This window comes from Coenobita brevimanus, chromosome 26, assembly GCF_032717465.1.
Source record: "Coenobita brevimanus isolate Jiangsu-jjx chromosome 26, ASM3271746v2, whole genome shotgun sequence".
In the NCBI taxonomy this organism is placed as follows: domain Eukaryota; kingdom Metazoa; phylum Arthropoda; class Malacostraca; order Decapoda; family Coenobitidae; genus Coenobita; species Coenobita brevimanus.
In genome coordinates, this window is record NC_136979.1 from 9,917,704 (window position 1) to 10,061,882 (window position 144,179).

Consider the following 144,179-nt stretch of genomic DNA (forward strand, 5'->3'; position numbering starts at 1 on the left):
AGCGACTGAGCGGGGTCCTCTTTCTAGACCGGAAGTAGAACACCTGCAAAGGAACAGGGCATAAAAACTTGGCAGGATACCTTAACACATCTATTGTCTCAGTTCAATTCCCTTTCAATATACATACAAAGATACACTGAATATGGATGGGATAAAGTGCAGGTTAATTAATACAAGCATAACATATCACATGGGCACGGTGTTTACGTCCGAGTCAATACACGAGAGACGTGGGGACACTGTTTATAGTATGTAATAGGTTGTAGTATATTCTCTGGCTCTGTGATGCTTAGACATAAACACAGTACGCTGGATACACTGGAAAAGAGACTTTTATAGGTAGAGTTTCTGTCTCTCTGCTTTATATCACTCGTAGTCACTTTCACTATTAAGGCTTTAGCACGACACTGAGATCTGGGGGCATCGTCGCTGAACTGCTGAGGCCTGGGTTTAACTGAGGTGCCGCCCGGGGGTGGGAGGGAGCCCTTCTGGGGAGCCATCCTGTAGGAGGCAAGGGACAGCTCTCGGGGGCGTCGCTGCCCGGGCGCGTGTCTGGTCCGGGGTGCAGGGAGGCACTCTTCTATTCGGCCCTCGACCTGGTAAGGGGCCCTCGGGGCTGAGGCCGGACGCGTCAGGAGTCAGGCCCGCCCCTTCTTGCTCCTGGCGGAGGGCTGACGGTGAGTGGGGTCAAAGCAGTCCCGCCTTGGGGTCCGTGGGCTGGCCCTGGGAGACCTGGGACTGCGGTTGCCTTTAGGCTGGGGCGCCGTCAGGTTCGCCCACGGGGCGTCCGTCAGAGTGTGGCGTCATCCAGGGGCAGGCTGTAGGGCACGAACCGTACCTTTGGAGACAGGACCTTGCCACCACTCCTGGACCGGCAGCATCTCCGGGGAACCACACCTGGAGGGAGAGAGAGAAGGGCGTCCCACGCAGCCGAGGGGTATAGAGTGGGCCGCGCAAAGGACATTCCCCTCCGGGAGAACCCTCAGGACTGTGGATGAAGGGTGTACAGTGGCTGTCCCTTCCCCAACACGCACAGTGGCTGTCGTCGTCATGAGTCCACAGCCCCTTGGGGTAGCAGCCGAAGGACGTACAGTGGCCGTTCCTTCCCCGGTGCATACAGTGGCCATCGCCACGGGGCTGCTTCTGAAGGAGGAAGAGGCAGATGAGGGACGTACATTGGCCGTTCCCTCCCCGGCCATACAGTGGCCGTCACCGCGGGTCTGCCTGCCCAACAGGAAGTAGCTGAGGGACGTACAGTGGCCGTTCCCTCCCCGGTACGTACAGTGACCATTACCGTGGGGCTACTTCTGTAGGAGGGGGAGGAGGTGGATGAGGGATGTACAGTGGCCACTCCTTCCCTGACGCGTACAGTGGCCATCGTCGTGGATCATTCCTGCCTTTGCCTGTCGGTGCGTGCTCAATAGCTACCACACCGAGGTGGGCTCCAGATGTGGCTGCAGCAGAAGGACGAACAGTGGTCGTTCCTTCCCTGACGAGTATACTGGCCGTCGTCGCGGGGCTGCAGGGAGAAGCAGCTGGGGGACGTACAGTGGCTGTTCCCTCCCCTGTACGTTCAGTAGCCGTTACTGCGGTGCTGCCTGGGACTGTTTCTGGAGCAGTCCCACCCCGATTCTGATGAGAGCTGGTCTGGCCAAGAAGTTGTTTCGCATTCCTGCGACGTCGTGATTGGGTAGGTTGAGGGGAAGAGGGACACAAGGTCAGGGCACACCTGAGCCCATCTCGCTCTGGGCCAGTGTCGCATTCACCTGGCCCACTGTGGTGTCTTCCTGGGGTGGGGGTAGGGCTGCGGCTCTGTAGCGGGGTGGGGGGTCTGATGGCAGGAGCTCGCATTTTAGTCAAGAACAGGGGTTTGATTACTGGACACAAATATCCACCACGCGAAGCCACTGTAGCAATTTTTATGAGTGCTTATTGCTAACTTGTAGTGCATCAGGTATGTGGTGAGTTGTTTTGCTAAAGTATAGCGCTTTAGTGTGTTAGGTTTGCTACTTTATAGTGTTCGATCCTCACAATGGGGACGATATTTAAATGCAGCCTGGGAGAGTGAGGCGTTTATTAACAAGTCACCAACACTGTACCAAACACATTCATAATGTATATCTTATATCCACAGGGGAGAATTACATAGTGTTTGAGGTAGAACAATAAAGGACCGTGACTACGAATACTGAGAGAGAGGAGGATACGTTATCTCACTATAGTCGCGGCACATGACTGAGGTTATTATTATCGTGCCCTGGCAACCTATCATTCAAAAGTGCGTCTGACTTCGTATCATATTATACACGAATCATATTATTATGCACTAATATATTATACACAAATATTATTATACACGAACATGTTATACACGAATCACATGCGTCTCATATTATACACAAAATCAGATGCACTATTGAATGGTAAGTTGCTAGGGCACAATAATAACAACCTCAGAGTCGTGCGCTGTGACTATAGTTTGTGAGTTTGGTAGTAAAATGCAGCAGGACATCGAAGCAGACATCAACAATCCACCAGAAGGAGCCAACGGAGGAGTGTACATGGGGCGAATGAGCTCCGGGCAGAAACGGCCTAAGTCCACCCGGGCCACGCGCCCCTATGACATGGAACTTGCCTGCCGCCACCATAGCAGGAATACAAGACGACCTACTGGGCAAACTGCCCATCAATCAGACTGGGGTGGAATTGTTTCTCCAGTTCCAAACAGCACCCCTGAGATGGCCTGTAGCAGCTCACCCTCCTACAGCAGATGGCCTGAAGTCACTCTTGCCTTCGTCAGTAGAAGGCCTGCAGCCACTCAGAAGGTGCCCTACAAAGAGACGGCCTGTAGCCGCTCACCCTTCTAAAGGAGACGGCCTGAAGCCACTCTGGAGGAAACGAGGAGAAGGCCTGAAGCTGCTCCCACCTTCGTCAGGAGACGGCCTACAGCCACTCGGAAGGTGCTCCTCGGAGAGACAGCCTGTAGCCACTCACCCTCCTACAGGAGATGGCCTGAAGCCGCTCCAGAGGCTAATCAGGAGACGGCCGGTAGCCGGTCCTGCCTTCGTCAGGAGACGACTGGAACCCACTCTGAAGGTGCCCCCGGAGAGATGGTCTGTAGCCGCTCACCCTCCTACAGGAGACGACCTGAAGCCGCTTCGGAGGCTAATCAGGAGATGGCTGGTAGCCGCTTCCGCCTTCGTCAGGAGATGGCCGGCAGCCGCTCTGATGGTGCCCCCAGAGAGTCGGCCTGTAGCTGCTCTACCCTCCTGCAGGAGATGGCCGGTAGCTGCTCCAAAGGTGCCCCGAGACAGCCACGGTCAGTAGCTGGGCCCTACAGCCAGAGACGGCCTGAAGCTGCTCCTTCGTCAGGTGCTGAGCTCTGTCCACCCACCCACGACTTGGAGGGAGCCCGCAGCCTGGAGGAGTATTGGAGAGACCCTGTGACCACCACTGGGCTCTTCTCCCTACAGCCGGTGGAGATGCCTATGACGGACCCCGACGCTGGTCGAAGCTGCAGCTCACTCCTGATGGCATCCCCAACCTTCGGGGACCGCAGCTCCTGCAACCTCCCGATCGCCCCTCAGACTCCCGGGCGGGACCTCCCTGCACCCAGACGCCGGAGATCCTCATCCTCCCTCAGGCGCCTGACTCAGAAGTTCAGGGGACTGTTCGGCCCTAGCCCAGATGGCCAGACTCCCACCCCGAGCCCAGAAGCCTCAGGTCCTTATGCCCCCAGCAGCCCCGGATGAGAGAGGACGCCCCTACACACTGTCCCCTGCCCCCGGGAACTAGCAGCCCCTGGCATATCCTAGCCCCGTTGGTAGGGAGGCTGAGACTCCGCCGCAGCCCCTGCGCCTGACTGTGACACGTCCGACCTGACAGTGAATGAAAGTGAACACACACAACATAAAGACAGTGTAGGAGTGACAGAATAAAGTGAGTTGGTGGTCAGAGCGTAAAAGAAAGTGGTGGAAAAAGATAGTGCAATAGTGAGACAGTGAAGGACGGGTCTACCATAGTGAACAGTGCCGCCGTATCACATGAATATCATACGTAAGCCCCTGTGTTGAAATTCCAGTACCGCCAGCTCCACCCGGGTACATAGTGAAGTAGTGTAATAGTGATCTACGGGCCAAGGTACAGTGATCACTCTATCCAACAGTGACGGCACATCTCGGTAAGACCACACTTAGGCCCAATGTAAAATATTAACGTTACCCAGGGAAATCAGACAACCACCACCATCGGTCTAGGAAGTCTAAACTCCCTCACCAACATAAATGTGTAGCTCAAGTGTCGTTCACCCTAACCAATCTGGTCCTGTGCCGTGTTCCATATCTGCAGCCCAAGAATTATAATCGTCCAGTTTATTTGTATTTGTGACATCTGCTCGTTCCTGTGTAAGATTTAGTAATACACATGTAAGGTTGTTGCCTTGAGTTTTTGTGTCCTGCCTCTCTCTTATTTGTCTAAGCTCTGGTCTAGAAAAAGAACACAGCTATCTCTAGGGACGGGAGGCCGACCCTAACACCAAGCAATACACCAGTGGACAGCGGTGGTTCTTGACTCGGGCATACGAGAGAGGTGGTCAGGAAATACTATCAAAATGGCAACTTAAACCGCATGTGCAATTACCAAAATTCGACCCCGAACAGTATGATGTTCGGATTCGAGGACGATAAGCAAAAAATCGCAGTCACGCTCCATTACTAGGCAAAGCGGCAGCTAATATAGCACCGATAATCGTTCCGGGGCTCACTTGGCAAAATTTCACGAAACTTGTGATTCAAGCTATCACTCCTTCACTAGGGAAAGTAGTAGCGCTGTTCCAATTGGATAGCCTAACCTTCGATGGAAATTTGGATGATACCCTAATCCAAGCTATAGACGTCTGGTCACTGCTGCCTACCCGGAGGCAGATGATGATACCAGGGAACAACATACCTTCAATATTCTCCTGAGAGTGCTCCCTAGTATGGTGAAGAAGCATTTCACAATCCATGATCCTACAGGAGACATGGATAAGGATATCCGACTGATACGCCGCCTCCTGACCTCCCGCCCTGCACCCCAGCAAGTCAACGTGGTACAGAAGTTTCCCACAAGTGCTCCAGCTCCCCCAGTCAAGCCACGCCCACCCATGCCCCACACCAGCCCCACCCCAGCACCCAGCCTACCTAGAGCACACCCCACCCACCGATGCCCCAGTCACAAGGAAAACTCCAACCTCATCCTAGTCAACCCTGGGGAGTTCTCTGCTTGCAGCTCCCGATGCTCCCTGTACGACATCAGGGACCAGCTAAAGGCTGCCAAACGAAAAACCACCACCCCGGACAGGTATAAGTCTCCTCCCCAGCTAATGAGGAGCCAGACGACAAGCCTGGCCCCATGAAGGAAGCTGAACCTGGGGAGCAGAAGCCGGAGGAAGAAGAAGGAGGCCCCCAACAGTTGGATTTTTAGGACCGCCCCCGCACCTTCCCACGGTAGTGGGGGCCACTTCCCCCAAATACCGCCCCCCAGTTTACCACAAGATGAAGCTGAACAGGATAAAAGCCAGATTGCTGGTCGACACGGAAGCGGCCAGAGCTTGCCTATTTAGCCACTACTCCCGTCACACATCGACCTTTGGCCCACTACTCCTGACGACTACTCACCTGGTGGACACGGGGGATGGCCCCCTGCTGATGCGTGGGGAAACATGGACCCTGCGCGTCGACACACATCAACTGGCATCGGCGATGAACAAATTTATTGTGTTCGACTCTTCCTCTCAAAACTACAATGGCTATCTGGGGCTGGACCTGCTGCAGAAGCTGGGCGCCACAACTGACTGCCAGAATAGACAGCCCCCCTCCCACAAGGGCTGTCTGCACTTGCACGCCACGGCCTCAGCAGGAAAACTCCCCGCTCCCCCCCTTCCCCTCTCTTGCCCCCCTTTCCCCCCTTTCTCAACCCCCCTCTCCCCCTCCCTCCTTCCCCGCCGCCACATCCTCGGGTGTCACTATTCCCCCTCATCACGAGGCTTGGGTGCCCCTTAACCGGCCCTCAGGTACCTCCGTTCTATTCTCCCCCCTCCTTTCTCCTGGAACCCTCTCGGCCTGCCTCCTGCCCCCAACCTTCCTTCTCCCTCATCACTCAGCAGTCCGGATTGCAAATCTTGCTCCCTTACCCCTCACCTTCCCGAAAGGGCTTGTAATCGGAGAAATGGAAGAAGCCAAGCCCTGTGCCCTTTCGCCATCCTGCTCCCCCGTCCCTCTGCTCCCTATCCCCGACCATCTCTCCGCCCACCAATCCGACACCCTCTGTTGCCTTCTCCTGCACTTCCGGGACCTATTTGCGGCAGGACACGCTGACATTGGACATACCACCTACCTAGCTCACGAGATCCATACGATGGGCCCACCGATCCGACAGCCATCCCGGCAGAAAAAACCCAAGCAACTGGAAGAGGGAGACCGCCAGGTGGAGGAGATGATTGAAGCTGGAGTCGTCTCCCCCTCTACCGGCCTTTGGTCCTCCCCTGTTGTCCTCGTGAAGAACAAGGATGGCACGATGTGGTTCTGTGTCGATTACCGCCGGCTCAACGACGTCACTCTCAAGGAAGCCACTCCACTACAGCGAATAGATGATTCTCTAGACTCTCTATATGGCGCCTCCTGGTTCTCCACCCTCGATCTCCAGTCGGGGTACAGGCAGATCCCGGTGTGACAAAAAGACAGAGGCAAAACTGCGTTTTCCATCAGCAACGGGAAACATTATGAATTTAATGTTTTACCTTTTGGCCTCTGTAATGCCCCTGCCACCTTTTCAAGACTCATGGAATCCATCCTCAGTGGCCTTACGTGGGACATCTGTCTGGCATACTTGGACAACGTCATTGTGTTCAGCCAGACCTGGGCCGACCACCTGCAGCGCCTCTGCCTGGTTTTTCCTGAATCTGACAGGCATGCCTCAAACTCCGGCCCTCCAAGTGCGTTCTGGCCTCCAGAACCGTCTCATTCTTGGGGCATGTCATCTCCCAGGCTGGCATATCTCCAGACCCCAACAAACTCTGCGCCATCATGGACATTCCCCCACCATACAATGTCCATGGAATCCGAGCATTCCTCGGCCTGACTTCCCACTACTGCTGTTTCGTGAAGGGATTCGCGCACATCGCCAAGCCCCTCCATGACCTGACCCAAAAGGGAGGGCTGTTCATCTGGACAGATGAGAGATAAGCCGTCTTCCAAAATCTTTAGGATAAGCTTGTATCCGCCCCTGTCATCGCTTTCCCCAACCACACCCTTCCATTTCGGCTCTGCACAGACGTCTCCCTCATTGCAATCGGGGCCGTGCTAGTGCAAGTCCAAGAGAGCCGTGAACACATCATCGCCTGCGCCAGTCGTACCTTATATCAGGTGGAGAAGAATTATGTCACCACCAAATGAGAGTGTCTAGGTATTGTCTGGGCACTCAAGCACTTCTGGGCATACCTATCAGGGACCCAGGCCACCATCATCACTGATCACTAGTCCCTCCAGTGGTTGTGACAGCCCAACACCCACAACGCACAGCTCATCAGGTGGCGCGAAACTCTGGAGGAGTTTAACTATGAAATCTCGCACCACCCCGGCAAACTCCACACCAACATGGACGCCCTTTCACGACTCCCTATCAATGCCACCCAGCCAGGGGCCGACCTCCTCCAACAATGGCATCGGAAGGAAAGGCCACCCTGGATTCCTTAGCTCCTCTTCAGAAAATTGTACCGCCAAGGCAACTATCTGCTAACTCCATCTGGGCATATCATCCTGGCCCCCAACGCCGCCCGAGACGCCCTTCAGCACCTGCATGCCTACAACAGCATTCACTTGGGCACAAAGAAACTCCTACAGCATATGAATTTGACGCCTATTGGACGCCAAATCCCTCCACCCTCGCCAAGGACATTATTCAATCCTGCCGAGCATGCGCCCTAGGTAAAGACATCACCCGTACTGCCGGCCCAGCTGGGCGTATTATCACCCACAAACCTTGGCAACTCTTGGCACTCGACGTAGTGGGACCTTTGCCCCCGAAATCGAGCTATAGGTATGTGATTACATTCATTGACAAGCACTCTAAGTTCGTCATAGCCTGCCCAGCAAAAGAACACCATGCTGTTGCAGTGGTTGATGCCCTGGTCCGACAGGTTTTTCCCTAATTTGGTATCCCCCAAGCCATCCATTCAGACAACGTGTCAGAATTCACCAGCAGAGTCTGGGAGGAACTCGCCCATCTTTTCGGCTATAGCATCTCCCACTCGTCCCCTTACTGGCCCCAAGGAAATGCCGTGTGCGAAAGCCGCCATTGTACAATAATGAATCAACTCTGCACTCGGATAGAAGCCACCAAAAAGGACGACTGGCCCGCCCACATAAAAATTGTGCAATGGGGCATTAACTCCTGCCCCCGAGAGGACGGCATCTCGCCCTATGAGTGAGTGTTCGGAGAAACACCCCTCCTCCTGCACCTTCGGCAGCACTTGCAATCCCCCACTTCCACCCCCACCTCCGACCCCTTACATTATCTCAAACGACGGCTGACACACCTCCAAAACAACCTGGACCTCTGCCCCGACACCGCCTCCAACCCTTACAAGCCAGGCGATACCATGATGATCACTCAGCTCCCCACCCCGCACAAGCTTATCCCACGCATTACATGGCCACACCATCACTCACATCCCCAACCCCTACCAGGTGACCGAAGAATACCACGGCACGTCCCGCACCCTCAGAAACTGGCACGTCTGCCACTTCCACACCCCCACCTCCCAGGCTCCGACCCTCCCCCACCCCACCCCCACCCCCGCACCACCTTCCTCTACCTCCTACGACTGCTATATCTCCCCCTCTCCTTCTCTCTCTCCCTCTCCCTCCCCCACCGCCCCCACCTCACCCCCCACCATATCTAGCACCTCACCTGACAGCTCACCAACACCACTGAGCCCCCGCACCTCCCTCACCCCCTCACCACCTAGTACCCAGGCCCCCACGCCCAACACCAAGTGTCCCACCCAAGCCCCTGCACCCTTGCCATCCACCACATCCCTGCCTCAACCTCTGCCTCCCTCCGACAACCAAACCCACCAGCCGCCGCCTGCCCACATCCCATCGGTCTCACCCATCCCAGCTCCCACCCCTGCTTCCGCCAGAGCCACCCACATGCCTGCCCCACCACCAACCCCTACACCCACCCCCTGCTCCCCGCTTTGCATTATCCACCCACCGACCACCCCCAGACCTACCACCTGTGCCCCACGTCCATCACAAGCGGGCCAACGCTGCACGCCCCCATCGCCGCCCACACTCACCCTCAGAGCAACCACCACCCAATCCGGATGCCTCTCCTGCTCACCCACCCAATACGCCCAATCTCTCACCCCACCCGGCTCGCCACAAATTCATATGCTGACCCCTACCTTAAGCCCCCTCAAATACATGATACACCAAGTTGAGATCCCGATCACCTATAGCCCCCAGAGACTCCACGCTGCATTACCCCAGCATAAAACTCCACACTTGCCCTCCATCTCCAGCATTCTGAACAGCCCAACACCCAAGACGGCACCTACCATGAAGATCCACCGAGCCGTATGGGCACCGCCCTTCGGACACAAATGGCGTGTCTGAGGACCTCACCACCTCCTACACCTCCTCTGCTCCTCCACTGACCAATACACCCTGTTCATCACTTGTGACGAACAGTATGAAGAAAATCCTGCTACCATAGCCTGCCATGCCCTCCTCCAACACCTCCAGCCAGTTTATGCCACCTTCGATACAAGAGTTTATCACCTCCAGTCACGAGACCAACTTTTTCCCAGCCTATGGTGGTAAAATGCAGCAGGACATCGAAGCATACAACAACAATCCACCAGAAGGAGCCCACGGAGGAGTGTACATGGCGCGAATGAGCTCCGGGCTGGAACGGCCTAAGTCCACCCGGGCTGCACACCCTTATGACGTGGAACTCGTCTGCCGCCACCATAGCAAGAATACAAGACAACCTGCCGGGCAAACTGCCCATCAGTCAGACTGGGGTGGAACTTTCTCTCCAGTTCCAAACAGCATCCCTGAGACGGCCGGTAGCCACTCACCCTCCTACAGGAGATGGCCTGAAGCCACTCTGGAGGAAACGAGATGGCCTGAAGCCACTCTGGAGGAAACGAGGAGATGGCCCGAAGCCGCTCTGAAGGAAACGAGGAGATAGCCTGAAACTGCTCCCGCCTTCGTCAGTAGACAGCCTGTAGCCGCTCGGAAGGTGCTGTACAAAGAGATGACCTGTAGCCACTTGCCCTCCTAAAGGAGACGGCCTGAAGCTGCCCTGGAGGAAACGAGGAGACGGCCTAAAGCTGCTCCCGCCTTCATCAGGAGATGGCCTGCAGCCGCTCGGAAGGTGCCCCTCAGAGAGACGAATTGTAGCTGCTCACCCTCCTACAGGAGACGGCCTGAAGCAGCTCTGGAGGCTAATCATGAGATGGCCGGTAGCCGCTCCCGCCATCGTCAGGAGACGGCTGGAAGCCGCTTTGAAGGTGCCCCTGAAGATACGGCCTGTAGCTGCTCACCTTCTTACAGGAGACGGCCTGAAGCTGCTCCGGAGGCTAATCAGGAGACTACCAGTAGCTGCTCCCGCCTTTGTCAGGAGACGGCCGGAAGCTGCTCTGAAGGTGCCCCTGGAAAGACGGCCTGTAGCCACTCCCCTTCTTACAGGAGACGGCCTGTAGCTGCTCCCCTTCCTACAGGAGACGGCCTGAAGCCGCTCCAGAGGTCAATCAGGAGACGGCTGGTAGCCGCTCCCGCCTTCGTCAGGAGACAGCCGGCAATGCTCTCAAGGTGCCCCTGGAGAGTCGGCCTGTAGCTGCTCTACCCTCCTGCAGGAGACGGCTGGTAGCCGCTCCAAAGGTGCCCCGAGACAGCCATGATCAGTAGCTGGGCCCTACAACCAGAGACGGCATGAAGCCGTGCCTTCATCAGGTGCTGAGCCCGGTCCACCCACCCATGACTTGGAGGGAGCCCGCAGCCTGGAGGAGTACTGGAGAGGCCCTGTGACCACCACCGGGCTCTTCTCCTTACAGCCAGTGGAGATGCCCCTGACGGACCCCGACGCTGGCCGACGCCACAGCTCACTCCTGACGGCATCCCCGACCTTCAGGGACTGCAGCTCCCACGACCTCCCAACCACCCCTCAGACTCCCGGCTGGGACCTCCCTGCACCCAGACGCCGGAGATCCTCATCCTCCCTCAGGCACCTGACTCAAAACTTCAGGCGACTGTAAGACCCCAGCCCAGAGGGCCAGACTCCCACCCCGAGCCCAGGAGCCTCGGATCCAGCCCCGGATGAGAGAGGAAGCCTCTACGCACTGTTCCCTGCCCCCGGGAACTAGCAGCCCCTGGCAGATCCCAGCCCCGTTGGTAGGGAGGCTGAGACTCCGCCGCCGCCCCTGCGCCTGACTGTGACACGTCCGACCTGCAGTGAGTGAAAGTGAACACACGCACCATAAAGACAGTGTAGGAGTGACAGAATAAAGTGAGCTGGTGGTTAGAGCATAAAAGGAAGTGGTGGAAAAAGATAGTGGAATAGTGAGACAGTGAAGGACGGGTCTACCATAGTGAACAGTGCCGCCGTATCACGTGAATATCATACGTAAGCCCCTGTGTTGAAATTCCAGTACCGCCAGCTCCACCCGGGTACATAGTGAAGTAGTGTAATAGTGATCTATGGGCCAAGGTACAGTGATCACTCTATCCAACAGTGACGGCACATCTCGGTAAGACCACGCTTAGGCTCAGTGTAAAATATTAGTGCTACCCAGGGAAATCAGACAACCACCACCACTGGCCTAGGAAATCTAAACTCCCCCACAAACATTAGTGTGTAGCTCGTGTCGTTCACCCTAACCAATCTGGTCCTGTGCCGTGTTCCATATCTGCAGCCCAAGAATTATAATTGTCCAGTTTATTTGTATTTGTGACATCTGCTCGTTCCTGTGTAAGATTTAGTAATATACATGTAAGGTGTTGCCTTGAGTTTTTATGTCTTGCCTCTCTCTTATTTGTCTAAGCTCTAGTCTAGAAAAAGAACCCAGCTATTCACTAGTTGCTCTAGGGACGGAAGGCCGACCCTAAAACACCTAGCATTACAGGTAGTTATAAGTACAGTAGCCTACTTTAGTGTATCCGTGGTGTATGTGGCCACACAGCCGCGGGCGTGGGGGTCCAGCTGCCTGCGAGAGGCCTGGCTAGCAGAGCCGTCCTCAGGACTCTCAGGAGTGGACTGGGCAAGGGCTAAGGAGAAAGACGCCTCCTGGGTTTTATGTGCCTGCCAGGCAAGCTAAGCCTTGGTGCCTTGTGCCTAGACGGGAATGAAGGTGGTTTGGTTAGGCGCTTCTCCACACTCGCAGCGGCATTTGGGTGTCCTGTGCAGTCCTGTAATTGGCTGTAGCAGCGATGATCGCACCTTGGCGCGGTGGTTTTAAGAGTGAAATAGCAGCCGTGGCAACAGAGGGCATCACAACACCCCCAGGAGGCGACAATGGAGGGATAGGTAGTGAAATACCAGTGCGACGGGCTGATCCCGACACCATCACCCCAGGAGGAGAGAGTGAGGGGGTGACACCCACCCCACAAGGAGATGGTGGAGAGGCTAATTTACCTGGGCCAATGTCCCGGCAACAACGGTATATCTCCCTTGCGACTCGACGCTCTTCTTCTGCACAGCCAGACCACCCGGCAGTGTACAGGGAAAGTACGCTACTCTCCAGTGGAGGGAATGCTCACCAGAATCGGGGTGGGACTTGCAGTGGCAAGCTCCCAAGCACACCCTCGGACGCCGAGTCCTTGGGATCGGACTCCTATTTGATTCAGGACTCAGGAGGAGCCTCTAGGGTTGCTATCCCCCTGCCGAGACTGACGGAGGGCACGCTCCACCGGAGCTGTGGCGTGAGCCGAGAGAGTATGTCTGACTTCTTCCTCCCGACATTACAGGCACAAGACTTTCCCAGATGGAAGGAGGGCACGTTCCACTGGAGCTGTGGCTTAAGCTGCTAGAGTTCGTCCGACCTCGTTTTCCCGATGCCTCCGGGACAGGCAACACTGCCCCAATCTGGGAGGGCACGCTCCACCGGAGCTGTGGCGAAAGCTGAGAGAGTATGTCTGACCTCTTCCTCCCGACGTTACGGGCACCAGACCATTCCAGATGGAAAGAGGGCATGCTCCAACGGAGCTGTGGTGCAAGCCGCGAGAATTTGTCCGACCTCGTCCTCCTGACGTCCCCAGGACAGATATCTCCACCCCCAATGAAGGGAGAGCACACTCCACCGGAGCTGTGCCAAAAGCCAAGAGAGTATGCCCGACCTCTTCTTCCCAACGTCTCAGGGGCAGGAGGCCCTAGCCCTATGACAGGAGCACCCCTGCTCCCCTGATCCACGTTGGAGCACAGGCAGTGCCCAATGGGGCTGTCTGATGAAGGGAGTCACCTCTGACTCGTCCCACCTCCCCGGTGGTAGAGCGAGGCATCCCTCTCCTCGGCCCTTTCTTTGGAAGGCTGGAATCTATTCCCTACAGGCTCTTCACCTGAGTCCGGACCAGACGAAGCATCCCTGAGGCCCGGTGTCCAGTCCCTCCAGGGCTGCCCTCCCCAGATGCTGATGGGCCCCACCGGGACCAGAGGCTGCAGCCATACCCTGCCGGCCTTCCCCTGTAGCAGATACCGCAGTCCCCAGAGCCAGCAGGCCTCTCCAGGTGCCTGCCATGGTCAAAGGACCTCCTCCGATGCTGGTGGCTGCAGTTCTTCCCTGATGGCCATCCCGGACCAGGATGCAGGCCGCCCTGCCTTGGTGGCACCCTCCTCCTGGCCGACCCTCAGCCCGGGCCTCCCTCGGGCTCTCCCCCGAACCCCCAAAATGACCAAAGGCCAACGGCATGCAGCCAAGCTCCTGGCTCTCTTCGGTCCCAGTCCCGAGAGTCCTGGTTCTTGCAGGGTCGACACAGCTAGGAAGCCGCCCCATTCCTCCCGGACTAGTGGCAACCCCACGGGCCCCACTGCCCTGCACAGCTCCCCGGACAGCCCGCCTCCTACGCCTGGCTGCCACCTGGAGCTCCTCGCATAGGCCCTCTCACCCATGGGCCATGGTCCCCTCTCTGTCAGAACTGTGAATAACAGGTCTCGTGATTGTATACTTCCCCAGTGTTGTGAGCCTCCCCCTCAGTGAACTACCAGTGAGCCGTTCCCCTGTGCAAAGTGTCTCCCCTGTGTTCCTCCCCTGTGCTCGTGCGCACACGCACCCCACTCATAGTGTCCCTCTCTGTCGATGAATCGAGCCCCTGTGAATCACGTGCGAAGTGTATAACTCCAGCCCTGGGTTGAAACCCCCCCCTTTGGACGGTGACAGTCTAGCCTCGTATCACACGGAACACAGCAATATCTCAGTGTATCTCAGTGCTATACCCTCTCCCTTCTCCTCCCTGCCCCTGACCCAGAACCACAGAGAGAGACCCTCCCTTTCCTCATTAAGCCCGTTTCCCCCCCCCACTCCCCCCCAGTGTGACCTACAATATACTCCCAGCCTGTGTGACACGAATGTAGACTAAGTTATCTAGGGACTTCCATACATGTCATGCGGAGATAATGTACTAGCTAGGACCCGTCACTGTCACGTGAGTACCTAAACTTAAGGACCCAACTAGAAGAGCTGTCCCTGTGGATATATTGGGTTGTGTTGTCTGTAAATCTGTCTGTGGTAATGTACTAGCTGTATTGGTGAAATATTGCCTGTGATATTGTGAGGATATAACCCAGATGTGAGACAAAGATGCTGAACTAGGTGGACAGTGATTGAGATCAATATCAGTGTAAGGCATTGTGTAATTTCGACTTTGGTCATAGAACGTTGTGTGTGTAATCGTTCTCTGTTAATATATTACTGTACCTGTTTACTCGTGGTGTTTGTGTTTCTCTTCCCTGCTAGTGCTGACCCGGTCAGGAACTAAGAACTCAGGGTTGCACCGTGACTGGACCCGAGAAGTTGGAGCACAGAACACGCAGCATAACAGGTAGGGCGTGCATGATGTCTGTGTAGTATGGGCACGTGTCTCATACGACCGCGCGCCCCTAATCCACGGAGTGCACCCGGCGCGAATATCTCAGTCTGGGTGCATTACCCTTCAACTGATCCAGCCCTCGCCAGGATCGGGGTGGAGCTAATAAACTAGCACCAGACAGCATCCCAGTGATGGCCAGTAGCCACACAAATAAAGCAACAGCCTGTAGCCGTGCACAAGCAAAGGCCTGTGGCCATGCACCAGGAACGGCCTGTAATCGTGCACCAGCAACAGCCTGTAGCCATGCACCAGCAACGGCCTGTAGCTGTACACTTGTGATGGCCAGTAGCCGCAAGTCCAAGAGACAGCCACTAGCCGGTTGTAGTGCTGTCCACCCCCCCTGCAGAACCCGTGACGGCCAGTTGCCGCATGCGGGGAGAGAAAGGCATGCCCTCTCTCCTTCTGCAGTTGCCTCGAGGGGCACGACACCGGTGAGAGCCGGCAGCCACACTAGTAGACGGGGGACGGCCTGTAGCCACCCCCTGCCTACATGTCGCCCCTCATATGGGACTTCAGCGATGGATGGTAGCCGCGCACGTAGGCAGGTGACGGCTGGTAGCCACACTTCATCTGCAGTCCCGTCAGGGAGTCGGGCCCTGGTGACAGCCACTTGCTGCACCAACGGGAAAGGGACAGCTGGTAGCCGCCCTCCTCCCATTGCCCAAGGGACCTCGGCAATGGCCGGTAGCCGCGCCAGGGAAGGACACCACAAAAGTCCCTCACCCCCTGTGACTCCACAACCGGAGGGAGACCCCTGCTCAAGCCGCCCCTTCCCCAGTGGCAGAGCAAGTCCCACCTCTAACTCCCCAGCCCAAGGCAGCCTCCAGGAGAACCTCCCAATAGCGGACTTGCAGAGGGCGACCAGCACCTGTTGGACTCCTGTCGCCAGCAACACCACAGCCCTACCCTGACGGCGAAGCAGCAGGAGCGAGACTGCAGCAGGCAGGCTCTCAACGATGCCCCTAGCACCCCACTGTGTGACCTCTCCAGTCCTGACGAGGAGCGACGCCCTTCCCACACTGGGGACCTGCAGGAGTGCCTACAGAAGATATTTGGCCTCAGTCTCGAGGACCAAACCCCTATACCCAACCCCTTCAGTTCGAGACCCTTCACCACCCCCGATCGTAGCCCACTCCAGAGCACGACGCCCCTGCGAGTAGTCCAGTGCCCCCTAGACAAGAAGGCACCTGAGGGGACTCAGCCGACACTGGGCTTACACCTGTGAGCCGCCGAATGGGCACTCCCTTGCCCCACACCCCTACCATGACTGTGACTTCCATACCCGTGGAGTAGAAGTGTAAGTGACAATCAGGGCACAGTGACAGTGTTTAACTACCTCAACTCCACTGACTGTGAGACGAGACATTAGCAGTGTTCTACCATCTTGCTCCACTCAGTGAACACCGGACATGTGTGTAATCATTATAAAGAATATGCAGCCCAAGAACTAAGTGTACCCCCAACTTCACTTAAGTGCAGTGTCTGTCCGCCTATTCTCGAGACTGCCGGTATCCTGCGTGATACCTGTAATATATCTGTCAATCTGAGCTTTGCCTTTGTATAGAGTCTTGTGGATTATCTAGCTGCCCTGTGTTAAGAATTTGGTAATATATATGTGTTATGCGGGGTGTTTTTAGCTCGACTTCTCGGACTAAAAACGCCCGCGACTGAGCGGGGTTCTCTTTCCGGACCGGAAATAAAACACTTACAATGAAACAGGGCATAAAAACTAGGCAGCACACCTTAACACATCTATTGGCTTATTTCAGTACACTGTTACAATACAAACAAAGAGTTACAGGATATGATAGAGACAGGTTTACAGAGGTAGCTTCCCAATAATATGTATCACACACAGCACAGGTAGAGAGTAGAGTTCTGCAATTATATCTCGATGATGAGTTGTAAGTTCTATATACCCGTATTGTGTCTATAGGCAGAATTAGTATTTAATAGTCTCAACCGGATGCACTATGGGCAGAGAGAGCCTGGGGTCGAGAGAGTGAATATTACTATAACTGATCAGAGCACAAGTCGCGACACTCGAGAAAGTTACTTAGTCGCGGAGACACTGTTCACAGACTTTTGGCTTTACCTCGTGCTCATGCCGTTTTCATATGGCTCTATGTCCTTGTTCACTAGTCTTTTCTATTCTGCCTGGGTATTTGTCTCACAGTGTGTTACTTATATTATTCTGGCCTCACTGTTTCACTGTCACTGTTCACTCCCGTCTCTGTGGTTCTCCAAGGCACACAAGATACATTTCAGTCACTGTTGGCCCTTGTTTCCTGGGCTTAACACAAGAAGTGCCCGGGCGTGGGAGGGGGCTTTAGAGCCCTCCTGCAGGAGACAGTGGACTACCCGTAGGGGTGTCACAGCCCGGGCTTTCTTCGTCAGGGGGGTGCAGGAAGGCTCTCCCGTTTGGGGGCCTCGACCTGAGAGGCCCTCGTGCTGGAGCCTCGTCGGTGGGGTGCAGGGAGGCCCTCTGACTTGGGGGCCTCAACCTGAAGGGCGGCCCTCGGGACTGGGGCCGAACAGCCGCAGGAGACAGGCCTGTCGCCTCTTCTTCCGGGGGAAGAGTCGTGGGGGTGTGGAGCTCGAACAGCCTGACTCTGGAGCTTGCCAGCTCGGCCTGGGAGCCTGGGTGCTGTTGTTGCCATTAGGGAAGGGCGCCGTCAGGGGCAGCCTGCGGCACCTCTTCTGTCTGGCGTCCATCAGAGACCGGGACCGACCAGGGGTAGGCAGCAGGGCCAACACAGGGCCGCGCCACCACTCCGGTAGTACCTCAGGGGAACCACACCTGGAGGGAGTAAGAGAGGGGCGTCCCGCACAGCCGAGAGGTGGAAGGCCGGCAGAGCAAGGGACATCCTTCTCCGGGAGGACCTCAGGGATCACGGATGAAGGACGTACAGTGGCGGTTCCTTCCCCCACATGTACAGTGGCCGATGTGGCGGTTCCGTAATTTCCAGGGTCCACAGCTGAAGGGCGTACAGTGGCCGTCCCTTCCCCCACACGTACAGTGGCCATTGTGGCGGTGCTGCTCCAGAGGGAGGAAGAGGCAGATGAGGGGCGCACAGAGGCTACTCCCTCCCCGGCATGTACAGTGGCCGATACCGCGGGTCTGCCTGCCCCACGGGAAGTAACAGAAGGACGTACAGTGGCCGCTTCTTCCCCGGCATATACAGTGGCCGTTACTGCGGTGTTACTCCCATAGGAGGAAGAGGTGGTGGATGAGGGGCATACAGTGGCCGAACCCTCCCCAACACGTACAGTGGCCGATGTTGCGGTTCCACTCCTGCTTCCTTTGCCAGTCGGAGTGCGCTCAATAGCTGACACTCCGGAGGTGGTACTCCCGTAGGAGGAGGAGGCAGTGGATGAGGGGCGTACAGTGGCTGTCCCCTCCCCGACACGTACAGTGGCCGATATCTCGGTTCCACTCCTCCTCTCTTTGCTAGTCGGAGTGCTCTCAATAGCTGACACTCTGAGGCCGTGTCCAGATGTGGCTGTAGCTGAAGGGTGTACAGTGGCCTTCCCTTCCCCCACACGTACAGTGGCCGATGTGGCGGCGCTACAGGGGGAAAGCAACTGAGGGGCGTACAGTGGCCGAACCCTCCCCGGTACGTACAGTGGCTGTACCGCAGTGTTGCCTGGGACTGACTCTGGCTCAGTCCCACCCCGAACCTGGTGAGTACTGTCCCACCCACAGGGTCGTGTCTTCCGCCTGCGTAGTTTCTGTTGGACCAGTTGAGGGACAGAGGGACTCAGGACACGGGGGCACTGATGTCCTTCTTGCCCCGGGTTGACCTCTCGGTGACCCGGCCCTCCGTGGTGTCCTCCTGGGGTGGTGGTGAGGCAGCGGCTTGGTGGTAGGGTGGGGAGTGGTGGGGTGGCCGGTCCGGCGGCGGCAGGTATTTAGGTACCAGAGGGTCTGTTCAGTTCTAACCAAGCCTCGTGGTGGGGTGGAATGGTGATAGCGGAGGCAATAGCGGCAGGGAAAGTCGGAGAGGGAGGTTGAATAGGCTGGGTGAAATAGGGGGGTGGTGAGTGAGGGGGTGAGGTGTGAGGTGATAATGGAGTTCCGTTGCATGTGCAGAAATGTTGGGGAGGATGACTGTCAGGGGGAGGTGGTTTGTATGTGTTGTGCGGATGGGTAGTGATGTTTTTTTTTGGGGGGGCGTTGCGGGCTGGACTGAAGTGGAGTCGGCGCTGGTGACAGTCAATGGTGGTGTGTAGATTTTGGAGGAGGTCCAGTCCCAGGTAGCCATCGTATGCACGACAGGTGGAGTCGAAGATGATGAAGGGATGAGTGGTGGATGTTTTTTGGTGGGTTTCGGTCCGTATGGCCCGAGTTTCCCCGTGGATAGGGAGGGGGCCATCCCCTGCGTCTACGAGGTTGGCTGAGGAGGGGAGAAGGGGGCCGAAGGCGGAGTTGTGGCGGGAGTAGAAGTGCGAATACAGGCATGACCTGGCAGCTCCCATGTCCACCAGTAGTCTAGCCTTGACCCTGTTCAGGCGTATTTTGTCGTAGACTGGGGGTCTGTACGTGTGTGAAGTGGCCCCCGCCACCGTGGGGAGGTGTGGGGGCGGACCTAAAAATCCATCTGCTGAGGGTTGTCGTCTTCGTTGGGCTGCTTGTCGCCAGGTTCAGGGTAGATGATGGGTGGAGCATCGTCTTGTGGAGCGTCGTCCTCTAGGGATGAGACTTTCCTGCTCACCTGATTGAAGGTCCTGCGTCGGTTTGCCTTAAGCTGTTCCCTGATGTCATGCAGGGGGCAGGTACGACTGCAGGCAGTAAATTCCCAGGGGTTAATAGAGATGAGGTTGGAATTTTCCCTGGGGTTGGGGCTTTTTCTCTGTGGGTGAGCCCTCGGGACGGTGATAGACGGCTCCATGGTGGGTTGGGTGGGCTGAATGGGCGGTGTCCTTGCCTTGGGTGGCTGTGGTTTGGTGGTGGGGAATTTGCTCACCGCATGGATAGGTTGTGGTGTAGGGCGGGCGGCGAGGAGCCATCAAACGAGTTGTAGGTCACGATCCATGTCGCCTGAGGGATCATAGATGGTGAAGTGTTCCCGTACTGTGCTAGGGAGAATCCTCAGCAGGGTGTTAAAGGTGTGTTGATCCCGTGTCGCAGTGGTAGCTTCGGGATAGGGGGCACTGACGAGGTGCCTAGCCTGGAAGAATGTGTCATCGAGGCAGCCGTCATAGGTGAGGGCGTCGAGTTGTGAGAGGGCGGCAACTCTGCCCAGTGAAGGCGTCACTGCCTGCGTCACATTGTGCGAAAATTGGTCCCATGTCAAGTTGGGGACGATTTTCGTGGCTATAGTAGCAATTATTTTGCCCAGGTTGGGTAGTGTGACAGCTATTCTTTCTCTGTCCGTGTCAAACCCAATGTCTAGGAGGGGTTTTACCATATCTAAGTAAACATCAATGTCATATTGTTCAGGATTGAACTTTGGCAATTGGATGTGAGGTTTGGCTGCCATTGTGCAGGTTTCCCTTTTGTGTTCCTCCGTGCCTTACTCGGATCCAGAACCACAGCTGGCCACCAGTGTTATGCGGGGTGTTTTTAGCTCGACTTCTCGGACTAAAAACGTCCGCGACTGAGCGGGGTCCTCTTTCCGGATCGGAAATAAAACACTTGCAAAGGAACAGGGCATAAAAACTAGGCAGCACACCTTAACACATCTATTGGCTTATTTCAGTACACTGTTACAATACAAACAAAGAGTTACAGGATATGATAGAGACAGGTTTACAGAGGTAGCTTCCCAATAATAAGTATCACACACAGCACAGGTAGAGGGTAGAGTTCTGCAATTATATCTCGATGATGAGTTGTAAATTCTATACACCCATATTGTGTCTATGGGCAGAATTAGGATTTAATAGTCTCAACCGAATGCACTATGGGTAGAGAGAGCCTGGGGTCGAGAGAGTGAATATTACTATAATTGATCAGAGCGCGAGTCGCGACACTCGAGAAAGTTACTTAGTCGCGGAGACACTGTTCACAAACTTTTGGCTTTTCCTCGCGCTCATGCCGTTTACATATGGCTCTATGTCCGTGTTCACTAGTCTTTTCTATTCTGCCTGTGTTACTTATATTATTCTGGCCTCACTGTTTCACTGTCACTGTTCACTCCCGTCTCTGTGGTTTTCCAAGGCACACGAGATACATTTCAGTCACAGTTGGCCCTTGTTTCCTGGGCTTAACACAAGAGGCGCCCGGGAGGGGACTCTACTGTGGAGCCCTCCTGCAGGAGACAGTGGACTACCCATAGAGGTGTCACTGCCCGGGCTTTCTTCATCAGGGGGGTGCAGGGAGGCTCTCCCGTTTGGGGGCCTCAACCTGAAGGGCGGCCCTCGGGACCGACGCCGAACAGCTGCAGGAGATGGGCCTGTCACCTCTTCTTCTGGGTGCAGAGTTGTGGGGGAGTGGAGCCCAAACGGCCTGACTCTAGGGCCTGCCAGCCTGGTCTGGGGGCCTGGGTGCTGCGGTAGCCTTTAGGGAAGGGCGCCGTCAGGGGCAGACTGCAGCACCTCTTCTGTCTGGCGTCCATCAGAGACCGGGACCGACCAGGGGTAGGCAGCAGGGCCGACACAGGGCCGCACCACCACTCTGGTAGTACCTCAGGGGAACCACACCTGGAGGGAGTAAGAGAGGGGCGTCCCGCACAGCCGAGAGGTGGAAGGCCGGCAGAGCAAGGGACATCCTTCTCCGGGAGGACCTCAGGGATCACGGATGAATGACGTACAGTGGCGGTTCCTTCCCCCACATGTACAGTGGCCGATGTGGCGGTTCCGTAATTTCCAGGGTCTACAGCTGAAGGGCGTACAGTGGCCGTCCCTTCCCCCACACGTACAGTGGCCATTGTGGCGGTGCTGCTCCAGAAGGAGGAAGAGGCAGATGAGGGGTGCACAGAGGCTACTCCCTCCCCGGCATGTACAGTGGCTGATACCGCAGGTCTGCCTGCCTCACGGGAAGTAACAGAAGGACGTACAGTGGCCGCTCCTTCCCCGGCATGTACAGTGGCCGTTACTGCGGTGTTACTCCCGTAGGAGGAAGAGGTAGTGGATGAGGGGCATACAGTGGCCGAACCCACCCCGACATGTACAGCTGCCGATATCGCGGTTCCACTCCTGCTTCCTTTGCCAGTCGGAGTGCGCTCAATAGCTGACGCTCTGGAGGTGGTACTGCTGTAGGAGGAGGAGGTAGTGGATGAGGGGCGTACAGTGGCCGTCCCCTCCCTGACACATACAGTGGCCGATATCTCGGTTCCACTCCTCCTCTCTTTGCTAGTCGGAGTGCGCTCAATAGCTGACACTCTGAGGCCCCCCACACGTACAGTGGCTGATGTGGCAGCACTACAGGGGGAAAGCAACTGAGGGGCGTACAGTGGCCGAACCCTCCCCGGTACGTACAGTGGCTGTACCGCGGTGTTGCCTGGGACTGACTCTGGCTCAGTCCCACCCCGAACCTGGTGAATGCTGTCCCGCCCACAGGGTCGTGTCTTCCGCCTGCGTAGTTTCTGTTGGACCGGTTGAGGGACAGAGGGACTCAGGACAGGGGGGCACTGATGTCCTTCTTGCCCCGTGTTGACCTCTCGGTGACCTGGCTCTCCGTTGTGTCCTCCTGGGGTGGTGGTGAGGTGGCGGCTTTGTGGTAGGGTGGGGGGTGGTGAGGTGGCCGGTCCGATGGCGGAAGGTATTTCAACATGTAAGGTTGTTGCCCTGTGTTTTTATGCCCTGTTCCTCTCACACTGTGTCTTAGCTCCAGTCTAGAAAGGGAACCCAACTATACCTTAGGTGTTGCTAGGACGGGAAGCCGACCTAAAATCACCTAGCACAACAAGGAGAGCACTATAGGGTCACGTAGGCCTGCCTTACGCGGCTCCGTATGCAAAGCGTGGAGGCAGTGAGGTGATCATGTGTGGAGTTGCGTGGTGCAGTCATATGTGCGCTACACCACTGTCCAAGAAGAGACGGGGCTAATGAGGTGGGGTCACATGTGCGTCAGCCTCTTCCACAACTTTCTCTCTTTGAAAATCGTCTCCTGCTCTGTGGGTTTTTGAAAGTAGCTAATGATTCCGGAAAATATAGGGCCATGGTCCACTGTGCAGCTTATGGATACAAAAATGGGCACAGGAATTCATCGAAGAGAGATGGTGTACATTTCACAAGAAACATATCATGTTGCTAATTCTGTAACATTACTGGGATGGGGAGGGAAGAGTCTTCCCCTGTAATCCCTGCTCGAATGAGGCCATTAAAAGGGGCCCATTTATCTCCAGTCTTTTTCTCCATGCCCTCTTCTCTTCTGTTCACATTCTCTTGTAGATAGTTGCATGTTTCTTCCGGCCTTTATCAATCTGGACATTCGGTTTCATGACATGGATATAAGGACTTCCAACATCATTTCTGTAATGCTAGGTGTTTTAGGGTCGGTTTCCCGTCCGTCTAACGCCCAGTGTGCAGCTGGATTCTCTTTCTAGACCGGAGCTTAGACAAACAAGAGAGGCAGGACACAAAAACTCAAGGCAACAACCTTACATGTGTATTGCTAAATTCTACAGTGGAACGGGCAGATGTCACAAATACAGTTATGTTGGACAATTATATTTCTAAGACTTAGAGTGTTAGTATCGCACAGGATACTACTTATGACACGATCGGGTAAACTGAATAGCACTTATGGCAGAGAAGCTAAACACTATTATTCTGGGAAAGTCTAGGTTCTGTATACTGGTGGAGTTTGTGACACTATTTTCATTGCTGGCAGGCTTACTGGTTTGTCGGTCGGGTCGTCAATTATTACTCTTGCACTGGGGCCTCCATATGATCTTAACGTGAGGCGGTGTCACTATCTGGTGGCGTGTTCACTGAGATAATCCCTTATTTCATTGCCTTGTCGTGTTCACTGTTTCACTGTTACCTTACTTATTCCACCTTTCTTTTACTATTACTATTGTTTCGCGCACTGACTTTCCATATTCTGACACTCGCTGTTCTACCCTTACTTCACTATGTCACGGACTCTGTGCTTTCACTGTCACTCACTGTCGGGACTGGGCGTACTGGTGGTCAGGTACAAGGGCGGCGAAGACAACTCAGTCTCACTACTGATGGGGCTGAGTTTTGCCAGGGGCCTCCGTATTCAGGGGCCACGGGATCACGCGTAGGGGCGTCCTCTCTCATCCGGGGCTGCTGGTGGTGAAGGGTCCGCACTCTCGGGGCTTGGGGCGGGAGTCTGGCCCTCAAGGCTGGGGCTGAAAAGCTGCCTGAACCTCTTGCTCAGGTGCCTGACAGAGGACGAAGATCTCTGGCATTGGGGTGAAAGGATGTCCCGCCCGGGGGTCTTGGGGACAGTCTGGAGGTCCCAGGGGCTGTGGTCTCTGGCAGTTGGAGACGCCGTCAGGTGTGGGCTGCGGCGTTGGCCTCCATTGGGGTCCGTCAGGTGGGTCCTCTCAGGAACCGGCTGCACTGAGAAGAGCCCGGTGGTAGTTATAGGGCCTCTCCAATACTCCTCCATGCTGGGGTCTCCCTCTGGGTTGTAGTTTCGTGGACAGGAGTCAGCACCTGACGGAGGAGCGGATACTGGCCATCTCCTGCCATAGGGCCCAGTTACTGGCCGTGGCCTTTTAGGGGCATGGCTACCGGCCGTCGCTAAGGCCCAGCTACTGGCCATGGCCTGGGGAATGGAGCAGCTACAGGCTGACTCAAGGGCACCTTCGGAGTGGCTACCAGCCGCCTCCTGATGAAGGGGGGAGTGGCTACCGACCATCTCCTCGTTACCTCCGGAGCGGCTGCAGACCGTCTCATGAAGGAGGGTCGAGCGGCTACAGGCTGTCTCTTGAGGGGCACCTTCAGAGCGGCTACTGGCCGTCTCCTCATTACATCCAGAGTGCCTGCAGGCTGTCTCCTGTAGGAGGGTTGAGTGGCTATCGGCCGTCTCATTTAGGGCACCTTCAGAGCGGCTTGTGGCCGTCTCTTTGTTACCTCCAGAGTGGCTGCAGGCCATCTCCTGTAGGAAGGTTAAGCGGCTACCGGCCGTCTCATTTAGGGCACCTTCAGAGTGGCTTCTGGCAGTCTCTTTGTTACCTCCAGAGTGGCTGCAGGCCGTCTCCTGTAGGAAGGTTAAGCAGCTACCGGCCATCTCAGGGGTGCTGACAGGAGCTAGAGTAATAGCTCCACCCTGTGGTTGTTGGTGGTCAGCTCGCCCAGAAGGTAGTCTCGTTTTCCTGCTATGGTGGTGACGGACTAGCTCTGGGTCATAGGGGCGTGCGGCCTGGGTGGACTTATGTCCCTGTCGCCTGGACTCCAGTCGCACTGTATGTGCTCCTCTGTGGGCTCCTTCTGGGGGTGTTGGGTTGCCTTCGGTGATACTATACTGCATTTTAATTTCAACACCATTACTTCGACATAAAACAGTTTCAACAGCACTGTCATTTCAACGTTCATATCACACTATCTTTTCCCTTTCTTCCATTACCTATCTCTGCCTTAGTGCCATAAAGGGTAAGTTCTACAGTGCAACAGCCTATGACGTTGTTTTAACTCATTGGCTAAATGTCTATCTATCTATTGCCAGACGCCTTAATCCTGTAAGTGGTGGCCACATACAAATCGCCTCCATGTAGCCCTGTCCCCCGCCATTTCATTGCCCTGCTCCCAGCTCACACCCCTCTCTCATACACCTCTCCACTCCATCCCTCTATCTCATCCTTGGCCTCCCCCTCCCTCTCCCCCCTCCACCTCACTCAAATACACTCTCCTCGTCAGTCTCTCGCTCTCCATCCTCCTCACATGTCCAAAACACCTCAGTGTGTTTCTCCTAATGCTTCCTATAACATTCACATCCACACCACAACGCTCATTCACTTCCTCATTTGTCAGTCTGTCTCTCCAAGTGACTCCACATGCTCCTCTCAAATAACTCATTTTCACAGCTCTTTCTCTTGACTTCTGTCCCTTCAACAAGGTCCAAGCTTCTCTTCCATACGTTAAAGATCTTATCACAATACTGTCATTCAGTAGCTTTTTCACTTCCATGGTCACTATCCTGTTTCTTATCACTGCTTTCAAGGAACCAGCAGGCTTTCTTCCCTGTTGCACCCTTTGAAGCACTTCACCCTCTAAACTTCCATCCTTACTCATCACACTATCCAAGTACTTAAACACACTCACATTTTCCATTCCTCCTCATCCAGCCTCACTGTACATTCATTGATTTCACCTTTCTCGAAGACCAAAACTTTACTCTTCCCTACATTCTCCTTTAAATTCCGTTTCTTACTCTCTCAGACTCATCCACCAAGCTTGCAGCTCCCCTTTGTCATCACTTAACAACACAGTATCATCTGCAAACAACAGTACAGGTACAGTAGTTTCCAAACACTGCCTAAAATGCTGGCTGTGGCAATTCAGGTCGCCACCACACCCCCAGGAGGACATGAAGGTCTAGACAGCGCATGGAACGTGTCTGGGCAATACGGACTTAAGTTCACCCAGGCCACGCACCCCTATTTCCCAGAGCTCACCCGCCGCCACTACCTTAGTCAAAGTACACTACCTCCCGAGCGAGCTGACCACCGACAGGATCAGGGTGGAACTGGCCTAACAGTTCAGAGCAGCACCCCAGCGACGGCCGGTAGCCGTGCATTACCTGAGATGGCCTGTAGCCGCTCAGAGACAAAAGAGACGGCCGTAGCCGCTCCGAAAAAAGGGCTATGGCCTGTAGCCGGGCCCCAGTGACTGCCTGTAGCCACACCCAAAAAAAGGCCATGGCTTATAGCTGGGCCACTAATTAGGAGACGGCCTGTAACCGCTCCGCCCAGTGCTGCTCACACCCCCTACAAAGACCAGCAACAGCCTGTTGCCACGCTGGGGAGAGACCGGTATGTCCACTCCTCTTCTGTAGTTGCCTCGAAGGGCACGACACTGGTGACGACCTGTAGACACTCCTCTCCTGCACGTTGCCCTGCTTGCAGGACTTCAGTGACGGCCTGTAGCGGCACCGACAGGCAGGTGACGGCCGGTAGCCGCATTTCATCAATGTTCCCATCAGGGAGTCGGGTCCTGGCGACGGCCTGTAGCCGTGCCAATAGCGAAAGGATGGCCTGTAGCCACCCTTCGTCTGTTGCCCAAGGGAACCCAGTGACAGTCTGTAGTCGCGCCGGGGAGAGACACCAAAGTCTCTCGCCCCCCGGGGCTCCACAACAAGACAGTGAGCTGTGCTCAGTCCTGCCCTCCGTCAGGAGCACAGATTACCCTCCTGTCCACCCAGACCAAGGCAACCTCCAGGAGGAGGACCACTGCCCCGAGGATCGGTGAAGAGGCCCCGTATGGTCCCCGGGGTTGTTCTCCCCTGTCTGGAGGAGGAGGGCGCCCACCTGATGGACTCTGGCAGGGGACGACGCCACAGCCCAGCCCTGACGGCGGGACCTCCAGCAGAAGAACGCAGCCGACGCCCTTCCGAGGACGTTCCCTTGACCCCCAGGCAGGCCCACTTCCCATCCCAACAAAGTTGAAACCCGTCCTCCACCTGGCACCTGAGCGAGCGCCTCCAACACCTGTTTGGCCCCAGTCCCGAGGGCCAGACCCCAGTCCCCAGCCCTGACAGCGAGGGGCCCTTCGCCACACACAGCCCGAGCCTCAGCAAGAGACGTCGCCCATGAGAGTGGTCCCGTGGCCACGGTACGAATGGACTCCCAAAGGGCCTCCGCCTACCCCAGGCCAAGAGTTGTAAGCACTGGACCTCCCCTTCCCCCAGTGAAACAAAGTGGACCTAAAGACAGTGAATTATCAGTGAACAGTGAGGCAGGCACTGGAGGCATGAGAGTGAATGCACCGTGATAGAAGTGTACAGTGAGGCCCAGAAAAGACATAGACCAGTGAGTGTACAAGAACAGGCGCCCTAGTGAAATCAAGTTATAAGTGTACGGTGAGGCCAAGTAAGAACATAATATAATAAGTGTAAAAGAACAGGCGCCTCAGTGATAGCGAACAGTGAATATACATGTACAGACAGTCACACCCCACCCCCTGTAACGGCGCCTGTAACATAATGTCATGAACTACTCCCTCCCCTTTGTGTAGAGTCAGTAACACCCCTCCCTGTACTTGGTCTAAAAACTTAGTGCCAGAACAGTGAACGCCTCACGACAGTGCCTCCTCACCACGGACTGTGTAATAGTGCTTTGCCCTTCTGAACCAGACTTAGACTCCTGTACATCTACCCACTAATACCAGACTATGAATTGACTTTTGCCTATGAGATTATTGTGTAAGGTTGTCTACCTGTTTCACAGCAGATGAATCTGTCAATATACGCGTAAGGTTGTTGCCCTGTGTTTTTATGTCCTGGCCCTCTCTTGTTTGCCTAAGCTCCGGTCTAGAAAGGGAACCCAGCTGCACTCTAGGCGTTTTAGGGACGGGAAGCCGCCTCATAAACACAAAGCATAACACTGGTGGACAGCGGTGGTTCTTGACCCGGGCATACACAGAGAGGACCAACAGGGAAATCGGTAAAAATGGCAACGAAACCACACGAACAATTGCCCAAGGTCGACGCAGAACAGCACGAAATCCACACATATCTTGCAATAATCAAGCTGTAATGCTAGGTGTTTTAGGGTCAGCTTCCAGTCCCTTTAACGCCTAGTGTGTAGCTGGGTTCTCTTTTCTAGACCGGAGTTTAGAAAAATTAAGAGAGAGGCAGGACACAAAAACTCAAGGCAACAACCTTACACGTGCACTGCTAAATTCTACAGTGGAACGGGTAGATGTCACAAGAGTAATTATACTGAACAATTATAATCCTTAGGCCTAGATTATGGGTGTATCACGCAGGACATTACTGGGGACAAGATCGGGTAAAGTGAATAGCACTATAATCAGGAGTCTTAGGGCAGTGAGGCCAAACGCTATTACTTGGGAAGGTCTAGGTTTTGTCTGTCGAGTGGAGTTCGTGGTACTGTTTTCACTGTTGGCAGTCTAACTGGTTTGTCCGTCGTGTCGTTAATTATTGTTCTTACACTGAGGCCTCCGTATGACCTTAATGTGAGGCTATATCACTATATGGTAGCGTGTTCACTTAGACAGATATAGATTCCACTGCCCTGCCGTATTCACTGTCTCACTGTTATCTTATTTATTCCACCTTTCTTTTACATTACTACTGATGCTTTTCTCACTGACTTCCCATATTCTGACAATTCACTGTTCTGCCCTTGTTTCACTATATCACTGACACTGTGCTTTCACTGTCACTCACTTTCGGGACTGGGCTTAATGACGGTCAGGTATAAAGGCGGCGGGAACGACTCAGCCTCACTACTGACGGGGCTGAGTTCCGCCAGGGGCCAGGGGATCACGCGTAGGGACGTCCTCTCTCGTCCGGGGCTGCTGGTGGTGAAGGGTCCCACACTCCCGGGGCTTGGGGCGGGAGTCTGGCCCTCAGGGCTGGGGCCGAACAGCTGCCTGACGCTCTCGCTCAGGCTCCTGATGGAGGACGAGGGTTTCTGGCGTCGGGGTGTAGGGATACCCCACCCGGGGGCGCTGGGGACGGTCTGGAGGTCCCCTGGGCTGCAGTCTCCATTGGTCAGGGTCGCCGTCAGGAGGGGGCTGCGGCAACAGCCTACGTCGGGGTCCGTCAGGCGAGTCCTCTCAGGAACCGGCTGTAGTGAGAAGAGCCCGGTGGTGATCACAGGGCCTCTCTAGCAGTCCTCCAGGCTGGGGTCTCCCTCTGAATCGTAGTCTCGTGGATAGGAGTCAGCACCTGACGGAGGAGCGGCTACTGGCCATCTCCTGCCGTAGGGCCCGGCTACTGGCCGTGGCCTTCTAGGGGCACGGCTACCGGCCGTCGCTAAGGCCCAGCTACTGGCCGTAGCCTGGGAGAGGGAGCAGCTACAGGCCGACTCGAGGGCACCTTCGAAGCGGCTACCAGCCGTCTCCTTATTACCTCCAGAGCGACCGCCGGCCATATCCTGCAGGAGGGTCGAGTGGCTACAGGCCGTCTCTGTTAGGGCACCTTCAGAGCGGCTACAGGTCGTCTTTTTAAAAGCACCTTCGGAGCGGCTTCTGGCCGTCTCCTGATGAAGGCGGGAGCGGCTACCGACCATCTCTTTATTACCTCCAGAGCGGCTGCAGGCCGTCTCCTGTAGGAGGGTTGAGTGGCTACTGGCTGTCTCAGGGGTGCTGACTGTAGCTAGAGTAATAGCCCCAGCCCGTGGTTATCGGTGGTCGACTCGCCTGGAAGGTAGTCTCGCTTTCCTGCTATGGTGGTGGCGGGAGAGCTCCGGGTCATAGGGGCGCACGGCCGGGGCGGACTTATGTCCCTGTCACCTGGAGTCAGGTTGCGCTCTATTTGCCCCTTCATAGGCTCCTTCTGGGAATGTTGGCTGTCCTCTGCGGGACTGCACTGCATTTTACAAGCCATTGCTGGATATCGGGATTGAAGATGACATGCAGAAAATAGCTGTCACACTGCCACTACTGGGCAAAGCCGCGGCCAATATTGCACCAAAAGTCGTCCCTGGACTCATATGCGCAAATTATACAAAATTGGTAATCCAAGCCATCACACCCTCACTGGTAAGGGTAGTAGCACTATCCCAATTGGATAGCCTAGCATATGACGGCAACCCGGCTGACACTCTGATCCAGGCCAGGCGACTCGTCACCACAGCTTACCTGGAATCAAATGACAAAACCCGGGAGCAGCTTATGTTTAACACACTCATCAGGATCCTCCCCAGTTTCATTAAAGAACACTTTATAATACATGACCCAACGGGAGACCTGGATAAAGATATCCAACTAATGAGACGCCTTCTAGCCACCCACCCCACTCCTCGAGACATTGGCACAATCAATAAATTCTCCACCAACATCATTGCCGTTAACCCATGGGAATTTCTGCCTGCAGCCACGGACGCCCTATTCACGAGATCCGGGAGCAGCTAAGAGCTGCCAAGCGCAGAACAACTATCCTGAGGTGTCCACAAGCCTCCCTACCACATGGCGAATGCGCCAAGGATGACGCCTTATACACCAATCACTCCCGAGCTCGACAAAAAAGGCACAGAGCTCTATGCAGAAGACGTCCCACACTGCCCCCGCACCACCCCATTTTGGCGGGGGCCACCTCACAAACACATTGCCCCCCAGTCAACGACAGAGGGAAACGGAATGTCTCTTTTTCCACTGTATCTTCTATTTTACCCTCCCCTATTCCTTACCTTCCCTCTCCCCTACACACCCTTTTCTCCGCTACCATCGCCTCCTCCCGCCCTGTTCTCCCTCAACACAAGGCCTGTCTTCCCCTTAACAGGCCCCCCAGAACCCACACCTCATCCTCCCCTAACCTACTTCCTAAAACCATCTCCTGCTTACTGCCTCCCACCCAGCACACTTCACCATCACTCACCTTCCTCGCCAACACGACTAACCCTTACACCTGCTCTGTCACACCCTCCTCCCCCTCACCCTCACCCACCTCCTTTTCCTCGGTCACCTCCCCTACCCCAACCTCAACCTCACCATCGCCACGGACCCCCATCTTATCCCCATTGATCTCACCAGACGCCTTACCGCCCGCCACACCCCGCACCTCAGCTCCCGCCACCCCACCATCGCCACCAGTACAACCACCTGACCTGGGGCCCCAAATCCACCCCCAGCCGCTCCACCACGAGCACAGCCCCCTGCCGCCACCTACGCCACCCCATCACCAAACATCCGGACGACACCACAAGGCCGCACTTCCCCCTCACCACCGGTTCCCTCACCATCCACACTTCACACCACCTCGCCTCGCCTTCGATGCTACACACCACCCGCCACACCCCACACCTCAGCTCCCGCCACTCCACCACCGTCAATACAACCATCCAAGCTGGGGGCCCTAAATCCATCCCAAACCACGCCACCACGGCTCCAGCACCGCACAGCACCCGCCACCACCCCCACACCTGCACCATCCCCTCGCTCCGCACCCACTGCCCATCCCACACTGCGAGCACAGAACCCTGCCACCACCCAAGCCACCCCATCGCCAGACACCTGGACAGCGCCACAAGACTGCATTCCCCCCTAACCACCCACACCTCACGCCACCACACCTGCCATCTCACCACCACCACAAATTCTTTTCCCCAGCCAGCCTCCCACCTCCTCGCCACCAGCACCTTCACCCTCCACCCCTCATGCCGCCACACCAGCCGCAAATTCGTCTTCCCATCCAGTCCCCTATCCCCTCACCCTCGGTTTCTTCACCCCACACACCTAACATCATCTCACCTGCCGCCTCACCACCACCATCCACCTCCAGCACCAGAGCACCCTCACACCCTCGCACACCAAACTCTGCTGCCTCCTCCCCCACGTCAACTCCCCCCAGCATCGCCCCACACTCCCCCATTGCCACCAGGCCCACACCTCAAACGCCACCACCCAACACTGCCCACCACATCCCAACGCCCCATACGGCCACAGCACCGCTAGGGTGCACTCCCACCTCGCCACCCACGCCCACCTGGAAAACCACCATCACTCGCTCTGGCCGCCTCTCCCGCCCTCCCGCCAGATACACCACCACCACCGCCTCGGTGTCCAGCATTCAGTTCGATCCCCTACAGAAGCCAACATCTCCCACCATGAGACTACGACACGCCACCTGGGTGCCAACCCTCTGCAGGAAGTACCATGTCTGGGGTCCTCATCACCTCCTCCAACTCTTTCTCACAGCCCTCGAGCCTTCCACACTTTTCCTTACCTTCGACCCTCACCTCGATGAAAATCAGGCCATCTCAGATTGGACTGCCCTCCTGCAACACCTAACGCTGGCCCTCACCACCAGCACCACCAAGACGTACTACCTGCAATCACGGGGTCGTGACTTTTTCCCCAACAACGGTGGTACAATGCCGGCTGTGGCAACTCAGGTCGCCACCACACCCCGAGGAGGAGGACACGGAGGGCTAGACAGCGTGTGGAACGTGTCTGGGCAATACGGATGTAAGTTCACCCGGGCCGCACGCCCCTATTCCCCCGAGCTCAACCACCGCCACCACCTTAGTCAAAGTACGCTACCTCCCGGGCGAGCTGACCACCGACAGGATCGGGGTGGAACTGGCCTAACAGTTCAGCAACGGCCAGTAGCCACTCAGAGACAAAAGAGACGGCCTGTAGTCGCTCTGCAAAAAAAGGCCACAGCCTGTAGCTGGGTCCCAGTGACGGCCTACAGCTGCACCCAAGAAAGGCCACGGCCTGTAGCTGGGCCACTAATTAGAAGACGGCCTGTAGCCGCTCCACCCAATGCTGCTCACACCCCCTACAGAGACCAGCGCTGGCCTATAGCCATGCTGGGGAGAGGCCGGTATATCCTCTCTCCTTGTGTAGTTGCCTCGGAGGGCATGACACTGGCGATGGTCTGTAGCTGACCCCTAGGCGAGGAGACAGCCTGTAGCTGTTCCTTTCTTGCACAAAGCCCTCCTTACAGGACTTCGGTGATGGCCAGTAGCCCCACTTCGCCCGTGTTCTCGTCAGGGAGTCGGGTTTCAGCGACGGCCTGTAGCCACGCCAACAGTGAAGGGACAGCCTGTAGCCGCCCTCCATCTGGTGCCAAAGGGAACCCGGCGACGGCCTGTAGCCATGCTGGGGAGAGACGCCAAAAACTCTCACCCACTGTGATTCCACAACGAGACAGTGAGCTGTGTTCAGTCCTGCCCTCCGGCAGGAGCACAGATTACCCTCCTGTCCACCCAGACTGAGCCAACCTCCAGGAGGAGGACCACTGCCCCGAGGATTAGTGGAGAGGCCCCTTACTGTCCCCGGGGTTGTTCTCCCTCCGTCCGGACGAAGAGGGAACCCACCTGACGGACCCTGGTAGGTGACGCCACCACAGCCCAGCCCTGACGGTGGCACCTCCAGCAGAAAACTGCAGCTGACACCCCTCCGAGGATGTTCCCCGGACCCCTCGGCGGGCCCACTCCCCACCCTGACAAAGGTAATGCCCGTCCTCCACCTGCCTTCTGAGCGAGCACCTCCAACGCCTGTTTGGCCTCAGTCCCGAGGGCCAGACCCCAGTCCCCAGTCCCAACAGTGAGCGGCCCTCCGCCACACACAGCCCGAGCCCCAGCGAGAGACGACGCCCCTGAGAGTGGTCCAGTGGCCGTGGGACGAAGGGACTCCCAAAGGGCCTCCGCCTACCCCAGGCCGAGAGTTGTAAGCCCTGGACCTCCCCTTCCCCCAGTGAAACAAAGTGGACCTAAAGACTGAATTATCAGTGAACAGTGAGGCCGGCACTCGAGGCACAAGAGTGAGTGTAACATGATAAAAGTGTACAGTGAGGCCCAGAAAAGACATAGACCAGTGAGTGTACAAGAACAGGCGCCCTAGTGAAATCAAGTTATAAGTGTACGGTGAGGCCAAGTAATTAGAATATAATATAATAAGTGTAAAAGAACAGGCGCCTCAGTGATAGTGAGCAGTGAATATACAGACGGTCACTCCCCACCCCTTGTAACGGCGCCTGTAACATAGTGTCATGAACTACTCCTTCCCCTTTGTGTAGAGTCAGTAACACCCCCCCCCCTCCGTACTTGGTCTAAAAACTTAGTGCAAGAACAGAGAATGCCACACGACAGTGCCTCCTCACCACGAACTGTGTGTATGTGTTCCAGACGGAGGGTAATCTCATTGTATGCATATGTATGTTGTGAGTACTGCCACTAATAAGCCGGCCTTGTACTTGTGCCCTATTTTTGTTTTCCACTGCATGTACATTGTAAGAGAGTTGAATTAAGGCAATACATAAAGCTTGGAGATACAATTCACTTATAGTCTTTCTCTCCACAGTCCTTGTGTATAGATCTCTGTTTCTAGACTCGAGTTACACACACGATATGTCAGAGTTCACTGTCCTTAGTTACATTCACTAATTGCTTCCACTGTTCACTACTCTCAGTTCCAACAGTGTGAGTATGGTCTATCTCATTTTCTTGGTGGACACTAGAATGACACTACAGAGTCTCTTGGGTGGCTGACACCTGGGTCGTTAGTCCAGGTGGCGCCCGGGCATAGAGGGTGGGCCCACGGGCGTGCCTTCCCGTAGGAGGCACGGGACTACTGTTGGGAGCGTAGAGGCCCGGGTGCGGTCATGGACAGGGGTGCAGGGAGGCTCTCTCCTGGCGGAGCCTCGACCTGGAGAGTGGCCATTAGGACTGGGGCCAAACAGGGTCAGGAGTCGCTCCTGACCCCTCCTGCTCCGGGCGGAGGGCCGCTGTCGGGAGGAATCCAGAGAGTCCCTCCCTGGGGTCCAGGGGACGTCTCTGGGAGGCAAGGGACTGCAGTCACCATGCTGCAGGGGTGTCGTCAGGGGTTGGCTGCGGCGTCCCCTCCAAGTGGTGTCCGACAGGTCCGGGTGCCGGTTGGGGGCAGTCCAAAGGGCGTGGATCCCCTCCTCAGTGATTGGGCCTTGCCACCACTCCTTGAACTGCAGCTCCTCCTTGGAACCACACCTGTGGAGAGAGTGGGGAGAACATCCCGCACAGCCTCTGGGTGGAGGGCAGGCCGCGGCAGGGACTGCCTTCGATGGGGAAGCCCTAGAGACTGTGGATGAAGGGCATATGGTGGCTGACCCTTCCCCAACACGGAAGGTGGCCGATGTCGCGGTTCCACCTCCCTCTGGAGTACCAGCCGACATGCGTACGGTGGCCGACACGTCCAACCTGGGGTGTACGGTGGCCACCACCGCGGGGCTGGTTCCAGGTGTGGCTGCAGCAGAAGAGCGTATGGTGGCCGACCCCTCCCCAGCACGGACTGTGGCCGATACCGTGGTGCTGCAGGGGGTAACAGCAGAAGGACGTATGGTGGCCGATCCTTCCCCGACACGGACGGTGGCTGATGCCGCGGTGCTGTCTGGGACTGTGCAAGCACAAGTACCACCCCGATTCTGGCGAGTGTTTCCTCCCCTGCAGTGTAGTGTACTTTTACTGTGAGGGTGCTGCTGGTCATGTTGAGGGGAAGAGGAGTGTAGGGTCGTGACGTACCGGGGCCTGTCTCGCTCGGACCCGGCGAATCCCTTTCCTGTCCCACCGTGGTGTCTTCCTGGGGTGGGGGTGGGGTTGCGGCTCCGTCCTAGGGGGGGAATTCCGCGGGGGTGCGTATATCATTATCCAATCGCTCCCTCACTTCCCTCTTATATTCTGCCTCCTTTCCATCCCCTTGTAACTTTTCCACCCTCCTTGTATGTACTACTTCCTCCTGTCCTTGCCATGTTCTATTTCTCCATTTTATTTTGACTTTAATTCTTACCACCACCAAGTGGTGGTCCGAAAGTCCACTCCCCTAACCTCTATATACTCTTGCATCCACACCTCCTCATCCTTTCATCCACACACATATAATCAGTCATTGCCTTCCGTTCATTCAGTTCACCACCCACCCTTCTCATCACTCGCAACATATACCTATGGATCACTTTGTGCCTGAAGAGGGTATTAGCTATCACCAACCCCCCTCTTGGCACAAATATCCACTAAAGCACTGCCATTCTCATCCATCTCTCCAGGCACAACCCACACATCAACTATTCCCGTTCGCTACTTTTCCCTTCAAATCTCTAAAATGCCCACTGTGCCCACCGCAGGACCTCCCACCTCACCACCCCCCCACACCACCACCGAGCCGCCACACCACCACCACCCCAGGAGGACACATCGGTGAGGTTAGTGACCCCGGGCAAGAGGGTCATCAGGGCATCACGACCCTGAGCCCCTATTCCCCGCAAGTGCCCCAACCCCAGGTGATCAGGGGAACTGAACTACTGTGCGGGCAGGGCAGTGATCGTCAGAATAGGGGTGGGACTGACGCCAAATCAGTCCCAGGTAACACCGTATTGACGGTCTTGTTACACCCTCTAGGGCAGGAGGCCCAAGGGCAGGAGGCCCAAGGCTACGGCCTAAATAAAAGTAAAGAGAGATTGACAGACCTAGGCTACAGCCTAAGAGAGTGTGCAAAGGGGAAGGCGACCCCAGGCTCCAGCCTTAACACACCAGGGAGAGAGAGTTGCCCTCATGCATCCCTCTCCAGCTGCTCTTCGGCTACGGCCAGAATACGGTCCAGGGTAAAGAGCCCCTGCTACCGTACTTGTAGCACTACCCTATTACGGAAGCGGCGTCCTGGGGTCGATACCTTGCTGCAACGGACGGGCGGCCCGTTAGTCGTCTTCCGTACGGGCAGACACTCGGCTCCGGCCGGGGCACGTACCAGGGTAGAGAATTCCCTGCAGGTAGGATCAGTCCGTATTGGAGAGAGTGTGGCCTCTGTGCCTCTCGCTCCGTCTTGTATCCTACTACGGGAGGAACACCACGCCATCGGTACCTTGCCATGGCGAAAGGGTGACATCGATAACCCTATAGGTGTACCCATACGCCGGGCCAGTTCACGGCCACAGCCAAGGTGTGCAATAGGGGAAGGAGATCCCCGGCTCAGGCCTCGAGACACACTCGAGAGACCACGGGTAGCGTGAGTCCTCCTCTAGCCTCTTTCCCTTCGGGGAGCCCTTCGTCGCCATCCGGGAATATAGTCCCGGATGAGACACTAGAGTGGTGGCAAGGACCGATATCGGACCTACCGCCCACACCCGGGAGTTCCTTGTTCCTGCCGGAGCCCCGCAGGAGACGCTGCCGCAGTCCAGTCCTGACGGCGCCTCTCCCCCTTGGTACCCGCAGTCCCAGGACGCCCAGGCCCGACTCCGCAGTCCACGACGAAGGCGATCCAGGCTCCCTCACTCCCCGGAGTCGGAGGAAACAGGCCCGACTGCTCCAGTTGTTCGGCCCCAGTCCTGAGGGCCACCGATCGGGTCGAGGCCCCCAGACCACAGGGCCTCCCTGCACCCCACCGGCGCGGCCCTAGTACGAGGGCCGCCTCTCAGGTCGAGGCCCCCAGACAGGAGAGCCTCCCTGTATCCTAAGTGCAACAGTGAACTACTAAACCCAGGAAACAAGGGGAAAACAGTGACCGTGACAGTGACCAGGAGAACAGTGACAATGCTTACATAGTAAAATATATTAAACAGTGGCCCACTAGAATCTAGTGCTATCAGGGCAGGAAGTGTATTTTGTCAATTGATTTAGTCCCTCCCCACATAAAGGCACCAGGGAGTTTTCTGTGAGTCCAGAGGTAGGTGCGCGGGCGAATTGAAAGATAAGTGTTCGTGTCTCCGTGACCAGATGACAGTGTCGAGTGTCGCTATCGGCACCTTACCTCTATTATAGTAATATCCTCGAAACAGACTCTCAATCTCGGTATTCTTAAAGTGAACAACCCCATTTTTATATTACCCTTCAGTGACATAAGAATCCCATTCAAGAACATGAAGTGAACAACCCCATTTGCATATTACCTCCAAGTGACTTGAGAACCCTATTAAAGAATACCCGCGATCTCCCTGTGTAATAGTGATAATATATATGATCATTCTGTGAAGCCAAGTGTTAATTCTGTATCTCTGTGTCTCTGTATACTAAATATCATTGTATGTACACTGTTATGAGTAGGACCTAGGTAATAGATGTGATACGGTATACTGTCTGGTTTTTATGTCCTGTTCCTTTGTTAGTGCTTTACATCCGGTCTAGAAAGAGGACCCCGCTTCAGTAGCTAGTGTTTTTACGACGAGAAGTCGCCTTAAAAACACAGCATTACAATCTCCAATCAAAAACACTCTCTCATTCCTTTAAAGTTTTCCATGCACACTTCACATTCTCACTCTGCTCTGCTTGCACGATCTTGAGTTGACGCATAGAAGCACACAATCGCCCACATTAATTTGTAGTCCAGCTTTCGATCTTACCCACACAATCCTTGAGCCAACTGATCCATACTCTTATATTCTCCTTCCATCTGGTACTCACAATACGCACTCCTTCCTTTGCTCTCTCATTCTGATCTACTTCCGCGCATATAGGCCTACCTTATCCATACTCCCATTCTCTCACACTCTCTCCTCTCCATTTAGTTTCAGTTAACCCACATACATCCACTTTTGCATCCTCAAACACCTGAACAATCTTTCTTTCACCTCATCATCTTCACAGTCCATGTAGTTTTGGTAAATTGGTCAGCCGAGGCTTCTTGTTCGTATTCTTAGTTACATGTTTTCTGGGGAGGGGCACTAATCCCTAAATGTTCCCGATATCATTCGTTGAACTAGGCAGAAAGAAAAATCCATATATGTTTTATATTATAAACGATGAGTGTATCTTTATTAATAACCAGTGCTTAGTGGAAGTAAAGTATTTGAATTTGAGTGCTGGTGTTCCAATATGGCGGCCAAAGTCATACGCTCGCGGCAGAGATCTGCCTCTCCATACTATAGAGCTGTGGTTGCTTTTCATAAGGCTGGTGCTGCCCTCTGTACCTAGTACTTGCAAGAAGTGAAGTGACTTCTGCTGAGGCCAATTACACAGGGTGTTCAGGTAAAGTATTGTTATTCTACCGCTCTGCATATTGCATTGTGTGATAATATTATGGAAGTTGAAAGTTACTGGCTTAAACATTAGCTAAAATGTTGTTGACAGAAATTGATGGGTATCTTATTGGAAATCAGGCTGGGAACCGGTTATCCTTACCCGGGTACCCATATACAGGGGTGTCATTTGCAAAGGAAATTGTGTAGCCGTGTCATATCCACTGATAATAATAGTTGATGTAACAGAACAATTTTTTTTTTTTTGCACGTAGTGGCGGAGAAAGACATGTTATTTTGTGCCGTTGGCAGATGATGTTAAAAGTTAAGTGCAGCCATTCGTTTGATGTACATAAATGTGAATGTGTTTACTCGTGTTTGGGGAGCTAACCATAGAAAGATTATTCAGATTTATGTTGGTGTTGGACAACTTGTCATTGAAGATACATTATATCCTATGGTTTGTGACCAGGGGCCAGTGAAGGTTGCACAAGTTCCCTAGTGCATAAAGTTTTTCAGTGAATTTATAGTATCAGTCCCACAGCGATTTTTTTTCATCCAACCTGGGTGCTTCCAACGGTTTTTGGTGTGATTCGTTCGATTTTGACCTTCATTTCTATCACAAGTTAATAGTTTCTGAGATGACCCATTTTCTGTTATCACAGAAACTACTGATTTTTGACAGAAATTTGAGTCAAAATCATCAATAATCACACCAAAAACCATTGGAACCATCCATGTTGGATTATCATTTCAATACTGAAGCCTTGGAAAGAGGGCAGGGTTTGAAGTAAAAATAATCCTGACCTAACCTAGGCTAACTAACCTAACCAACCTAACCTAACCTAACCTAACCCCCCCCCACAAGGTCTAACCTACCTTACTCTGGAGATGGTGGGTCAGACTCCACTGGCAGCACACCCAGAGATGCTTTTCTTGTTGCAACTGAAGTCGTACTTGACAGTGAGGACACTCCACCTGACTTGGAAGGATGCCGTGCCAACGCTGAAAATCGAGGGAAGCCTCAGGTTCTTGGTAAAAAGCCTTGAAAATCTCCCAAGGCTTCAGTGCACACCCAGTGCATAGGAGAGACATGACGAGACTGACTTTTGAATCTGGCAGAGTGTGGGAAACTTCTCTCATTGGCGTAAGGAAATTAAATGTGATTGGTTGATGAAGAGAGAGGGATAGCTGTGATTGGCTTTGATAAGTCACATGATTCCAACGTTGCCAAGTCAGTGTAAATCATCATCAAATGCATATAACAGTTTAAAATGTACCGGTTTATAAAAAACTGACAACAGTGTAAGAGAGACTGTTGATGCTGATGCTGGTGGTAAACATGGCTGCACAGCGGCTCGGCCCAGGCTCTAGCTGTACCGTACTGAAGGAAAAAATCAGTATTCTCGTTCATTCATTCATTCATTCATTGCCAGACGCCATGTATCCCAAACGAGGTGACCAAGGGCTTAGAGTTAATTGTTTTACAGGGAGGGGCACTAATCCTCCACCAACCCCACTTGACACATAGGGATGCCAACAGCATCTGGTGTTCCCAGGCGGTCACCCATCCAAGTACTAACCAGACCCACCGTTGCTTAACTTCGCTTATCGGGCGGGAAGCGGTGTACTCAACGTGGTATGACCGTTGGCAGTATTCTCGTAAATCTTTCATTTCCAGGAACAACGACACATCCTGGTAAGTACAGCAACATGAGGTGCATAGGCTGATAGGTAGAATAAGTTCGAGTTTTCTGTGGGACCGATACTATGGTTTGACCAGATTTTCACTCTAATGCACATGCACAAGATCAATTGTGCCTGCACAGGAACCATCACCAGTTCATGTGTTTGTACAGTACTCTCGCGTCCAACACGGTAATACTGTCATGCATGGGTCCCGTGTTGGACCAAAAACGTGTTGGATGAACAACAGAGCTTATGGGGAAAAATGAATTCATTTTTCCCCATAAGCAACCCTAGGAAAAGTCACCCTAAATACCTACCATATACCTATACATTTATTGGTACAACTGTAATTATAATTAGTACTGTACTATGAATGATAACTAACCTTTTAGGATAGTGTTGGCGGGCTTGCTGGGAATGGAATGTGATATCCGAGACTGTAGGTAGTCCTACTAGGTCCCTGGAGGATGGCTGCTGGCGTCACAAGCGGGTAATGGCTGCTGCTTCTCCTCAACCTCCCTCATAAATCCTTTGAAATTCTCCCCTTTCTTCTGCCTCTCGATGATGAATTCTAACTTGGTGGCCTGAGGGTGGTGCCGCCGCTTCTTGGGGTTCTTAGAAGGCTTCCTAGGCATTGTGAGCAGGGTAAAATGCAGTTGCAAGGGCAGAAAATGCAGCGGAAAAAAAGCACCATCCAATGCAAATTATGCGACTGAGTGGCGCTGTGGCGGGAGAAATTTAAACAAGACATCACGTGAGAACAGAAGCGTTTTTCATTGGGCAACATCACGATCTCATGATAGCGGGCTGGGGAGGCTACTTGATCATACGTTTTGATTCGCTGTCAGCGTCACGGAAATGTCCAGTATGACCGTGTTGGACCGGGGGTGATCATGCTAGAGTTCGCTAGAGGCGAACTCTGCGGATTTCGCCCACTTCTCGGAGCTTCGTCAGTGTTATGCTTACGCACCCGTTATACAGTACTTAATTTGTATTAAATCATACAAATTTTTTGCTCTCCATGCTGGATGCGAATCGTGCTGGACAAACGTGTGTTGGACGCGAGGGTACTGTACATTAAATTTCTGATGAAATTATCATTTCAACCCCTAACAGAATTACAAGATTTTTAACTTTTTCGGTATTTTAGACAATTCGGTAAATTTTTAGAAGTAACCAACATTTTCTTTTATTACTATTTTTATGTTTTCCAATGCAAAATACTGTGTTTTAATTAGTTTTGACCTTCATTTTGGGGGGAGAATCCCCCTTTTGGAATTTTGAGTAAGATTTCCAAAAGTGGGTGTATCCCCCAAAATCAAGATCAAAATTAATTAAAAACACACTATTTTGCATTAAACTAACCTAACCTAGGGCCTGACATAGACCCAAGTGCACACGCCTGCACCAGCCAATATGGCGCGACATTCATCCACTGCTGAGCGATAGCCTAACCTAAGCCACTATATGACTACCCCTACAAAATTTGCTCCCCAACTCAAACTAGGCTTAAAAGGTAAGTCTTAGAATAGTTCAGGGACGTAATATAATGAAAATTGGTAACGTTGGTTACATCTAAAGTTATACCGACAATTCTAAGACACTTTTCTTTTGTGGCATTTTTGTCACAAATTGTTTTGATTTTACTCTTGAACATAACCTATCCTAACGTAACCTTCAGGAGTAAAGTAAAAATAATTTGCAACAAAAATGTCATAGAAGAAAAGTGTCTTAGAATTAGCCTAACCTAACCTATCCTAAATGGGGGACTGTATCCCCTAGACCCCCTTGATTTTACCCATTAGGAGAACTTTCTGCATGGGGGCACTTTATGCATCCAGTGCCGTTGACTCAGAAGGCTTTATGTTGAAGTTTCTCTCCAAGTTCCACGTAGCAGGAGGTAACAGTTATGTGAATTCTTACGGGCTATGCTCAGAACATGGAGGCTGCCATATTTGGTTGTAATTCTCTGATGAAACTTGCGTGGGATTCTGACAACCTGTACGTAAAACGAGCACTGCGATATTGGCCTGTAGCTCATGACTGGGCCTATAGCTTCCAGCAGGGTTAGAGGTTTTATAAGTCCATAAACTTGCATGCTCAGAGTATTGGTATTATTTTACAAGTTGCCAATATACATTTCAAGGATATTACCACCATAAATGCATAGTATAATACCTAAGAAAGCTAATGAATCCCCATAACCCCATTCGGAAATTGATGTGTACAGAGTTGTTGAATTTAATAATTTCCCAAATTACCATACTTTGGATCTTGACTGCCAGCCCATGTAAAATATGCATGCATTCGTATGTGTGTTTCTCCTTCTGTCAGCTGCTCATGCATCTTCTAGGTCTGTTTCAGACACTCATAGGCATACTTTTGGTCACATGATGGTTTTCTGTCAATCAGTTTGAAGCATGCTCTTTGATTCCTTCTGGGTAGAAAATTCAAATCCTTCTTGCTGTGGCTTCTGACGAAGTAGGATGTGATCTGTGCACCAGGTGTAATATTGGTTATTTTTGTGTTATTAAGCATTTCCACTCGGAACTGGAGGAAGCCGTTGAGTTCTTGAGAAAACATGCTGTATTTTTTTTGGTAGTTTTTTATGAGATTTGAGTTATTTTGAACTTCATTTTTGTCGGAAATGCTTTGTTTTGCCACTTTTTCCAATCATGAACTTTGACTGGATGAGGAGGTGAAATGAAGCATTTATGACAGAAAATGAAGGCAAAAATCACTATCTGTCTATCTATCTATAGCCCAACGCCCTAATCCCGCAAAGGGTGGCTGCAGACAAAACGCCTCCAAGTCACTCTGTCACCCACCATTTGACTACCCTCCCCCCAACTCACCCCCCCCTCCCTCATATACCTCTCAACTCCATCCCTCCACCTCATCCTCGGTCTACCCCTCCCTCTCCCTCCCTCCACCTCACCTACATACACCCTCCTAGTTAGTCTTTCATTCTCCATTCTCTCCACATGTCCAAACCACCTCAGTGTATTTCTCCTAATCTTCTCAAATTGCATAAAAAAACAAAAAAACAAAAATATACTGCACAACTTGGATCATCTTATCTCTAAGGTAAGCATTCCACTGTAGCAGGTTGGGTTAGGTCTGTTTGGTTAGGTTAATGGTTGTGCAGTGTATTTTTCTGGTGGTTTTTTATGCAATTTGAGTCATTTTTGCCTTCGTTTTTTGTCGGTTAGGTTAGGTCTGTTTGGTTAGGTTAACCAGTTGTGCAGTATATTTTTCTGGTGGTTTTTGATGCAAGTGATTTTTGTCTTCATTTTCTGTTGAAAATGCTTCACTTCATCTCCTCATCTAGTCAGAGTTCATGATTGGAAAAGAGGCAAAATGAAGCATTTCCATCAAAAATGAAGGTCAAAATCACTCATGTCTAATAAAAAACTACCAGAAAAATATACTGCACAACCTGAGGGGTATATTGGCAACTTGTAAAAATTTACCAGAGTACTTCCTTGGCTTTATTTAAACCAGCTAACATTCTGTATAGGTGAATAGTACAACATAGACATGTACAAGCAATGTTTCATAGTAGCAAGAGGTAGTGTACTATATTGTATTACAGTAGAAACTTGTGTTGAAAAAGTATCAAATACTAGCTATTTATGCAATGGCAATAGCAGGCACCCACGAAGTGTACTGACAACAAGTGTTGGACTAAATCTACAGGACAAAAGCCCTCTGGAACAAAAGCCCATTAACACATCCTGTACAACAACCATATCCACTTTACCTTATCGTATGGTACCTTATTCTTCCTTGATCCTAACCTAGTCGAGCCAAGCGCAAGCTAACTGATACCCTTTTCTATTTATGAGGATCCGTTTCAGATCACACCACAGATCCATGGTCAGGTGATGTTCTACTTGGGCCGTTGAACCCGGATCCTGAGATCTGTCGGCCATGACTCAGCAGCATCCATGATCTGCTGTGAACCCACCTCTAGAGCAGGGTTGAGATGGATCATAAACAATCATTCTCCTAGCTCCAAAAATTGTTTTTATTTTCTTGGCCACTACGACATTTTATTTATACAGTGGCATCAGGTGAAGATTTATAGGAAGTAGTCTACTCTTATGTTGTAGGGCATTCTGTAATTAGATTAGTGGTAGTCGGATAAAAGTGTGGAGGCCGTGAAGTATGATCAGATTGAGCCAATACGCCTGTGTGAGATTGCCATTAAACAAAGGGTAAACTCTCAGTACGCACCCAGCCATCCGACTGTGAAATTAACAAGTTCGTTACTGAATTTAAACAATCCTGAACACTCTCTTCTACAAGCATCTGTTGCAAATGGTTCTTATAACACACACAGTAAATAAGGTGGGGGAGGGGAGTTTCTCCAACTCCTATCTCCACCTTTTATTTTATGTTAATATGAACTCGCCCAACTCAGTTCACAGTGAAGGATTCATCATCTAGAGTAATATTGGTCAAAATTATGTACGGTATAATTATTCCCCACTGGAGGTGTACTTCAAGGATGTGAGACTTTCTCAATTATTAAAGAGAAAAAAAAAAGTTTATTCAGGAACATTGTGAATGTTCAGAAGTGCTTTTTCATGTATGAAAACTCGCATCATAAATGTCGGGACCAACTGCCTAGCCCCGGGCTCCTATGCTCCTCATGGGGCAATGTAGGATTGGATGATGGACGGATGGATAAAGAGTGTCCGTCAGTAAGCAAAGAATATACAATTTTTATTGAGTTGTTGGAACCCTTTCGCACTGCATTATGAATGCATCACAACTTACAAATGCAGAAAGCAGCCGGTTAACATTAGTTAATTAGGTTGTTAGGGTTAATTTGATTAGGTAAGATTAAGATATGTGGATGTGGATGTGACAGGAAGCATCAGGAGAAACACACTGAGGTGGTTTGGCCATGTGAAGAGGATGGAGAGTGAGAGACTGATGAGGAGAGTGTATGTGAGTGAGGTGGAGGGGGGGAGAGGGAGGGGGAGGCCAAGGATGAGATGGAGTGGAGAGGTATATGAAAGAGAGGGGATGTGAGCTGGGAGCAGGGCAGTGAAATGGCGGGAGATGGGGTGACATGGAGGCGATTTGTTTGTGGTCACTCCTTACGGGATTAAGGTGTCCGGCAATATATAGACAGAGAAGATTAAGATTAGGGTAGGATAAATTAGGCAGTGACTGAATCGGTAGAGAGGCAGCCCGCTGTCTAATGGGCCCAGGATTGAATTCCGGCTGGGGTAGGGAACAGTTTAAGGATTTGAATTTCATAAAAAGCAGACTTTACTGATCTACCAGAAGACCCACTGACATGTTGCAAAAATACCCCTGCCAATACCAGTCCACCAGTCCTGTATAAGACAGCACTAGTATGGACAGTGGGTGTTAGTGCTGGTGGTGACATATAGAGATGTGTAGGAGGACTACGGGGCCTTGGGATAGGCCCTGAAGCCCATATCCAGAGTTGGACACATTAAAAACAAAGAAAAAAAAAAAGTATGGTAAGGATAAATTAGGGTTACAAAAGTTTTGTTGAGGTTAGGGTTACTAAAATAAGTTAGGTATGGGTTGGCTAGAATTAATACCCAGTATAAGTTATGTAATTATTTGGATTAGTTTTGGAGAAAACAGCACTGATGGAAGATTTGTACTGAAACGGTATTCTAAGATGGTGTGCGCCCGTCTTCAGCCCCCAAGTAACTTGAAAACACGGGGGGGGGGGCATGGATTTTGGTTTAAAAAAAAAAAAAATGAAGGATAGAAAATGGCAAAATACTGTAGGTTGATCCCCTGTCGACTTGAAGATTACCGTTTCAGTCTTCCATGCAGGCATACATACTGTATGTAGTACCATCCATCATCCAATCCTACATTGCCCCATGAGGATCGTAGGAGCCCGGGGATAGGCAATTTGGTCCTGATATTTAGGATGAGAGTGACCAGCCTCACTCATCCCTGAGTGGCATTACCCCAACCACCCCTTAGATATAAACCTTCACCGGCTCAGTTCAATTGGAGCGCTGTAATTTCCCACTAAACCACCATATGCCATAATTTGGTTGTATGATTACCACCCAGCATAGTAAATGGTTTCCTGGTGTACAGGAAACCATTTGGCTTGTCACTCAGTGTTGAGTCACCCACAGGCAGATGGAAGAGGAAAGAATGAAGGACAGAAAGACAAAAGAGGACGTGTAAAGTCACCTGTAGGCAGAAGGACGTGGATGGATTGAAGTAAAGAAAAACAGAAGAGTAAGGAAGGAATGGAGGGAAGAGAGGAAAGGACAGACACCTGAGAGCAGCACTACATCGAGTGAGTGGATGGTGAGCACTCCCACTTACCACAATATATAGTACCACATGTCATTAAACTGACTCCAGCATAAATTGTAGGCGGGTAATTTAACTAATCGTCACTGTCCGTCTGAGGGTTGTGGTGTTGATGTGGATGTGATAGGAAGTGTTATGAGGAACACACTGAGGTGGTTTGGCCATGTGGAGAGGATGGAGGGTGAAAGACTGACGAAGAGAGTGTATGTGAGTGAGGTGGAGGGGGGGAAGAGGGAGGGGGAGGCTGAGGATGAGATGGAGGGATGGGGTGGAGAGGTATATGAGAGAGGGGGGTGTGAGTTGGGAGCAGAGCAGTGAAATGGCGGGGGACAGGGCGACTTGGAGGCGATTTGTTTGTGGCCACCCCAAACGGGATTGAGGCGTCTGGCAATAGATAGATAGTCACTGTCCTCGTTATCCGTGGCAAGAAGGGCCTTGCAGAGCTGTGGGAAAACATCACAGGTAAGCTCAGCCTCATGACCAGCTATTTATGATCCTAAACAGATCATCCTTTTCTTTTATCACAAACCGGAGGGACAAAATTTGGATTCAGATCCGAACCAAATGATGATCTGTTCCATGATATGTGAGTGCAAATAGAAGAGGCCAGACTAACCTCATTTAACTGAATGGGGCTTTTGTATGAACCACAATGAGTTTAGTATCAGACATGGGCCTCAAAACTCATGAAGCCGAAGCTGATGCCCTTGGAAAGTCATGAAGCCATGGCTGAAGCCAGGTAAACATTCACATAAACAAAGCCGAAGGTGTATATATTAAAAATTTATGAAGCCAATATTCAGCTTCCTGTCACAGTATCCCAGTTGTAACCAACCAGTAAGAAAATCAGAACTTTAAAGGTAGAGAGCCCTGGCAAGTGAACATGTGCATAATACCTTGTATCTTACTTAGGATTAAATTGGTACAGTATATACCATTAACTCTTACATACAAATGTTGGAAATGGGCAGTTTGGAAATAAAGTACTACAATATATTTAATGTTTTATTGAGCTAAAGTGGATGCAAAAGAAAGGACTTGATATTATGAAAATCAGACAGTTTTTATGCATAAGGAGTTTTCAGTTAATATGCCAGCCAAGCTCCCAAAAATTGTTAGAGTGATCATGGTACTGTCATGCAGCAACTTTTTACTTCTATTCAAATCCCTGTTCCTTATTTCTGCTGTTCATGCAGCATTTCACCCTCATAAACTTCCATCCTTGCTTATCACATCATTTTCATCCAATCCCATTTTGCCCCTTATATACAGGAGTGTAGGGGTTCGGGGGCTACGCTGCTCACTCCCGACATTTGACAAAAGTGACTAGCATCATTTCCATTAAGTGACATTATGCAAGCAAGAAACCCCAACCATCCCTCAGATGGAACCCATACAGCTTCCATCTGGCTGGAGTGCCATAACTCACAAGCCACGCAGGTGTTATTTGGTTACATGGTTTCCACCCAGAACTGGAAACTTTTTCCTGAGATACAAGAAACCATTTAAACTGTAACTCAATGTCGAATCACCAGAGAGAGAGAGAGACAGACTTACAGAGAGAACGCAGCACTTCATCAAGGGAGTGGATGATAGTTGTCCGCACCTACCAGCTCATCACGTTACCTAAATATTTGAGGGCATTCAGATATTCCATTTCCTAATCATCCAGACTGCTATGCACTCCATAACAGCATTTACTTCAAAGACCAGATCTTTGCTCTTCATTACATTCATTTTAAATTTATTATCTAACATAAATCCATCCCATTGAACAAACCTTGTAACTCCCATACATCGTCATGTAACAGTACAGTAACCATCATCAGCAAAGAACAGTATAAACCGTTTCCAGACACCAAAATAACCTGGTGGATTATGGATTAAAATTTTAAATATACACTACCTCACTTCTCAGTACACTTCTCACAACTCAGTTTCATATCCCATAGAATGCATGTACTCATACATGTTTGTGTACTTTTGAGTCCCACATGGATGCTTTTTTTGTCTCAGTACCCAGACAGGTTAGTTTTTGATCTGTGAGGGAAATATGCCTTATAGTGTATCTTTGGTGAGTTAGTTACATACCATTTGTTAAAATGGTTAAATTAATGAATATACTCCTCTGAAAGAAAAATTTGCCCAAATTGTGCTGTATGGATCTTTAGCTAATCACGCCATCAAAATATTACATTCTTTTGTACAGATGTCTAGTAGCAATAAAGTACAGCAGTTGCTAATTTTGAGGGTGAGGAATAAGGACTTTACCATCTTTAAACTTTCTCTGATTGATTACTGTACGTATTTTCATTATCAAGAATTTATGACTCCAGAAATGCCAAGAGGTCCTTTTGTTGAGACCACCACTCACAGGATGCAGCATCAAGCAAATTCTGTACATAGGTTTTCATCAGGAATTATTCAGGAGATTCAGCCACAGTAATATTATGTAGATGATTTTATCTAATACTTACGTTAAGAAGTTAAATAATATATCAGTAGCATCTGTTTCCCATACTTTCATACAGAATGTTCTTGCGTGCATCTTCAACCCTTGTACGTCAGGTGTCCAGAGCAGGCACCAGGGCATACTCTGATGCTCCCATGGCCTTTACCTTTGCGTCACAAAGTCAGGTAAGTTGTTGAGCCTTATATTCTGATCACACAAATGCGTTATATTCGTATGTTGTTTGGTAAATTGTTTTCATAGTATGGTTTAGTGTTTGTCTGCCAAATAATTAATAAGGTAAATGGAAGAACTCCCAGCATATGTTTACAAGAAAGGGAGAATAGAAAATAAAATTTTCTGCAGGAATATCCACAAATTTTTAAAAATATCCAATTTAATCCTGCATCATCTTTGAACATACTAGGGGTTTCATTGTCTCTTGATTTATCTTGGAAATATCATATTACCTCTCATAAAATCTGCTTCCAAGAGATCAGGTGTGCTATGCTGACTTTATGCCTTCCTTACCCCTGCATAGCTGACTTTATACAGGGGTTTTATTTGCCCATGTGTATGGTACAACTTTCATGTGTGGGGAAGCTCCCCACATACAGTACAACTCTTCTCAACAAGGTAGAGGCAGAGGATTTTCATCTCATTAACTCTCTTCCTTTTACTGGCTTCCTTCAACCTGTCTTTTCGCCGCATTGTTGCATCTTTATCTCTTTTTCTATCACTACTTCAGTGATCACTGCTCCTCTGAACTGTCTGCTTGCATCCCTCCACCACTATGGTGGCAGCTTAGTATCCATCTAGCAACAAACTCTCATCCCCTTCGTGTCCAACTCTAATGCAAGAGTTAACTGTTACTCCCAGTCTTTCATGTATGTGACGGGTCATCTCTGGAACTGTCATCCCCTCTCTGTATTTCCCACTGCCTATGACCTCCAGTCTTTTAAATGCAGTGTGTTCAGGCATCTTGTAATGAATGTATCTTGAATTTGGCTCACTTGTTTTTATTTTTCTTGAGGGAACATCCTTGTGGGCTTCTAGCCTTTGGTTCCTTCTTCCATGCATAAAAAAGGAGTACCGTGAACCGGGGTGACTTCGTACGATTTTGAAGGTTATTTCATCCTGACACAATTTATTTTGGCCAAAATACTGATGTTAAGTATTACATACGTACGTGAGCCAATAACCTGTAAGTATCTAACAGCCAGATAATCTCAGTATCTCCATCTAGACGTAGTAAAATATTTTATAGGTGTCCGAGGTCACCCCGGACTGGGGAGACTTCGGACTGCCTTGGGGTGACCCCGGACACTCATTAGAAATGCACTGAAATGGGCCCCTAGTAGCTCAGCTGAATGTTTGGACAGTTCTGGGGGGTCTTCGGACACTGCGCGACTTTTAAAAAAATTGCTGAAAAAAATACAAAAAAATACAGAAAAATTACAAGTAAATAGTAGTGATATATAGCAAAAATAGATGAAAAAATAAATTTTCCATTGACTTACAACCCCAGTTTAGTTGATTATACATATACATTATAGGGAGTACATTCCCACGCTATGCGCAGGTTAAAGGCACGATTGTGACTGACTGACCGGACGGTTTAAAGCGTGCCGGCTATTTAAATGCCTAATTAAAGGGAACTTGGAATGGAGGAACAGAAGATAGGGAAGGAAAGAGCTAAAGAGTGAAGGAGCTTGGGAAGGAGAAACAGGAATTAGGAATGGAAGGGGTGAGTAGATGAGGAACAAGAGGAGGGAGTGGAGACGAACTATAAGGATATCATACCGGTACCGTACCATATGGTAACTTAAATAATATGTGTTCTCACATCATATTTCTTAGCAGCAAAAACAAAGATAAGCATGCAGACTGTGTACATCGTACAAAATATGTTTTATTACATATAAAAAAAGCAAATTAGATATGCTGTCTGACCTCAACCCTTTAAATATCCATTGTCCGAAGTTACCCCTTTAAATCCCAAAAATGCATACACATTCACTCATGTCATGTTTACATACATTTAAAATGCAGATTTTAACCCTTTCTCTGTTCCAATCTTCAAGTTAGACGTTAAAGTAAACCTCTAAATGTGTATAAGCGTGCGGTTTGTTATGATTCGTTCACACCAGACCAAGTTTTCCCGTATTCATTTTTTCACCAAAAAATAGCATTGTCTTTATTACAATATATTCACCAGTGGAACATAATATTTTAAAAAGATAATTATACATAACATTTTACAAAACCTATGCAACATTATCCCGTTTAAATATATACGATATCTTTCTTCGTTTAGCAGCTGCGTAGCATTTAATCTTTTTATGCAAATTTCGTCCGAAACCACCCCGTGTCCGAATTCACCCCGGTTCACGGTACACCCTGTACAGTACGCAAAAAGAAACATATCATTGCATAGTCAGCTGAAAAAGCCATTGTCACAGGTACTTGTGTACTCAGGTGGTAGGTGTCTGTGTGCATCCTTAGGAACCTATGTCTGTCTATCTATCTATCTATCTATTGCCAGACACCTCAATCCCATTCGGGGTGGCCACAAACAAATTGCCTCCACATCATCGTGTCCCCTGCCATTTCACTGCCCTGCTCCCAACGCACACCCCCCCCTCTCTCATATACCTCTCCACCCCATCCCTCCATCTCATCCTCGGCCTCCCCCTCCCTCTACCCCCTCCACCTCACTCACATACACTCTCGTCATCAGTCTTTCACCCTGCATCCTCTCCACATGGCCAAACCACCTCAGTGTATTCCTCCTAACGCTTCCTATCACGTCCACACCACAACGCTCCTTTATATCCTCATTTGTCAGCCTGTCTCTCCATGTGACTCCATAGGCTCCTCTTAAATAACTCATTTCCGCTGCTCTCACTCTTGACTTGTGTCCTTTCAACAACGTCCAAGCTTCACTTCCATACGTTAGAGTTGGTATCACAGTACTGTCATGTAGTAACATTTTCACTTCCATGCTCACTTCCCTGTTTCTTATCACTGCTTTCAAGGAACCAGCAACCTTTCTACCCTGCTGTACCCTTTGAAGCACTTCACCCTCCAAACCTCCATCCTTACTCATCACATTACCCAAGCACTTAAATGTACTCACATTTTCCAATTCCTCACGATCCAACCTCGCAGTACATTCACTGACTTCACCTCTCTCAAAGACCATCTCTTTACTCTTCCCTACATTCACCTTTAGATTCCGTTTCTTACACACTCTCCCAAACTCATTCACCAAGCCTTGCAGCTCCCCTTCGTCTTCACTCAACAACACAGTATCATCTGCAAACAACAGTACAGGGAGTTTCCAAACACTACCCTCTCTCACCAGGGCCACTCCAACATCCACTACCTATGTGGGATGCCAAATACAGCAGATTTCTCTGGGATTTATCATGTAGTCTCTGGTGGCACCAGTTTGGTTGACGTTTTGAGTACAATGAATTGCTTGACATCAGTCAGTCCCATCAGAAGGGAAGGGGTTAAGGAACTCCCCCTAGGCATCTTTGCTTTGTGGTTATTAAATGTCCTCTAAAAATCAATAAGTTTTGACTGAATATCATGTCAGGTATGAAAGGATTGAACTTGCTGGTGAGTCTCTTGAGTGTGTGGAAGAGTTTTGTTATTTGGGAGACATGTTGTGTGCTGGAGGTTGGGCTGGAGCTAACTCTGTGGCTAAGGTGAGAAGTGATTGGAAAAAGTTCAGGGAGCTGTTGCCTCTCCTGACTCTGAAAGGTCTCTTCCTACGTGCGAAGGGGTCTATGTTTGCAGTATGTGTTAGGAGTGTGATGCTGTATGGTAGTGAGACCTGGGCAGGAAAGGAAGAGGATATTCGCAGTCTCAAATGTACAGAAATGACAATGATTAGGTGGATGTGCAGTGCATCCCTGCGTGCAAGGCCTGGGGGGACTGGGTTTACGATGGAAGAGTTGAAAGGTAGGATGGGACTGGAGTGTATTGGTGTTGTGATGAAGAGAGGTAGATTGAGATGGTTTGGGCATGTGGAGAGGATGGGAGATGATAATTGGGTGCAGAAGGTGAGACGTGTTAATATTGGGGATGGGGTTGCGAGGAAGAGTTGAGCGGTAGGATGGGACTGGAGTGTATTGGTGTTGTGATGAGGAGAGGTAGGTTGAGATGGTTTGGGCATGTGGAGAGGATGAGGGATGATAATTGCATGCAGAAGGTGAGAAGTGTTAATATTGGGGGTGGGGTTGCGAGGGGTAGACCGAGAAAGACGTGGAACGAGGTCATTAAATGTGACCTCAAGATTGAGGGACTGAACAGGGAGGCTGCCATAGATCATACAGCATGAAGAGCTGCCATTAGGTGACCAAGGCCAACGCATGCAAGCATATTGGAGCCTTAAAAAATGAAACAAAACAAAACGATCATGCTGTCAATGTGGTGTCTTCTACAGCAGTAGGAAGTAAAGATAGTTGACTCTGTATGGCATGGGGTTACATAAAGTGAAAACCTATCACATACTGATTTATTGTTTATTGATATTGATTTAACATAGGTTCAGTGGGAATACATAGGGGGTCAAGGGTCACATAAAAAAAAAAAAAAAAAAATCGAGGCTTCCCTAAGTGCGTTCAGTAACTCTAAAGCTTTCCACTTGGGGTAGTGTCTTTAGTAGACATGATTTCCAAGTGACAAGTTCCAGTATTTCTTACACAAAAAGTTATCACTCCACTTACTGTCACACACTGGACATTCCATTGCGCATTTGCACATATTTGGTGATAGCGATGGTGTTACAGTGGTCTTGCACGCACAAGATGGAATGAAAGGAAGATGATCACAGCATACAGCAGGGGAGTAGACTAGCGCCAATTGAGCAGGACAGTACTCCTAAGGTGGATGGAAGCAGATGACAGGGAGAGCTGAAGCTCCCGTTTCATCGGCCCCAGGGCTTAGTTCCAGACCATCCCCTTTGCCGTACTTTTTCAGTGTTTCAGTAAACTCACCAGTACAAGTTTCTCTTACTGTCAGCACCAAACTACAAGCACATTACACACTACACATCCTCTTCAAAATTCAAAAAATGGTTTTGTATAACCAAACCTTGGAGTTCTGGGGGGGGGTGGGGGCATAACTCACCTTCTCTTCTTAACTGAGACTCAGCAGTGTGAGGCAGCTGATAGCAAACCCATCTCTGTATCCTCCTGCTTTCTCTATACTCATTTCAAAGCCAAAGGTGGCTGTTGTGTATATGTATGCAGTGACATATCTTGCGCTCATGTTCCTGAACTTGATTCATCTAAATTCTCTACTCTGTGGCTTTGGCTTTCTTGTAATTTTCTGGCTAAATATATCTGTGCTGTGTACTTATCCCCTAATTCTAATGACTATGACAAATTCTTCGACTGTCTTACTTCCGCAATGGAACACATTCTATTCGTTGCTCCTTTCTCTGAAATCTCCATTCTAGGAGATTTCAATGTTCTACACCACCTTTGGCTCTCCTTTCACTGATCCACCTGGTGAACAAGCCTACATCTTTTCTGTCCTTAATGACGTAGTGCAGCTCGTACAGCTCCCTACCCATATCCCTCATCACCTTGAAGAGCGCTGTAACATACTTGACCTCTTCCTTACAATTAATCCTTCTACTTAACGCTGTTAATCTTTCCTCCCCTTTGGGCTCCCCCAGTCACGACCTTATTACCTTAACCTGTCCTATTGCTCCTGTATGGCCTGTGTACCATCCAAAGAAACATCGGTTGTGGCACTTAGCTGCTGACTGGGAGGCCCTCAGGCAGTACTTCTTTGATTTTCCCTGGAATGATTATTGATTCTATGTCGGGGAGCCATCTGAGTGTGCCTTGTGCATTACACAGGTTATTATCTCAGGCATAGAAGCATACATTCCTTTCTCCTATCCTTTGACTAATACAAAAAAAAAACTTGGCTTAATCACGCTTGTTCTAATGCTGCCCGCAACAAGGAGAGAGCCTACAAAAGTACCAAAGCCAACCCACCCCTGAATCACATCTTTTTTTATGTTTCTGTGCAGAATCATGCTAAATCTGTTCTTCGCCGTGCTTAAAAAGTTCCATCTATACTGAAAGCTCCAGTTAGGTGGGGGCGCTCACCATCCACTCACTCAGTGTAGTGTTGCTTTGGGTGTCTGCCCTTTCCTCTCCTCTTTCCTGCCTCTTCCTTTTTCTGTCTTTCCTTCATTCTTTCTTCTGTCTTTCTTTCTTTCTTTCCTCTTCCTTCTGCCTGTGGGTAACTGTACACTGAAGGACAAGCCAGATGGTTTCCAGTACACAAGGAAACCATTTACAGTAGGCTCTCAATCTTCAGTTAATCTTACTTCGATATTTCGTACTTCAATCAGACTTGCCTTCTCGTCCAAAATTCGTGCTTTGATTTCAAAAGTCATGCTTCGATCACTCAAGCCGGGTTGCGAGCTCAAGTCAAAGCCCATCTGTTCATCTGTCATCCCACCTACTGGCCACTTGGTGAAGCTTGCCCTCATTCAAACGTTTGAAATCTTTTTTGTGATGATGGAGGCAGTGAAAGCATCAACAGCAGTGGCCATGGTGATTGGGACAAGGATAAGGAAGCAGGTGTTCACTCAAGCGGGGTTGGGGCGAGCACGAGTGATGGCAGTGAGGGTGGCAGTGGTGGCTGGCAACAGTGATTCAACCATCGCCTCGGAACCGGTCGGGACACTTCGCCACCATAACAATAACAGGACAGTTTGCCGTCGTTAATGAAGACAGCTATGAGTGATGCTAGAATATAATTCAAAGGCGACTACAGCAAGGAAGAAACAAGTTAATTATTGACTAAAGGTGCAACTAATAAATACTGTAATATCCAAAGCCTACACTATTGAACATGGACTCTGATGGATCCCCCTGAAATACTGTATAGTTATAGTGTATGTGAATGAGGGGGAGAGGGAGGGGGAGGCCGAGGATGAGATGGAGGGATGGGGTGGAGAGGTATATGAGAGAGGGGGGTGAGAGTTGGGAGCAGGGCAGTGAAATGGTGGGGGACAGGGCAACGTGGAGGCGATTTGTTTGTGGCCACCCTGAATGGGATTGAGGCATCTGGCGATAGATAGATATTTATAGAATGACGGGGAATCGTCCAGGGTGCGAATTGTTCTGACGGGGAATCATCCATGTTTTGACAGGGAATTGTCTCGGAACCCAACACTCGCCACCTGAGCTTCATTCTTTCTATATTAAAGTGTGTGCAGCCTGTATTTCTTGCTTTTATTGCTAATAGTAAGTAAATATGTACTAAATATAAGCAAATATATGGCTGTGTTAATATTTTGGGTGGGTATAAGTGTATACGTGAAAGTTGATGTAGGTTTGTCGGCGACACACTGGTCCCATTTATTTTTTTCCATAAGTTTATTAATTCGCACTTTGATAAATCCCATTTCGATTGTTTTTTTTTATCCCAAAACTGATCGAAGATTGAGAACCTTCTGTACTATGCTGGGTGGTAACCATACAGCCATATTATGGCACCTGGTGGTCTAGTGGGTAATTAAGGTGCTCCAGTCGATTGAGCTTGTGAAGGTTTATATCCAAGGTGTGGTTGGGGTTTGTAGCTCATGCAGTGCCACACAAGGATGAGTGAGGCTGGTCACTGTCATCTTAAATGTCAGGACCAACTTGCCTAGCCCTGGGTTCTTACACTCCTCGTGGGGCGACATAGGATTGGATGATGGATGGAGTAAAAGCTGTCAACTCTCCAACTCAAATATTTCCCACCCTTTCTGGCACCTTCCCAGAAATCTTTCTAACATATTTACCTCATCATCCTTTCCTCCTCATTTCCATTATGATGGCTCCGTAGCTATTTCTTTTATTGATAAAGCAGATTCTTCACTCGGACTTTCTCCTCCAATTCCACCTTAGACGATTCCGATGCTGTTCCTCCATCACTTCCCCCCTCTGACTTCCTCATGGCTGACTTTAAAATTTCTTCAACTGATGTATTTTCTGCCATAATTGGCCTTAATACTAAGAAGGCATATGGACCTGATGTGGTCCCTCCTGTTGTCCTCAAGAACTGTGCTTCTGTGCTTACACCTTGCCTAGGTAAAGCCTTTCACCTTTGTCTGTCAACTTGTACCTTTCCTTCTTGCTGGAAGTTTGCTTTCATTCAGTCTGTCCCAATGAAGAGTGACCATTCCCAGTTGCATTAACATCATGTGTCTCAAAAGTTTTCTTGCCTGTTCATGATAGAAGAATTTTCAAGCATCTTTCCTATCTCAGCCTTCTTTCTGATTGTCAGTATGGGTTCCATCAGGGACGTTCCACTGGCGATCTTCTCACCTACCTTTCAGACTCCTGGTCGTCCTCCTTTCGGGACTCTGGTGAGAGCTTTGCCATTGCACTTGACATATCAAGGCTTTCGATTGAGCCTGACGTAAGTCTTTAATTTCCAGATGGCCCTCTTAACAGTTTCTATCCTTCTGTCTGTGCCTTCATATATAGCTTCCTTTTTGGTTGTTCTGTAGTTGCTGTTGTAAACGGCCACCATTCTTCTCGTAGATCTATCAACAGTGGTGTTCCTTAGGGCTCTGTCTGTCACCAACTCTCTTCCTTTTATTCATTAAAGACTCTAAGCTGTTCATCTAACCCTATCCACTCATATGCTGATGATTCCACCCTTCACCTTTCCATTCGGTTCCCGTAATGTCCGTCTCAGCAGTTACTACAAACAAGGGATGAGGCTATGGTACACCTAATGTCTGACTTGGCTCGTATTTTTCACTGGGGTAAAAGTAATCTTGTTGTTTTTAATGCATCAGAGACTTAGTTCCTACACCTATCAACCTGACAAAATCTTTCACAGGAGTACCCACTAATATTTGATAATATCCAGCTCAGTCCTGCATCATCCTTAAACATACTACATACTTGGGGTTTCATTCTCTCAGGATTTATCTTGGAAAGATCATATTACTTCTCTTGTAAAATCTGCTTCCAAGAGATTAGGTGTGCTAAGCCGACTCTGTAGCTTCATTACCCCTGCACAATTGTTGACTTTATTCACAAGTTTTATTTGCCCCAGCATAGAGTACAACTCTCGTGTAGGGAGGCTCCCCACATACTGTACAGCTTGTCTCAGCAAGGTGGAGTCAAAGGCTTTTCATTTCATTAACTCTCCTCCACTTACTGGCTCCCTTCAACGTCTGTCTCTTTGCTGCACTGTTGCATCTTTATCTCTTTTCTGTCGTTACCTCAATGGCCACTGCTCCTCTGAACTACCTGCTTGCATCCTTCCACCTCTACGACAGGTACATAGCTCCCGCCTAGCAACAAACTCTTATACCTTTTCTGCAAGAGTTAACCATTACTCCCATTCTATCATTTATACAACAGGTCATCTCTGGAACTGTCTCCTTCTGTCCATATTTCCTACTTCCTATGATCTCCAGTCTTGCAAATGTGGTGTGTCCAGGCATCTTGAAGTGAATGGATTTTGAATTTGCTCTTTGTTGAATTGTCTTTGTTTTTTTCTTGGAAGGAATGGTTTCCAGGCTCCTTGCTTTTGGTTATTTCTTCTCTGCATTAAAAAAAAAAAAAAAAAAAGTTAACACTGGGTATCCATCTCAACTCATACATATGAGTGTCGGCTTGCACGGGAGACACCACGTGCACATGAGATTGCTGTACACAACCACCACAATTATTGTATTGTATAAGCATATTCCACAGTCAGCAACCTAAAACTGGGTATAACTTTTCTTCATCATTGTAGGTTTATCACATGCCTATCTATCGATCTATCTATCTATAGCCTGACACCCTAATCCCGCACTGGGTGGCCGCAAACAAAATGCCTCTAAGTCGCTCTGTCACCCACCATTTGACTGCCCTCCCTCCAACTCACTCTCCCCTCCCCCATATATCTCTCAATTCCATCCCTCCACCTCATCCTCAGTCTCCCCCTCCCTCTCCCTCCCTCCACTTCACTCACATACACCCTCTTATAGACTGAAAGTCAGTCTTTCATTCTCCATTCTCTCCACATCTCCAAACCACCTCTGTGTATTGCTTCTAATTTTCTCAATCACAAACCATTTACAACGCTGGGTGGTAACCATATAACCAAACCATACGTGCTCCCTATGTGTCAACAAGTGGGTTGGTGGAGGGTTAGTGCCCCTCCCCGTAAAACAAATAACTCAAAGCCAAATGGCCACGCCTTACGGGATTATAGCGTCTGGCAATAGATAGATAGATAGACATCCACATCCACCCCACAATGTTCTTTCACGTCTTCATTCTTCAACCTGTCCTTCCATGTCACTCCACATGCTCCTCTCAGGTAACTCATTTCCACTCACTCTTGACTTGTACTCCCCTAGCAAGGTCCATGCCTCACTTCCAGACTCACCTCCCTGTTTCTCATCACCGCTTTTAATGGACCAACATCCTTCCTTCTCTGCTGTACACTTTCAAGCACTTCATCCCCAAAACTTTCATCCTTACTCATGGCATCGCATACCAAACCATCATATTCTAAGTTATGACTCTGATTTTGTTGCTCAGAATTCATTTTTTAGAAGTAAATTGTGTACCTTTGCCACATTACTGTTTTGTTATCTGTTGTCTGATTTTAGCCATTCTTTGGTAGTGAATACTCTCGGTCAAGGATAAATGGCTTTTTCTGTTGGATCAGTGAATGGATTGATAATTCCATAATTATCCTAATCATACCAGCATGCAAGATTTTAGGCAAATTATGTAATTATAAATAAAAAATGATACTGAACATTTAAGACATTTTCTTTACGTAATCAAATACAGGTCTCCCTCGTTTAACAATTCGTATGCGTTCCTAGAAAGGCAATCATAAACCGAAATATTGTAAAGCGAAATTAAGGTTTAATGGGAAAAATAGGGATGCGTTCCTGGACTCGTGTATAAGGAACCCAAGACCCATACAAGTGATCTAATATGGAATAATAATGATGTTTTATGTATTGTAGTGCATCTGAATCACATACAGTATGTATGTACATTTGCAAACATAAAGACATGAAATAGCAAAAACAACATGAAATACGGCTGTACTGTACTGTACTGTTATGTACCCTCCTACTGTACTGTAGCTCCGTCCACCCTTAGTCGGTCCCTCCCGAGGCTGGAGGACATAATGCCTTAATGTCTCCTCCGAGGCTAGGAGACATCCTGGGCCGAAGCCCATCACTCGTCAACACAAGAGGTGGAGAGGGAGGAAGCAGGGGTGGTGGAGGTTTGGATGGCAGAGGTGGATGACTCAGGAGAATGACAGGTGGTGGAGGTTTGGGTGGCGCGGGAAACTGTGTGGTCGGGGCGGGTATGCCACACAACTCTTAGCTGATCTGCCTGTGAGCGCGGGATTTCCACATGCCCAATCGTAAATGCAAGGGAGCTCAATCGTAAAATGAACACTTGGTACTAAAAAAGAAGGATCGTAAATGCGAAATATCATAAAACGATACAGCGTAAAATGAGGGAGACCTGTATAGAAGAATTCATGGACAGAGTCTCGTCTTTTTCAGAGTATTGTACAGTAGATATGGAATTGCAGTGCAACTGCATGCACAAAATGTCATTTTTATTTCAGTTACAGAAAAACACATCACATTATGAAAGTCTGTTATAGCAGTGGCTGAGATTCAATAAAAGTTTATTAATTTTTAAGAACCACAAGTCAAATATGCCAGGGAGAGTCCCTCAAAGACAGTCTGCAGTAGTCCACAATTACAGTACTGTACAGGCATACCCTGGTTTAATGATCTAATTGGTTAGGTAAAAGCCCATCGTTTTGCGGGGTATCGTATATTGGGGTACTTTTAACATATATTTCAATGTGGACTGTTTACCAGCCATGGTTTTCCCCCCAAACCAAGTCCAAAACCCATCCTGATGAGCCCCAAAACAGGTTTAAAGGTAATCATAATGGCCTAACAGTTGTCAAGGAAGCTAGCCTGAGCCTATCACCTGTAAATAACTAATCCAACAAATATAATCTGAATATCGTCAAATATAAGTCTGGAAAAAATCAAGCTTAGTTAACTGTACCCCAAAATGACAATGTTCACCCCACCTGTGGCTAGAACACATTAAGTGAAGTCTAAAAACAGTTTATAAATCAACCTAAACACAAGTTTAGTCTAAAATATCATAAAAATCGGGTAAGAAAAATAAAAACCCATCGTTAAACTGGGATTTGGCCATCGTTAGGAGGAGTCTGGTGCAATTTCTACCCCCATTGTTAAGCCGGGGTATTGCATGTAGGGGTATTATATATCGAGGTATTACTGTATTAGTATCTTTTATCTCAATTTTGGCTGTCAAGATGGATCCTTCACTGCCACTACAGTTGTCATTCATTGATTTTTTTTTTTTTCCCTTGATGCAAGAAAGAAGGAACCAAAGGCCAGGAGCCCACAAACCTTTCCATCTAAGAAAAAAATACAGTAAAAACAATACAAAAGAGAGCCAAATTTAAGATCCGTTCATTTCGAGATTCCTGGACACACTGTTTGAAAGATGGAGATCATAGGAAGTAGGATATACAGACAGAGAGAGACTGTTCTAGAGTTGACCTGTTGCATAAATGAAGGACTGGGAGTAACGGTTAACTCTTGCATTAGAGAGTTGGACAGAAAAGGGATGAGAGTTTGTTGCTAGGCACCCGTCGTAGAGGTGGAGGGATGCAAGCAGACAGTTCAGAGGAGCAGTGACCATTGAAGTAGCGATAGAAAAGAGATAAAGAGGCAACAGTGTGACGAAGTGATAGAGGTTGAAGGGAACCAGTAAGAGGAGGAGAGTTAATGAGACGAAAAGCCTTTGACTCTACTCTGTTGAGAAGAGCTTTATGTGGGGAGCCTCCCCACACATGAGAGTCGTACTTTACACAGAGGCGAATATAACCCGTGTATAAAGTCAACAACTGTGCAGGGGTAAAGAAGGTTTGGAGTCGGCTTAGCACACCCAATCTCTTGGAAGCAGATATTACAAGAGATGCAATATGATCTTTCCAAGATAAGTCCCAAATGAATGAAACCCTAAGCATATTCAAGGATGATGCAGGATTGAGCTGGATATTATTAAACATTAGTGGGTACTCCTGTGGAAGATTGTGTCGGGTTGATAAGTGGTGGTTTGCTGCCTCCTTGATGCTTTACAGTGCCCTAATCAAGGAAGATTAGCTTTGCACAACTTGGTATTTTGTTGTGATAGTGAGCTCCATTGACTTTCAGTGTGCAGTCTGTAAGTTATGCAACAGTGTGTCAGGGGAAAAAGACTTGCAGTACAGCCCTGTGGGCCCATAAGCAATGTGTAATTCATACTGGCAAGTTGCTATATAACAGATAACTATACTACTGAAATTGTTGGAAAAAATCGTTATAAAAGCTCAGTAGGTTGTGCTGTTTCCTTATATTTCTATTACCAGAAAGAACCCTACACACCTTCATAACACAAAGATTATGTAAGTAATTATACACAAACATACAGCCGTACATATGGTATGTGATGGTAGGTGGCGGTGACCATCATCTGCTCACTCGATTTACTGCTGCCAACTTCTTCCATCACCTCCATCATTCTGTATTTGTGTCCACCTTCCTCTCTTCATACTTTCTCCTCTTCTTCTTGTCGCACTTTACTGTTGTACTTTCCACTTCTGGTGGCTCTACACTGAATAACAAGTCTGATGGTTGACCAGAAAACCATTTACAACATGGGTTGTAAACATATAGCCAGATTACGGGGTGTAGTGGAGGCTGCTCTGGTGCCCCTGTTAGCTGGTTGGACAGATGCAAATGTAGCATTCACCCAGGAACCAAACCTTCCTACTTTTTCCTGTGCCTCAGTATGGTGACGCGCTGTCAGATGCCAGGGAATATCGGGTCACTGCATGGTACACTTGTGCGGGGGTGGTTGCATGCCAGTGGTTCATGGGTCTTCTCAGCCAAAGAGACAGTGGTTGATTAGCAGCAGCAACAGTACATAGATTACAAAACACAGAGAATATATAAAACATACTTGTAATACAAGTTACACACAACTGCCTGTCTGAAGCCAGATGCGTTGATCCCACAAGGGGTAGCCACAAACAAATTGCCATGATATCACCCTGTTCTTTGCCATTAAACTGCCCTCCCTCCAACTCACACACCCCTCTCTCATATATATATATATCTCCATTCCATACCTCAGTCTCATCCTCAATCTCTACCTTCACCTCATTAACATACACTCTTCAAGTCACCCTCTCATTCTCCATCCTCTACACATGATCAGTTTCTCATAACACTTTGTCACATCCACATCAGCAACACATCGCTCATTCATTTCCTCATTTGTCTGTCTCTCTTCACGTAACCCCACATGCCACTTTCAGTTAACTCATTTCCTCTGCTCTCGCTCTCGACTTGTGACCTTCCAACAGGGTATAGGCTTCTCGTCCATACAATTGAGTAATCATCACAAGCAGAAAACGGAAACAGACTGCTACTGTGAAACCACGGAACTTCATTAAGATACCTCACCCGTGGTTTGATTTGCCCACCTTATTCCTATTGAACATGACATCGTTGTGTAGCAAGGCAGACAAATTAGTGTTGAGAGTTAAATCTGTTGGTGCAAATGTTGTGTGTGTCACAGAAGCATGGCAGATAGTACCTGAACTGTGCCATATAGAAAATATTACTCTCTTCCACCACCTAGATAAACACAGCTGCTGCTTAGCATTGTTTGCTCGGGACAATTACTGCCCCCAACACATAAATGTGGATGTCCCTGAGGGAATCGAGGTCTTGTGAGTCAGATTAACACCTCCCTCCCACTTTTCGACTTACCGCCTCCATTATCTACTGTCTGGTTTACCACCCACCACATGCAATATCCCAGGCAGTGCTGATTGAGTATATCATCAACACTTGCAATGCTCTACAGACCAGGTATCAGTTACCGTAGCAAAAGTTGTGATATGTGGGGACTTTAATGAAATCTACATGAAAGTATTTGAAAATGAACTGTCCCTCACCCAAGTTGTTGATTTCCCTACCCACATCCAGAGTGTCCTTGACAAAATCGTCAATGACCTGTCAGATCAGTACATCCTGCCACGTGAGGGAAACAGTATGCACCTTTCCATCGTGTGGACCCGCACTGCCACCACCAGGAAATACAGGCCTACACCTGACTCATTAACGAGGCAGTTTGGTCAGTGGTTGGGGCATTAGCCTTGGATGAAGGTATTGATTGTCAGTGATGTAAACACCAAAGGAAGGACTACTCAGCCACTATCAACCAAGCTTACCATCACTTCTTTCCTGAGAAAATAATGACAGTTCACTCATTGGACATGCCATAGATCACCCCGAGAATAAAACGGCTCATCAAGCAACACAACAGAGCCTTCTTCACCAACAAGGCAAGATGCAACCTGCTCCGTAACAAAGTCATTAGGGAAATCAGGATGGCAGAACTGAGGCACTACCCAACTATAATGCAGTAGTTGAAACACTAACATCAGCCAGTGGCACAGCAAGGTCAAGGACGTGTGGGATAAGTAAACAATCAACCTCTTTCCCATGCACCAGCGGATATACCAGCGAGGAAGCAGCAAACCTTTTCAACGACCACTTCGCAGCAATATGTCAAAGATTGCTTGAGTCTGACCCATCCCAACTGCCTGCCTACCTCCCCTTCCTCAGACCACTGCGAGTACACAAGTATTAGGTCGCCTATAAGCTTTTAAGCTTTAAGCTCAGGTGCTCCACCACTCCCTTTGACCTCTCCATTAAACTAATCAGAAAATTCGCTGTTGAACTCGCCACACCCCTTTGCTCCATAATCGATGCATCTATAAGCCAGTATAAAGTTCGTGTAGATTGGAAGACAGCATATGCCACACCAATCCTGAAACTCTCTGATCACCAGTCATTTGATCAACTAAGACCTATTGCCATAACCCCCATCCCCAGTCTTGTTTGTGAAAGTTTTGTTTTTGACTGGGCCTCAGCCAACATTGCAAATGCCATTGATCACCAACAGTTTGGCAATATGAAATCATCCTTCACTACTCATTGCCTCATTTACCTCCTCGAATTCTTATACAGAAACCTAGAGAAAAGGAAAACCTTAGTAGCACTGCTTTCATTGACTTCAAAAAAGCTTTTGATCTGGTAGACAATAATGTAGTGTTAAATAAGGTGCTGGGTATTGGGATGGAGCCAGACTTGGTAGATTTCCTGAGTGGTCGGCAGCAGGTGGTAAGGTATCAGGGCATTGTGTCAACACTCCAGCACCTGACGTGTGGTGTACCCCAGGGCACAAGGATGGGGCCTTTGTGCTTCCTAATCCTCATTAACGATGCCCTGACTGACATGCCACACCTGTAGAAGTACGTAGATGACTCCATTGTGGGCATTGCGGTAGACAGCACAGAGCCTAACTGCCTCCACCTACAACAACAGCTGGATAACCTGCGGTCCTGGACTGAAGCCAACAGCATCACTATCAACTACAACAAGACAGTGGTGATGCATTTCCACACATCCACCACTCCTGTACCATCACCGACAGTCACACTTGGAGGTCACCCACTCCAGGTTGTGGAGGCAACTAAACTCCATGGTATTATGTTAGACAACAAATTTAAACAGGAAGCACAATATCACCATCATCACCCAGTCAGCCTTCTATTGCCTCTACTTGCCCCAAAGGCTCAAATCCCTAGGTGCACTGCAGTGGGAGATGAAGTGTATATTCCACAAGTTTATACTCCCCAGCCTCACCTATGCCTCCCTAGGTTGGTTCCCATCAGTCAACGCTACACAGAGGCAACAGCTAGAAGGGATACAGAAAAGAGCATGCCATATCATACTGGGTACAGAATACACTGCACACAGAGAAGCCCTCAACACCCTGGCTATGGCCTCCCAGGACACTGTACACCAGAGTATTTTGTGGCGATTTAGCAAGCATCTGCTAAATAACCTGAGACATTGCGAGATGCTTCCCCCCCCCCCACCACCACCACCACGGTGGTTGACGAGACACACCAACATTCACACACCGATAAGGGCACGCACTGACTGATACAAGAACAGCCCTATACCTACCATTGTAAACCTCATCAACAACAGATAAATGTTATTAAGCAATAATAATATCAGTTCTCCTTCATATAACTATTACTCTCACCATTTGTCACAAATTCTGACTACTGCTGCCAAAAACACAAGTTCAATCAATGTACCATATTGTAAATTAATGTAAAGATCAAACTACTAAATATTTTCATCATCATGTTTGCCACGTATCAAACTATATTTTCAGCCTTATGGCTGCACAATGAATAAACTGTTTATTATTATTATTATTATTATTATTTATTATTATTATTATTATTATTATTATTTATTAATATTTATTATTATTATTATTTGGGTTTGTGGTGTCTGGCAATAGATAGATAGATAGATTATTATTATTACATACACACACACACACACACACACACACACACACACATTCAGTTCAACAGGACCAGATGAAGTAGCTGTTTTGAACTTGAAAGAATGTGCAGACCAGTTAATGAGGCCTATCTATGATATTATAAGGTTTTCCATAGAAAATGGGGAGCTACCCACTGAATGAAAAAGAGCACATATAGTTCCAGATTAAAAGGTGGTGACAGGGAGGACCTGCTTAACTATAGACCAGTCTCCCTCACTGGTATAGTGTGCAAACTATGTGAAAATGTCATTAGAAAAAGATGGATAAAACACCTTGAAGGGCACGCGATAATAACATCCGAGCAGTTTGGATTTAGAGAAGGGTCATCTTGTGTTATGTACTTGTTGAGCTTCTACAGTAGAGTGATGGACATTGTTCAGGAAAGGGAAGGATGGATAGACTGTATTTACTAGGATTTAAAGAAGGCTTTTGATTGAGTGCCACACGGAAGATTATTACAAAAATTAAAAACCTGTGGAGGTGTACATGGGAAATTGTTGAAATGGATGGAAAATTATTTTATAGAAAGACAAATGAGAACTGTTATAAGATAAATTTTCCCAGTGGAAAAAGGTAACTAGTGGAGTGCCCCAGGGTTCAATGTTGGTCCCACTTTTATTTTTGATATATATAAATTATGTACGTGACTGAAGGGTTGAGTACATATATGTGTTTATATGCTGATGATGCAAAAATTATGAAACATATTCATTCATCATCATCATGCAGACCTCCTTTCCCACCTAAGGGCAGGGTGAGGAGTAGCAATGTCCAGACAGCCCAAAATTGCCCAATCCAATGGGCCACGCTTCCATTCACTCATCATTCAAGCCCCCGGAATCCTGGCTCTATAGAATACGCCAAAAACATTCACCACGTTCTGTAGCTTCACATATCGGATCCGACAGAGTCAATCCAGACGCTGCCACATTAAAAAGGGGTGCCAAAAATCCCTGATCATGCATATCTCCTCACAAAATTCATCCAGCCAGCTCGATCTCCTGTCAGTTCCCTAGCCTCACTGACTTCCAGACCTCTCTTCCTCACACATTCATCCACCATATCTCTCCACCTTCTCCTTGGCCTACCTCACCTCCTCTCTCCTTCGAATTCGCTCAGATATACCTTCTTCACCACTCTGTTGTTATCCATTCTCTCCACATGACCATACCATCTCAGTACACTCTCTTCAATTCTGGTGTCCACCGACTTCCTCACTCAACATCTTTCACGAATCACATTATTTCGTATCCTATCCACCCTCTGTACTCCACATACATTCCTCAGCAGTCCCATCTCCACTGCTCATACTCTTGACTTTTCATTTTCCTGCCACATCATAGTCTCACATCCATATGTTAAAGTTGGCACTAACACTCCTTCATATAAGCCTCGTGCAGCTGCAACACTCAAGCCTCTGTTTCTTATCAAGGCCTTCGTTGCACCAGCTACTTTTCTTCCATGTGTCACTCTACTTTCAACTTCTTTTGCACACTTTCCTCTCTTTTCTATCACTGTATCCAGGTATTTGAACACTCTCACCAATTCCAGTCTCTCTCCATTCACTGTTACATTTCACTGGGAGCCACCTTCTTTCTCAATAACCATCACTTTACTCTTTTCTACATTTACTCTCAAGGAACGACGCTTACAGACATCAGCAAAACTCTGCACTAGCCTACTAAGTTCTTGTCCGGTACTTGCAAGCAGTACTGCATCATTAGCATACAACAAATTTGAGATATTCCATCCATCACCATTCATTACCAATGCCATCCCTCTCTCCATTACTCGTATTTTCACTTCTCTCATCACCCGATCCATATATACATTGAACAACCATGAGGACATCACACAACCTTGTTGCACACCCACACTGATTGTGAACCATTCACTTAGATGCCCATTAACCCTGACACATGCTTCACTACCATCATAAAAACTCCTGACAGCAGCTAACAGCTTACCCTGTACACAGTAAATGCGCAAAACTTTCCACAATCCTTCTCTGTCCACTTCGTCATGCTTTTTTCAGATCCATGAATGCCATAAACACCTTATGGTCCTTCTCATAAGCCTTCTCTACTATCTGTCTCACTGCAAATATTTGGTCCACACATCCTCTGCCACTCCTAAAGCCACCCTGTTCATCACTCACTAGGACTTCTGATATCTCTCTTACTTTCTCGATAATAATTCTTCCATATACCTTCCCTACCACACTAAGTAAGCTTATGCCACGATAATTCTTACACTCACTTCGTTCACCTTTATTTTTGTACAGGGGTACAATCACAGCTTTTTTCCACTCTGCAGGCACAGTTTCACTCATCCATGCCTTCTTACATATCTCCAACAAGCACTTCATTCCATTCTCTCCACTACATTTAAGCATCTCTGCATACACCTCATCAACCCCAGCTGCCTTCCCATTTTTCAGCCACTTCACAGCACTCTTCACCTGTGTGAGTGTCACGTCTCCTGGCACTGCATTCCTCCTCTGCACACCCCCAAAACCAATCATGTTTACCGCTGCTCTGCTCTCTCTATCCCCATTCATCAGGCTTTCAAAATATTATTTCCATCTGGTCCTTACTTCATCTCCTTGGGTTAATAATCTACCACCTGCATCCTTCACACCATCCCATTTCTTACCGCTTTCACCTCTACATGCCCGCACCTCTTTCCAGAATAACTTTCTATTTTCAGAGTAGTTCGCATTCATTTTTCTTCCTAGATCCTCATTTACCTCCTCCTTTTTCTTCTTCACTAGTCTCTTTACATGCTTCTTGCTCTCAACCTATTCAGTTCTTATTTCAACTGAACCCCTATCCTGTAACCACTTTAGCCACTTCTTCCTCTTTTTCTCCACCACTCTCTTTACCTCCTCATCCCACCATGCCGTACCTTTCTTCATTGTTGTTACTCTTGCCACACCAGGTATCGCTTTAGCATTCCTAACTAAGCAATCCCTATATGCGTTCCACAGTCTGTCCAGATCCATTTCATTCCAATTCAGTAATTCTAACTCGTCCTCTACTTTGGTCCTGTATTCATCTGCCATTTCTTTGATCCTCAGCTTCTCAAATTTCAGTCTTTGTCCCTGACTGCTCTTCTCTCTCCTGATCCACCTCACTCCTTTCAGCTTGATCTTGCATACCACAATCATAGGATCTGACAGACCTCCACATCGTCCTCTCACAGCCCTCGTATCAGCAACCATTCCCATCATCGACCTCTCTACGAGGATGTAATCAATCAGGCTTCTTTCAACACGATCTCCATTCCCTCTATACCATGTATATTTATGTGTATCTCTGTGTTTGAAATACGAGTTACAAATGCACAACCTCCTCTCCTGACACATATCCTTTAGTCTTTTCCCATTATCATTTTCTCCTGGTACTCCATAGCAACCCATTATGTCATCCTCAGGACCAGTACCTACTCTTCCATTCAAATCCCCCATCACAATCACTTTATAGCTCCTGGGCATTTCTCCCACTACTTCATCCAGCTCATCCCAAAACCTGTCTTTCTCTCTCTCACTTCTGTCCTCACATGGTGCATATGCTACAATCACTGCCACTTTCACCATCTCAGACTTGAACTTGACATACATACATCTCGAGCTAACACATTTGTAGTCTCTCATTCCCCTCTGCCACACCTCATTCATCAACAAAGCAACTCCTTCCTTGCATCTTCCTCGCCCATTCATTCCCGATCTTACACATTTCACACCCTCCCGCTCCTCCACTTCGCACCCTCTCATCTTCATTTCACACAATGCCATCACAGCATAACTCGCACTCTTGAACACATTCACCACTTCCACCCTCTTGCTCTCCTCATTCACACCTCTCACATTCCACATGGCCACGCGAGTCTGCCCATTTGGTTGGGGCCCTGGGCAGGTATTGGGCCCTCCGAAGCTCTCTGAAACAACTGCCATGATTAAGTGATTTTGGATAGGGGAATCTGGAGGACAACCCTGCCAGAAACCCTGGTTATATGGTTTACCACCCAGAGTAGTAAATGGTTTCCTGGGTACAGGAAACCATTTGGCTTGTCACTCAGTGTAGAGATCATATGGCACCTCTACATTGAGTGAGTGGATGATGGGTGCCCCCACCTACCACAAACATATTAAAGGAGTAAATTGTTGTAAGGAATTGCAAAAAGGTATTGATAAACTCCACAAGTGGAGTCAAACATGGAAATGGAATTCAGTATTAACAAATGTCATGTACATACTGGAAGTGGGAGTCAGTGGTAAGAGACCATGTTACGTGTACAAGATGGGAGATGAACTAAAAAAGAAGGCAAAAGAAGAAGAGGACCATGGTGTGACTATACAGGATAACCTATCACCAGAGAAACATATAAACCGGATCAATGAAGGAACTTGCTGGCTACGGACCAACATGAAAGTGGCATTTAATTACTGTATATGGATGAAGAGATGCTGAGAGAGTAGTGACCATGATAAGACCGAGACTGGAATAAGTAGCAGTGATATGGCCACCACACTTGAAAGAGCATACCAGTAAACTAGAAAGAATGCAAAGGATAGCCACAAGATTGACACCAAACTTGAGGGAGTTGTCTTATGAGGAGAGATCGGAAAAGTTGAAATTGCCAGGCCTGAGAGAGAGAAGAGATAGGGGAGATTTTGATTTCAGTGTTTAGAGGATTAAGAGGAATAGAATGTGTGAACAGAGAGGACCTCTTTGTGAACGATGATTGGAGAAAAAGAGGACATGAATTCAGTCTGAAGAAGATTTGATGCCTCAGTGTTGTAAAGAAATTTAGTTTTCCAAACAGAACTATAGATAATTGGAATAATTTAGAGGGAGAGATGGTGCAAGCAGAGAGCATCCATGTGTTGAAATCAAGATTCGTTTCGTTTTCGTTTCGTTTTTAAAGGCTCCAACATGCTTGCATGTGTCGGCCTTGGTCACCTAATGGCGGCTCTTCACGCTGCACGATCCATTGCAGCCTCCCTGTTCAGTCCCTTAACCATACGGTCACACTTAATGACCTCGTCCCATGTCTTTCTCGGTCTACCCCTCATAACCCCACCCCCAATATTAACACTTCTCACCTTCCTCACCCAATTATCATCCCCCATCCTCTCCACATGTCCAAACCACCTCAATCTACCTCTCCTCATCACAACACCAATACACTCCAGTCCCATCCTACCTCTCAACTCTTCCATTGTAAACCCAGCCCCTCCAGGCCTTGGACGCAGGGACGCACTGCACATCCACCTAATCATTGTCATTTCTGTACGTCTGAGCCGGCGAATATCTTCCTCCTTCACTGCCCAGGTCTCACTGCCATACAGCATTACACTCCTAACACATGCTGCATACAAAGACCCCTTAGCACATAGGGAGAGCCCTCTCAATGTTAGGAGAGGCAAGAGCTCCCGTAGATTGGATAAATAAATATTTGTAGAAAAGAGATGGGAAAACACGAGCTTAGCTCAGATCCTGTATAATACACTGTGGTAAATACCTGGGAAGTGACCATCTGACTAGAGTGACGTAACACTTATCTTGAGATGCACTTGATATAACAAGACCATGCAACCCATCTATTAACTGCATTATTTGTGAGAGGTCATAGATTTACTTAAAGCACTACTTACATTTATGCAACCTAATGATACCCTACTTTAACCAAGAACTCACTTCAGTACATTATGAAAGTTCAGAAGAGCTCAAATTATCTGGACAGGTTAAATAAAGTGGCGTTATATTTTCAGTAGTTACTGTTGACCGTGTGTATTGATACTTCCCTGTAATACAGTGTGCAGTTATTAAACAGTGTATGTTACAGATATTCTACAATCAAGCCAGTGTGCGACAAGTGGATGTTCCCTCCTTCTCGGGCAGTTTTGGTATCCTGCCATCACATGTGCCCTCCCTAGCAGTCCTTAAGCCAGGAGTTCTGACAGTGTTTGAAGCCGATGGTGGTGCTAAGAAGTACTTTGTCAGCTCAGGCATTGTTACCATCAATGAAGATTCCTCAGGTGGGTTGTTGAAGAACTAAACTTGGATTTGAAGGGGAAAGGTCATATATTAAAACTTACATATTGTTTAGATAGGGTAGTGTAAGTTAAGGGCTTTCCTATTTCAAAAACAAAGTAATAAATGCTGCTAACTTGTTTGTTCTGTATTTCAAATACCCATCATCATAGTATCATTGTTAATTTCCCGTCATTCTAGTAGAATAGGTGTGATCCTGTAAAGGTTCATTATAATTCTTCAAAGAGACTACTGCATTACCTCTCTTCCGTAGGCTGTGCCTTTAGGGAGCACATCGATGTTACTTATTTCCTACGTCCATATTTATTTGCTGAATATGCCTCCCTAGTTAATGTTTTATGTGAACTTTTCCTGTATACACCAGTATATGCTCTTAGGAAGGGTATCTCCGATCTGCCTGGGAACGTAGAGGGTTTTTTATCAAGCAAGTTAGAATCTGTTCAGAGAACTGATAACACATTAGCTTTTATTATTATAATGGGCTCAGAGGGCCCTAATACAGATTCACAATACACCCAAACCTAGGTTAAAGCAGCTGTATACAGTAGAAGTCCGATTTTTCGGCATCTATGGGACCAGGCAAGTGCTGAAAAATCAAAATTGCCGAATTATCAAAAACCCTACCCACTCAGTACCTTATATGTTTCGGTGAACATTATCATCACTACTCATATCATTACAAATGTGTTTGGAGAGAGTACTGTATACTGTTTGATACTGTACAATACTGTAATGAATACGGTACTATACATGAATATGAAAAATAAAGAAATTAGTGAACATACTGTATATAAATATAATGATACAGTAGGCCTACAAGTTCACATGCACTTACCTAAACTTATAGTAGGTTCCTTACTTACATATGTACAATAGAAGGGGTTGATTGGAGTCTGCTACTGCTGGAAGAAGTCCCCAGCAGTAGAGGGGACGAAAAAAATCGGAAAATCTGCCGAACAATCAGAGATTTTCATAAATGGGACTATTTCTCAAAACTGCCGAAATGTCAGATTTGCCGGGGAATTGGATGCCGAAGAATTGGACTTTTACTGTATAATGAAGATCTTCTTTTTAACAGTGTTATAAATTGAATATATAAATTATACTGGAGTGGTTAGTGGCTTGGTGCCATATGCAGGAAACAGCTGACAGTAACTTCCATCTTGTTTTATTCAGCTTGGGAGGGCCTTCATATTGTGGAGTCAATGAAGGCTTCTCCAGATCAAGCAGTGTCTTCTAAGTTGAATAAAATCATTTAGCAGTCAGGCAGCAAGAATGCTGCAGACACAGCTCATTTCATCACAATCTTTTTCATCACAGAGATCTTTCCATCTTCGTCATCAGTTATTTAGGCAAAATTAATCTGTTGGGGACAGTCAGAGTACAGTAATTCAAAAAATGTATATGTACTTTTGATCTTCTTCAGGTAAATACTGCAGTGAGTTATGAGTATTTGATGTTTGGTTTACTAATTAACAACGATGTAACATTAAAAATTAATTAAATCAGATTACAAACTGATATAAGATACCCTCATTTTATGATAAGGATGTGTTTGAACTAATCCATTGCGTAACGAGTTATCATATATCAAGTCATTTATAACGTGCTCTTTGGCGATATGTTTTTGGTCAAGGGCCACTCATCCCAAAAATTCCCAAAACAAGTTTCCAGCTCACCCAAACTAGTAATTACCGTATTTTGCGGCATATAACACACAGCATTGGGAAAGATGCACCCTAATTCTGGCAGGGCAGTTCTGTGGGGGGGGGGGGGAGTTTGCCCCAACAAAGACTGCAGTAAGGTTTCTTGATATGAGCCATTATCACAGATACACACTCACCTTTCAGAATCTGTTCTTTACTGATCATCAGCCTTTGTTTGTTTGTTTTTTTTATGTACAAAAAATGGTACAGGAAAAGAAAACAAATCCCCTTCTTAAGAAAACGTGACTGATATGAGCCATTATCACTTAGATACACACTCACCTTTCAGAATCAATTCAGTACTGCTCATCAGCCTTTAGTTTCTTCTTTTATGTACAAAGAATGGTACAAGAAAAGAGAAAGAAAACAAAACCCCTTCTTAACTCCTTAACCACGGGGTGTCACTTTCGTGATGCTCGGGTGCAATGGATCATACTGCGGGGCATCACTTTTGCGATTCTGTATTATTTTGAATTCGCCCGGGCCTTCAAGTGGTTGCTTGTATCATCTGTCTGTACTGCCAGTGTCCAACAGTAGTCAGTGTTGCTAATGTCATCAGTACTCCCATCCATTGTTTACAGTTTAGCCATTTCTCCCCGTTCTTGACTCCCCTCCCTACCTCCCCTCCATCACCCTCTCCTCCCACCTGCCCCAGCTGTGCCGTGCTAGGCAAATCTTGCTCAGATTTTTCCACTCATTTCATCCATTGAAATGAGCCCTATGCCTTATTCTTATACAAAATAATATATATAAAAAAGAAAAAAGGTAATTAATAGTGCTTTACACCTGGAATTGGCTAATCATCACCTGGCAACACCCCATGTGCACTCATTTGCTAATTTTCCCTGTTTATTTCCCCTGGAAATATGCCATATGACCTGTTCTCATAATAAAAATATATAAGAAAGGAAGGGAGAAGCCTAAATGATATTTACATTCACCTGGAACTACCTAATTTATTATGTATTGTCTAGATTTCCTGCCAATCATTTCACAGCATATATATTATCAGCTGTCACCACACAGACATTGTCAACCCTTGGTGGCCCTATATCCGCCTCGTCATTCAGTTCAGTGTTGTCTATCGAGATGAAACCATGTCGCACTCGCGCCCCTCCATTTCTGCTGCTTCTAGATGGCCCTATGACCTCTACCCCTACTAGACCTCGTGTGGGAAGGGATGAAGGACTAAGTGACTCTGCTGTGGGACATGAACTGGCTAATTTATCCATGATAATGATGGACAGTGACTACAATCTTTCTGGTGAATCGTGTGATGAGCCAGTGGAGGAAATGGTGATGAACTCCCAGTACGAGTGCTTCAGTGTGGCTTCAAGGGAAAGGAGCCCTTAGTTACTGCAAGTGACAGTGTATAACATAGTGTAAATAAAATAGAAATGTAAATAATGTAAACAGAATAGAAAATGTAAATAGAAATGTAAATAATTACTAATATAGGAATATGAGTACAAATACTTGGAGTAATAGTGAAAGTGAATGCTTTGCTCTCTACACTAGTTTACTGAACGAGAAAATGAATGCCTGGAGTGAAAATAAACTATTATTACTGAAGGAAACTTATGGATAAATACTGTAGATATATATAAGTGTAATAAAGTAATAGGAATATAAAGTGTGATTGTGTTTATGAATAATAAATGACAGAATACCAGCGGCGAACAAATGCAAGTGGGAAGCTAGTACACGCTCGTAATTTACATTGCTTTCACAGAGTTTTTTTTTGGAGTATGGATTCCAAACTACTTGAAAATCATAGAATAGTGTTTCTAGTGATAATATCAGGCTGTGGTAATCATATTACGGGGTGTCGGGAAGCGTAAAGTGGAGACTTTGTTACCCAACTTCAGAAGTCTCCAAAAGTCCTATGGTAGTCGAAGAAGGCTCAACAAACAACCCAGGAGAAAGCTGAAGGTATGTGCCATATGCATATTTAATTATAATATTCTAGGACTAATAACTGATTTTTGGCAAATATTTTTAAAAGTCAGTTGGAGCACAAGTATCCCCGCGTGAGGTGCACGGACCGCCTCTGACATGCCCGCGCTTAAGGGGTTAACAGAATGTGACTCTGAAGCACGAGGCCATTCAACTCTGTTTATGTTTGTGAGGTGTCTTTCATACAATAATCTGAGAATGTTCATCTTCAAAATATAAGTAATACTGTATGTATCAGTAAATAGATATAAACACTGTTTTTAAATTCTAATGAATTTAATACCACAAATGAACTCAATAAAATCTGTTCTTTCATTCACTGACAAAAATATTCTATCGTTTTCGTTTTCGTTTTCGTTTTTAAAGGCTCCAACATGCTTGCATGTGTCGGCCTTGGTCACCTAATGGCGGCTCTCCACACTGCACGATCCATTGCAGCCTCCCTGTTCAGTCCCTTAACCCTAAGGTCACACTTAATGACCTCGTCCCATGTCTTTCTCGGTCTACCCCTCATAACCCCACCCCCAATATTAACACTTCTCACCTTCCTCACCCAATTATCATCCCCCATCCTCTCCACATGTCCAAACCACCTCAATCTACCTCTCCTCATCACAACACCAATACACTCCAGTCCCATTCTACCTCTCAACTCTTCCATTGTAAACCCAGCCCCTCCAGGCCTTGGACGCAGGGATGCACTGCACATCCACCTAATCATTGTCATTTCTGCACGTCTGAGCCGGCGAATGTCTTCCTCCTACACTGCCCAGGCCTCACTGCCATACAGCATTACACTCCTTACACATGCTGCATACAAAGACCCCTTAGCACGTAGGGAGAGCCCTCTCAATGTCAGGAGAGGCAAGAGCTCCCTGAACTTCTTCCAACCACTTCTCACCCTAGCCACAGAGCTAGCTCCAGCCCCACATCCAGCAAACAACATGTCTCCCAAATAACTAAACTCTTCCACACACTCAAGAGATTCACCAGCAAGTTCAATCCTTTCACATCTGACGATCTCCACTTGCTCACCCCGGCATGCCGTACACATAAAATCAGCATTATCTCGCAGTCTACCTCTGATACCACTACATCTCTTATGCACCCATTTATCACACACACCGCACAAGATGGAATTACTTCCCACGCCCTTGTGGCAAACTGCACATGGCCACTCTCCCTCGTCTTTGACAGTACCGCCACCAACCCTAGATATCATCACTTTTGTTTTATCTGCATTTACCCTTAAACCCTTTTGCCCCATACCATCTCTCCACTTCCTAAACCTTTCCTCCGCCTCCCTTTCATTTTCTGCAATCAACACCAAATCATCAGCATACAACAACTCCCACGGGAGTCCGTTTCTAAAGTCACGTGAAAGGGCTTCAAGTACCATGATAAACAACATGGGACTCAAGACTGACCCCTGATGCACACCAACATTCACGGAAAACTCATCACTCAAATCTCCATTCACTCTCACCTGGGTGTGAGCACCCACATACATGGCCATAACCACCCTAACCAGCCACTCCTCCAAGCCAAGCTTTCTCATTGCCCACTTCACCACCTCTCTAGGGACTCTGTCAAAGGCCTTTTCCAAATCAACAAAAACAAAATAAAGATCCCTTCTCCTACCAATATATTTTTCCTGAAGCTGTCGAACAATGAATATGGCATCAGTGGTCCCCCTACCTGGCATAAACCCAAACTGCATCTCATCAATATTCACTCTTCCTCTAAGCATACCTTCTAAAACTCTCTCCATTACCTTCATTATCTGATCTAAAAGCTTTATACCTCTATAATTTCCTCTTTCCAGGGCATCACCCTTCCCTTTATACACATTTACAGTTACACTCTTCAGCCAATCATCTGGGACAACACACTCATAAATAATCCTATTTATCAGGTCAGTGACTAAACTCACCCCTATATTGCCTGAGGCCTTCAACATTTCGGCAGTCAACTCAGACACACCTGCTGCCTTCCCCACCCTCATCCTGCCTATTGCCTCACTCACAGTAGCAGTATCAATCAAAGGCCAAGGGCCAGACACTGGATCTGCTGGCTCCAAACCTTCCCTGTCCCAGTCAAACTCCTCATTCAACAACTGGTTATAATGCTCTCTCCATGCATCTTTAATATCCTCACTGTTCACCACTACCCTTCCTTCATCATTCTTCACACACTGCTCACCTATGATATCCCGGTTATCCCTCTTCACCTGACCTGCCACCCTAAATATATTTTTCCTTTCCCCATGATTTAGGTTATCAAGTAATTGTCTCTGTGACTCAGACTTTGTCCTGTATACCTCTCTCCTAGCCCTACGCTTGGCAGCCAAATATTCCTCTTTGCTACAACCTTTCGTCCATTCCCGGAAAAGCCTTCTTTTCTCCTTAATTGCAGCTTCCACACCCTCATCCCACCACCAAGTTACTTTATGTCTTGGTGGTCCTCTTGTCCAGCCGCATGTTACATCAGTAACTCTCAAGAAATTGTTCTTGAGGGCTCTGTATTCTATCTGTCTATCTATTGCCAGATGCCTCAATCCCTTTTGGGGTGGCCACAAACAAATCGCCTCCAAGTCGCCCTGTTCCCCGCCATTTCACTGCCCTGCTCCCAACTCACATCCCCCTTTCTCATATACCTCTCCACCCCATCCCTCCATCTCATCCTCGGCCTCCCCCTCCCTCTTCCCCCCTCCACCTCACTCACATACACTCTCTTCGTCAGTCTTTCACCCTCCATCCTCACCACATGGCCAAACCACCTCAGTGTGTTCCTCATAACACTTCCTATCACATCCACATCAACACCACAATGCTCCTTTATATCCTCATTCGTCAGCCTGTCTCTCCATGTGACTTCACAGGCTCCTCTTAAATAACTCATTTCCACTGCTCTCTCTCTTGATTTGTGTCCTTCCAACAACGTCCAAGCTTGACTTCCGTACGTTAGAGTTGGTATCAAAATACTGTCATGTAGTAACTTTTTCACTTCCATGCTCACTTCCCTGTTTCTTATCACTGCTTTCAAAGAACCAGTAACCTTTCTTCCCTGCTGTACCCTTTCAAGCACTTCACCCTCCAAACCTCCATCCTTACTCATCACACTACCCAAGTACTTAAACGTACTCACATTTTCAAATTCCTCACCATCCAACCTCGCTGTACATTCACTGACTTCACCTCTCTCAAAGACCATCACTTTACTCTTCCCTACATTCACCTTTAGATTCCTTTTCTTACACACTATCCCAAACTCATCCACCAAGCCTTGCAGCTCCCCTTCGTCTTCACTCAACAACACAGTATCATCTGCAAACAACAGTACAGGGAGTTTCCAAACACTATCCTTTCTCACCAGGGCCACTCCAACATCCACTACCCTACCTTGTACCTCTTTTATTACCCCATCCATGTACAGATTGAACAACCATGGAGACATGACACATCCCTGTTTCAAGCCAACCTTCAAAGAGAAAAATTCACTTAGTTCACCATCCACACGCACTGTAGCCTTCGCACCATCGTACATACTCTTCACAGCATTCAACAACTTCCCATCTACTCCATATATTCTTAACTATCTATCTATCTATCTATAGCCCGACGCCCTAATCCCGCAAAGGGTGGCCGCAGACAAAATGCCTCCAAGTCGCTCTGTCACCCACCATTTGACTACCCTCCCCCCAACTCACCCTCCCCTCCCTCATATACCTCTCAACTCCATCCCTCCACCTCATCCTTGGTCTACCTCTCCCTCTCCCTCCCTCCACCTCACCTACATACACCCTCTTAGTCAGTCTTTCATTCTCCATTCTCTTCACATGTCCAAACACTTAACACTTTCCAAAATCCTTGTCTATCCACCCTGTCATATGCTTTCTCCAAATCCATGAAAGCCGCATACAACTTCTTTCCCTTCTCTAGAAACTTTTCCACTAAAGATATAAAGGCCATTAAAAGTAGAAATACACTTTATCTCCAGATCAAGTGCTTGTACGTTGATTAAAATTACAGACAACACAAACAGAATACAAAAATAAAGTACAATGAACGTTCACATCAGTTCATTTGTCCTAAAAGAACCCGTCATACTCCACACCTCTGGTGTTACAGAAATTCCCCACATTGTCTTGACTTAAGTGTCATATCAGACAACTACCGTCATTAATTATGCGCTGTCACAAACCTCTAAATACCTCGAATAATATAATAATGTAGCACTTGTAAATACACACTAAATTAAAAAATTACAGTGTTTTACAACTGAAGTTCGATACAGCGAGGCTGGTTGGGAACAGGGTAGACATCTGTCTCTACAGTACTTGCTTTTCTCAGTATCATTCCCTCACCGTCAGCCTTGTGGCACCAACAATTAAAAATGCATACTTCACTAATCAGAATTTACTATAAACATACATTCATCTCAAAGCATGCCAAGTATGGTGAAAACATCCATTGTTACACCTTAGTGACTCTGCTGCCTCCCAGTTGCTGGACACCTGTCTCTACCCTCTCCTCTCAATATCACTTCCTCACCGTCAGCTATCATTGCCTTGCAGCATCAACAGTTAAAAATGTGTACTTCACTGATCAGAATTTACTAAAAACAAACATTCATCTCAAAACATATCGAGTATTGTGAAAACATCCCATAGTAACATTGCTGCCTCCCAGTCGCTAGACAACTGTCTCTACCCTCTTCTCCCAGTATCGCTCCCTAACAGTCAGCTGCTTTCCTCGCAGCATCAACAATTAAAAATGCATATTTCACTGATCAGAATTTGCTAAAAAGAGACATCCATCTCAAAACATATTCGAGTACTGTGAAAACATCCATTTTTGCACCTTAGTAACACTGCTGCCTCTTGGGCGCTACGGTACACTCACACACGTACACATGTACACACCACATGCAACATTCGCCTGCCTCTGAAACGTTTACATCAGTCATTTTTGGAGTAGCCATTTATTATTTGCCAAAAATATCAAAATGTATTTGGTTGTACAGTATCAGTACTAGCACAAATAAATATCATCACTTACCCCTTTAACCGCGGGTGTCATCCCAGAATGACATTGCAAAAACTGGACCAAACCGCGGGTGTCATTCTCAAATGTTTGTGAATATTTTGAATACCGCGCGTTTTTTCCGTGCGCCAATTGTTTCAAGGGAGAGTAGCTATTAAGTTCTTTCACTCCAGCCGACCCCCACCTCCCTCCTCCCACCCCCCGGGCCCCCCACCCCACCCCTGACCAAACACGCATCAGTATCTGTCCAGCTGTGTGAGTGACAACACCGCTGATGTGGCAGTGAAGTGCTGGCAATTACAGTGCCTTTTACCTGCCTCAGTGAACACAGAGTGGGTGTTTATCGTATGTGCAGTGTTCATATATGTTTATAGTATTATTATCAGAATGAGGTTGGCATTTGGTAATGGTGTGTGAGCAAAAAATAGTGATTACAACACCGCTGATATGGCAGTGAAGTGTGGGCAATTACAGTGCCTTTTACCTGCCTCAGTGAACACAGAGTGGGTGTTTATCGTATGTGCAGTGTTCATATATGTTTATAGTATTATTATCAGAATGAGGTTGGCATTTGGTAATGGTGTGTGAGCGAAAAATAGTGATTACAACACCGCTGATGTGGCAGTGAAGTGCGGGCAATTACAGTGCCTTTTACCTGCCTCAGTGAACACAGAGTGGGTGTTTATCATATGTGCAGTCTTCGTATATGTTTATAGTATTATTGTCTGAATGAGGTTGGCATTTGGTAATGGTGTGTGAGCGAAAAATAGTGATTTTAGATCGCTCACTTCTAATGGCACTGCCCATCCTGAGATTGTCAACGAAATCATGAAACCTACATCATTGCAAAGCCGAAGGTTAGTACTTTTTAATGGTACCTTATTTTTCGCTCTAGATTTATTCTGTGCAGAGTTATAAAGGTTTAAAGTTTGTTTACATTTTGGCTGGAACCCCCGTGGGAGAGGCCAGTCGGGGCAAAACAATGCCCGCGGTTAAAGGGTTAAGGGCATTAACCCCTTAACCGCGGGGCGTCACTTTCGTGACGCTTGGGAGCAAGGGATCATTCCGCGGGGCGTCGCTTTTGTGATTCTGTGTTATTTTGAATTCACCCGGGCTTCCAAGTGAGGGCTTGTATCATCTATCAGTACTGACAATGTCCAACACTAGTCAGCACTCCTAATCTCATCTGTACTCCCATCCATTGTTGACAATTTAGCCATTTCTCCCCGTTCTTGACTCCCCTCCCTACCCCCCCTCCATTACCCTATCCTCTCGCCTGCCCGGCCATGCTACGCTAAGTAAATCTTCCCTGGAATTTTTCACTGATTTCATCCATTGAAATAAGCCCTATGTCGTATTCTTATACCAAATAATATATACAAGAAAGAAATCAGGTAAGTGAGAGTGCCATACACCTGGAATTGGCTAATTATCACCTGACAACACCTCACGTGCACTCGTTCGCTAATTTTCGCTGTTTTTTTCCCCTTGAAATATGCCGTATAATCTATTTTCGTAATAAATATACATGTAAGAAGGGAAGGGAGAAGCCTAAGTGATATTTACATTCACCTGGAACTACCTAATTTATAATGTATTGTCTAGATTTCCTGCCAGTCATATCAGTGCTACACAAAGCTGTTTCAAGATTTAACATTGGTAGCTCTGATTATATATCTCCTAAGTAGGCCTCTAATCTATTTTCGTAATAAATATACATGCAAGGAGGGAAGGAGAAGCCTAAGTGATATTTACATTCACCTGGAACTACCAAATTTATAATGTATTGTCTAGATTTCCTGCCAATCATATCAGTGCTAGACTTAGCTGTTTCAAGAAGTAATATTGGTAACTCTGAATAACCCCTAAAAAGGCCTCCAGGCTGGCTGGCCCTGTGTTATCAGTTTACTGTCATCTTCCGAAGTGAGAGGACGTATGTTTCTTCTTGCTGACTTCAAGGCCTTTTTTCACCCCCATGCAAATGGCTCTGTGACCTTTACCCCCTACTAAACCTCGTGTGGAAAGAGGTAAAGGGCTGACAATTGATAAAAGAGTGACTACGATCTTTCTATTGAGTAAAACAGTGCAAGTGGAATTGTAAATAATGTGTAAACAGCAAGTGAAAGTAATGAATGTAAATATGTGAACAATGGAAAATAGTTTTATAAGTTATTTCAAGTGACAGTGCACAACACAGTGTAAATAAAATAGAAATGTAAATAACGTAAATAAAATAGAGAACGTAAATAGAAATGTAAATGAGTAGTAGTATAAGAATACGAGTATATACCCTAGGAGTAATGAAAGTGAAAGTTTCACTCTAGCATGTCTGAATGCTATGAGTTGTGAGAGTGAAGATGAAAGTGACATTCACTCTCAATGCCAGTATACAGGACGAGAAAGTGAATGCTACGTATTTTACTGAAAGAAATTGAATCCCTACAGTGACAATAAACTAATACTACTGAAGGAAACTTATGGATAAAGACTGTAGATATATATAAGTGTTATATAGTAATAGAAATATAAAGTGTGAGGGGTTTTATGAATAATAAATGACAGAGTACCAAGAGCGAACTAGTGCCAGTGCGACAATCAGACGCGCTCGTAATTTCCATTGCTTTCACAGTGTTTTTTTTTTTTTTTTTAGTATGGATCCCAAACTACTTGAAAATTGTAGAATAGTGTTTATAGTGTTTGTATCTGGCTGTGGTAATCATATTACGGGTTGTCGGGAAGTGTAAAGTGGAGACTTCGTTACCCTACTTCAGAGGTCTCCACAAGTCCTACAGTAACCGACGAAGGCTCAACAATCATTCCAGGAGAAAGCTGAAGGTATGTGCCATAAGCATATGTAATTTTATTATTCTAGGACTAATAACTGATTTTTGGCAAATATTTTTTGAGAGTCTGTCAGAGCCCAAATAACCCCGCGGCACACGCAAGTCATTGGTAAACAAGCCCGCGGTGTAGGGGTTAAACGTCTCAAGCAATTTATTCATCCATATAATATCAAGGTCAGTGCGAGACTAAAGGTGTACAGCACTACTGATCCTAAAATTACCATGGTTGCATCTATCATCATTGATCACCAAATATTGATAATCACTTCATATTACTGACATGGTGAAAATTTCACTCGTCTTCAGATCCAGAGAATTCATCATTACTAGATACATCCCCAAGTCCTGAAGCATCACTGGAAGTGTCATCACCATCATCATCATCACAGTTTCACTGTCACTCTCACACAGTAAATGATCCTCAGTACTATCTATTGAATTGCTTATACAGTAAAAGCTCGATTAACCAGCACCCGATGCATCGGCACATCTGTATAACCAGAATGCAAATTCGATCCAGCATAGGGTCAAAAATTTTCTAGATACCGGTCGTCCCCCTATACTTCTTGATTAGTTCTGTACAGTACAGGATAAAGTAGTGTACGCAGCTAAGTTTTCAAAATTATCTTCGCCTGTAACATATGCTAAATTTTTTTTAAAATAATTTTTGGTAATGTTTGCTGGTTGTGTTCAGTCCCCTCCCCCATACCCTTACCCTTCCCAGCCCCCCACTCGTCATTCTTAACTGGCAGTTACATCTCAAGCTAACCTCATACTTTACACTCATAGTCACATTACTAATACACAAATATAAAACACTAGGATATGTAAAAAATATATACAGTAATATGACTATGAACACGCTTCAGCAAGAAATTAGTGCATTATAACATTGACAGTAAAACAAAAATGTTAGCAATGACCATTCCAGGCCTCATGCGTTGGGTGTTTGCGTGCGTCCGTGTCTGTGCCTGCGTGTTTGGGTGTGTTTATGTGTGTGTGTGTGTGTGTGTGTGTGTGTGTTTGCAAAGCAGTGTTGGGTGAGGCCTGAGGTAGTCGTTGTTAACGTTCTTGTTTTACTGTCAACGTCATAATGCATAATTTTTTGCTGCAACATGTTGATAGTTATATCCTTTTAACATATCCTAATGTTCTTTGTTTGTATTAGTAGTGGGACCAAGAGTGTTAAGCATGAAATCAGCTTGAGATGTAACTGCTAGTTACGAATGGCGGGTGGGGTGGGGGGTTGGGTAGGGGTATGGGGGATGGTCGGGAGCTGGGCTAGTGGTGGGTGGAGCTCGTTTCGTCCCCCCTTCCCCTCTTCCCTGGGTATTCTGAGGCAGGAAGGGGGCACCCCTGGGCAGATATTAGTGAGCATGAGTGTACCTGTACTGTATCTGATACTGAATAATGTACATTATGAAATAAAGTCCTAGGTTTGATACTATTTCATTTGTTTGACCTCCCAGAAAATTTCTAAGGATAACATTTGATTATCCAGAAAATTCCATATCCGGAATGGAAGAATCCCCATGCATTCCGGTTAATCGATCTTTTAATGTACTAGGTAGGGCAGTGGATGTTGAAGTGGCCCTAATGAGAGAGGGTAGTGTTTGGATACTCCCTGTACTGTTGTTTGCAGATGATACTGTATTGTTAAGTGAAGACGAAGAGGAGCTTCAAGGCTTGGTGGATGAGTTTGGGAGTGTATGTAAGAAATGAAATCTAAAGGTGAATGTAGGGAAGAGTAAAGTTATGGTCATCAAGAGAAGTGAAGTCAGTGAATGTACACTGTAGTTGAATGAGGAGGAAATAGGAAATGTGAGTGCATTTAAGTATTTGGGTAGTGTGATGAGTAAGGATGGAAGTTTGGAGGGTGAAGTGCTTGAAAGGGTACAACAAGGAAGAAAGGTTGCTGGTTCCTTGAAAGCAGTGATAAGAAACAGGAATGTGAGCATGCTAATGAAAAGTTACTACATGACAGTATGTGATACCAACTCTAATGTATGAAAATGAAGCTTGGACTTTGTTAGAGGGACTGAAGTCAAGAATAAGAGCAGTGGAAATGAGTTATTTGAGAGGAGCCTGTGGAGTCACATGGAGAGACAGACTGATGAATGAGGATGTGAAGAAGTGTTGTGGTGTGGATGTGGATGTGACAGGAATCATTAGGAGAAACACACTGAGGTGATTTGGCCATGTGGAGAGGATGGAGAGTAAGAGACTGATGAGGAGAGTGTAATGTGAGTGAGGTGGAGGGGGGGAGAGGGAGGGGGATGCCAAGGATGAGATGGAGGGATGGAGTGGAGAGGTATATGAGAGTGAGGGGTGTGCACTGGGAGCAGGGTAGTGAAATGGTGGGGGACAGGACGACATGGAGGTGATTTGTTTGTGGCCACTCCTTACGGGATTAATGCATCTGGCAGTAGTTAGATAGATAGGTAGACCATTCATTACTAACACCATCCCTCTCTCCATTACTTGTGTTTTTACTTCGCTCATCACCCCATATATATATATATATATATATATATATATATATATATATATATATATATCCCAATATATATATATATATATATATCCCCATATATATATATATATATATATATATATATCCCCATATATATATATATATATATATATCCCCATATATATATATATATATATATATATATATATTGATCGACCATGACCGATTGTGCATTATTCACTTTGATGCCCATTTACCCTTGCACATGCTTCACTACCAATATAAAAACTCTTGATGGCACCTGGCAGCTTTCCATCTACACCGTACATGCGCAAAACCTTCCACAATCCTTCTTCCCTCCTCTTGGCGTGGGGCTATTGTCCTGCCATTCCAGAAGCCTGGGAAGGCAGGTTACAGTCCCCTGGAGTGTCGGCCAATAGACGAGTTTTCGGTCAAAATTTTTTTGAAGTAAGATACTTGTATGGGTAAAAAATATGCAGAAAATAACTATGTCAACCATTATTTTAAAAAGATTTTGCAGAAACATGAAAAAATAAGAGATAATGTAGCTGAAAAATCACGTGACTCTGAAACGGCTGCTGATTAGTCGTGGCGTCACTACTCACACTGAGACACCTAGTCTACTTTGTTTACGTTTAGCCTGCATACATTGTGCTTATTTCTGACCTCTAAGAATGCCCAGTGACAAGACGAATGATTGTTAATGTTGCGTTCCAATGTGTAAGAGCACAGACAGAAGTACACTAGGGAAATTATTCCTCTGTGTACCAGCCAATAACAATAAATGAAAGCAGTGTGGCAGGCTGCTCGTCGGAAGTTCCCAGCGCTGGAATGCAGTCGTTACTGCTGTGAAAAATTATATTCTTCACCATATAGGTTCATACACATCTAATTATCTGAAATTCTGTCAAAAAATTTGGGCTTAATTTAACTGTTCATACAATATTACGATTCAAAGCCAGAATGTGCTAAAGTTAGCAGGCATTTCTACTTTAGATTGCCAACACGTCTTGACAGACTTCTATTTTGCACAAATACTGATTTAAAGTGCCAATAAATGCCTTTGTATGTTAAATTAATGTTTATACAAAGCAGATGTCTGCCAAGGCAAGCTGTTGAGCTAAAGGAGAAACTATCTATCTATCTATCTATAGCCCGACGCCCTAATCCCGCAAAGGGTGGCCTCAGACAAAACGCCTCCAAGTCACTCTGTCACCCACCATTTGACTCCCCTTGCCCCAACTCACCCCCCCCTCCCTCATATACCTCTCAACTCCATCCCTCCACCTCATCCTCGGTCTACCCCTCCCTCTCCCTCCCTCTCCGCTAATTTTAGCGCGTTTTTGCTGTGAATGCTTTTTTTTTTTTTTTTTTTTTTTTTTTTTTTTTTAATAGTAAAATTAAATACAAAAATCTGACTGGATTTCAGATAATCAGGTGATTATGAGTCTATATGGTGATAAAATCTATAACACTTACTAATTAAAAGTGCCGATTCGGTAAATGACCGCCGATTCGGTATTTTGTCGCACTCTCCTGAAGGTACTTTACAATCAGTCACTCACTGAAACTGTGCTTTCAGAAAACTAATAATGAAGAATTCAGATATTAAATATTCATGAGCATAATACCATTATAAACTCATATGACTGATAGTGTACGCCATACATTAAACACTTTCCACCTCATGAGGTACGAGCACCGCTCGGGAATGGTGTATCTATAAGCTACTTCTAGTCAATTTCACCACAATTTACTTACCTGACAGGTACCACCCTTTTACACCATGAAAAGTATTCTTTCACAACATACCTGAAGGGGGTAGTTTGGATCTATGGTGGCCATGTAGGTACAGCTATTATCTCCGTTACTGGTAAAGTATTGTGTGATGGATTGGAGCGTTGTCTGCAGTATGAATGCTGACGTCATCGCCAACATGGCAGCTGCTTCCCTCCAGCCGCAAAGAATTAAAGTTATCACGTCTTGATCAGTGAGTATGATAAAATAAATAAAAAAATACATATACTGTAAGCTTCTAACCGCCTGGGAACACCAGATGCTGTTGGCATCCCTACGTGTCAAGTGGGGTTGGTGGAGGATTAGTGCCCCTCCCTGTAAAACAATTAACTCTAAGCCATTGGCCACCCCGTCTGGGATACATGGCGTCTGGCAATGAATGAATGAGAATGAATTCTAAGTACATGGCGGAGTGCACTGGCCATGTTTACCCAGAACCGGCAACACGTCTATTGCCTTAACTTCTTGCTTTTGTAAATTATTTGAGAAAATGGTCAACACGGACCAAATTATTTCATAGAAAGGAATGAAATAATCCATCTTGAGGCTGCAGCATGTGATGCTTTTGCTAGGCAGCAGCATCTGATGTGCATTTTCTTTGACCTAGAAAAGGCATATGATACTACATGGCAGTTTGGTATCTTCCAACAACTCCAGTCTTTTGGTTTACGTGGCAGGCTGCCCGTATGTATATTAAATTTTCTGCGTGACCATTCATTCAAGGTTAGGGTTGGTGTCACACTGTCTCCTTCGTACCCTCAGGAGAAAGGGGTGCCTCAAGGAAGTTTCCTCACTATGACCCTTTTTACTCTAGCATTGGACGGTATTGTATTTTCATTTCCAGAAGGGGTGTCAGCTTCACTGTACTTTGATGATTTGGCTGGGTGGTATGCTGCGTCCTGAATGTCAGTCGCTGAACATCACATGCAGCTCGCCCTGAACAGGGTCTCATGGTGGGCCACCATGCATGGCTTCCGTTTCTCCCCAATAAAGACGGTGGCCCTGCATTACTGCCGCTTGAGAGGTGTTCATCCAGACCCAGACCTCCAGTTATATGGCCACAGGGTGCGCTGTGTGGACGAGGGAAGGTTTCTTGGACTTGTTTTTGACAGGAGACTGACGTGGGTACCACATATCCATTCATCACAGCTGTCATGCCTCTGTGCTCTGTTTCTCTTATGGACTCTATCTCATTTGTCTTGGGGCGCTGACAGAACCATCCTGCTCCGCCTTTACTGTGCCTTAGTAAGGAGCAAATTGGACTATGGGTGTGTGGTATACTTCTCTGCTACTGAGACAAGGCTGTGGCAACTAAATTTGGTCCATCATGCTGGGATTCGCCTGTCAACTGGGGCTTTCAGGTCTTCCCCGATTGAAAGTCTGTTGGTTGATGCAAACAAACCACCACTGGACCTCCGCCGGCAGTCCTTAACCCCTACACCGCGGGCATGTTTACCGATGTTTTGCGTGTGCCGCGGGGTTATTCGGGCTCCAACAGACTCTCAAAAAATATTTGCCAAAAATCAGTTATTAGTCCTAGAATATTAAAATTACATATGCTTATGGCACATACCTTCAGCTTTCTCCTGGAATGTTTGTTGAGCCTTCGTCAGTTACCGTAGGACTTGTGGAGACCTCTGAAGTTGGGTAACGAAGTCTCCACTTTACACTTCGCGACAACCCGTAATATGATTACCACAGCCAGATATTAACACTATAAACACTACTCTATGATTTTCAAGTAGTTTGGGATCCATACTCCAAAAAAAAACCCACTGTGAAAGCAATGAAAATTATGAGCGCGTCTGACCGTCGCACTTGCGCTAGTTCGCTCTTGGTACTCTGTCATTTATTATTCATAAAACCCCTCACACTTTATATTTCTATTACTATATAACACTTATATATATATCTACAGTCTTTATCCATAAGTTTCCTTCAGTAGTATTAGTTTATTGTCACTGTAGGGATTCAATTTCTTTCAGTAAAATACGTAGCATTCACTTTCTCGTCCTGTATACTAGCACTGAGAGTGAATGTCACTTTCGTCTTCACTCTCATAACTCATAGTATTCTGACATGCTAGAGTGAAACTTTCACTTTCATTACTCCTAGGGTATATACTCGTATTCTTATAATACTACTCATTTACATTTCTATTTACGTTCTCTATTTTATTTACGTTATTTACATTTCTATTTTATTTACACTGTGTTATGCACTGTCACTTGAAGTAACTTATAAAACTATTTTCCATTGTTCACATATTTACATTCATTACTTTCACTTGCTGTTTACACATTATTTACACACTATTTACAATTCCACTTGCACTGTTTTACTCAATAGAAAGATCGTAGTCACTCTTTTATCAATTGTCAGCCCTTTACCTCTTTCCACACAAGGTTTAGTAGAGGGTAAAGGTCACAGGGCCGTTTGCATGGGGGTGAAAAAGTCCCTGAAGTCAGCAAGACGAAACAGACGTACCTCCACTTCGGAAGATGAGAGTAAACTGATAAGGGAGGGCTGGGTGGAGGCCTACTTAGGGGATATTCAGTACTACCAATGTTAGCTCTTGAAACAGCTATGTATAGCACTGAAATGATTGGCAGGAAATCTAGACAACACATTATAAATTAGGTAGTTCTAGGTGAATGTAAATATCGCTTAGGCTTCTCCCTTCTCTTCTTACATGTATATTTATTACGAAAATAGATTATACGGCATACTTCAAGGGGAAAAAAACAGCGAAAATTAGCGAACGAGTGCACGTGAGGTGTTGTCAGGTGATAATTAGCCAATTCCAGGGGTATGGCACTCTCACTTACCTTATTTCTTTCTTGTATATATTATTTGGTATAAGAATAGGGCATAGGGCTTATTCAATGGATGAAATCAGTGAAAAATTCCAGGGAAGATTTACTTAGCGTAGCACGGCCGGGCAGGCGAGAGGATAGGGTAATGGAGGGGGGGTAGGGAGGGGAGTCAAGAACGGGGAGAAATGGCTAAATTATCAACAATGGATGAGAGTACAGATGAGATTAGGAGTGCTGACTAGTGTTGGACATTGGCAGTACTGATAGATGATACAAGCCCCCACTTGGAAGCCCGGGTGAATTCAAAATAACACAGAATCACAAAAGCGACGCCCCGCGGTATGATCCCTTGCTCCCAAGCGTCACAAAAGTGACGCCCCGCGGTTAAGGGGTTAATGGTGCAGTGTTGGCACCGTCTTTACTGTCTTCCAGCTGCACTGAGTTGTAAGGCTGTTTCTGAGGTTGCTCTTCTCCCCTTTTATAACACTCACCCTTACTATCCACACCCATTTAGGTACAGAGCAAGGGCTACCATGGGGGAGTTGGGTGTTAAGTCCTCCCCTGTTTGGCCTATGCGTGTCCTCCAGGTGGCTCCCCGGCTTCTCCCAGAGGTACAACCATGTGATTGCTCTCTTGAAAGAAAGGCCTTCCTTTCCTCACAGGCAGCTTTGTCCTAATGTTTAGAACATGCCTATGCTCACAGCGACTCAATCCCTGTATATACTGATGGTTGTCAATCCCATGTGGGGACAGGCTTTGGTGTCATTTTTTGTGATTTTAGCTTGGGTAGGAGTCTCCCTCCTTCTGCATGTGTTTTTACCGCTGAACTTACTGCCATATTAGTCACAATTGAATTGATTTTTAGTTTTCCTCCAGCTTATTTTACCATTTTAGTGACTCAGCCAGTGCCCTACAAGCTTTGTCTCATGGCTTCCCATCACATCCCCTAGTCCTGTCTGTCTTGGGGTGGCTGTACTTATTAGGTAGGCGAGGATACTCTGTACAACTGTGTTGGGTCCCTGCACATGTGGGGGTTGTGGGCAATGAGCATGCTAACTCTTTGGCGAGAGCTGTTGCCTCTCGCCTTTCCTCTCCTCATGACTGTGTCCCATCCGAGGATTTATGTACAGCCACTGTGGAGGTTGTCCGTTCCTGCTGACAGAGGAGGTGGGATGCAGTAGGGGTGAACAGACTCTGCAGCATTCGTCGGAACTTGGGTGATGGGGGGTATGCGGGACTATCCCGACAGTGGAAAACAGCTTTGGCCAGTCTCTGGATTGGCCACGCTAGGCTTACTCATGGATTTTTAATGGAGAGGGCGCCCCCTCCTTATTGTGATGACTGTCTGGTTCCTTTGACTGTGCGGCATCTTCTTGTGGAATGCCCCAGTCTTGGGGACCTTCGTCGGCAGTACCTTTCCAGGTGCCAAGCCAGCAACGGATTGTACTTTCTCTCCTCGGTGCTTGTGCTATGGGGGGAGGCACCTTCTCTTTTGTGTTGAGTTCTGGCCTTCTCCACAAACTGTAGGGCCTTACCGTAATTTAGTTTGTATTTTATAATGTTCTTGTTTAAGCTCATTCTTTCCACCACGTTTTAATTCTGGTTCATTCTTTTACACTGTAGGTTTGTTTTATGCATCGTTTCTCTCTTTGCTTTTTAGGGACTTTCTTTTAATATTTGCGTTTGGCGCCATATGACCCCTGCTGTTGTGCCACCAGGTAAAATTTTCATTTATTCATTCATTCCACAGTCCTTCTCTGTCTACATTGTTGTATGCTTTTGCCAGAACCATGAACTCCATAAACACCTTATAGTCCTTCTTACAAGCCTTCTCCACTATCTGTCTTACTGCAAATATTTGATCCACACACCACTCCTAAAGTCACTCTGTTCATCTCTCACCATGACTTCTGATATCTCTTACTTTCTCTATAATAATTCTTCCATATACCTTCCCTACCACACTGAATAAACTTATGCCACGAGAATTCATGCACTCACTTCGCTTACCTTTATTTTTGTACAGGGTTACAATCACAGCTTTTTTCCACTCTGCTGGCAGTTTCACTCATCTATACCTTCTTACATATCTCCAACAAGCACTTCATTACGCTCTCTCCACTAGACTTAAGCATCTCTGCATACACCTCATCAACCCCAGCTGCCTTCCCATTTTTCAGCAGCTTCACAGCGTTCTTCACCTGTGTGAGTGTCACATTTCCTGGCACTGCATTCCTTCTCTGCACACCCCTAACACCAATCATGTTTACAGCTGCTCTGTTGTCTCTGTTCCCATTCATCAGGCTTTCAAAATACAGTAATCACTCCAATATCCGACGTAATAGAGCCATAGGCAGGTCCGGATAGTGGTCCTGTCCGGATATTGGGCCCCAGCTTATGGACTTGTACTTATGGACCCTAACTCAGAGAAACACCTATACAACTCCCTCTGGACATGCATAGCACCTATTTAAAACCCAAATCACACCAATAAGGCACATAAATGACTGAAATAAATGCAAAAGAAGCATAAAATGAGGGTTTAGAAGTAGGTTCATACAATATTAAACATTCTGGTGACTGGCTCCTGGACTGGTACTTATGGACCCTAACCTAGCCTAACTCTGAAAAACACCTTCGTATTGCACATGTATAGCTCCTAACACCCTATTCACACCAATAAAGGACATTAAATAGTGAAATGAGGTAAGTATAGTATGGAAAAAAGTACAGTATGAAACATTCTGCCTACTTACAGCAAGTCCATGGCCACCTTGATGAATAACCGCCTCCTCTCGGACTCTGACAGTAAGAAGGATTTCCTGAAGCACTTGCAGTACACTGTTCCTGAAGTCTTGCACTGAACTTAGTCAATCGCACACAGAAGTCCGTTCTCTTCACAGTGCGCACTCTTGTCTAACTAATGCTCCATTGTAACTTACTAAGTGTTGCACTTTAACTTTTCCCATTCTTCTAATAATTTTCCAAAGCCAAAACAAACAAGTCTATTTACGTTAAATTTTGTTCCAATTCAGTCTTTTCTCTCACAACTGTAAATCCTTAACACAACACACTGTTTTTTTCACTGCACAACACTCTAAATTCCCGTGTGGTCTAGTGGAGAAGTTCTTGCTGTTTATTCACTGTCAGAGTCCGAGAGTATCACTGGCAGGTGACCAAGGGGTGCATCGCTGGGTTGTGGTGATGGCATATCCACTGCAGACGACTCTGAAGACAGCCGCAAACTCACGTCGAGCGGTGACTCCACCGAGGCGGATGTGCTGGGCTGTGGCTCGGAGCATGAGGGCCTGTCTTGGGGGGGCAACGGAGTAGAGCCAGGGCTGGGCACAGCAGGGGTCATGGGCCCGAAAAAACTGTCAATGGTTGATTGACGCAATGACCGATGATTCTGACGATTGATGATGTGCTGCCTGAAAGCACGCACTTCCTCCACGAGTCCCAAGGGCCCCATCTCCCTGTCGCACTCCGGGTGTTCCAGGTAGTCTAGGACGAACTCTAGATGTTCCCGGAGTGTGCTCAGCTTGGGAATGGCTGGAGTAGTGTCCTGCTGAGAGGAGTCCACATCATCGTCGCCTTCCTCGTCGGAATCTTCAAGTTCGGTACTGACACCTGCAACTGAAGACGCGATCTCGTTATCAGACAACGTCTGATACCCAGGATCGCCCTCGTCGTCATCCAACTACTCACGAACATCGTCCACATCAACATCATCACTGTGCGTACGTAGCCATGCATGGAAGTCATCCACGTCAAACCCTAGAAAATCGTACTCCACATCCGTTCCGAGAAGCAGACGAGACCAACCATTTTTCAGAGTCTTCACGAGGACTTCCTTCCATGCACTAGCCCACTTGTACAGCGCAGACTTGATGTTGTAGCGGCGAAGGTTTTCCAAAGTCCTCTTGCCTCGTGTGTCCCGTCTTTCCCTGCGCTCGTCTTCGTCCTCAAGAACAACCATCACCTCGTCCAGGAACTTCCGACGGTATAGGTGCTTTGTTGCCACGATCACTCCTTGGTCCATTGGTTGGATGAGAGCAGTCGTATTAGGTGGCAGAAACATGCACCTAATCCTGCCATTCTCAGCAACCAAGTCCTCGTCGCACGGGTGGGTAGGTGCATTGTCGAGGAGAAGGAGGGCCTTTACCTGGTCGCGCGGGATTCCCAGTGTTTTCGTCTGGTAATGGATGACCTCCTTGACGAAGTGGCGGTGGAACCAGTCTTTGAAGATCACATCTGTAAACCATGCCTTCAAAGAATGGTACGAGATGACAGCAAGGACATCCATCACCCCATGAAGACACCGAGGCTGCTTTGCACAGCCAACAACAACGAGCTTAAGCCGGTGCATGCCGTTAGCATTGGCACAACACAAAGCAGATATCCGTTCCTTGGAGAGCTTGTGGCCAGGTACACGCTTCTCCGTCTCCTCGGCTAGAGTGTTCGTTGGCAGCGAGCGATAGAATAGGCCAGTTTCATCTGCGTTGTAGACTTGACCGAGAGCGAGGCCCTCCCTGTCGATCAAGCCCTTCACCTTGTGCTGAAACTTGTCAACTCCATCCTCGTTAGCGTCCAAAGCTTCGCCATGAGCTTTACGGTTGGTAAGGCCATGCCGTAACTCGAACGCAAAGAGCCAACCCTCAGATGTCTTGAAGTCTAGGGCGTCGTGAAGCCTGGCGAACTTCTCAGCAGCAGCCTTCAGCTCCGTTCCACGTACCATCACACCAGCAGCACATTGTTGTCGATACCAAATCAAAGTGGATTGGTCGATTTCTGCAAACTTGGGGGTAAACATCACCTTCCTCTCCACTTTGCGTTTGCTTCTCAACGAGAAGTCAGCCGTGTACTGCATGAGTTTGTTTCGGGATCTCTTAATATCGAACAAAGTAGACCGGGCCAGGTTAAACTCGCGGAGAATGCGGGAAGAAGACCACCCCTCATCTACTTTCTCCAATATCTCCCGTTTCTTCTCCAGAGTCAACACCACTCTCTTCCTTTTCTCAGGTGGCGGGGCCATCATCACACACACTAAGAGGAGGCCCGAGAGCAGCAGGAGTGCCTGCAGCAGGTAAGGCACCACCACAAAAGCAATCACGTGGGCAGCCATAACGACAAGTGTGCACTCGCGGCGAGAGAGAGGCGAAAAATGGGGAGGATGCAGCAGCGCTCTATCGGACATCGGAGGAATGACGCAGCACAACAATGCTCTCCAGCGCCGCGCATTGCAAGTTCAAATTACAGGCAGGAAAAATTCGTTTTTTTTTTTTTTTTTGGAGGGGAGGGGTTTCGGACCATTTTGGGAATATTGGATCCCGGGACGATTATGTCCGGTTAGTGGGGATGTTCGGATATTGGGCATCCGGATATTAGAGTGATTACTGTATGCATTCCATCTGGTCCTTACTTCATCCCCATGGGTTGATGTAACATCCAAAGATGTTATCCATTCAAGTAGGGATTGTAAAATGCCTGGTCTTGTAGTTGGGATCTGGTTTATGGGATGTTCATTACAAATAATGTTGCCTCCGCCATCACTCCCCTCGGAGGCCTCTCGCATAGCAACCCTTGCCATAAATCTTGTCCACCTCCCCTCACCTCAGGAGGCATCCCATACACAGACCTCTATCCTGAGCAGTATGACTGAAAGGAATTTCATCTACTTTAACCTTACTTTTACACCAATGCAAAGTATATAACACCATAAACAACACCCCCTTACCCCCCCCCAAAATCCTTACCCCCCCCCAAATCCTTGGTGTAACATACAATACATCGATGTCATTTAAACAACACATCACAAACATTAAAAACAAAATTACACCAAGACTCAATGCTTTGAGGTCATTTGCCCATACATCATTCGGACACAACAAAGAAACCACCACCACAGTATACAAACATATGTTCAGTGATGAATTATGCAAGCCCTGCCTGGGCTTCTAACCTCACCAAAACACACTACAACACTCTACAGACCATACAGAACAAGGCCCTAAAAATAATCACAGGCTGCACAGCTACTACACCCACAGACCACCTGCATCAAGAAACCAAAGTCCTCGAAGTCAAGGATCACCTAGACATGAGAGGCACCCAGTTTCTTGCTGCAGCCTCCACAAACCCACAACATCCACTACAGTACATGGCAGCACATCCACCCACACCAAGGAACATCAAAACAACACTCAGCACATGATACCATACACAAATACTGTCATCTCTCCCCCCCTCGCCCACCTCAGACCAGCTTCCAGAAGCATATCCACACTCAGGTCACTCGCCGCTCCATTCAGTCGCTTAAAGACAACACACAGCTGAATGCACGGCCTCCTGACATCCACCCTTCTGAATCCTATCTTCCTCTTGAGGACAGGGTCCACCTGGCCAGGCTGAGATGTGGGCACCATCCAGCCCTCTTAACCCTTTAACCGCGGGCTTGTTTTGCTTTTTCCTGCGGCTTCCGCGGGCATATTCGCGCTCCGATAGACTGTCTAAAAATATTTGCCAAAAATCAGTTATTAGTCCTAGATTATTAAAATCATATACGCTTATGGCACATGCCTTCAGTTTTCTCCTGGGGTGTTTGTTGAGCTTTCGTCGAGTACTGTAGGACTTGTGGAGACCTCTGAAGTTGGGTAACAAAGTCTCCACTTTACACTTCCCGACAACCTGTAATATGATTACCACAGTCTGATATTATCACTAGAAACACTATTCTATGATTCTCAAATAGTTTGGAATCCATACTCCAAAAAAAAAAAAAAACGTGTAAGCAATGAAAATTACGAGGGCGTATGACCTTTCCACTTGCGCTAGTTCGCCGCAAGTGTTCTGTCATTTATTATTCATAAAAACTCTCACAGTTTATATTTCTATTACTATATAACACCTATATATATCTACAGTCTTTATCCACAAGTTTCCTTCAGTAATTGTAGTTTATTGTCACTGTAGGCATTCAATTTCTTTCAGTAAAATACGTAGCATTCACTTTCTCGTCCTGTATACTAGCATTGAGAGTGAATGTCACTTTCACCTTCACTTTCATAACTCATAGTATTCATACATGCTAGAGTGAAACTCACTTTCATTACTTCTAGGGTATATACTCGTATTCTTATAATACTACTCATTTACATTTCTATTTACGTTCTCTATTTTATTTACATTACAGGGTATTTACATTTCTGTTTTATTTACACTGTGTTATGCACTGTCACTTGAAGTAACTTATAAAACTATTTGCCACTGTTCACGGATATTTACATTCATTGCTTTCACTTGCTGTTTACACGTTATTTACACATTAAAACAAATAACTCAAAGTCAAATGGCCACCCCTTACGGGATTATGGTGTCTGGCAATTGATCGTAGTCACTATCAATTGTCGGCCCTTTACCTCTTTCCACACGAGGTTTAGTAGGGGGTAAAGGTCACAGGGCCCTTTGCATGGGGCTAAAAAGTGGCGGAAGTTAGCAGGAGTGAATCAGACATACCTTCACTTTGAGAGACGACAGTGAACTGATAGTGGTGGCCTCCTGCCGCCTGGCTAGGGTGAGTGCAATACTACCAACTTTAGCCTTGTGAGACCTGCTAATATATAGCAGTGAAATGATTGATACGAAACCAAGACAATACATAATAAATTAGGTAGTTCCAGGTGAATGTAAATATCACTTAGGCTTCTCCCTTCCCTCCTTATATGTATATTTATTACGAAAATAGATTATACGGCATATTTCAAGGGGAAATAAACAGCGAAAATTAGCGAACGAGTGCACGTGAGGTGTTGTCAGGTGATAATTAGTCAATTCCAGGTGTATGGCACTATCACTTACCTTATTTCTTTTTTGTATATATATTTGGTATAAAAATAGGGCATAGGGCTTATTTCAATGGATGAAATCAGTGGAAAATTCCAGGGAAGATTTACTTAGCGTAGAATACAGTGTGGTGGCCTGCAATAATGAGGTAGTTCTAGGTGAATGTAAATATCGCTTAGGCTTCTCCCTTCCTTTCTTATATATATTTTTATTACGAAAATAGATTATACAGCATATTTCAAGGGGAAATAAACAGCGAAAATTAGCGAATGAGTACACGTGAGGTGTTGTCAGGTGATAATTAGCCAGTTCTAGGTGTATGGCACTCTCACCTTATTTCTTTCTTGTATATATTGTTTGGTATAAGAATAGGGCATAGGGCTTACTTCAATGGAAGAAATCAGTGAAAAATTCCAGGGAAGATTTACTTTGCGTAGCACGGCCGGGCAGGCGAGAGGATAGGGTAATGGAGGGGGGGGTAGGGAGGGGAGTCAAGAACGGGGAGAAATGGCTAAATTGTCAACAACAGATGAGATTAGGAGTGCTGACTAGTGTTGGACATTGGTAGTACTGATAGATGATACAAGCCCCCACTTGGAAGCCCGTGTGAATTCAAAATAACACAGAATCACAAAAGTGACCCCCCCTCGGTATGATCCCTTGCTCCCAAACGTCACGAAAGTGACGCCCCGCAGTTAAGGGGTTAAGCTACCAGAAGAGGCTGGATGACTCTGTTGCTGATGCCTGTCCAGGATGCAACACAGCACCCCATACGGAAGACTGCATTGCACACAATCACCTGCACCAGCAACACAACATACACTCTTTGAGAGCACTGTGGGAAAGCCCAGTCTCAGCCATGGCCTTCTTAAGGGACTCGGGGCTGTTCGGCCAGACTGCATCAACCGGACATGGGTTCAAATCCCCGCAGGGGCAGGGAACAGTTTAAGGATCTGAATTTCATTAAATCATACTTTACTGATCTACCAGAAGACCTGCCAATATGTCGTAAAAATACCCCCGCTGATACCAATACACCAGTCCTGTATGAGACAACCCTAGCATGTATTCAAAGTTTTAGCGCCAAAGTGGTGACATGCAGAGATGTATGGTATGCAGGAGGACTACTGGGCCTTGAGAGCAGGCTGTGAAACCTATGCCCAGAGTCGGTCACATAAAAAACAAAAAAAAAAAGAATGTAGGCTAGCAGATTAATCAAAGAGAGACAGTCCACCATCTCCATCCTCTGTATCTTCATGTGAAAAATCCATTTGGTAATGGATCATGCTGATTTATTACCAAGCTAATTTTTCATTACGAAATTATGAAAAATACCAAATGGCAACGCTGGTGACAATTGTGCCAATGATTAACGAATGTAGATCAGATCAGATATTCATTCTCAGATCTTTAGTGGAAAAGTTTCTAGAGAAGGGAAAGAAGTTGTATGCGGCTTTCATGGATTTGGAGAAAGCATATGACAGGGTGGATAGACTAGGATTGTGGAAAGTGTTAAGAATATATGGAGTAGATGGGAAATTGTTGAATGCTGTGAAGAGTATGTACAATGGTGCAAAGGCTGCAGTGCGTGTGGATGGTGAACTAAGTGAATTTTTCTCTTTGAAAGTTGGGTTGAAACAGGGATGTGTCATGTCTCCATGGTTGTTCAATCTGTACATGGATGGGGTAATAAAAGAGGTACAAGGTAGGGTAGTGGATGTTGGAGTGGCCCTGGTGAGAGAGGATAGTGTTTGGAAACTCCCTGTGCTGTTGTTTGCAGATGATACTGTGTTGTTGAGTGAAGACGAAGGGGAGCTGCAAGGCTTGGTGGATGAGTTTGGGAGAGTGTGTAAGAAACGGAATCTAAAGGTGAATGTAGTGAAGAGTAAAGTGATGGTCTTTGAGAGAGGTGAAGTCAGTGAATGTACAGCGAGGTTCGATGGTGAGGAATTGGAAAATGTGAGTACGTTTAAGTACTTGGGTAGTGTGATGAGTAAGGATGGAGGTTTGGAGGGTGAAGTGCTTGAAAGGGTACAGCAGGGAAGAAAGGTTGCTGGTTCTTTGAAAGCAGTGATAAGAAACAGGGAAGTGAGCATGGAAGTGAAAAAGTTACTACATGACAGTATTGTGATACCAACTCTAACGTACGGAAGTGAAGCTTGGACGTTGTTGGAAGGACACAAGTCAAGAGTGAGAGCAGTGAAAATGAGTTATTTAAGAGGAGCCTGTGGAGTCACATAGAGAGACAGGCTGACGAATGAGGATATAAAGGAGCGTTGTGGTGTTGATGTGGATGTGATAGGAAGCGTTATGAGGAACACACTGAGGTGGTTTGGCCATGTGGAGAGGATGGAGGGTGAAAGACTGACGAAGAGAGTGTATGTGAGTGAGGTGGAGGGGGAAAGAGGGAGGGGGAGGCCGAGGATGAGATGGAGGGATGGGGTGGAGAGGTATATGAGAGAGGGGGGTGTGAGTTGGGAGCAGGGGAGTGAAATGGCGGGGGACAGGGCGACTTGGAGGCGATTTGTTTGTGGCCACCCCAAACGGGACTGAGGCGTCTGGCAATAGATAGATAGAGATAGATTAACGAATGTTTTTAATGCCCAATACTGTTTTGCTCCAGTTTTACAGAATGCACATTTTAGTTTGCACTAACTTAGGTAGGTTATTAATCATTAGGGGATCTTGGGGGCAAAGCCCCGTAGTTAGGTTTCAGCACTTCCAGTTAGGCTTCCACTACTATTTATGGTCTTAAATTGAATACATTTGAGTTTGTTTGGTGTGGTGATGTCATGTCCAATTGCCGGGATTATCTATAAACACGTTATTAAAGGCATTCCAGTGTCCTTCATTAATATCACTGAGTAGGTATCCTGTATTTGCTCGTTCTCCAATATTTTTTCAATAAAAAATCAAATGTCAATCATCTGAGATGTATGTAGTACTAAAATAATTTTCCTTGAGAATGTAGGTCTATAAGAAAACACCTGAAATCCGTGTCACTTTCATTCATATATACTGGTATTTTTTTCCATCTTTATTAAATGTTTTTTGAGCAACAAAGGTGGTCAGGAACCTAACCCCCCAATTTCTTGACAATCTTATGGGAAAAATCGGTTCGTTATTTGACCAATTCGTTATTAAAACTTTTTATAGGATGCATTCCTGTCCAATAGTGGGGGTTAGGTATACTGTACACTGATAAACATGTCTTTTGTTTACCTTATTGTGGTGAACATAGCTGAAGTGGTCAGGCAGTTCGGACTGCTTCTGGCTTTATCAGACTTTTTCGATGTATAAGAATTTAGTCCAGTAGCTCCTCCATTCCGATAAAAGTGAATTCCGTTCTGTTGAAGTCTGTTATACTAGGTTTAACTGTACCCTTTTTTTTTGGGGGGGGGGGGACTCATAAAATATATAAATTTGACTGTGATTTGTACTGGATACACATTTGTATTGTATGCCTTTCCCTGCTATTTAAATATTAACAGAGGAGGCTGCAGGGGCAGATGAACTCAGAAATATTATTTTGAATGTCTATTGAAATGGATATTGTTTGTGTATCCCACAGTTCAAATCTTAGCAGAGGAGGCTGCAGGGGTGGAGGAACTAGATTTGGGAGCAGCTAGAGAGGTCCTGTCCAAGGCTCAGTCAGCTGCCAGCTCAGCACCATCAGAAGAAGCTAAGGCAGAGGCTCTCATTGCTGTTGAAGTGGCTGAGGAATTAGTGAAGGCTGCCGAGTCAGGTTAAGAAAATGGCAACCAGATGACTACATCTTAATGTTCACTTTGTAAAGCAAATGCATGGAAAAGTATCTAGATATTAAAAATAATAATAATAATGTCGCATAGAATATCCTTCATTACCTTGTGTGTGGTTGTTTTTAGTGAAAATTGCCTATACTGTAGAACATTTTCAGTTTTGATTAACTACACCATTGTCAATATATAAATCTTACTAGTACTGGATTAACTTGGGAGGGTCTTTGCAGTAACTGTGTTGTCTATATATTGTTTTTCTGGATATGTAAATTATTTGTAAATAAGTACAGTACTTTAAATTCTTAGTATAATTCTTGAGTGTTCTTTCTTATCCATCCTTCACACTAGAGGTTTGTCTGTTTTGAGGAACATGGCATCAGCAAGATAGTTCCTTCATTCTTAACCTCAGTGCATCATGCATGTGTGGGTGAGCCTTGTTCATCTAGTGACGGCTGTACACCCACTAACAGGACAACTTCCACAGGTCAATGTTTTACGATTCAGGCTTCCCACCACGATGGACAAGCCACTAATTTATATTTGGGCTGTTTTTAAACTAATTTGTGGAAATACTGACACTAATTTGATATAAGAGAGGGAAAAGAAATTAAATATTTATATCTATCTATCTATCTATCTTGCCAGATGCTTTAATCCCTTATACGGGGTGGCCACAAACAAATCACCTCCATGTCACCCTGTACCCCGCCATTTCACTGCCCTGCTCCCAATTCACACCCCCCTCTCCCATATACCTCTCCACTCCATTCCTCCATCTCATCCTTGGCCTTCCTGTCCCTCTCTCCCCCTCCACCTCACTCACATACACTCTCCTCATCAGTCTCTCACTCTCCATCCTCTCCACATGGCCAAACCACCTCAGTGTGTTCTCCTAATGCTTCCTATCACATCCACATCCACACCACAACGTTCTTTCACATCCTCATTTGTCAGTCTGTTTCTCCATGTGACTCCTAATGCTTCGTATCACATCCACACCACAATGCCCTTTCACAGCCTCATTAGCCAGTCTCTCTCTCCATGTGACTCCACAGACTCCTCTCAAATAACTCATTTCCACTGGTCTCACTCTTGACGTGTGTCCCTCCAACAACGTCCAAGCTTCACTTCCCTGCGTCAGAGTTGGTATCACAATACTGTCATGTAATAACTTTTTCACTTCCATGCTCACTTCCCTGTTTCTTATCAAGATTTATATTAAAATATAATAATTTGAATGTGTTGCATGGACCCATTAGTTTCTTGCTAGTGCTCAAGTGAAATGTCTTTGTAGAGTTGTCAATGAATATTTGGGAAAAGCAGTGCCTTTATCACTTTACGTTTAAGTACTTGGGTAGTGTGATGAGTAAGGATGGAGGTTTGGAGGGTGAAGTGCTTGAAAGGGTACAGCAGGGAAGAAAGGTTGCTGGTTCTTTGAAAGCAGTGATAAGAAACAGGGAAGTGAGCATGGAAGTGAAAAAGTTACTACATGACAGTATTGTGATACCAACTCTAACGTATGGAAGTGAAACTTGGACGTTGCTGGAAGGACACAAGTCAAGAGTGAGTGCAGTGGAAATGAGTTATTTAAGAGGAGCCTATGGAGTCACATGGAGAGACAGGCTGACGAATGAGGATATAAAGGAGCGTTGTGGTGTGGATGTGGATGTGATAAGAAGCGTTATGAGGAACACACTGAGGTGGTTTGCCCATGTGGAGAGGATGGAGGGTGAAAGACTGACGAAGAGAGTGTATGTGAGTGAGGTGGAAGGGGGAAGAGGAAGGGGGAGGCCGAGGATGAGACGAAGGGATGGGGTGGAGAGGTATATGAGAGTAGGGGGTGTGAGTTGGGAGCAGGGCAGTGAAATGGCAGGGGACAGGGCAACTTGGAGGCGATTTGTTTGTGGCCACCCCAAATGGGATTAAGGCGTCTGGCAATAGATAGAGAGATAGATAGTGCCTTTACTATCTGTGTCTTATCCTAGTAGTGTCAACAAATACAAAGTTGCCACCCCTTCTCAGATTTGTTGTCTGCATAGTTGTGTATTTTGTGTGGTAGGTGGGTGCACTCACCATCCACTCGGATGTAGAGCTGCATTGGGTGTCTGCCCTTTCCTCTCTTCCTTTCCTCCTCCTCTGTCTTTCTTTCCTTCATTCATTCCTCTTCCTTCTGCCTATGGGCGACTTTACACTTCCTTTTCTGTCTTTCTCTCCTTCATTCTTTCCTCTTCCTTCTGCCCATGGGTGACTCTACACTGAGTGACAAGCCAAATGGCTTCCTGTACACCAGGAAACCATTTACTACACTGGGTGGTAACCATAACACAAACTTATGGCACCTGGTGGTTTAGTAGGTAATTAAGGCATTCTAATTGGATTGAGTCTGTGCAGGTTTATATCCAAGGGGTGGTTGGGGTTTATTGCTCACATAATGCCACTCAGGCATGAGTGAGGTTGGTCACTCGCATCTTAAATGTCAGGACCAACTTGCCTAGCCCCGGGCTTCTACACTCCTCATGGGGTAATGTAGGATTGGATGATGGATCTATGGATGTTTATTTTTAATAATTATGAAAATATAAAGCTTTCTCTTTCTTCTGTCAGTTGATGTACAAGGGGAATTAATGTGTTTCACAGTAACATGACTTGCACTTAAAAATATGTAATTAAATTTGTCTAGTGACTTTGTTACTGCTGCTGTAACTGTGCCACTCACCTCTGATTTGTATTTATGATGAAATTACATGATTTGGTCAAGTTTTAATTATATAATACCATGAATTTCATGGGCTTCAACAGAAAGTTGCCACTAAAAGGTTTTTTGAGAACTTAAGATACTTCTGTATAGGTTTTTTGAAAACTGAAGATACTTCTGTATATGTATGTATATAATTTTGATATTGACAGCTTGCACCATGTCTGTCTGTCTAAAGCCAGATGCCTTAATCCCATCAGAGGTGGCCATTTGTCTTTGAGTTAGTGGATTTATGGGTAGGGTCACTAACCTTCTGCCAACCACTTGTTGACACGTAGGGAACGTGTGTGGGTTGGTTATATGGTTACCACCCAGCATCGTAAGTGGTTTTCTGGCAGACAGGAAACCATTAGGCTTGCCACTCAATGTAAAGTCACCTGAAATGGAAAGAAGGGCCATAGAAAGTGATAGGAAAGATGAGAGAAGTAGGAAGAGACGAGGGCACACAGGAAGAGAAAGATAAAGATGAAGAAAGAAGTGGGCAGCTCTACATCAAGTGAATGGATGATGGTCATCACCACCTTGCATATGTAGAAGAGGATATTAATATGTAAAATAGAAAATTTAACCAAGTGTCCAGTGCAATTTAGAATTGGACGATCCTATCATATAACTTCACATCTTCAAGACATTGGTATTCCCTGTCTTACTGTATGCTATGAGGCAGTGACACTAAATAGTGGCTTGAAGTAGCATATTGACTCCTTTGGTACTGAGTGCCTTTACAGGATCGTGGGATATTGCTGGTACGGCTGGGGACCCCGGTACGTAACAAGTGACTACTTCATGAGACTGATTCAAGGCTTATTGCCCAACTCCAGTTGTATGGTGAAGTGACTCATTTTCCTGAAGCTGACCTTGCCCACAGGGTGATCTCTGAAAGAGCAATATGGGTGGAGGAGATCAAAAGGAAGGCCACGGAACTCATTCTTCGAGTAGGCTGATCATGCATATTGGGAGATACTTGGATGGGGAGTAGTCACTGCCTGAAGGGTTGTACAAAGGGACTTGATTAGTGGAGTATGAGGGTGAGTGATGCTATGCTCCCCACGGTATTTGCCCCTCCATCATGATGTATGTCTCCTTCCTCCAGTTTAAGAAAGCGATGGTAAAATAAATCGCATAGCCTGTAACAAATGAAGATCCGGTAATACCTTAATTCACCTCTGTGTGTGAATGTGATGTCAGGAGCTCAACCTTTTCAGTCCGATTATATGTCGTAGTACTATTCTTGATATGATGATTTTACTCTTTAGGACATCCTGATACTAAAGGGGGATAATGAAGGCTTCATCAACAGTTCAGTCTCCCCTGAAGTGAAAAAATCGTTGGGATAAAGAATAAAATGAGACTTACGTAATCGGAGTGAAGGAAGTAGTTTAACCAAGCTTAAGCTGCTCACACTTTTTTTTTTTCAAATATTGTATAAATCAAGGTACTGTATATCATAATAAAACAAATATTGGGCTGCAAATCCTTGATCAGTGGTCACAGTGGTCTTAATACGCATATCTGCCTAAACCGATCTTGGTCTTAGTGTGAGAGTTGCCACTGGTTCAGCCATGGCCAAATGTTTGGTTCTGGGTTCAGCGAGGTGTGGCCTTTGAATCGGCATTTTTGGGGCATCCTGTCAAAAAATAGGGGGGGTGGGAAAGAACAAGGGGCTTTGTGAGCGATAGAGAGGTACGGGCACTGTACTGTATTCTTAACCTTTCCCACTTACCCCCTACTCCCTCAGTTGTCAAGCTTTTTCCCAAAACTTACACTTTCAACTGTTACCAAAGTTCACCCATCCATCCTACACAGACCTAGTGTAATGCTAGGTGTTTTAGGGTCGGCCTCCCGTCCCTAGAGCACCTAGTGAGTAGCTGGGTTCTCTTTCTAGACCAGAGCTTAGACAAATAAGAGAGAGGCAGGACACAAAACCCAAGGCAACACCTTACATGTGTATTACTAAATCTTGCACAGGAACGAGCAGATGTCACAAATACAAACAAGCTGGACAATTGTAATCCTTGGGCTGCAGATATGGAATAATAGTATCACGCAGGATACTTTACAAGGCCAGATTGGTTGGGGGAACAACACTTGAGCTAGACACTTATGTTGGTGGGGGAGTTTAGATTTCCTAGGCCGGTGGTAGTGGTTGTCTCGATTTCCCAGGATAGCGTTAATATTTTACACTGGGCCTAGGCGTGACCTTATCGAGACGTGCTGTCACTGTTGCATAGAGTGTTCACTGTACCTTGGCCCGTAGATCACTTTAACATTACTGTGTACCCAGATGGAGCTGGCAGTACTGGAACTTCAACTCAGGGGCCTATGTATGATCTTCACTGTCTTACAGCGGCACTATACACCATGGTAGGCCTGTCCTTCACTGCCTTACTATTGCACTATCTTTTCCACCACTTCCTTTTATGCTCTAACCTCCGCCCCACTTTACTCTGTCACTCCTACACTCTGTATGCTGCGTGTGTTCATTTTCACTCACTGTCAGGTCGGACATGTCACAGTCAGGCGCAGGGGCAGCAGGGGAGTCTCAGCCTCCCTACTGATGGGGCTGGGATCTGCTAGGGGTGGCTAGGTCCCGGGGGTGGGGGACAGTGCGTAGCGGTGTCCTCTCTCGTCCGGGGCTGCTGGGGGCATAGGCGCCCGAGGCTTCTGGGCTTGGGGTGGGAGTCCGGCCCTCTGGGCTGGGGCCAAACAGTTGCCTGAACTTCTGAGTCAGGCTCCTGACGGAGGATGAGGATCTCCGGTATCTGGGTGCAGGGAGGTCCCGCCCTGGAGTCTGAGGGGTGGTCGGGAGGCTGTGGTCCTCGCAGGTCGGGGACGCCGTTAGGAGTGAGCTGCGGCGTCGGGGTCTGTCAGGGGCGTCTCCACCAGCTGTAGGGAGAAGAGCCCAGTGGTGGTCACAGAGCCTCTCCAATACTCTTCCAGGTTGTGGGTAGGTGAACCGGGCTCAGCACCTGACGAAGGAGCAGCTTCAGGCCGTCTCTAGCAGTAGGGCCCGGCTACTGGCTGTGGCTGTCTTGGGACACCTCCGGAGTGGCTACCAGCCGCCTCCTGGAGAAGGGTAGAGCGGCTACAGGCCGACTCTATGGGGGCACCTTCAGAGCAGCTTCCAGCCATCTCCTGATTGACCTCCGGAGCGGCCATCTCCTGTACGAGGGTGAGCGGCTACCGGCCGTCTCTCCAGGGGCACCTTCAGAGCGGCTTCCAGCCATCTCCTGACGAAGGCGGGAGCAGCTACCGGCCCTCTCCTGATTGGCCTTTGGAGCGGCTTCAGGCCATCTCCTGTAGGAGGGTGAGCAGCTGCAGGCCATCTCTCCGAGGGGCACCATCCGAGCGGCTTCAGGCCATCTCCTGATGAAGGCAGGAGCGGCTTCAGGCCGTCTCCTCTTTTCCTCCAAAGCGGCTTCTGTCTGTCTCCTGTAGGAGGGCGAGCAGCTGCAGGCTGTCTCTCCGAGGGGCACTTTCCGAGCGGCTTCAGGCTATCAACTGACGAAGGCGGGAACGGGTTCAGGTCATCTCCTAGTTTCCTCCACAGCAGCTTCCTGCCGTCTCCTGTAGGAGGGTGAGCGGCTATCGGCCGTCTCAGGGGTGCTGTTAGGAACTGTAGAAATAGTTCCATCTCAGTCTGATCTATGGGCAGCTCGCCCGGCAGGTCGTCTTGTATTCCTGCTATGGTGGCGGCGTGCGAGTTCCGTGTCATAGGGGCGCGCAGCCTGGGTGGACTTAAGCCGTTTCCGCCTGGAGCTCATTCGCGCCATGTACATTCCTCTGTGGGCTCGTTGTGGTCTTTTGATGTCCTGCTGCATTTTACCTAGCAAGGACAGTGCTGCCACTCACATTTCCACTATTTCCCCGTTTTTCCTCACCTATCTCACGTCTTTTTCTTCCCTCTGCCCTCTCACACTCTACCTACTACGTTCTGTAATAGCATTCTTGTTATGCTGGGTGTTTTTAGGCAGGCTTCCCATCCTAGAAACGCCTGTGTTGCAGCCAGGTTCTTTACTAGACCGGAGCTAGAATATACTGTAAGAGGAACCGAGCACAAAAACACAGGGCAACAACCTTATATGTATGTTAACAAAGTCTTAACTACAGAACAGGCAGACAATCCACACAATACTCTATACGAAGTCAATACACAGGCTGGGAAATGGGTCGTGTGTATCTCGCAGGATACAAGATAGACACTATGCTCAGTTCGGGAAAATGGGTGATACACAGTTTCACAGTCCTTATATTTGTGCCTTGTTTCACAGTGAGAGGATGGGGTATGGTTTTTGTTATGCTGAGGGTTTTTAGGCTGACTTCCCGTCCTAGAATCGTCTGTATTACAGTCATTTTCTTTACTAGACCGGAGCTAGGATATACTGTAAGAGGAACAGGGCACAAAAACACAGGGCAACAACCTTACATGTATATTAACAAATTCATAGCTACAGAACGGCAGACAATCCAGACGATACTTAATACAAAGTCAATACACAGGCTGGGTAAAATGCAGTATAGTGCCCCCGGAAGTGCCCAGACACCCCCACAAGGAGCCCATAGAGGAGCAACGACAGCACGCCGGGACTTGGAGCGACAACGGCATAAGTCCGCCTGGGCCGCGCACCTCTATGACCCGGAACTTGCCCGCCGCCACCATAGCAGGAATACTAGACCACCTTCTAGGCGAGCCTTCCCCAACCAGCTTCGGGGTGGAGCTGTTTCTCCAGCTTCTGCTAGCACACCTGAGACAGCCTGTAGCCGCTCACCCCTCAATAAGGAGACGGCCTGTAGCTGCTCTGAGAGCAATAAGGAAACAGCCTGTAGCCGCTCCCACCTTCGTCAGGAGACGCCTCTGAAGGTATCTTTGTTGAGACGGCCTGTAGCTGCTCACCCCTCAATAAGGATATGACTTGTAGCCGCTCTGAGGGCAATAAGGAGATGGCCTGTAGCCGCTCCCGCCTTCGTCAGGAGATGGCCTGTAGCCGCTCTGAAGGTGTCCTTCTCAAGACGGCCTATAGCCGCTCAACCCTCCTGAAGGAGACGGCCTGTAGTCGCCCTGAGGGCAATAAGGACATGGCCTGTAGCCACTCCCACCTTCGTCAGGAGATGGCCTGTAGCCGCTCTGAGGGCAATCAGGAGACAGCCTATAGCCACTCTGAGGGCATTCAGGAGATGGCCTGTAGCCGCTCCCACCTTTGTCAGGAGACGGCCTGTAGTCGCTCTGAAGGGGTCTTCCTCGAGACGGCCTGTAGCCGCTCACCCCTCCTGAAGGAGACAGCCTATAGCCGCTCTGAGGGCAATCAGGAGACAGCCTGTAGCCACTCTGAGGGCAATCAGGAGACGGCCTGTAGCCGCTCCCACCTTCGTCAGGAGATGGCCTGTAGCCGCTCCCGCCTTCATCAGGAGACGGCCTGTAGCCGCTCTGAAGGTGTCTTCCTCAAGACGACCTGCAGCCGCTCACCCCTCCAGAAGGAGATGGCCTGTAGCCGCTCTGAGGGGAATCAGGATTCGGCCTGTAGCCGCTCACCCCTCCAGAAGGAGATGGCCCGTAGCTGCTCTGAGAGGAATCAGGAGACAGCCTGTAGCCGCTCCCACCTTTGTCAGGAGACAGCCTGCAGCCGCTCCGAAGATGCTCTTCTCGAAACGGGCTGTAGCCGCTCAACCTACCTGAAGGAGACGGCCTGTAGCTGCTCTGAGGAGAATCAGGAGACGGCCTGTAGCCGCTCCGAAGATGCTCTTCTCGAGACGGTCTGTAGCCGCTCAACCCTCCTGAAAGAGACAGGCTGTAGTCACTCTGAGGGGAACCAGGAGATGGCCTGTAGCTGCTCCGAAGGTGCCCTTGGGTCTGCTGGTAGTTGCTTCATCCCCCAGGCCACGGCCAGTAGCTGGGCCCTGCGGCAGGAGACGGCCTGTAGCCGCTCCTCCATCTGAAGCCGACGCCTGTTCCCCCACCCACGACCCAGAGGGAGTCTTGGGCCTAGAGGAGTACTGGAGAGGCCCCTTGGTCTCCCCCGGCCTCTGCTTCCTACAACCGGCTCTGGAGGAGACCCACCTGATGGACCCCGACACAGACCGGTGCTGCAGCCTCTTCCTGACGGCTTCACCAAGCCCTGGGGACTGCAGCCGTCGGGAACCCCAGACCGCCCCCAGGACTCCCGGGCGGGAACTCCCCACACCTCGACGCCAGAGATCTTTGTCCTCCATCAGGAGCCTGAACGAAAGGTTCAGGTAGTAATTTGGCCCCAGCCCTGAGGGCCGTACTCCCGCCCCCAGCCCTGAGAGTGTGGGTCCCTTCACCACCCACAGCCCCGGACGAGAGAGGACGCCCTTGCGCGTGATCCCGTGGCTTCTGGATATAGAGGCCCCCAGCAGAACCCAGCCTCGTCAGTAGCGGAGCTGTGACGCCTCCGCCGCCCTTGTACCTGACCCCCACGACGCCCGGACCCGAAAGGAGTGACAGTGATAGTACAGTGTCTGTGACCTAGTAACACAGAGACAGAACAGGGAACTAATCCTCTAATCATCTAATGGAAGTCAGTGATAATACCAAAGTGGTGGAGTGAGTAACAGTGACTGTAACCGCGAATACGGCCACCCAGTGAGAGTCGGGTCTCTCAGAGTAAATACACTACCACCAGTAAATACCTCCTGATACTAAGACCATATCCAGACCCCAGTGCCAAAGAAACACTTACTAGCAAGGAACAATATTAGTGACTCCACAAATATATAAAACCCGGAATTCCTATAATTAATAACACTCTGCCTCAAGTGCTATTCACTGTGATCCGAGCAGTATCCTGCGCGATACTGATAACCCATATCTAGACGTAAGAGTTGTAATTGTCCAGTGTATCTGTATCAGTGACATCTGCTCGTTCCCCTGTCCAACTTAGTAATACACGTGTAAGGTTGTTGCCTTGAGTTTTTGTGTCCTACCTCTCCTATTTTTCTAAGCTCTGGTCTAGAAAGAGAGCCCTGCTATATACTAGGCGTTTACGGGACGGGAAGCCGGACTCTAAAACACCTAACATTACTGTACACTGGGAAATGGGTCTTGTGTATTGTGCAGGATACAAGATAGACACTATGCTCGATTCAGGTAAATGGGTGATATACAGTTTCACAGTCCTTATATTTGTGCCTTGTTTCACAGTGAGAGGGTGGGGTATGGTTTCTAATGGGCACAGAGTAGATCAAGAGTCCTTATTCTGGCACTGACTTGGACTCCCACTAGTGCAGAATGGATATACACTGTCACAAGAGTTCTTATTCTGGCACTGAACTTTACCTCTAACTTGCACACAATGGTTATGTACTGATACAAGAGTTCTTATTCTGGCACTGAACTTTACCTTTTGCTTATACAAAGTGGATACACACAGTCTTGAGTCTCGTCTCTCACTTCTGCTCTGTGGGGACTGTATCACAATCACTGGTTGGTGGGCAAGGGGGAAGGGGGAACCTGGGGACTCACAGGTGTCGGCCTGGCATTGGCAGACTCCCTTCAGGAGTCCCTTTGTCCCATGGCCACAGGACAGCTCACAGGGGTGTCGCCTCTCGTCATGGACTATGATTGGGCGTGGTTAAGGGCCCCTCACTATCGGGGCTAGGGACTGGGGTCTGGCCCTCAGGGCTGGGGCCAAACAGTCTCTGTAGGAGCTTCTGCAGGCGCCTGGTGGGGGAAGGGCGTTGCCTTCATCGGGGAGGGGAGAGGTCTCACCCCAGGGTCCTGAGGGCACCATCAGGGGTCCATCAGCTGCGGTCTCCTTCCTGCTGCTCTGCCGTCAGGGTAGGACTGCAGTGTTCCTCCCGGCAGGAGTCTGTCAGGCGTGGGTCCTCCCCTGGTGCTGACTGTATGAAATACAACCCTTGGGATAACACAGAGCCTCTCCACCAGTCCTCAAGTTGGAAGTTCTCCTCCTGGAGGCTGCCTCGATCCTGGTGGGTGGAGGTGCGACCTACACCGCCACCGGTGGGCAGGGCTGATTGCAGGTCGCCCTCACATTGTAAAGTCACAGGGGACGAGGGACTTTTGTGGCGTCCCTCCCTGGCGCGGCTACAGGCCATCGCCGAGGTCCCTTGGGCAACAGGAGGAGGGTAGCTACAAGTTGTCCCTTCCCTGTCGGCGCGGCTACTGCCCATCACCAGGGCCCGACTTCCTGACGGGACTGCAGACGAAGCGCGGCTACAGGCAGTGCTCTAAATTTGCACTTGCGCACCTGCCCTGTGGATTGCGCACTGCACAATCCAAGGGACACGTGGTCTTCCAAGGGACACGTGGTCTTGGGAGCTTCCCGCATGGCTGGACAATGGATGGGGGAGGCTGGGATGGGTCGCGAGGGTGGGTTGGTGGGAGGAGGCGGGAGGGAAGGGGGTTGTAGCATTTCTTAATATGCTTCAACAGAGATAATGAATTTTTAATATTTTTTAAATTATTATCAGTAAATAATAATAAATATACATTATCAAGATTAGCATATGCAATTCCTTACAAAAACCATTAAAACATATTATTTAAATCAAATACCCACAGCCTTATCTCTATAAAATGCCCGCCGTGCCCGCTGCCGGACCTCCCACCTCACCACCCCCCACCCCACCACCAGGCCGCCACCGCACCACCACCCCAGGAGGACACAACGGCAAGGTTAGTGACCCCATGCAAGAGGGTCACCAGGACATCACGGTCCTAGACCCTTGTTCCCCGCAATTGTCCGAACCCCAGGTGATCAGGGAAAGTAGACTACATTGCGGGCGGAGCAGTGGTCACCAGAATAGGGGTGGGACTGAACCAGATTCAGTCCCAGGTAGCACCGTATTGACGGCTTTGTTACACCCTCTAGGGCAGGAGGCCCAAGGGCAAGAGGCCCAAGGCTACGGCCTAATAAAGAGTGTGAAGGGGAAAGCGACCCCACGCTCCGGCCTTAGCACACCAGAGAGAGAGAGTTGCTCCAGCGCATCACTCTCTTGCTATTCTCCCCTTCAGGAGCAACATCCCGTCGTCAGTCCTAAGCCGCGGCGCGAGGACGGCCCCGTTCGTCCGGCAGATGTTCCTGCTAGGATAGATCAGCTTCCAGCTACGGCCAGAGTACGGATCAGGGTAAAAAGCCCTTGCTACTGTACGTGTAGCACTTCCCTATGAAGGAAGCAACACTTCGTCATTGGTCCTAAGCCGCGGAGTGAGGACGGCCCCGTTCGTCCGGCAGTTGTTCTCCGTATGGGTAGACACTCGGCTCCGGCCGGGGCACGTACCAGGGTAGAGAATCCCCTGAAGGTAGACTCAATCCGTATTGGAGAGAGTGTGGCCTCTGTGCCCCTCACTCTGGCTTGTCTCCTACTACGGGAGCAACACCACACTGGCGGTCCTAAGCCGCGGCAAAAGGACGGCCCCGTCCGCCCTACAGGTGTCCCCCATATGCCGGGCAAGTTCACGGCTACAGCCAGAGTGTGTGACAGGGGAAGGCAACCCCAGGCTCCGGCCTCCAGACGCACTCGAGAGGACGCGGGTAACGTGAGTCCTCCTCCAGCCTCTTTCTCTTCGGGGAGCCCTTCGTCACCATCCGGGAATATAGCCCCGGAGGAGACACTAGAGTGGTGGCAAGGCCCGATATCGGGCTTACCGCCTACACGTGGGAGTTCCTTGTTCCTGTCCGAGCCCTGTAGGAGACACTGCCACAGCCCAGTCCTGATGGCGCCTCTCCCCCTTGGTGCCCGCAGTCCCAGGACGCCCAGGCCAGACTCTCCAACTCCCGACGAAGGCGATTCGGGCTCCCTCACTCCCCGGAGTCGGAAAAGGCAGGCCCGATTACTCCGGCTGTTTGGCCCCAGTCCCGAGGGCCACCTATTAGGTCGAGGCCCCCAGACCAAAGGGCCTCCCTGCACCCCACCGGCGCGGCCCTAGTACGAGGGCCGCCTCCCAGGTCGAGACCCCCAGATGGGAGAGCCTCCCTGCACCCCACCTACGAGTGCGACCTAGAGTGACTATTACCCAGGAAACAGGAAAACAGTGATTCACCCCCCCCTCTTTGAGTTAAGAACAACTGGGGAAAAAGAACAGTGCACAGTGACTCCGTAAGAAACAGTAGTCAATAGTGGCCTATCGGAACTCAGTGTTGACAGGGCAGAAAGTGAACTTTGTGTAATTATCCCAGTCCCCCCCCATGTAAGAGAGTCAGAGAGTTTTCTGCGAACACCGAGCTAAGGGCGCACGGACCAGTCAAAAGCCTAATTGTACGTGTCTCCTTGACAAGGTGACAGCGTCAAGTGTCGCTATCCGCACCCTACCTCATTTATAGTAATACTCCCCATATAGACCCCAACCTTGTTTATTCCTTATGTGAACAATTCTATTTATATCCTGCCTCCAAGTGACGTATAAACCATATTGTAGATTAAAATGCCCGCCGTGCCCGCCGCAGGACCTCCCACCTCACCACCCCCCACATCACCACCGAGCCGCCACCCCACCACCACCCCAGGAGGACACACTGGTGAGGTTAATAGTTCCAGGCAAGAGGGTCATCGGGGCATCCCGACCCTGAGCCCCTATTCTCCGCAAGTGCCCCAACCCCAGGCGTTCAGGGAAACTGAATTACTGTGCGGGCGGGGTACTGATCGTCAGACCAGGGGTGGGACTGAAAAGAGTTCAGTCCCAGGTAACACCGTATTGATGGTCTTGTTACACCCTCTAGGGCAGGAGGCCCAAGGGCAAGAGGCCCAAGGCTACGGCCTAAAGAAAGAGAAAGTGATAGACATAGGCTACGGCAACAGAGTGTGTAGAGGGGAAGGTGACCCCAGGCTCCAGCCTTAACACACTGAGGAGAGAGAGTTGCCTGTGTGCATCCCTCTCCAGTTGCTCTTTGGCTACGGCCAGAATACAGTCCAGGGTAGAGAGACCCTGCTACCGTACGTGTAGCGCTACCCAATTACGGAAGCGGCGTCCCGGGGTCGGTACCTTGCCGCAACGGACGGGCGAACCAGTTCACCCGTTAGTCGCTTTCTGTACGGGCAGACACTCGGCTCCGGCCGGGGCACGTACCAGGGTGGAGTATTCCCTGCAGGTAGGATCTGTCCGTATTGGAGAGAGTGTGGCTTCTGAGCCCCTCACTCCAGCTTGTCTCCTGCTGCGGGAGGAACACCACGCCAGCGGTACCTTGCCACGGCGAAAGGGCGACCTCGATCACCCTATAGGTGTCCCCCGTACGCCGGGCAAGTTCACGGCTACAGCCAAGGTGCACAATAGGGGAAGGAGAGCCCCGACTCAGACGTATAGACACACTCAAGGGACCACGAAGAGCGTGAGTCTCCCTTTAGCCTCTTTCCCTTCGGGGAGCCCTTCGTCGCCATCCAGGCTTATAGGCCCGGAGGAGACACTAGAGTGGTGGCAAGGCCCTATAACGGACCTACCGCCCACACCTGGGAGTTCTTTGACCCTGCCGGAGCCCTCCTGGAGACGCTGCCACAGCCCAGCCCTGACGGCGCCTCCCTCCCTGAGCACCCGCAGTCCCAGGACGTCCAGGCCCGCTGCCGCAGTCTACACCGACGGAGATCCAGGCTCCCTCACTCCCCGGAGGCAGAGGAAGCAGGCCCAACTGCTCCGGCTGTTCGGCCCTAGTCCCGAGGGCCCCCGATCAGGTCGAGGCCCCCAGACCACAGGGCCTCCCTGCACCCCACCAACGCTGCCCTAAGATAGGAGCCGCCCCTCAGGTCGAGGCCCCAGACAGGTGAGCCTCCCTGACAGTAAGTGAAACAGTGATCTAACAACCCAGGAAACAAGGGTAAGACGGTGACAGTGACAGTGATCCAGAGTTCAGTGACAGTGCTTACACGGAAAATATATTAAACAGTGGAATAACAGAAACTCGTGCAATCAGGGTAAGAAGTGTCTATTGATAAATAATTCAGTCCTCCCCCCCCCCGCATCAAGGAACCAGGGAGTTTTCTGTGAATCTAGAGGTAGGTGCGCGAGTGAGCCGAAGGGCAAGTGTATGTGTTCCCGCGACCTGGTGACAGTGTCGAGTGTCGCTATCCGCACCCTACCTCTATTATGGTAATATCCCCGAAGCAGACTCCCAATCTCAGTGATCTAAAGTGAACAGCCCCAGTTTATTATTATCACACGAACACCAGGCCCTACAGGAAAACTCACAGCACAAAAACCGTGGCAACTACTCTCCCTAGACGTCGTCGGCCCCCTCACACCAAAAGCAGGCTACAAGTACATAATTACCTTCGTGGATGTATATTCTAAGTTCATCATCGCCTGCCCCACCAAAGATCACACCGCACTATCAGTCACCGACGCCCGCACCCGACATGTTTTCCCTATTTTGGGATTCCACAGGCCCTTCATTCGGATAATGCTCCAGAATTTACGGGAAAAATCTGGGAAGAACTAGCTAGCATATTCGGATACAACATCTCTCACTCATCCCCCTACTGGCCCCAAGGCAACAGCATATGCGAGAGAAGCCATCGCTCCCTTATGAATCAGGTCCGCACACGCATTACGCAAACGGGGAACGAAGACTGGCCTGCACACGTCAAGATCATACAATGGGGACTACATACGTGCCCAAGAGAAGATGGAATAACCCCGCACGAGAGAGTCTTCGGAGAATCACCCCTACTCTTACCACTCCGCCACCACCTACAACCGCCCACTCCACCCTCCACCACCGACCCTCTCCACCACCTCAAACGCCTCCTCCACCACCTACACTCAAAACAAGACTTAGCACCTGACACAATCCACTCCAACCCTTACACACCTGGCCAGTCTGTTGTGGTTGCAAACCTGCCTACCCCACCGAAGACCTCCCCCCGATTCAACGGACCTTACAAAATTGTGCGAGTACCCAACCCATACCAAGTCACTGTGGATCAACAAGGACAACACCGCACATATAGAAACTGCCACGTGCGCCCCTTCCACCCACCCGACACCACCCACCCCCGCACTAAGCCTACCTCCACCCCGGCCCGCACACCTGGCCACCCTGACCTTTCTCAGCATCACCCCCCAGACTCCTACTCCTACTCCTTCTCACCCCCCTCCTCAAACTCTCCAGCAACCAACCCACCCCCCGATACACCACCACCACAGCCTGAAACCATCACCACTACTTCACAACCTGCAATTCACCCACCTAACACCCATCCACCCACCACCTCTCAACCCACTCCACTCAGGCCGCCCTCATCACCACAGCTGCCCACTCCCCCCGAAAGTCACACCACCCCCACACCCACCACCGCTCTTCCTCATGACCACTCCCATTATACGCGCCACACCGCACCACCAACCATCCCTCCCCCTCACCACCGTACACCCTCACCACCACCACGCACTCAACCAGCCTCACCACCCACACCCACCATTACCACTACCACCACCAGATCAGGACGACTCTCACGCCCACCCGCAAGATACACTCCGACACCTCCACCCAGCACACACCCACCCCAAAACCCACCCTTCCCACCCACCCCCAACACCTCCCCCATAACCCTACCCCTCCACCAAGCACGGTGGAACTTTCCCAATTCCCAATTCCCCAAAGGACAATGCTCCTCCCACCAAATTAGCCCAAAGAAAAACACCAACCTCCCGTCACTCTCCAGCATTCAAATTTCATCTCCCCACCAGGCACCATTCCCCGAGATGAAGGTGACGAAAGTCCGATGGCAACCGTACAACCACCCACCAACCAGAGTCAGAGGCACCGACCACCTGCTACGCCTCCTACGCCGGACCAACCAGCTGTCCTCCCTCCACTTCATGCTCAACCTCCACCAGGAGCCCAACCAATTCACCACTCACTGGGTCAGTTTCACCCAACACCTTACCCCAGCCTACCAGACAGCCACCTCTACCACCTACCACCTCCAGTCACGGGGCCGTGACTTCAACGACGCGGAGGGTGGTATAAATGCCCGCCGTGCCCGCCGCAGGACCTCCCACCTCACCACCCCCCACACCACCACCGAGCCGCCACCCCACCACCACCCCAGGAGGACACACTGGTGAGGTTAGTAGTTCCGGGCAAGAGGGTCATCGGGGCATCCCGACCCTGAGCCCCTATTCCCTGCAAGTGCCCCAACCCCAGGCGTTCAAGGAAACTGAACTACTGTGCAGGCGGGGTAGTGATCGTCAGACCAGGGGTGGGACTGAAAAGAGTTCAGTCCCAGGTAACACCATATTGACGGTCTTGGTACACCCTCTAGGGCAGGAGTCCCAAGGGCAGGAGGCCCAAGGCTACGGCCTAAAGAAAGAGAAAGTGATAGACATAGGCTACGGCCTAACAGAGTGTGTAGAGGGGAAGGTGACCCCAGGCTCCGGCCTTAACACACTGAGGAGAGAGAGTTGCCTGTGTGCATCCCTCTCCAGTTGCTCTTTGGCTACGGCCAGAATACGGTCCAAGGTAGAGAGACCCTGCTACCATACGTGTAGCGTTACCCAGTTACGGAAGCGGCGTCCCCAGGGTCGGTACCTTGCCACAACAGACGGGCGAACCAGTTCATCCGTTAGTCGCTTTCCGTACGGGCAGACACTCGGCTCCGGCCGGGGCACGTACCAGGGTGGAGTATTCCCTGCAGATAGGATCTGTCCATATTGGAGAGAGTGTGGCTTCTGAGCCCCTCACTCCGGCTTGTCTCCTACTGCGGGAGGAACACCACACCGGCGGTACCTTGCCACGGCGAAAGGGCGACCTCGATCACCCTATAGGTGTCCCCCGTACGCCGGGCAAGTTCACGGCTACAGCCAAGGTGCACAATAGGGGAAGGAGAGCCCCGACTCAGACCTGTAGACACACTCAAGGGACCACGAAGAGTGTGAGTCTCCCTTTAGCTTCTTTCCCTTCGGGGAGCCCTTCGTCGCCATCCAGGCTTATAGGCCCGGAGGAGACACTAGAGTGGTGGCAAGGCCCTATAACGGACCTACCACCCACACCCGGGAGTTCTTTGACCCTGCCGGAACCCTGCAGGAGACGCTGCCGCAGCCCAGCCCTGACGGCGCCTCCCCCCCTGAGCACCCGCAGTCCCAGGACGCCCAGGCCCGCCGCCGCAGTCTACACCGACGGAGATCCAGGCTCCCTCACTCCCCAGAGGCAGAGGAAGCAGGCCCGACTGCTCCGGCTGTTCGGCCCTAGTCCCGAGGGCCCCCGATCAGGTTGAGGCCCCTAGACCACAGGGCCTCCCTGCACCCCACTGGAGCGGCCCTAAGATAGGAGCCGCTCCTCAGGTCGAGGCCCCAGACAGGTGAGCCTCCCTGACAGTAAGTGAAACAGTGATCTAACAACCCAGGAAACAAGGGTAAGACGGTGACAGTGACAGTGATCCAGAGTACAGTGACAGTGCTTACACGGAAAATATATTAAACAGTGGCCTAACAGAAACTCGTGCAATCAGGGTAAGAAGTGTCTATTGATAAATAATTCAGTCCCCCCCGCATCAAGGAACCAGGGAGTTTTCTGTGAATCTAGAGGTAGGTGCGCGAGTGAGCCGAAGGGCAAGTGTATGTGTTCCCGCGACCTGGTGACAGTGTCGAGTGTCGCTATCCGCACCCTACCTCTATTATGGTAATATCCCCGAAAGAGACTCCCAATCTCAGTGATCTAAAGTGAACAGCCCCAGTTTATTATTATCTTGAAGTGACATAATAATTAATTCAAACGAACAACCCCAGTTGCATAATTTCCCTCCAGGTGACATTAAAGAATATCCGCGATCTCCCTGTGCCATAGTGTTAATATATATGTGATCATTCTGTGAAGCCGAGTGTAATCCTGTATCTCTGTTCCCCTATATGCTAAATATCATTGTATGTACACTGTAATGAGTAGGACCTAAGCAATAGATGTGATACGGTATACTGCCTATTTTTATGCCCTGTTCCTTTGTTAGTGCATTACATCCGGTCTAATAAAAGGTCCCCGTTCCAGTGCTCGTGTTTTTACGACGAGAAGTCGCCTTAAAAACACAGCATTACATAGATAATTCACGATCTCCCTGTATGAACATTGTAGTGTGTATGACTCTGCTCTGTGGTGCCAAGTGTTAACTCTGTCTCTGTGTCCCTGTATCTCAAATATCACTGTAATGCTGTGTTTTTAAGGCGACTTCTCGTCGTAAAAACACTAGCTACTGAAACGGGGTCCTTTTTCTAGACCGGAAGTAAAGCACTAACAAAGGAACAGGACATAAAAACCAGGCAGTATACCTTAACACGTCTATTACCTAGATCCTACTCGTAACAATACACATAGAATGATATTCAAGATACAGGGACACAGAGATACAGAGTTAACACTTGGCTCTACAGAGTAATCATACACACTACAATAATCACACAGGGAGATTGTGAGTGTCCTTTAACAGGGTTTATATGTCACTTGGAGGCAGTATATAAATGGGATTGTTCACTTTAGGAATACACAAGGTTGGGAGTCTGGTTTGGGAATATTACTATAAAAGAGGTAGGGTGCGGATAGCGACACTCGACTCTGTCACCTTGTCACGGAGACACGTACACAGCTTTTGACTCGCCCGTGCCCTTACCTCGATGTTCATAGGAAACTCTCTGGTTCTTTTATATGGGGAGGGACTAGGATAATTCACAAAGTTCACGTTCTGCCCTGTTATCATTGAGTTCTGATGGGCCACTATTTACTATGGTTTCTTGTGGAGTCACTGTCACTGTTTTCCCTGTTTCCTGGGTATAGTCACTTTAGGTTGCACTCGTAGGTGGGGTACAGGGAGGCTCCCCCGTCTGGGGCCTCGACCTGGGAGGCGGCCCTCGTACTAGGGCCGCGCCGGTGGGGTGCAGGGAGGCCCTTTGGTCTGGGGGCCTCGACCTGATAGGTGGCCCTCGGGGCTGGGACCAAACAGCCGGAGTATTCGGGCCTGCTTCTTCCGACTCCGGGGAGTGAGGGAGCCCGAATCACCTTCGTCGGGAGTTGGAGAGTCTAGCCTGGGCGTCCTGGGACTGCAGGCACCAAGGGGGAGAGGCGCTGTCAGGACTGGACTGCGGCAGCGTCTCCTACGGGGCTCGGACAGGAACAAGGAACTCCCAGGTGTGGGCGGTAAGCCCGATATCGGGCCTTGCCACCACTCTAGTGTCTCCTCCGGGACTATATTCTCGGATGGTGACGAAGGGCTCCCCGAAGGGAAAGAGGCTGGAGGAGGACTCATGTCGCCCGTGGCCTCTTGAGTGTGTCTGGAGGCCGGAGCCTGGGGTCTCTTTCCCCTATCACACACTCTGGCTGTAGCCGTGAACTTGCCCGGCGTACGGGGGACACCTATAGGGTGATCGGGGTCGCCCTTTCGCCGCGGCTTGGGACCGCCGGCATGGTGTTGCTCCCGTAGTAGGAGACAAGCCGGAGTGAGGGGCACAGAGGCCACACTCCCTCCAATACGGATTGAGTCTACCTTCAGGGAATTCTCTACCCTGGTACGTGCCCCGGCCGGAGCCGAGTGTCTACCCGTACGAAAAACAACTGCCGGGCGAACGGGGTCGCCCGCACGCTGCGGCTTGGGACCGTCCATGGGGTGTTGCTTCCGTAATAGGGAAGTGCTACACGTATGGTAGCAGGGGCTCTTTACCCTGATCCGTATTCTGGCCGTAGCCGGGAGCCGATCGGCCCCAACAGGAACATCTGCCGGGCAAATGGGGTCGCCCTCACGCTGCGGCTTGGGACTGTCCACGGGATGTTGCTCCTGAAGGGGAGAACAGCAGGAGAGGGATGCACTGGGGCAACTCTCCCTAATGTGTTAAGGCTGGGGCCTGGGGTCGCTTTCCCCTTCACACTTTCTATTAGGCCGTAGCCTGGGGTCGCCTTCCCCTTTTTACTTTTTATTAGGCCGTAGCCTTGGGCCTCTTGCCCTTGGGCCTCCTGCCCTAGAGGGTGTAACAAAGCCATCAATACTGTGTTACCTGGGACTGAATTTGGTTCAGTCCCACCCCTATTCTGTCGATCACTGCTCCGCCCACACAGTAGTTCACTTCCCCTGATCACCTGGGGTTGGGGCACTTGCAGGGAATAGGGACCCAGGACCGTGATGCCCTGATGACCCTCTTGCCCGAGGTCACTAAACTCACCGGTGTGTCCTCCTGGGGTGGTGGTGGGGTGGCGGCTTGGTGGTGGTGTGGGGGGTGGTGAGGTGGGAGGTCCGGTGGCAGGCACGGCGGGCATTTTACCACCCTCCGCGTTGTTGAAGTCACAGCCCCGTGACTGGAGGTGGTAGGTGGTGGAGGTGGATGTCTGGTGGGCCAGGATAAGGTGTTGGGTGAGGCTGACCCAGTGGGTGGTGAATGCGTTGGGCTTCTGATGGGGGTTGAGCATGAGGTGGAGGGAGGACGGATGGTTGGTCTGGCGTAGGAGGCGGAGCAGGTGGTAGGTGCCCCTGATTCTGGCTGGTGGGCGGTTGTAGGGTTTCCAATGGACTTTCGTCACCTTCATCTCGGGGAATGGTGCCTGGTGGAGAGATGAAATTTGAATGCTGGAGAGTGACGGGAGGTTGGTGGTTTTATTGGGACTAATTCGGTGGGAGGAGCTTCGTCCTTTGGGGAACTGGGAATTGGGAAAGTTCCACCGTGCTTGGTGGAGGGGGAGGGTTATGGGGGAGGTGTTTGGGGGGGTATGTGGAGGGGGTGGGTGTTGGGATGGGTGTGCGATGGGTGGAGGTGTTGGGGTGTACCTCGCGGGTGGGCATGAGAGGCATCCTGATCTGGTGGTGGTAGTAGTGATGGTGGGTGTGGGTGGCGATGGTGGTTGTGTGCGTGGTGGTGGTGAGGGTGTGCGGGGGCTGGGGGGGGGATTGTTGGGGCCGCGGTGTGGTGCGTATAATGAGAGTGGTCATGAGGGAGGGTGGTGGTGGGTGTGGAGGTGGTGGGGTGGTGAGTGGTGTGGTTTTTGGGGGGGGTGGGCGGTGGTGGTGGTGTGGACGGCATGGGCGGAGTGGGTTGGGAGGTGGTGGGTGGATGGGTGTTAGGTGGGTGAATTGCAGGTTGTGAAGTGGTGGTGGTTTCGGCCTGTGGTGGTGGTGTGTCGGGGGGTGGGCTGGTTGTTGGTGAGTTTGAGGAAGGGGGTGAGAAGGAGTAGGAGTAGGAGTCTGGGGGGTGATTCTGAGAAAGGTCGGGGTGGACAGGTGTGTGGGCAGGGGTGCAGGTAGGCCTAGCGCGGGGGTGGTCAGTGTCGGGTGGGTGGAAGGGGCGCACGTGGCAATTCCTGTATGTGCGGTGTTGTCCCTATTGATCTATAATGACTTGGTATGGGTTGGGTACTCGCACAATTTTGTAAGGTCCGTTGAATCGGGGGGAGGTTTTGGGTGGGGTTGGTAGGTTTGCGACGACTACGGACTGACCAGGTTTGTATGGGTTGGAATGGGTTATGTCGGGTGCTAGTTCTTGTTGTGAATGCAGATGGTGGAGGCGGCGTTTGAGGTGGTGGAGAGGGTCGGTAGTGGAGGGTGGGGTGGGTGGCTGTAGGTGGTGGCGGAGTGGTAGGAGTTGGGGCGATTCCCCGAAAACTCTTTCATGTGGAGTTATTCCGTCTTCTCGTGGGCACGTATTTAAGCCCCATTGGATGATCTTGACGTGGGCAGGCCAGTCTTCATTTCCTGTTTGCATAATGCGTGTGCGGACCTGGTTCATAAGGGAGCGATGGCTTCTCTCGCAGATGCTGTTACCCTTGGGCCAGTAGGGGGATGAGTGGGAGATGTGGTATCCGAATATGTTTGCTAGTTCTTCCCAGACTTTTCCCGTAAATTCTGGAGCATTATCCGAATATAGTGCTTGTGGAATACCAAAATAAGGGAATACATGTCGAGTGAGGGCATCGGCAACTGATATTGCACTGTGATCTTTGGCGGGGCATGCGATGATAAACTTTGAATATACATCCACGAAGGTGATTATGTACTTGTAGCCTGCTTTGGGTGTGAGAGGGCCGATGACGTCTAAGGAGAGTAGTTGCCATGGTTTTTGTGCTGTTAATTTTCCTGTAGGGCCTGGTGTTTGGGTGATGTCCTTTCCTAAAGCACAGGCTCGACATGATTGTATGATTTTCTTGGCGATGGTGGATGGATTAGGGGTCCAGTACATGTCGGTAAAGACTTGTAGCAGTTTCTTTGTTCCCAGGTGGATGCCGTTATGGGCATGGAGGTGGAGCATGGTGTCGTGGGCAGTGGTGGGGCTTAGGACGATGTGTCCGTTTGGGTCGAACAGGTGTTCTCCGTGTGGGTGGAGTTTAGTGAATGTGTTCGGTGGGATCCAGGTAGGGCGTTGTTTGTTGTGCCACATTTGGACCAGGTCTGGCTCTGTCGAGATGGCGTTGATTGGAAGACGGGACAGGGCATCGGCGTTTGTGTGGAGTTTGCCTGGTCGGTATGCGATTTCGAAATCATACTCTTCGAGTGTCTCTCGCCACCATATCAGTTGGGCATTGGTGGTGTTTGATTGCCGTAGCCATTGCAGGGATTGGTGATCTGTAATGACTATCACATGGGTGCCTGAGATGTAGGAATGGAAGTATTCTAGGGACCAGATGATCCCTAGGCACTCGCGTTTGGTGGCCGCGTAGTTCCGTTCTGCAGGATTCAGGGTGTGGCTGGCACAAGCGATGATGTGCTCCCGCCCATCTTGCACTTGTGCAAGGACAGCCCCTATGGCGATGAGCGATACGTCAGTATACAGGCGGAATGGGAGGTTGTAGTCTGGGAAAGCGACTACTGGGGCAGAGGTTAATTTGGACTTGAGGGTGGTAAATGCAGTTTTCCTTGGTTCGGTCCACACGAACGGCTCGCCCTTTTTTGTTAGGTCATGTAGGGGTTTGGCAATATCAGCAAATCCTTTGACGAACCGCCTATAGTGTGATGTTAAGCCTAGGAAGGCTCTGGTTTCATGTACATCACGAGGTAGGGGGATGTCGGCGATGGCACGTAGTTTATCTGGGTCTGGTGAGATGCTTTCGGCGTTAATTAGGTGTCCCAGGAAAGAAACAGATCTCTCGGCCAAGATGCACTTTGTTGGTTTTAATTTTAGCCCTGCTTGGCATATGCGGTGGAACACTTGTTTGAGGCGGTGGAGGTGGTCGGCCCAGGTACGACTGAAGACGATGACGTCGTCGAGATACGCCAAACAAGTCTCCCAGGTTAGTCCACTGAGAACTGACTCCATCAGACGGGAGAATGTGGCAGGGGCGTTGCAGAGTCCAAAAGGAAGAACGTTGAATTCATAATGCTTCCCGTTTGATGTTGAGAAGGCGGTTTTGTGTTTGTCGTCTGGGTGTACAGGGACTTGCCAATACCCCGATTGTAGGTCTAGGGTGGAGAACCACGTCGAGCCATGTAAGGAGTCCAGTGAGTCGTCGATTCGGGGTAGGGGCGTTGCATCTTTGACTGTGACGTCATTGACTCGGCGGTAGTCTACGCAAAAGCGCATTGTCCCATCTTTTTTCCATACGAGTACCACTGGTGAGGTCCATGGGCTAGTGGAGTTGGAGATCACGCCGGCATCTAGCATGTCCTGAACCTGCCGGTCTTCTTCTGCCCATTGCTTTGGTGGTATGGCCAAGGTCGGTTGGGCCGGAGGAGAATAGGTCCTGAAAGTCCAGGAGGAGTTGTCGGAGGCTGTTGGTTTGGGCAGGGGATAGGTGTGATGGTAGGTCGGGGAGAGTGGGATGGTTTGGGGGTGGTGCTTGGCATGGTTCGGCTTCTTCTGTGTCGCCGATGATGAGTCCTCTTGGTAGGGTTAGTGGGGTTGTGGCGAGGTTAGCGATACGGATTTCGTGGGCATGTGGGGGGAGGAAGGTGGGGCTTACTAAACAGGAGGAGAGTGGTCTGGTGGGGATGGATGGTGAGAAGAGGACGGAGGTATGTGAAGGTTTGTTTAGTTTTACCCAAGCTTCGTGGTGGGGTGGAATGGTGATTGAGGAGGCGATAGTGGCAGGAAAAGATGGGGAGGGGTCCAGATGATGTGTGGTGGGGGGTGGTGATGGGGGTGGATGGGGTGAGGCAGTGTGAGAGGTTGGGTTGGGGTCAGGTGTATGAGTGATTTGGGACAGGTGAGTGTTTGATGGTAGTGTGTGTTTGTGTGGTGTGTGAGGGGTGGTGTTCCTGATTTTTCTTCGATGTGTTTTTTTTTTTCTTTCTTGTTGATTGATGCTTGGTTGGGACGGGCTGGACTGAAGTGGAGGCGGCGTTGATGACAGTCAATGGTGGCGTGGAGTTTTTGGAGCAGGTCCAGCCCAAGATATCCGTCATATTGATCGCATGTCGAGTCGAATATGATGAATGGGTGGCTAGTGGATATTTGTTGGTGGGTGTGGGTTTGAAGGGCCCGTGTTTCCCCACGGATAGGCAGGGGGCCATCCCCTGCGTCGACGAGGTTTGCTGAGGTGGGGAGAAGAGGGCCGAATGCAGCGGTGTGGCAGGAGTAGAGGCACGATCTGGCTGCTCCCGTATCCACCAGTAGTCGTGCCTTGACCCCGTTCAGCCAAATCTTGTTGTAGACTGGGGGTCTGTAGTTCTGTGAGGTGGCCCTCTCCACCGTGGGGAGGTGCGGGGGCGGGCCTAAAAATCCGTCTGTTGCGGAGTGGTGTCTTCTTGGTCGTCATCGTCCGTTCCCGAGTAGTGTGTTGGCAGTGCGTCGTCTTCCGGGGCGTCGTCGTCTAAGGAGGAGACTTTCTTGTGCCCTTGGTGAAAGGTTCTGCACCTGCTAGCCTTTAGCTGTTCCCTTATGTCGTGCAAGGGGCAGGTGCGACTGCAAGCCGTGAATTCCCAGGGATTTATTGTGATGAGGTTTCCTTGTTCCCTGGGGTTTGGGCGTTTCTTCTGCGGATAAGCTCTAGGCACAGTGGGAGACGGCCCTGTAGTTGGCTGGTGAGGCGGCAGCTTAAGTTTGGATGGAGGGTTTTGTTTTGTCGGGAAACGTGTCACCGCGTGGAGTGGCTGTGGTGTGGGGCGGGTGGCGAGAAGACGTCGGACGAGTTGCAGGTCGTTTTCCATGTCCCCTGAGGGGTCGTAGATTGAGAAGTGCTCCCTGACTGTGCTAGGGAGAATCCTCAATAGAGCATTAAATGTATGTATATCCCGGGCATTTGTAGGTGCCTTGGGATAGGCAGCGCTGACGAGGCGCCGAGCCTGGATGAATGTATCGTCCAGGTTCCCGTCGTAGGTGAGGGCGTCGAGTTGAGAGAGAGCGACAACTCTGCCTATTGATGGCGTAAAAGCCTGTCTCACAATTTGTGAGAATTGCTCCCATGACAGTTCTGGGACGATTTTTGGTGCGACAGTAGTGATTATTTTTCCCAGGTTAGGTAGTGTGACTGCAATCTTTTCTCTGTCTGAGTCGAACCCTATGTCTAGGAGGGGTTTGACCATATCTAAATATACTTCTATGTCGCACTGGTCCGGGTTGAATCTCGGTAATTGGATGTGCGGTTTGGCTGCCATTGTGCAAGTTTCCTTTCTTCGTTCCTCCGTGCTTTTACTCGGATCCAGAACCACCGCTTGCCACCAGTGTAATGCTGTGTTTTTAAGGCGACTTCTCGTCGTAAAAACACTAGCTACTGAAACGGGGTCCTTTTTCTAGACCGGAAGTAAAGCACTAACAAAGGAACAGGACATAAAAACCAGGCAGTATACCTTAACACGTCTATTACCTAGATCCTACTCGTAACAATACGCATAGAATGATATTCAAGATACAGGGACACAGAGATACAGAGTTAACACTTGGCTCTACAGAGTAATCATACACACTACAATAATCACACAGGGAGATTGTGAGTGTCCTTTAACAGGGTTTATATGTCACTTGGAGGCAGTATATAAATGGGATTGTTCGCTTTAGGAATACACAAGGTTGGGAGTCTGGTTTGGGAATATTACTATAAAAGAGGTAGGGTGCGGATAGCGACAGTCGACTCTGTCACCTTGTCACGGAGACACGTACACTTAGCTTTTGACTCGCCCTTGCCCTTACCTCGATGTTCATAGAAAACTCTCTGGTTCTTTTATATGGGGAGGGACTAGGATAATTCACAAAGTTCACGTTCTGCCCTGTTATCATCGAGTTCTGATGGGCCACTATTTACTATGGTTTCTTGTGGAGTCACTGTCACTGTTTTCCCTGTTTCCTGGGTATAGTCACTTTAAGTTGCACTCGTAGATGGGGTACAGGGAGTCTCCCCCGTCTGGGGCCTCGACCTGGGAGGCGGCCCTCGTACTAGGGCCGCGCCGGTGGGGTGCAGGGAGGCCCTTTGGTCTGGGGGCCTCGACCTGATAGGCGGCCCTTGGGGCTGGGACCAAACATCCAGAGTATTCGGGCCTGCTTCTTCCGACTCCGGGGAGTGAGGGAGCCCGAATCACCTTCGTCGGGAGTTGGAGAGTCTAGCCTGGGCGTCCTGGGACTGCAGGCACCAAGGGGGAGAGGCGCCGTCAGGACTGGACTGCGGCAGTGTCTCCTATGGGGCTCGGACAGGAACAAGGAACTCCCGGGTGTGGGCGGTAAGCCCGATATCGGGCCTTGCCACCACTCTAGTGTCTCCTCCGGGACTATATTCTCGGATGGTGACGAAGGGCTCCCCAAAGGGAAAGAGGCTGGAGGAGGACTCATGTTGCCCGTGGCCTCTTGGGTGTGTCTGGAGGCCGGAGCCTGGGGTCTCTTTCCCCTATTACACACTCTGGCTGTAGCCGTGAACTTGTCCGGCGTACGGGGGACACCTATAGGGTGATCGGGGTCGCCCTTTCGCCGCGGCTTGGGACCGCCGGCGTGGTGTTGCTCCCGTAGTAGGAGACAAGCCGGAGTGAGGGGCACAGAGGCCACACTCCCTCCAATACGGATTGAGTCTACCTTCAGGGAATTCTCTACCCTGGTACGTGCCCCGGCCGGAGCCGAGTGTCTACCCGTACGAAAAACAACTGCCGGGTGAACGGGGTCGCCCGCACGCTGCGGCTTGGGACCGTCCATGGGGTGTTGCTTCCGTAATAGGGAAGTGCTACATGTACGGTAGCAGGGGCTCTTTACCCTGATCCGTATTCTGGCCGTAGCTGGGAGCCGATCAGCCCCAACAGGAACATCTGCCGGGCAAACGGGGTCGCCCTCACGCTGCGGCTTGGGACCGTCCACGGGATGTTGCTCCTGAAGGGGAGAACAGCAGGAGAGGGATGCACTGGGGCAACTCTCTCTCCCTAGTGTGTTAAGGCCGGGGCCTGGGGTCGCTTTCCCCTTCACACTTTCTATTAGGCCGTAGCCTGGGGTTGCCTTCCCCTTTTTACTTTTTATTAGGCCGTAGCCTTGGCCCTCTTGCCCTTGGGCCTCCTGCCCTAGAGGGTGTAACAAGACCGTCAATACGGTGTTACCTGGGACTGAATTTGGTTCAGTCCCACCCCTATTCTGTCGATCACTGCTCCGCCCGCACAGTAGTTCACTTCCCCTGATCACCTGGGGTTGGGGCACTTGCGGGGAATAGGGACCCAGGACCGTGATGCCCTGATGACCCTCTTGCCCGAGGTCACTAAACTCACCGGTGTGTCCTCCTGGGGTGGTGGTGGGGTGGCGGCTCGGTGGTGGTGTATTGTTACGATTAGAATTAAGGTAATAGATGTGTCAAGGTATACTGCCTGGTTTTTATGTCCTGTTCCTTTGTTGGTGCTTTACTTCCGGTCTAGAAAGAGGACCCCGCTTCAGTAGCTAGTGTTCTTACGACAAGAAGTCGCCTTAAAAACACAGCCTTACACTCTACACTCAAAGGGACGCTCCTTTGCCATTCCCGTATTTACTCTCCTCTGTCGGAGAGAGTTACATAGATACACAGACCACACAGACCTCACGGTCCCTACGAGGTGGTCCAGCCTTAATCCTAATATAGTGCATAGGAGCAGGAGAAAAGGATAGCACAGCAGAAGGCTCTCTCCCCCACCCTCCAGACCCTCCGGCATTTGCCGTACAGGAAGCAAGAGAGGAAGTAATACCTTGCAGGAATGAAAAACCTGAAGGAATTTCATAGGATCGGCAGAAAGTAGAATAATATGGAAAAGGAAAATTTGGGCATACAGCCACATACTTACTCTATGCATGCAATTTTTTGTTTTTTGTTTTTATCAAAAGATTAATAGAATGTTTATCTATTACATATATTCTAAAATATTGTCTGTGTCTAACAGACACATGAATGCAGACGCGAATATGCAATAATTGCTCCATCCTGTTGAGATACATGTCCAGTCTCTTTTTAAACATATTTATGGTACCACTCTCAATCACATTCCCAGGGAGTTTATTCCATTCGCTTACAACAGAGTAAGTGAAGAAGTTTTTGGTTGTATCAAGATTAGCCCTCCTTGCTTGCAACTTCATACCATTTCCTCGAGTTACAGTCTCGGCAATTACTGTGAATAGCTTGCTTGAATCAGTATTACTAAAGCCTTTTAGAATCTTAAAACATTCAATCAGTTGTCCCCTGAGTCTCCGTTTTCTAAGAGAGAATAGGTTTAATTCCCTGAGTCTCTCGAGGTATGGTTTATTCCTCAGGGACGGGATTAACTTGGTAGCCCTACGCTGGACCGCTTCCAGTATTTCTATATCTTTAATTAGGTGAGGCGCCCAAAATTGCACTGCAAACTCTAAGTGTGGCCTGACTATGCTTTTGTATAGGGGGATTACAATATCTTTGCTTTTATATGTAAAATGTCTTTTGATGAAGCCTAGGGCCCTGTTGGCTTTCTTGGCGACAGAGATACATTGATTCGAACATTTCAGATCGTCTGAAATTAGTACGCCTAGATCTTTAACTATTGAGGACTTGCTAATGATTTGTCCCTTCATTTCGTAATCATACCTTTTGCTTTGCTTCCCACATTGCAATACCTGACATTTGCTTACACTGAAGGGCATTTGCCATTTTTCTGACCAGCTGATAATTTTATTAAGGTCATTTTGAAGGCTAATTCTGTCTTCTTCAGGTAATATAGTGTTGCCGATTTTTGTGTCGTCTGCAAATTTAGAAATAAAATGCCCGCCGCCGGACCACCCACCCCGCCAGCCCCCACCCCACCACCGGGCCACCACCACACCACCACCCCAGGAGGACACAACGGGGGGGCTAGTGACCCAAGTCAAGAGGGTCACCCGTCCACTACTGACCTGAGCCCCTCTTCCCCGCAACTGCTCCGACACCAGGTGACCAAAGAACGGCAACGACCTTGCAGGCGGGACAACCATCGTCAGCAGTGGGGTGGGACTGAACAGGATTCAGTCCCAAGTAACGTCTTGGCGACGGCCATAGTTACACCCTCAAGGTCAGGAGGCCCAAGGCTACGGCCTACAGTGAACACCAGGGCGTCAGTACCCTCAGCCACCTCAAGGGCAGGAGGCCCTAACGTGAGCACCGGGGCGTCAGTGCCCTCAGCCACTTCCAGGGCAGGAGGCCCTAATATGTGCACCGGGGTGTCAGTGCCCTCAGCCACTTCCAGGGCAGGAGGCCCTCACGTGAGCACCAGGGCGTCAGTACCCTCAGCCACTTCAAGAGCAGGAGGCCCTAATGTGAGCACCAGGGCGTTAGTGCCTTTAGCCACTCCAGGGGCAGGAGGCCCTAGCAGACAGCTAGAAGTGGGTCCCAGGGCGAGAAGACCTGGAGCCACGGCTGTAACAGACCCAGGAGAGAGAGTTGCCTCTGTGCTTCCCTCCCTGTATATAGGAGAGGAAACGGTCCCCGTGGACACTCCGCCTATCTCGTTCCCCTGTGGGAACTGTTCGTCACCACCCAGGAGTGTTGCCCCGGAGGTGTCGCCAGAGTGGTGGCAAAGTCCGAGACCAGACCTGCCTTCCACGCCTGGGAAATCTCTGTCCTTTACAGGCACCAGCTGGAGACGAGGCCACAGTCCAACCCTGACGGCGCGTCTCCCAGCAGACAATCGCACCCCCAGGACCCCCAGGCGAGACGAGCAGACTACAGGCAAGGGCGACCCTGACTCCCTCACCCCGCGGAGCCACAGACGCCAGGCCCGCCTCCTCCAGCTGTTTGGCCCCAGTCCCGAGGGCCACCTCTCAGGTCGAGGCCCCCAGACAGGATGGCCTCCCTGCACCCCACCAATGAGGCCTCGAGGTAAGGGCCTCCTCTCAGGTCGAGGCCCCCAGACAGGAGGGCCTCCCTGCACCTCACCGACGACCAGGACCCTGGCAGTGACTCCCCTGCGGGTAGTGTGTTGTCCATTGCAGGCAGAGTCCCCCTAAGACCCTCTCCTCACGCCCCGACGACAGAGTGTATCAAACCCAGGAAACACGGGTAAATAAGTGACGCCCCTTATACCGAGAATAAGCCAGGGGAAAAAGAACAGTGAACAATGACAGAGTGCGACTAATGTAAAACCAGTGACAATTGTTATTAATCCAAAAGAACTCCATACCCGGCAGAACAGAAAAGTACTTAGACCGCCAATAATAGAAAGTAGAGTAATTATACCTGCCCCAGAATAAAAGAACTTTCAGTAATTGTGAACGAAGACCAGGGAGCGCAGGAGAATCAAAAGCCCGTGTAAAGTGCCGCCGCAACAGGTGACTGTCGATTGTCGCGATCCACACCCTGTCTTCTTTATAGTAGTATTTCCCTCACGGACCTTAACCTTGTTTATTCCCCTTGTTCTCAAGTGCATATATGTTTTGGCTTTAAATGAAATATGGGTATCTCCATATATATATAACTAAAGACATTGGTATACGTGTATCATATCATGTGTTAAGTGCAACTGTATTTTGTGATATCAAAGTCTAGCTCTGTGTCCCTGTATCCTGTATCTTAAATATCACTCTGTGTTATATTGTAACGGTTTAGAATTAAGGCAATAGATGTGTTAAGGTATACTGCCTGGTTTTTATGTCCTGTTCCTTTGTCGGTGCTTTACTTCCGGTCCGAAAGGAGGACCCCGCTCGGTCGCTAGTGTATTTAGGACGAGGAGTCGACCTAAAAACACTCAGCATAACAAGAAATGAAGTTGTTTAGACCAACATCGATATCGTTAATATACATAATAAATAGGACTGGTCCCAACACTGATCCCTGAGGAACACCACTGGTCACTGGAGCCCAGTCTGACTCTATTCCATTTATAACGACTTGTTGCTTTCTCTCACGTAACCAGCAACGTATCCACCTATGAATATTTCCGTCAATTCCAAGTGATCTTACTTTTGTCATTAGTTTATCATGTGGCACTTTGTCAAAAGCTTTCTGGAAGTCTAAGTGAATCGTAAAACTCAATTAAATTTGTCACGCATGATCTCCGCGTTCTAAAGCCATGCTGGCTGTTCCTAATTACGTTATTAGTTTCTAGGAACTCAACTATCCTATCTCTAATTAATGATTCGAGGATCTTTCCCAAGACAGAGGTTAGGTTAATTGGTCTATATAAAATGCCCGCCGCCGGACCTCCCATCTCGCCACCCCCCACCCCACCACCAGGCCGCTACCACACCACCACCCCAGGAGGACACAACGGTGGGGCTAGTGACCCAGGTCAAGAGGGTCACCGGGACACTACTGTCCTGAGTCCCTTTTCACTGCAACTGCCCCAACACCAGGTGACCAGAGAAAGCCAACTACCTTGCGGGCGGGACAACCATCGTTAGAATTGGGGTGGGACTGAACAAGATTCAGTCCCAGGAAACACCGTGTTGACGGCTATTGTTACACCCTCAAGGGCAGGAGGCCCAAGGCTACGGCCTAAAGAGTGTACCAGGGTAGAGAGACCCTCAGCTACGGCCTTAGTACACTCCGAAGAGAAAGTTGCCCCTGTGCATCTCTCTCCTGCTGTTCTATCCTATGGGAGCAACACCGCGCCGACGGCCACTGTACGTGGCGGGGAAGGAGCGGCCACTGTACGCCCTTCAGTTGCTTCTTGACGGGAAGATCAGCTCCCGGCTACGGCCAAAGTACGTACCAGGGTAGAGAGGCCCTTGGCTATCATACGTGCAGCTTTTCCCTACTACAGGAGCAACACTGCGCCGACGGCCACTGTACGTGGCGGGCAAGGAGCGGCCACTGTACGCCCTTCAGTTGCTCCTTGTAAGGCAGGTAGGTTCACGACCCCGGCCAAAGCACGTACCAGGGTAGAGAGGCCCTTGAAGATAGCATCAGTACGTACCGGAGAGAGTGCAGCCCCTGTGCCCCCGGCTCCTGCTTTTCCCTACTACGGGAGCAACACCGCGCCGACGGCCACTGTATGTGGCGGGGAGGAGTGGCCACTGTACGCCCTTCAGTTGCTCCTTGTATGACGGGTAAGCTCACGGCCACAGCCAAAGTACGTACCAGGGTAAGGCGACCCAAGGCTCCGGCCTCAGGACGTACCGGAGAGGACACGGGCTACGTGAATCCTTCTCCTGCCTCTTCCCCCTGTGGGAGCCCTTCGTCACCACCCGGGGGTGTTGCCAGAGTGGTGGCAAGGCCCGATACCGGACCTACCTCCTACACCTGGGAGATCCCTGTTCCTGCCTGAGACCTGACGGAGAAGTTGCCGCAGCCCAGCCCTGTCGGCGCCTCTCCCCATAGGCGCCCACAGTCCCAGGACCCCCAGGCCAGACCCACAGGCTTCCGACAAGGGCAACCCAGGCTCCCTCACCCCACGGAGCCAGAGACGACAGGCCCGACTCCTCCAGCTGTTCGGCCCCAGTCCCGAGGGCCACCTCTCAGGTCGAGGCCCCCAGACAGGAGGGCCTCCCTGCACCCCACCGACGAGGCTCCGACTCAAGGGCCACCTCTCAGGTCGAGGCCCCCAGACAGGAGGGCCTCCTTGCACCTCACCGACGAGCGGGACCAGGGCAGTGACTCCCCTGCGGGTAGTGTATTGCCCTCTGGAGGCAATACACTACCCTCCTATTATCGGCGCTTCGTGAAAGGCTTCGCGAACATCGCAAAACCCTTGCACGATCTTACAAAAAAGAGAGAACCATTCGCCTGGACTGAACCCCGACACATCGCATTCACCACCCTCAAAGCCAAAGTCACCTCCACCCCAGTCGTCGCCTTCCCGGACTACAACCTACCATTCCGCCTGTGCACAGACGTCTCACTCCACGCAATAGGGGCAGTCCTTGCACAAGTACAGGACGGCCGCGAACACATCATCGCCTGTGCCAGCTGCACCCTCAACTCGGCGGAAAAAAAATTACGCGGCCACCAAACGTGAATGCCTAGGGATAATATGGTCACTTGAGTACTTCCGCTCATACATATCAGGCACCCATGTGATCATCATCACGGATCATCAGTCCCTACAATGGTTGCGCCAGTCCAACACCACGAATGCCCAGCTCACTAGATGGCGCGAAACCATAGAAGAATACGATTTTGAAATATCGTATCGTCCAGGCAAACTCCACACGAACGCCGACGCCCTGTCAAGACTACCCATCAATGCCATCTCACCAGAACCTGACCTGATTAAGATGTGGCAAGACAACCAACGCCCTACCTGGATTCCGCCGAATATTTTCAGCAAGCTCCACCTGCATGGCGAACACTTGTTTGGCCCTAACGGCCACATAATCCTGAGCCCCACAGCCGCCCATGACACCATGCTCCACCTCCATGCCGACAACGGAATCCACTTGGGCACCAAGAAACTCACCCAAGTGTTCAACGACATATACTGGACACCGAACCCCACCACCATCGCCAAAACCATCGTGCAATCCTGCCGAGCCTGTGCGTTAGGAAAAGATATCACCCGCACACCAGGCCCATCCAGAAAACTAACGGCCACGAAACCCTGGCAACTGCTATCCCTTGACGTCGTCGGACCACTCACCCCCAAGGCAGGATATAAATATATTATCACCTTCGTGGACGTCTACTCAAAATTCATTATAGCTTGTCCTGCTAAAGATCACAGTGCAGTATCTGTCACTGATGCTCTGACTTGCCACGTGTTTCCATACTTTGGCATTCCCCAGGCATTGCATTCCGACAATGCACCAAAATTCACCAGAAAGGTGTGGCAGGAATTAGCTAAAATATTCGGATTCCACATCTCCCACTCATCCCCCTACTGGCCACAAGGCAACAGCATCTGTGAAAGAAGCCATCGCTCCCTCCTCAATCAGGTCCACACTCGCATCACACAAACAGGAAATGAAGACTGGCCTGCCGTCAAAATAGTTCAATGGGGCTTGAACACATGCCCGCGAGAAGACGGCATAACACCACACGAGCGAATATTCGGGGAAACCCCGCTCCTCCTCCCGCTCCGCCACCACCTCCAGCCACCCTCCCCACCCTCCCCCACCGACCCTCTCCACCATCTCAAACGCCGCCTCCACCACCTACAAGCACAACAAGACCTTACACCCGATACCAACCACACCAACCCCTACAAAACAGGCCAATCCGTCGTCGTCGCCCAACTACCTACCCCTAACAAAATTGCACCACGATTCATCGGACCCTTCACCATAACTCAAGTCCCCAACCCGTATCAAGTCATCATCAATCAACACAGCCAGCAGCACACGTATCGCAACCGCCACGTGCGACCCTTTCACCCACCCAACAATAACCACATGCCCAGCACCCCTGCCCGACCACCTGGCCATGACGACACTTCCGGAAATTACCCCCCACACTCACACGCCTACTACTTCTCACCCCCACCCAGTACCTCACCTACCACCTCACCACCCCCCACCACCCCAGACCTTGACCCAACTCAACCACCGCCCTCACCACCACCCCCACCCAGCACCTCACCTGCAACAACACCACCCCTCACCACCCCGGATCCTGACTCACCTCCGCCGCCGCCTACACCACCACCACCACCCACCACCACCACATACTCAACAACGCCCACATCACACTCCCCCACCCATTCCCGCACCACCCCTCACACCGCACCTCCTCCATCCCCTGCCTCTCCATCAACCCAAACCACTACCTCCTCAAACCATACTCTTCCACCTTCGCCCGCCTGCGCCCGCACCACGCCCAGAACCAACCAAGCAAACGCGCCCGCCCTACCCAGCGACCATGCTCACTATACCCTCCACACAACCAGGCCACCCACCTCACCTCCCAACACCCGTACACCCTCACCGCCACCACGTGCTCAGCCACCCTCACCACCCACACCCACCCTTACCACCACCACTACTAGATCAGGCCACCTTTCACGCCCACCACCCAGATACACACCTACACCACCCCACGGTAACCAGCCAACCCACCATACACCACCACAAAGACCCCCTACCCCAAACACCTCCCCCATCACTCTCCTTCTCCACCAAGCACGATGGAAAAACCCCAAGTCCCAATTCCCCAAAGTCAAATCCCCTACCCACCGACCCATCCCCCATAAAAGCACCGACCCGCCAACCCTAGCCAGCATTCAGCTACAGCCGCCTCACCAAGCACCAACCACCAGCATGAAAATCACCCGCGTCCAGTGGCTATCCCACGGCCAGCCGCCCATCAGAATCCGACAGACGCCCCAGCTTCTTTGCCGCCTACGCCGCACAAACCACCCATCCTCCATCCGGCTGTTCATCAACCCAGCCCACGAACCAACCAGAATGACCAACCACTGGATCAACCTCCTGCAGCACCTCACCCCAGTCAACATGACACCAACCACCATCACCTACCACCTGCAGTCACGGGGTCGTGACTTTTTCACGAACGACGGTGGTAAAATGCCCGCGACCGGACCTTCCGCCCCACCACCCCCCACACCACCACCGGGCCACCACCACCCCACCACCCGAGGAGGAGATAACGGTCAGGTTAGTGACCCGGGACAAGAGGGTCATCCAACCACCACTGACCTGGGCCCCTTCTTCCCGCAACTACCTCAACACCAGGTGAGCCTAGACCCACAACAAGTTACACGGCGGGTTAACCATCGACAGCAGTGGGGTGGGACTGATACATCAGTCCCTCGTAGTCTTGTGGCGACGACCACAGCTTCACCCCAACGGGACAGGAGGTCCCTAGGTGAGCCATGAGGTGTTTACACCTACTGCCACCGCGAGCCACGGGGAAGTACCATCCTCTGCCGCAACAACCCTGGTGAGCCAGGAGGGGCTTGTATCCTCTGCCACCGTGAGCCACGAGGGCGTAATACCCTCTGGCACAACCAGGACAGGAGGTCCTTTGACGAGGGAGGAGAACCCTCTAAAACAAATAGGGCAGGAGGCTCAATAGTGGATTGTACGGGGCTCACACCCCTAGCCACTCTAAGGGTAAGAGACCCTCACACACCGCCACAAGTGGGTCCCAGGACCGATCAACCTGGTGCCACGGCAATTATAAAGACAAGAGAGAGAGTCGCCTCTGTGCTACCCTCCATAAGTGCAAGAGAGACCACGGCCTTCGTGTGTCCTCTAGAGTCAGCCAACTCCTGCAGGAGTAGCTGGACACCACCCGGGGGAGTTGCCCCTACAGTGTCACCTGAACAGAGGCCCGGTCCCAGTCGGGACCTACCTCCCACCCCCAGGAAATTCTTGTCTTCCCCAGGTACCAGCAGGAGACGAGGCCGCAGCCCACACCTGACGGCGCGTCCCCCAGCAGACCTCCGCAGCCCTCGGACCCCCAGGCGAGCCCAGCAACCCGTCGACGCCGACCTCCCCCTGCCGCAGACCCTACGACGTCAGGCCCGTCTGCTACACCTGTTTGGCCCCAGTCCCTAGGGCCAACACAGACAGGCCTCCCTTCACCGTGACCAGAGGAGGACCTACAACAGGTCGAGACCCCAGGCAAGAGGGTCTCCCTGCACCGTGACCAGAGGAGGGCCTACAACAGGTCGAGACCCCAGGCAAGAGGGTCTCCCTGCACCGTGACCAGAGGAGGGTCTACAACAGGTCGAGACCCCAGGCAAGAGGGTCTCCCTGCACCGTGACCAGAGTGAGGACCTACACCTTATAGTGACAAAGTGATATCGCCCCAGAAACTCGGGCAAGAATAGTGACTTTCCCCTTTCCTGTAGTGAGACAAAGATAGTGATCCAGTGACAGAGTGAACCAGCGGGATTACACCAAAAGTGTCCGTAAATACCTTCCCCTGGAAAAGACTATAAGTTCTGGGTTCATACGACTAGTGCTATCCCAAAGTCCAGTCTAGAGTAGTCTCCCCCCTTGTCAGTGCACACGCGGGCGAGAGTTGCCGCGCCGAGCCCAAACAGTGAATTATAGTGCTCTACCCCCCTTGTTATTTTATAGTAATAATCCCTCCCCGGCTCATCAAGCCCAGACATCTCGATTGCCCCAGCACACTAAGACCTTTTGGACTTTAATGCAAGTTAGTCTCATCCACTTATGGACTCTTAACCTATTGTAAAGCATAATTATAGAGTGTGTGAACATCCCGTGTTGTACTAACGTAACTTTGTATATCTGTATCCTCTGCCCATAATATCATTCTATGTAATATTGTCAAGGTGTTAGAATTAAGGTAATAGATGTGTTAAAGGTGGACTGCCTAGTTTTTATGTCCTGTTCCTTTGTTAGTGCATTACTTCCGGTCCGGAAAGAGGACCCCGCTCAGTGTTTTTAGTACGAGGAGTCGGCATAAAAACACTCAGCATAACAATTTTAAACGTAATTTGACACAGACCAGTTCGGTGTTCTGTCCATTTAAGGTTACCTCTGTTGGGTAAGAATTATAATTGTCCAGTATACCTGTATTTGTGACACCTGCCCGTTCCACTGTAGAATTTAGTAATACACATGTAAGGTTGTTGCCTTGAGTTTTTGTGTCCTGCCTCTTTCTTATTTGTCTAAGCTCCGGTCTAGAAAGAGAACCCAGCGACACACAAGGCGTTATTAGAGGGACGGGAAGCCGACTCTAAAACACCTAGTATTACAATAATATATAAGTGTGCCTTTGACCAGTGGTGTTTGTGTTTTTCCCTCCTTTGTGTGACTGACCTGGTCGAGAACAAAGAACCCAAGGTCGCACGGTACCTGAATCCGCGAAGTCGGGACTCAATACGCCGCATAACAATAAAAATATTTATGTCTGTATTTGTAGGGTTGGCGCCAAATTATTTTCGTTTAAATTGCAAAGTATTCCCTCAGTTTGGTTTTGCAATAAACATTTCTGAACTTTTCCGAACAGATTACGTGGTAAAATAATGCAATAACTGTTGAGTACGTTTCTAATGGAATCCTAAAGAAAATAAGAATGAAAGAGTAAATGAAATATTTATTTAAATATATACTAAGGAATCCATTAATTAATGTACAACAAAACACTAAGAGCAGCCCAATCGCGAAATTCCATTCCAGTACAACGCAGCATTTTTCACATTTATTTTTCTATTTATTTATATTTTGCAGGTTTTTCCTGGGCCACGCACTGTTCATTTTGTAGTTGTATATTGAGGGCTTAGTCTAGTGCCTCTCATAGTACGACCTCTGGACCATGAAGTAAGCTACGAAGGACACTATTATTTGCGAGTTCATTCAGAGTTTGCAGTATCTTAATCTACATCGTAGAGTGCAGTGCACTCTCTTGTCGCGAATATCTTTTCCCGGAGTAAATTTATTGGTCTGAAGCAACCACACCCTCGAGCACCTGCGAATCTGCGACTTCTTACTTCCAAAATTGTGTTTTATCATAACAGATAAATAAGAAATCATGATATGGCTTCGAAAATATAGAGCAAAGAAAGTTATTTGAGAAAAATCTATGTCCATTTCTTGATGGTACTCTGTGAAGTCTTAAAATTTGTACCAATGAAGACGAAGCCAACACCGTTTAGAGAGAAGCTGAGTGACGTCACAAGTGTCTGTCCTCAGTGGCGTCGGGTGAATATTTGTTCTCGCTAAAAGAGTATAAAGAATTTGCCATTTTTACTTCAACTGCATTAACTGTCAAAGGTAAGGCCAATTCACACATCTACATAAAATGAAAACGTTGCATTTTGTGACATGGAATTGATGAATTCACCGTTATCTTGGCAGGAATTAGTTTTTGACGTGGAAGTATTGAAGGGATCTTATTTTGGCTCAAAATGGCGACGGGATAACTCGAGCTTTGCTTGTGATTTTCTAAAGCGGTGGTCGTAATGGGTGTCTTTGGGTTTGGTATGTTGCACATCAGTAAATGTACGAACTCAGATCACAACTTGGCTATAATTTTGTCGCAAGTGAAAGTGTAAGTCATCGTGAAAAAACGAGAAAACAAGTTAGCCAGCGAACAAAATATTCTCGTGAAATGGAGACTTTGTGCTTTGTCCCGGTCGCGAATATTTAGCTGTTGCACGTGGACATTATTTTCGCTGACGAGCAAGTAATTTAATATCATCATTTTAAGTTTATAAATCACGGAAAACCATTCTTGCGAGTAATTATTCGCTGCATACAGCGTTGGGGTGTCTTTGGAAAATGAAATAAATACAAATTCAAGGTAATGTAAAGCAAGACTGAAATTCGCTAATGTTATAACGAATTCGTAGGAAGTTATTACAGTCCCTGGTGACCTG

At 49.0% G+C, this 144,179-nt stretch overlaps 1 protein-coding gene and 1 non-coding gene across 2 annotated transcripts; one reads left to right on the forward strand and one right to left on the reverse strand.

The window, feature by feature from the left end:
* The first annotated feature begins 39,504 nt into the window (after positions 1 to 39,504).
* ATPsyndelta (ATP synthase, delta subunit) lies at positions 39,505 to 104,254 on the forward strand. Its single transcript, XM_080268164.1, has 4 exons — positions 39,505 to 39,610; positions 50,154 to 50,259; positions 73,471 to 73,663; positions 103,750 to 104,254. The coding sequence occupies exons 2-4, from the start codon at positions 50,155 to 50,157 to the stop codon at positions 103,926 to 103,928; spliced, it is 477 nt and encodes a 158-aa protein (XP_080124290.1). The 5' UTR covers positions 39,505 to 39,610; position 50,154; the 3' UTR covers positions 103,929 to 104,254.
* On the reverse strand, positions 41,135 to 41,253 carry LOC145394316 (5S ribosomal RNA). Its single transcript, XR_013896388.1, has one exon. It is a non-coding gene; the product is annotated as a 5S ribosomal RNA (ribosomal RNA).
* Positions 104,255 to 144,179: the final 39,925 nt, after the last annotated feature.

Excerpts from the sequence above, each read along its gene's own strand:
- ATPsyndelta (XM_080268164.1), top strand. The coding sequence starts at position 50,155 with ATGTTCTTGCGTGCATCTTCAACCCTTGTACGTCAGGTGTCCAGAGCA. Across the intron at positions 50,260-73,470 it reads CCTTTGCGTCACAAAGTCAG|ATATTCTACAATCAAGCCAG; the intron begins GTAAGTTGTTGA and ends TGTATGTTACAG. Across the intron at positions 73,664-103,749 it reads CATCAATGAAGATTCCTCAG|TTCAAATCTTAGCAGAGGAG; the intron begins GTGGGTTGTTGA and ends TGTATCCCACAG.